The sequence below is a fragment of the Schistocerca nitens genome, chromosome 2 (genome assembly GCF_023898315.1).
Source record: "Schistocerca nitens isolate TAMUIC-IGC-003100 chromosome 2, iqSchNite1.1, whole genome shotgun sequence".
In the NCBI taxonomy this organism is placed as follows: Eukaryota; Metazoa; Arthropoda; class Insecta; order Orthoptera; family Acrididae; genus Schistocerca; species Schistocerca nitens.
In genome coordinates, this window is record NC_064615.1 from 56,496 (window position 1) to 192,850 (window position 136,355).

The following is a 136,355-nucleotide window of genomic DNA, read 5'->3' on the forward strand; positions in this document are numbered from 1 at the left end:
ATTGGTTGGTTGATATGGGGAGAGGACCAAACCGTGAGGTCTTCGGCCCCATCGGATTGGCGAGAGACGGGGGAGGGGGTCGGCCGTGCCCTTCAAAGAGGCCGTCCCGGCATTTTACTGAAACGATTTAGGGAAATTATAGAAGGCCTACATCAGGATGGCTGCTCGCGAGTTTGGACCGTCGTCCTCTCGAATCCGAGTCCAGTGCGCCACCTGGGTTATGAAGCTACCAGTCGTTCTCTTGTTCACAACTGATTGTCAAAGAAGTTCTACTGACTGCTGCTGAAAATTCCATTGCGAGAAATTCTGTAATATCAAATTGAATATTTAACATTATTTATTCACGCAAATAAAAAGGGACGTATGTACAGGTATGCGACTGTATCTCTAATGTAGTTATACACATGAAGATCAAAGATACATTAACTTCTTAGAGTCTATTACTATTCTCTTATTACAGCAGTATGTTAGACATGTCTAAATAAAGATCTATGGGATCTACTTCTGATAGTCCATCTTCTCCTTGTGTTTTTAGCTGCTATTAGGAAGAATTCGTCGAATTTAGTGACCAGTGATTTGAATCTAGCGCCATGATATGTGCAGCTATTATCATCAAGGAGATGAACAATATTTGCTCTGTCACGTTTATTAGATTCATGCCTAATGATTGTCCAAACGGTCTCTGCTTTCTTAGCGAAATTCTTTTAGTTTCAGCCTCGGATCACACAAATGATGTGATAACCGATTTCGACTTCCTAATGAATGATCATCAGATACCGTTTGTGTGACCTGAAGTTGGAAAACAGAATTAAATAAATTTGGTTACAAGGCGGTCACTGTGTTCCCATAAGGTAGTATGCCTTGTCTGTGTAAGTATGCTTTGTTCTTGGAATTTTCATTTTTTTTTGCGCTGTGCATTGTTCTTGATTGTGTAATGACATGAGGAAGAACTTTGTGGCACTGTTTGTAGTGCACCCACAAGTCTTGATTACAGCTAGTCCTCTACATTAATTAAAGCTCTCTCTTGTTGCAGGTAGAAGGTACATCGAAGAGAGATGTTAACAATCTTTTCTATAGGCATGCATTACAGTTGCCACGGATCTGTTGTAAAGAAAACCGATGTTTACAGTGTTGAAAGAATATTTTAAGGGAAATGCTGAATTTCTCATCTCTCTCTTAGTAAACCTATTCCCACTGATTAGTGTGACTGAGTCTGCGTGTATAATTATATGAAACTATATTTTCATCTTCTTAGATAAACCTAGCCCAGTCGTGATTTGTTGTTGGGGTCTGAGTACCACTTCAGGGTCTCACAATTAATTCTTGAAAGCTTGGGTTAAAAAGCAGTTACATAGTTCAGTGATGAAACTCCTGCCAGCGCTGTAAGACAGATAAAATTACAGAGCAAAATTTTAGAGTCCTTTGGGGTCAAAGACTGACTTCAGATCAAAATCCGCTTGTTTTCAATTGTATCTTAAGAAGTATCATTCGAGAATGGAGAAAATCGCTGAACAAAGAAGAAAACGCAATTCAGGTTCGGTTAGGACCCAAACTCAGTGGGCTCTATGTTGCCTGTCTGGCTTTTGCGGATGAGTTGGCTACTTTATCAATCAGGAAATAAATCATCTTAAAGGAAACACAGAGAGAGAAAAACTAGAAATGTGAGAAGGTGAATTACATGATGAACTCAGTGATGGGCCAAAATTGATGGTAACTGACTATGGGAAGGTTGGAAGAATACCTGGGACAAGCAGTCCAACAGAATGGGCTAAAACAAGAAGCGAGTAGTATCCGTTTCTGGAAATTTGATCGGGTGTATCAGCTGAATAAAAAAGTTTCTTACTGAAAGCACAAGTTTGTCGCTGGCATAAATCATTTTTGCAAGGCAGAGAACATGTTGATGATGAACTTCGCTCAGTGAAACCTTCATCTTCAAAAACCGACGAAATCGTCGGAGGTGTGCGTGCTCTCGTGAGATCAGGCCGACATTTAAGAATAAGGATGAGTGAGCTGATAAACACTTTCACTGCACTTCAAATTTTGACCCAAGATTTGCACATGCGAATGGTTAAACCAAAATGGTGCCAAGAAACCTCACAAATGAGTAGAAAGACAATGAAAGAAAGGTCTGCTTGATGTACGTGAGAGGATTGCCAATGACGACAAATGATTCAGTCGTGTAATTTTGGATTTTTTACTAGATCCAAAGACCAAGCACACAGAGACATCTTCTTGACCAAAAAGCTCGGATGAGCAAATTAGAGATCGAAACAATGCTGATTTACTGTTTCGGCAGCAGGTGTAACGCGCATAAAGAATTTGTTCCTCCAGGACAAACTGTCAACCAAGTGTTTTACAAAGATGCCCTTGAAAGGTGCATGAATCTAGTGAGGCTGGACATTGCAGACACGTGGATACTGTTTCAAGACAATCCCACATGCCACACAGCCACTTCCATCACGGAATATTTGACCACAAAAGGCATTTATGTTGATCCACAGACGCCCTGACCACCTGATCTGAGTCCCTGTGAGTTTTTTCTTTTCCTGAAAATGAAAAATGTCTTAAAAGGACGTCGTTCTGAGACTCCGAAGAACACTCAAAAAATGTGAGCGACATGTTAAAGGCTCTACCAGTTGATGCCTTTCAGCGCTGCTACCAAGACTAGGAACTACGACTCCGCCGGTACTACTTCGAAGGGGACAATATTGTTGTTTGAACAAAATAAAACAGTTGTTAAATAAAAGATCTGTCTCATTATTTTTCTCACACACCACCTACATTTATTCATTAGTTTTTGCTCGATCACCGCTAATTTTTCAAAATTTCTGTGGTTACTGTGTTGATGTTCACACAGCACGTGGCAACAGTCCATACAGACATTCCCACTTAATACCTCCCACGCTCGAATATGATTGTTGTCTTCTGTCCGAAGGCTGGTTTCATGGAGCTCTCCACACCACTCAATGCTGTGCAAGCCTCTTCATCTCTGAATAACTGCTGCAAGCCACATTCATTTGAACTTGCATACTGTTCTCGTCTCTTGGTCACCATCTATAATTTTTACTCCCTCCCCCCCCCCCCCCCCCAATACTAAATCGACGATTCCTTGAGGTCTTAGAATGTGTACTACCAACTTATCTCTTCTTTTAATCAAGCTATGCCACAAACCTCTTTCTGTTCAGTACCTCCTCATTAGGTCCTTTATGTGATCTACCCGCTTAATCTCCAACATTTCCCTGTAGTACCGCAATTCAAAAGCTTCTGTTCTCTTCTCATTTTCCAAGATTCATTTCTGTACAGGACACACACCAGAAAAATTCCTTCAGAACAGAATTCCGAAACCTTAAATTTATATTCACTGTCAACACAATTGTATTCTTCAGAAACGCTTTTCTTGCCGTCGCCAGTCTACATTAAATATCTTTACTTTGCCGGTCATAATAAATTATTTTACTGCCAAAATAGCAAAACTCATCTATTACATTACTATTAATCATTCCCTAACCTAATTCCCTCAGACTCGCCTACTTTCCTCTTGTTTTGCTTCCCACCTTTCAAGATACACTACGTGATCAAAAGTATCCGGTCACACCCAAAAACATACGTTTTTCAAATTAGGTGCATTTTGCTGCCACCTATTGCAACGTACTCCACATCAGTGACCTCAGTAGTCATTAGACATTATGAGAGAGCCGAATGGGGCGCTCCGCGGGTCTCCGGACTTTGACGCGGTCAGGTGATTGGGTGTCATTTGCGTCATACGTCTGTACGCGTGATTTCCTCACTCCTACACATCCCTAGGTGCACTGTTTCCGATGTGATAGTGAAGTGGAAACATTAAGGAACACGTACAGCACAAATGCATACAGGCCGACCTCGTCTATTTACTGACAGAGAGAGCCGACAGTTGAAGAGGGTCGTAATGTGTGATAGGCAGACATCTATCCAGACCATCACACAGAAATTCCAAACTGCATCAGAATCCATTGAAAGTACTATGACAGTTAAGCGGGAGGTGAGAAAACTTGGATTTCATGGTCGAGCGGCTGCTCGTAAGCCACATATCACGCTGGTAAATGCCAAACGACGCTTCGCTTGTTGTAAGGAGCGTAAACATTGGGCGTTTGAACAGTGGGAAAACGTTGTGTGAAGTGACTAATCACGGTACACAATGTGGCGATCCAATGGGAGGGTGTGGGTATGGCGAATGCCCGATGAACGTCATCTTCCAGCCTGTGTAGTGCCAGCAGTAAAATTCGGAGGCGGTGGTGTTATAGTGTGATCGTGTTTTTCATGGAGGGGGCTTGCACCCCTTGTTGTTTTGCGTGGCACTAACACAGTACAGGCCTACACTGTTGTCTTAAGCACCTTCTTACTTCCCACTGTTGAAAAGCATTTCGGGGATGTCGATTGCATGTTTCACCACGATCGAACACCTCTTCATAATGAACGGCCTGTGGAGGAGTGTCACACGACAGTAACATCCCTGTAATGGGCTGGCCTGCATAGAGTCCTGACCTGAATCCTACAGAACACCTCTGGGATATTTTGAAATTCGGACTTCGTGACAGGCCTCACTGACTGATATATACCTCTCCTCAGTGCAGCACTCCGTGAAGAATGGGCTGCCATTCCCCAAGAAACCTTCCAGCACCTGACTGAACGTATGTCTGCGAGAGTGGAAGCTGTCATCAAGGCTGTCGGTGGGCCAACACCATACTGAATTCCGGCATTACCGGTGGAGGGCACCACGAACTTGTACGTTATTTTCAGCTAGATGTCCGGATACTTTTGATCACATAGTGTAGTACTGTCTATTCTGTTCAAGTACACTTTCAGTTCCTTTGCTACTTATGATAGAATAACAGTTTCATTGGCAAACCTCAATATTTTGCTTATTCTACCCGAACTTTAATTCCTTTTCCAAATTTTTCTTTGGTTGTCTTTACTGCTTGCTCTATGTAAACATTGAATAACATTAGGAATGTCTACAATCCTGTCTCATTTCCTTCTCAACAGCTCTTTCATTTTCACGCCCCTCAAGTCTTATAACAGCCGTCTGGTTTCTGTAAAAGTTCTATAGACGACAACCTTTCGCTCCCTGTATTTTATCCCTGCTATCTTCAGAATTTCAAAGAGAATGTTCCAGTCAACATGGCCAAACCTTTCTGCAAGTCCACAAAAGCTACAAATGCAGGTTTGCCTTTCTTTAACCTGTCTTCTAACATAAGTCGTAGGATCAGTATTGTCTCACGTGGTCAACATTTCTCCAGAAAGGAAACCGAACTTCCACGAGGTCAACCTTGTAACGGAACATATTAAAGGATTTACTTTAATGAAGTATGCGATCCCTTCCAAATTCAACCAGTTTAACGAGTATTTATGATTATAGGAAAGTTATTGTGTATGTTAACAATGATTGCACAACATGTCTCCATAAACAGTCAACCCATTAAATTATACTGAATAACTGACCCACACAAAAGTTAATATCACTTGATCACTGATACAGCAAATGTCATCATGAAAAACACTAAGTTTATCTTAAATAATTAATATGAAGTACGAAAAATAGTGGCCAACTTAAGTATTTTGGATCTCCTTAAATAAAAATCACCCAGTGAAACCTATTTGTTCACTAGGAGCGTTTTCACTCAGTATTCACGTAATCAATCCTATTTTAGACGAAAACCAATGTAATTCTTAATAATTCATGTTACTTACTTATTTATGCAAATTAGAGAAGTCAGTTGACAAACTTCTAAAAAACGGCCTTTTTGTAACAAAGAATTATTCTGTCAAGTCAACAAATCTGTCTGTCATTTTAATAACATGTTAAATTATGTCACTCGATGCAAATTAATAACTTTTCTGCACAAATTATAACAACAGATGTACATGTGACTTATAAACTATATCTCTTTTTAGTAGTTCTTTGACAATGTTATAAATACAAGCAGCGAGAAGGGTCGAAAGAGCAGTCGGAGGCAGTAGGGCAGTCGGAATGTCACTTTGGTGAAGTGTGTTTCTGTGTTATTGTTTGGCAAAACAAGGCAAAGAACATGTAAAGGAAGTACTACTTTGTGTTGTGTTATGGTCTTTGGTGGACAGTGGAATTAATATGGCCACTAAAGTAATAAATATTTGATGTTTACATACGTGTTGGTTCGCTCGTTCTTTATCATCAAAAGCACATGAAAAACACGGGACCTCATGTTTTTTAACCCTAGACAACCAGATTTAGAGCCAGCATCAGCATCGAGACACAGCAGCGATCCAGCAAGCAGCAGCGATTACTACAATACAATACATTGTAATGGCGCCAACCTAACATCAAGTGCTAACAAGCTCCGTAAATTGGAGTGAAATAGTGCGTTTACAGCAATTAGCGATATCAACGACGACCAGGTGGACCATTACAAAAGTGGGTGCTCGTCCGGGATGTTTAAGTGCATCGATGATAGTAGTGCAGCGATAAATTTCGTAAGTGCTTAGCATTCCAAAAAAAAAAAAAAAGTTTATTTGTGCAGTGTGTCAACAGTGAAAATATGTCAAAAATAAATAAATAAATTGTGTTTGTGCGACTACGAAAAACTATCATCACACCGCTCGGAAGATTAACGTCTGGATTATGTCAATGGATTTCATCAGTCAAGACTTCAGCTTCAATAAAACCGAATATAAGTGAAGAAAGCCAACAAGAACACCGACCACGACATCATAGCATAGACATAAAGCAAGGTATTTTGTTGTTGTTGTCATTTAAAATAATTAATTGTTAACATGTCTCTACCTGAGAGGGGTGAGATCGTAGGAAATGTAAAAATTGAACCAGGGGATGGTGAACAATTAAACTTAACAGAGTGGCTAGCAGGGTTTGCAACTCAAATAAGCTCACAACTTAAACAATCAAGTGAAGAAAACACAGATAGACTGAATAAGTTAAGTTTGGATTTTAAACAATCAAGAGAAGAAAACACTGATAGACTGAATAAGTTAAGTTTGGATTTTAAACAATCAAGTGAAGAAAACACAGATAGACTGGATAAGCTAAGTTTGGAGTTTAAACAATCAAATGAACAAGTAAGTTTGAAACTTAAAGAAAACACAGACAGACTGGATAAGTTAAGTTTGGATTTTGATCTATTAAGTACTCATCTCAATGAGAAGTGTGAGGAATTTAAAACTACTCTCAGTAAGAACACTAGTGAACAGTTGATACACTTCAGAAAAGAATTTCAAGTTAAAGTTGAAAGATTAAATGAAAACATACAAGCGAACACAGACAGCATTGCTGTCATCTACAACAGAGTAGATACTGAAGCTAAAAGATTAGATCAGAGAATAGACAAAACATCAGAAAACCTTAGACAGGAATACAACCTGTACACCACTAATGTAGATACAAAAGTAGAAAATATACACACTAAATATACACAATTGGAGGACGCATTGATGTCCAAACAAACGATTTACAATCAAAATACAATGAATGGGCACATCCAAGTGAAATGCTTTCCTGGTGAAAATCTGCACCCTATTGACTTTATTCACCAATGTAAGGATATGTTTGTTGTAGGAATGTCTGATAACATAAAAATTAAGTTAGTAAAACGGTTTCTAGAAGGGGAGGCCCTATCCTGGGCAAATGAGAATAATGATTCTTGGAATACGTTTGAAGAGTTTGAAGCTAAATTTATTTGTAAATTTTGGTCACAGTCCATACAAGCCAGATTAAAGTCAGAATTTCTAAATGGACCAGTGTATAGAGGGAAAGTAGGGGGAATGCAAAAATTTTGCAGAGATCAATTGAAAAAACTTGCTCACTTGAATAACTCTTTTGATATTATGACACAAATTGATGTTTTAAAAAGAAGATTACCAGAGAGACTGCAGTGGGAATTGGTCCATGGACCAGACGATTCAATGGAAGAGTTCCTGAAATTTGTAGATAGATTAGATAGGGCCTTGGAGAGAGAAAATAACCAAAGTTTTGGCTCTGGCAACAACCAGTATGGGGGGTGGAACAGGAATGTAAATAGAGATTATTATTGGAGGAGAGACTTTGAAAATTCTGGAAATAATGCTCCAAATAGGGGAAATAGGAGATATGAAAATGATTTCAGAAACAATACGCAGGAGGGAGGATGGAGGAGAGATAACAGGAATGATAGAAATAGGTATTGGGGAAGAGAACAAGATAGAAGGGGGTTTGTTGAAACTAGTGAACAAAACGACAGCTACAAACGGACAGACCGAGGAAACCAGCCGGGAAACGGTGGACAGTCCCGCTAGATGTCCGTAGTTTTGGGGCTAGACAATATTATGACAGGACAACACATAACCGAAACTGGAAAAGGAGAGGATACAATGTAAAGAGTAATTACCATGAAAATACTGAAGTTGTTAGAATGAATAAATTAGAATTTAATAAAAGGTTTTGGGATACTATGAGTAAAAGTGATACAGTTAATAAAAACTGTGTTCAAGCACAGGTAGTTAGTGAAAGTGCAGAAGTTGAAGGTATTGCAGAGTTCCATAGTTGGGCTGAAAAAGATACTGGTGTTAATAACAAGTCAGACACACCACAAGTAGAATCTATTTTGGGGGGTTTATTTGATAAGAAGGGGGATGACGAAGTGTTTAATGGAGCCAAAGACTCAATTGCTGAGATTCAGATACATAGGGGGGAAACTGCAGATGGGGTTGTTGTTGAGGAGGAGGAAGAAGTAATAGAGGGACATTTAAATAATGATCCTAAATCAAGTGATGTTATTGATGAGAGTGTGGAGGAAGAAATAAAAGTATTTGTAGAATTGAAAAGTGATGTGGTAAAGGTAAGTGATGTGACAAACATGGGTAATAATGAGGTTAATTTAAGTGAAATGCAGACTAGGGAATGTGTATCTGAGGACAAGCTATTCCTATTGGGAACTATGAAACGCTAATCTATGAGAATAGTAATACTAATAATATTAAAGAAAATATAAACGGATGGAATGTAAATGTGTGTTTTCAAGAAAAAGGGGAAAAGTTTTTAGAAGTTTTGTGGAACAACTATGGAAACTGTATAAACAAAGATGCCTTTTGGAAAGAATTAGCAAAGGTAAGTGCAACCTTGTATCCTATATGGTGGATAAGGATCCGTAGTGGACTTTATAAAAAATGGGGTGAAAACAATAATTTGTTGAGTGGCAACACAGTGTTAAGAGGAACAAATAAAAACAAAGGTTTATATTTAAATGTCAATGCTTTGCAACCAGAGAGGGATGTGGCTAAATGTAGGAAAGAGACATTAGACTTAGGAACTAAAGAAATTGAAAATGATCTATTGTTTGAAAATACTGAAATAGACAAAGATGTTGAGCTAGGTTGTTCATTTGAAATAAAAGAAAGCCCACATCCTAATGTGTAAAAACTTATCTTTCCCAGATTAAGAAGGTTGTTTGGATTAAGAAACATCACTGAATTGAAACCATATAAACATGATTAAGCACATTTCCCTGTTTGAATACAATTACTTCCCCAGTTTCCATAAAGCATGTTATCAGCAAAGTTTTTACTGGGTGTGTCAAATAGCAACTACCACTCATGCTACAGATCCTGGAAAAGTTCCAGATCTCTGAGAGAATGTTTTTATATTTTTATTGTCACTATTGAATATTAAATTTTGAGACATCTTCTTTACTTGCAACGGGCAAGAAGGTGACAAACATTTATTACTTTCTTTTTGTATTGTTGAATATGGGACATACTTGCACCAAATATAAAAGACAATGTAAAAATTGTTGTGCAAGACCCATCATTTTGTTACTATTCTTTTCTTAGGCATAAGATTTGTGTACAATTTTCTACAGCCAATCAGATGTTTACCAAGTTTGATGTTTGTGTTATGTTGTGACCAAATTAAGCGTGCAATTTTGGTATTAATATGTTCTTGTATTATCTTGACTAATCTGTGACTCAATGAGAGCTGACTTTGAAATAATTTACATATATATTTTTTATATATCTTAAAATCGCATGTGATATATTTGTGTCTGTTTTTTGATCATTTTCCATGTGGCTCACTGGGAGCAAAGATTAACATTTTTTTTACTTTCATGTATTACTAAATATTTTTATTATGCTGTCATACTGATTGACATAACACAAAGTGCATTTGAAACAACACTACTAAAATATTTTCAGGAAAAAGTCATTTTGAAACGGTGTAACGGTTGTTGTATACATACACATTATGCATAGAAATTGACACATTTGTCCTAGTCGGCTAATATCATTAACATTCTGTAAATGATATTACCCGAGGGGGGTATTGTAACGGAACATATTAAAGGCTTTACTTTAATGAAGTATGCGATCCCTTCCAAATTCAACCAGTTTAACGAGTATTTATGATTATAGGAAAGTTATTGTGTATGTTAACAATGATTGCACAACATGTCTCCATAAACAGTCAACCCATTAAATTATACTGAATAACTGACCCACACAAAAGTTAATATCACTTGATCACTGATACAGCAAATGTCATCATGAAAAACACTAAGTTTATCTTAAATAATTAATATGAAGTACGAAAAATAGTGGCCAACTTAAGTATTTTGGATCTCCTTAAATAAAAATCACCCAGTGAAACCTATTTGTTCACTAGGAGCGTTTTCACTCAGTATTCACGTAATCAATCCTATTTTAGACGAAAACCAATGTAATTCTTAATAATTCATGTTACTTACTTATTTATGCAAATTAGAGAAGTCAGTTGACAAACTTCTAAAAAACGGCCTTTTTGTAACAAAGAATTATTCTGTCAAGTCAACAAATCTGTCTGTCATTTTAATAACATGTTAAATTATGTCACTCGATGCAAATTAATAACTTTTCTGCACAAATTATAACAACAGATGTACATGTGACTTATAAACTATATCTCTTTTTAGTAGTTCTTTGACAATGTTATAAATACAAGCAGCGAGAAGGGTCGAAAGAGCAGTCGGAGGCAGTAGGGCAGTCGGAATGTCACTTTGGTGAAATGTGTTTCTGTGTTATTGTTTGGCAAAACAAGGCAAAGAACATGTAAAGGAAGTACTACTTTGTGTTGTGTTATGGTCTTTGGTGGACAGTGGAATTAATATGGCCACTAAAGTAATAAATATTTGATGTTTACATACGTGTTGGTTTCGCTCGTTCTTTATCATCAAAAGCACATGAAAAACACGGGACCTCATGTTTTTTAACCCTAGACAACCAGATTTAGAGCCAGCATCAGCATCGAGACACAGCAGCGATCCAGCAAGCAGCAGCGATTACTACAATACAATACATTGTAATGGCGCCAACCTAACATCAAGTGCTAACAAGCTCCGTAAATTGGAGTGAAATAGTGCGTTTACAGCAATTAGCGATATCAACGACGACCAGGTGGACCATTACAACCTCCACCAGTTTTTCTATTCTTTTGTTAAGAGCTTCTGTCAGTATTTTGCAACCATGTATTATTGAATTGATAGTTCAGTAACATTCACACCTGTCAGCACTTGCATTTTTAGAATTGGAATTATTGCACTTTTCTTGAAAACGCGTAGAATATTATAAATCTCGGAGACTCTTTTACCGGTCACAACGTTCCTTAAATTTTTTGTAGCCGTTTCGGAATCAGGACTGATTTCTTTCCTGTTTACCATTCTTCTCATAATATTCGTAGTTGAACCACCGAATGGAAGCCGCAGTATGTTTAGATCACTCCGTTCAACTAAGACGGAGGACGAGTACAAAGTGCGATTTTCAATCTGCGGTCCCACAAAAAGTAAGTTAAGGAGAGTCAGGGAGAGTTTCAAACACGCAGACCTGGCTTCCGGCTCCTTGTATAGTTGATGCCCCACAACTTTTATCGAAAACCATGTTTTACCACCATCAAATGTTATGGTAGCCTTTATTACTCGTATTACTGTCAGGTAACTAATCATCAGATACAAGAATTTTTTTTTGTTAATTACAATAGCGACGTGGAACGTGATGTTCCGTACTAATCTACATAACGTTAAAAATACGAACAGAACTGCAATCGTAGCAGCCGACGACGCTACAACATGAATTTCGACAAATATCTACAAGTTGTGGGGCAATATATTGCATGGGGGCTTAATTAAAATAGAATGCAAATAATTTTAATTTTTGGTAGCTGTTTGTCCGATTACGAAGTCTCGTAAACGGTTGGCCCTGACTAGTATTATTACGCTATCTGGCTGCATAGAACAATAACAAAGAATGAAATGGAAATTTTCATTAACACAATTAATTAATTAAGTCCCCAGCAACTATAAAACCTACGAAACCAAAGCACAAGTGTAACTGTTCTGTGTGTGGAAGTATGACTCAACGTACGCATCTGGCACGGTTCTTCTTCAACAACACAAGAAATTTTAAATATCATTTATACTGAATTAATTAAAGAAAATAGAAATACCATAATTACTCAAGAAAACCAGAATTACACTCTAATACAAGAACACAAGCCAGATGCTTTGTTGACTGAACCTGTAATGACGCATTATTCAGGACATTGAAATAATGAGAAAGAAAAGAAAAGTAGTTTGTTACCTTAATTTATATTGATGAAAAGCACTCTAGACATTACAATCTCTCCACACCGACTCACTACTATCACATCTCAACAAGAACTTTTCAGTATCACATCTCAGCAAGCACTGCCTACTAGCTCATCTCAACAAACACTCCTCACTACGACATCTCAGCACTGACTACCACGAGTTCTCCCAAAGCACTGCCCACTACGAGTTCTCAATAATCACTGCCAGTGGAGGCGGCAGAACAATACTCTCTAGCGCGATCTCTGGCGCTGTGGCTCAGTGTAGCCACCTTTCATATGCCCTTCCTCCACGGCTAGAATTTGATGGTATTTTTGCCAGCATTGGTGGTGAAAATACCACCAAATTCGTCAAAAAAAATACAGACAAAAATAAAAGATAATATTAATGCGTAAATATCATATAACTAGATAAAATTTTGGCTTTGCACTGACCTTTCAATAACCTAATATATAAAATACAGTAAGCAATACAAATTCTTTCATACATGTGATTTTACATAACAGTTTACACAAGTATTATGTGGTTAAACAGTTCAATCAATAGCGTCAGCAATGACGAATATGTGCAGGTAAGAGTCTCATAACTTTTCACAAACAGTAATACACAAAAAATCAGTTTATACAAATATTCACATAAACGCTTTTGATTTAAAAAAAACAAGTAGTTGATAGTTCCAGCAGTAGCACCCAGTAATGGTCAACAGGTGCAAATACCAACAAGTAACATTTTTTCAGTAGAAACAGCCCATCAGTGGCACCCAGTAATGTTGAATAGGTGCATACACCAACAAGTAACACCATTTCAGTATAAGCAGTTCCGTTAGTGGCACCAGCAATGTTGAACAGGTGCAGACACCCACAAGTAACCCCATTTCAGTATAAGCAGTTCCATTAGTGGCACCAGCAATGTTGAACAGGTGCAGATATCAACAAGTAACACCATTTCAGTATAAGCAGTTCCATCAGTGGCACCAGAAATGTTGAACAGGTGCAGATATCAACAGGTGACATCTTTTCAGCAGAAGCAGTCCATCAGTGGCACCCAGCAATGTTGAGCAGGTGCAGACATCAACAAGTAACACCATTTCAGTAGAAGCAGTCCATCAGTGGCACCCAGCAATGTTGAACAGGTGCTGACCGCAGTCCATAATATTCACTTTCACTAATCACACTGTTCATCAGCAGAAATTAAACATGACTAAATGTCACACATCATGTTGAAAAGTGCAGCACCATCACTAATCAGACAGTTCAGGCATGAACAATAGTTTGAATACACATACAATGCTTTTACACTAAACATACAAATCATAACAAACACACAAATGATATCAGATAATTGTCCTATTAACTATTACAATACACAAATAACAGTAAACCTACAATATTTATGGGTGTCAGTGCAAGCCACAACAAACAAGTAAAATAATATTTAGGAGATAGGTTGGGTTCACTTCTCTGGGATTATAAAAGGAAAACACACAAAACACACTCACTCATCTTCCATCCACATTTAGTACTCCTGTGTAGTTGAATAGTGTTAACTGTGTAAATGTAATTCTGTCAAAATTTTATGTTCATCATGTGTATCAAGTAGTAGTGGCTGCAATGTATAACAGTCAATAATAGTTAGTCAGCGTCATAGTCATCATGTCAAGACCAATGTTTGCCAAGCCAGATCAAATTGTACGGTTGCTGAACAACTGTCTGTGAGCCAAGATATGTAATTACTTCCTCTCTCCAAAAAAAAAGTATATACTGCTTACTGATTTAACAAAGTGTGTGTGTAGACAATCTTTCTTCTACTTAAGTGTTTTAGTCTGCCATCTTCATCCTCCTTGTTCCATATAGACCAACAAAAAAAAAATGCTCCTCACTTACTTTACCTCTTATCCACCAAAACTCCAATAATCATCAGCATCAATACATCGATACATATAAACCTTTGTCCACGAAAACTCCAATAATCATCATCATTACTTTACCTCTTATCCACCAAAACTCCCATAATCATCAGCATCAATACATCGATACGTATAAACCTTTGTCCACGAAAACTCCAATAATCATCATCATTACTTTACCTCTTATCCACCAAAACTCCAATAATCATCAGCATCAATACATCGATACATATAAACCTTAGCACCAATATCATTTCACTTCCATAACAACTCTTTCCTCTAGTCAGTCTCCTCGAACAAGTACAGACAAAATCCTAGTGCAACTTCAATTCAGCATCCCATACAATCCGAAGACACAGTGTCCACACACACCTCTGTATAATCCATCTCACCCAAATCTTCTACTCATTATAAATTATAAGATACATTTTGGTTCCTTGTCCATCATTAAATAAAAGAAATGCATACATGACCTCTAACAGACTTAGTTCGAATAACTCTCAGTAATTAAGTACGATTACGAAGTGTTAATGATCATAATATTTCACAGTGTGTACACCACTTCAAGAATTATGGCAAACAGAAGCAAACATGTGGAGTATTTCTTGTGTCAAGTGTCACTTCCTATTTCAATTACTCACGAAAAATGCAGTGTAATAACTGTCAATGGTCTAACCTAGTGTTGGTATGTCATGTCGTTAGCTTCCTTCCTATTAGCATAAATTTATACAGCTTCCATAAAACCTCCATCTCATGTGACTTCTATGAAGTTTCTTGTACTAATGTCGTTCGTAGCATTATAGCAGTTCATTTTCTTATCTTAAAAATATCAGGCACTAAGCGTAAGCAAAACATGCAATAGCGAGTAAATATACCAGTAGAGAACAGAATGTCAACAAGTGGATGCAGCACAATCCCTACAACGAGGCTCTGCCAAGCGAACAATCTATAATTAATACCATAGTGTGACCTAAGCTCTATGTTTGTACACAGTATATCAGCATTTCTATATACCAACTTATAGTTATGACAACAAAACAGAAGTGTGTAAATATGCAATCCATACGCACAGCAGCAAACATATATCTTACGTAATAAACAAGTCATTAGCATCATTCAGCATAAGCAAATAAATGTTCATATGTAATCTTAATAAGTAAACATGAAGGCGCAAGCAGATAAATCACAAAGTGTAACCTACATACCTAACTACAGTCAGCACAATTAATCAGGTGACAATTATAATTTAAATAAATAAGCACAGCAGGCACATAATAGAAAAATATGACATCAGTGAAAAAGCAGAGCAGCCAAGCGATGCATAATATATACAAATAACAAGCCTGTTCATTAATCAATCATCGTCAAAATCAGTTAATGTGCGTAAGCACGTCGCTTCACAAGTAAATTCATAGAACATGAAATTTAGCACAAAGTATGAGTCACGTAATCGCAAGCAGCAAATTACGTCTAAAGTACGTACCTAAGTGGAAATATGTTACCTGAAAAATAAACTCAATTAATCGTTACCTTTTTTGTTTATTACTTTCTTCTTCGAAATGACATTCTTCCTGAAATTTTCTCAATAGCAAGTCGTCTTAACGTCGGACACGCACAGAATTTACCTGAAGTTCTTAATTATTTTATAGAACCATATCCTGAAAAATACTGAACGTTAATAACATAATTTATAACGTCACCATAGCTTCATACAGAATTTAGTCGGAGAAATTAGACTGTGTATTTGTTTACGGCTGTCAGTGCATTCACACTGAGCGCTCGATCAGCTGTTGGCGCGTGACGTAGGAAGTAATTGTTTGCGGTCAACGACTGCCTTGTGCGGCGCGCAGACTGACTGTTGCTTTGAGTATGTGCCGCCGCCGGAACACGGCGCGGTATCCTTGCATTCTCCGTGTGTTTACGTACAACTGTTGGTTTCTCAGAAGTATGTCATTCCACAAAAATTTTAACGTTAGATATGTGATGTATTCCCTTAGAGCGCCGAGATTTAAGAGTTTCTACTTCAATAGTGTTATCATGAATAATTTTGCGAACTCTATATGGACCGTTATAAAGCAGAAAAAAATTGCGACATAAGCCTTTTCCTTTGTGAGACAAACGATGAGACTTAATTAATACCTTCTGACCAACTGACAAAGTTTTTAAACGACCAGGACGCTTCGCTGATTTTTCTCTTCTAGCAGCCGCAGATGCAATATTTCGTAGAGCCAGGTTGACAACTTCAGAATGCCGCAGTTTCCGTGAAGGCGGAAAAGGAACAATTTCAGAAATGCGATTAGTCGGTGTTTTGTTTTTTAATATCAATAGAGGCGGTAAAGAAGTTGAGTCATTAGGAAGTTCATTCAGAATGTTTTGAAAAATATGAAGATACTGATCCCACGTTCTGTGATTCTGATGACAATAAAGACGGCACAATTTATTGATTTCCTTCATCCATCTTTCTGAAGCGTTAGATTGAGGGTGAAAAAGTGAAATAAAAATTGGTTTAATCTTACGACGCCGTAGAGTACGAAGCCAAATTTTAGAGCGAAACTGTGATCCATTATCTGATATAACCTTATCAACATGACCCACTTCTTTAAGAAAATATTTGATGAAAGCATTAGATACTGAACGAGCTGTTGCTTTGCGTAAAGGTGTAAAACACACATATTTTGATGTTAATTCCACTGCTACGAAAATGTACGCAAAACCATTAGTAGAACGAACCACTGGACCGAACAAATCGACTGCAGCCATGTCCTTTAATTTCGCTGGAATGATAGGAAACAACGGTGCTCTGTGAGAAACAGTTGGCGGCTTAGCCTGTTGACATAATTTGCATTTGGCAAGAACAGAACGAATACGTTTTTCCATATTATTGAAGTAGCAATTTTCCCGTAATTTATGAAAGCATTTTCTGGGACCAAAGTGTGCATAACTGAAATGCGTATACCAAATCAGCTTATTAACCCACTCATCAGGAATACAAACTAACCAAACACAGTTGTCGACCGATTTTCGTTTAAAAAGAATGTCGTTGCGAACTAAATAATGCTGTCTAATCGCTACGCTTTCCTTTCTCCTCCACTTCTCCTTAATGTCCTTCCAGATTGGATCCTTGTTTTGCTCCTTAGCGATGTCCTGGAGCGAAGACGAAATAAAATTCTCAAACGCAACACCTTGAATGTACATCAAACAATAATGGTTTTCTTTGCAGTCCTCTTCAGCACTTTGTTTCAAACCCATAGGTGCACGTGATAAAGCATCAGCAACAATATTTGAAGATCCCTGTATGTAAACAATACTAAAATCAAATTCCTGTAGGTACAACGCCCATCGTGACAATCTGCCATGAGTTAATTTTGTCGACATAATAAATTCCAAAGCTCGATGATCAGTGTAAACCTTAGTATGTCTACCGAACAAAAATGTGCGAAATTTTGTGAAAGCCCAAACAACAGCCAAAGCTTCAAGTTCCGTAATCGAATAATTCTTTTCGGATTTAGAGAGAACACGACTTCCAAATGCAATAGTCTTCTGTACTACAACGCCGTTTTCTTCTATCTCTTGAAATAAATGTGCACCTAGGCCTTTGTATGATGAGTCCGTCGCCAAACAAAAATCTTTAGATAAATCCGGATGTGAAAGAAGTGGAGCAGCAACTAAAGCGTCACGAAGTTGTTCAAATTCTGATTGAGCTTCCTCATCCCAACACCAATTAGAATTTTTTCCAGATAATTCACATAAACGAGGTGTGGCCAAATTGTCCAATCTAACAAAGCGTCTAAGAAAATTACTGACACCAAGGAAACTACGAACATCACGTTTTGTGGTAGGAACAGCATAATTACGAATAGCGTCTAGTTTCTCTGGATCAGGGAGGATACCTTCTGTAGAAATAAGGTGACCGAGAAATTTCACCTGAGAACGACCAAATTCAGATTTTTCCAAGGTCACAGTAATGCCAACTCTTGCAAAAATACTTAATAATGAATCCAAAATTTTGTTGTGCTCACTCCAAGAATGTTTAGCAATAAGAATATCATCAACATATGAAGTAATATTGTCACGAAGATAAACAGGTAAAATTTCATTTAAGCTACGAATGAATGCTGCAGAAGATACAGTGTCCAAACGGTAATTTCCGAAACTGGTAACAGTTACCAAAGGCTAAAAAGGCAGTGTATTTTCTACAATCAGGGTGGAGTTCTATTTGCCAAAAACTTGCGCGCATATCAATCGTGGATAAAACTTTAATTCCATGGAAATGTTGAAGAAGTTCTTCTAAATTTTGTGGGCGGTCAGTTTCAGGAATGATGATATTATTTATCTGTCTGGAATCCAGAACCAAACGAATTGACCCATCCTTTTTAAGAACAACGTGTAGTGGGCTGGTATAAGGACTGACAGCTGGCTCAATAATGCCCTGATCTAACATGTATTGAAGTTCATTCTTAACCTTGTCTCTGTAAGCCAAAGGAATAGCGTACGTTTTCCCGCGAAATGGTATGTGTTCTTTTACCTTAAATAAATATTGTAAGCCTTGTATAGTTCCTGTGTGATGACTAAACACTGTAGCATGTGAAGTCAAAATATGGTGCAGCTCTTCTCTTGCAACGTCATCTGGTACTTCAGCTTTCTTAACCTTTTCATTAATTAATTCTTCGCTACTAATTACATCCTCCATCGCGTCTCTGTATCTATTGTCATTGTCATGAATAAACACACTGTCGTCATAATGCTCAACGAAAACATCAGAAGTAAGAAACCTTAAACATTTTGTATCTGATTCAGATCTTGCTAAACACTCGAAAAATTTCAAACATTTCGGCATTCCGGCAACAGTCAAATTCACACTTCCTTCTTTAAAGTTCAAAATTGCCTTATGTGTGTTAAGAAACTCCATACCTAATATAATCTGTGTTGAGTAATGGAACAATAATAAAATTAGCAGGCAATTCGTATCCTTGACAAATGAAATTTAGGTTGGTCTGTTGTTTAACTTCCACACCTTTTCCAGAAATCGCTCCTCGAATTGTAGTTTTAGAAATAGGTAACACAGGACAGGCAATAGTTCTTTCACATATACGAAAAACTGATTCACTAATGACGTTCAATGGGCTCCCAGAATCTAAAACTACAGTGAACTTATTCTTAGCCACACATACTTCAATAACAGGATGTAAAAATGCGTCTACATTATTTTCCTTTTCGCCTAGCAAAATGTCTCTCATATCTTCCAGGCGTACGTAGTGTAAAGTTGTAGTGTCATTACTTTCTGGACCGTCTATATTGCTGCCAGAAGCCGAAGCTGCAAGTCATGGTCGATTGTTTGCGTCACGTCTTTGATTATTCCCGTCATTTCGCGGATCAATTTCTATTTCCACTTGTCTCTCTGAATTTCTGTCACGCGGAGGATGCCAATTAGGTCCTTCCTGTCTGTTAGATGCAAATTCTTGGTTGTGTCTGTTATTAAAATTTCTGTTTTCCTGTCTGTCTGCATAACTACTTCTTGTATAATTTCGACTGTCACTTCTGAAATTATTGCTAGACCTACTACCTTGGTTATTTCTGTAGTAAGAGTTGCTATTATTGTATGAATAATTTCTGTCTTGATGATACCGATTACTGTTTCCGTATGATTGATCATTCCGGTAAGAATTACCGTTATTATAATTGTCTGTGTAATTTCTGTTAGAACGTCTGTTATTGTCATAAGGCTGGTATCTATTGTCCTGTCTGTTACGTCTGTCATTCTCAAAATTACCCATATAACGCCCGTTCCGATCACTATCCCTTTTCTCTGAAAATCTATCGTAATTACTGTTACTGAAAAAGTTACAAGAAGTCCCGTCGTCGTTGTCATACTCAAGTTCTTGTAACAAAGTCTTAAAAGTCTCAATGTCGTCTTTACATCTTCCGACTAAAGCAATTTGTCTTATGGATTGTGGCAGCTTAGTTAAACAAATGCGAATTAATTCAGTCGGGCTATAAGGGTTGGAAAGGAACTGATTCTTTCGAATCATGTCTTCAAAATATTCCGCTGGCGTGCGGAACTCAGACTGTTTGAAATTACGCTGCATAATAAGACTGTGTTTGACTCTGTCTTGCGTGTTTTCGGACCAATATGCCGATAGAAATGCATGATAAAAATCATTCAGATTATTACAATCTCTAATGAGTGCGCGCATCCGCGTCGCCGGTTCATTTTCTAAATATCCACACATAAATTCCAGTTTGTGACTTAGTGGCCAATTTGGTGGGAGTGCATACATAAATTGATCTAACCATGCACATGGATGTATGTCATTCTTAGAATTTCGGAAGATCTTAAATTTCCGAACAGTCAAAAAGTGTTTGTAGTCAAAGTTTTCGCCTCGTGGCGACAAAGACCTACCGCGTCTGTCCCAGTTTGAATGTCGATTATTGTCAAGTTCGCGCGCCTGGCGCTCCCTTGTTGCATCCCGTAAATGAAACAAATTATTTTCTTCAAACCCCTCCGCTAACTGTGATTCCAAATTTCTTTTGCTGTCCTTTCCTACGATTTCGCCTTCAATTTGTTTGACTTGCTTTCGTAATGCCTCAACTTCCCTTTTAACGCGTTCATTAAATTTTCCCTGATTTTCAACATGCTTACTTATGTTCTGGTACTCTTCGGTTTCTGCAAATGGTAATGGAGCTGTATCATCTGAATCTCTATCCCCATTTAAACTAAGAGTTGTCAATTTATCTGAAATCTCCTCAACTCTTTCCGATAAGTCACCTATTTTTTCTTTCTGTTTACTTACGTCTTCCGTAAGTGTCGCGACTCGGGTTTCAGTATTGACACATTTGGTAGTTAACTGTTCATATTGTTGTGTTAGATTATTTATTCTGTCATTTGGTACGGATTCCTCGATTCTCTCAAATATTTCTTCCTTATCATGTGCCCGTTGTAAATTTAACTCTGAAAATTTTTGTACTATCACGCGATCTCTTTCCTCCTGTCTCTATCCTGTTCCCTTTGTCTGATTTCTGTTGAAATTAAACTATTATTGTGAGCATTCAAAATCGGTTGTACTTCTTCTCTGATTTCTTTCTTTAATTCATCTTTCATGTTTTTGAAACATGTCCCTATTCGTGAGTCTAACCGTGTTTCCATTGTTCCCATCTGTGTTTTTAATTCAGATCCAAACCGTGTTTCCATTGTTCCCATATCAGTTTTTAATTCAGATCGTAAAGTTCCCATCTCTGTTTTAATTGTTCCTATTTGTGATCCCAGTGATTCCATTGTTCCCCTCTGTGTTTTTAATTCAGATCCAAACCGTGTTTCCATCTTTAATATAGCACTCATCAACTGCTCCATAGTAACTGATTCGAAACTCCTTTCGCCCCTACCATTTCCCGCAAAACCAGTTTCCTTCGTCATAGCTGTAAAGCTATCTGTGTTCGATACTATTTCAGACTCTTCTATCGTTAATCTCGTATTCTGTGAATTTCCTGATTGAGAAAAATTTTGAAATGGTTCCGGACTATTTTCCCGACTTATTAAATTGTTTTACACTCCATTATTCATCATACTGTTGTCCTGTGTTGGCGAGTTCGCCATGTCAACAATTTCGTCATTCTCACTGTCCATCATTTTTGCCTTTTTCATCGACCGCGTAATCATTTACAAAACATACAAAACTCGTCACTATATGAAATTACACACAATGACGCTTTATCTCCAACAATACCATTCACACGAAATGTTTCCCTCAAACACGATTAATCGAACAATTGAAATAATTGCACTAAATCGTCAAACGCGTATACAAGACAACAAATCAAATTCAGAGAAAAAATACCATTATAAGAATGACAATTACCAAATCTACACATGCAAAATAGACTACAATTACTAAACTACAAATTACTACAACAATACTACTGTCTACTATTTTTACAATCAGAAGATTCCAAGGGACGATCCGAAGCAGCGGTCGCCACGTGCATGGGGGCTTAATTAAAATAGAATGCAAATAATTTTAATTTTTGGTAGCTGTTTGTCCGATTACGAAGTCTCGTAAACGGTTGGCCCTGACTAGTATTATTACGCTATCTGACTGCATAGAACAATAACAAAGAATGAAATGGAAATTTTCATTAACACAATTAATTAATTAAGTCCCCAGCAACTATAAAACCTACGAAACCAAAGCACAAGTGTAACTGTTCTGTGTGTGGAAGTATGACTCAACGTACGCATCTGGCACGGTTCTTCTTCAATAACACAAGAAATTTTAAATATCATTTATACTGAATTAATTAAAGAAAATAGAAATACCATAATTACTCAAGAAAACCAGAATTACACTCTAATACAAGAACACAAGCCAGATGCTTTGTTGACTGAACCTGTAATGACGCATTATTCAGGACATTGAAATAATGAGAAAGAAAAGAAAAGTAGTTTGTTACCTTAATTTATATTGATGAAAAGCACTCTAGACATTACAATCTCTCCACACCGACTCGCTACTATCACATCTCAACAAGAACTTTTCAGTATCACATCTCAGCAAGCACTGCCTACTAGCTCATCTCAACAAACACTCCTCACTACGACATCTCAGCACTGACTACCACGAGTTCTCCCAAAGCACTGCCCACTACGAGTTCTCAATAATCACTGCCAGTGGAGGCGGCGGAACAATACTCTCTAGCGCGATCTCTGGCGCTTTGGCTCAGTGTAGCCACCTTTCAATATATTGAAAATGTCTTTTCAGTTATTATGGGCACCATAAGATCTTGCTTAAACGGCGGAACAGCGGAAAACCGTGGGTTAATCTGTGGTTTTTATGGAGAATAGCATGAATGTTGTGGATTACATTGGCGTAATTTACGTCCAACTGCATCTCTTTATAACTGATGTCAGTCGTCTCATCAGTCCGTGCCAAAAACCAGAATAATGCTACAGGCTCGGAGAAGCATAATGCCAAATAGGGAATGACGGCTTGCCTCCCACATTGCTGCTTGTCAACCCATGTAAACATATCTGGGATGTAAGTTACTGCCGACTGTTTCATCACGAAACATATCACCGTAATAGGCAGAAACTGTGAGAAGTGTGTGCGTTAATGCCCGCCACTGTCCACTTCTCTCCATAACAAGTAACAAACCCAGTCCGCACTGTTAACGCGGGTGCTTAAACCAATATTCCCACTGGAAAGCACTACGCCGCGTTCACCGAACGAACTGAATAGATTTAGGGCGATTTCCTTTCCTATACCCGTACAAAAGAGCAAATCTACCGTCTCTAAAGACTACGCCGTCGACACGATGTGAAATTCTCTGTTTTGACCCTCTTACACTGCTTTAGCTGTACTACGTCTTGCAAAAACTCTGTTACCGGGAAAGTGTCATGAGTCATACCGCACGTGATTTTATCGAATGTCGTAACCTCTTTAGGTCATCAGCAACTGTGAGATCAAATGCGCTCGTCATGTTTACAAATGAGATGCTGATAGGCTTTTCTTCGTTGACAGCAGTTGTTTACAGCCTCCGGCTTTAGGCGTCAAGCTTACTGAATTTTCTGTCAACACCGTGTTGAGTAAATACATTTAAGTTTTACTGTAAACAGAAAACACCTTCTTCCAAGATCTTGAGATTTTCTGTATCAACATTTACTGCTCCAACGTCTGGGTTTTAGATTCAGTGATGTTGCTCATATCGCAGATATTAGCAGACGACTGTGATACTTCTATCAGATATTAAGAGTACTGAGAGGGGAGCCGCATGTGAATTGTGTTACAGTGGGTGGCTTCTCCTTTGTTATGAGACACTCATAGTAGATGTCGGCGCCCGTGTTTGAGCATTAAGGGACGGGCATGCTAGAAGGATTTGCAACTGATGTGAAACGTGTTAAGTTCCATTCTTTCTTTATCAAAACAACTGATTGCAGTAGTCACAGAAGCTATTCGTACAGTACGCGTTGTCGCATCGTCATGTTTAATGATGCCAGATTTACGTGGAGCCCTTTAGTAAATGTCAACGATACAACGAATTTGCAGTTATTATTGAGGAAAATAACGCTACGTAGAGGGCTGAAACTGAAACAGCAGAGAAAGTATTCGTGCAGGAACTTCCTTATAAAGTACAGCGGAATCAGGTACATACCGTTTCTGATGCCCAGAGATAACATTTTATATGCATCCTTTTCATGCCAATTATTGCTTTAAGATCTCTAACTGCTGACTGAGGAAATGTTTTGGTCTCATTTGACCTCACGTTTCTCGAGTCTATATAAAAATAATCGTGTGGAGTCCATTACTGTGAGAAGTTTTTGAGATTTGTATACAGTGCAAAAATATGAAAAATTATCTATGAAAAATGTAAGTGATTTGTTGCTCTCGTAAATATACTACATTGAAATAAGTTACAGCCGCCATAGGTGTAGCTGGGGCAACTTTGGGACATATAAATAAATACATTAAAATATTTACAATTATTAATATCGAACAGCATGATGATATGAGACGTAGGCGCCAAAATATTTATTGAATGAAACAAAATATCTAATATTTTGTATGGGTTCTACACACTTGTATCAAGAGAAAATCTGTTTAAGAGTTAAGAGTACAGACACTTCCATCTCACAGTACATTTAATCTATGTGAATAATCATCTTGAGGTTGAAGCTCTTCTGTTTGTATTTGTTTCCAAACAGATTTGCTTTTGTAGAGGGCCTACTTCAGCAAAACCCAATTTTTATCCTTATCTTTATTTCCCAGACATATTTCGCTGAAGTTTCAGTATCATCAGTGAGTTTTTTATTATCTTCGTCTAAAACAGGAAAAAATACTCTTTACTACTAGTACACATACAAATTTAAGAGAGTACTTACATATTTGAGGAACCGACAAAGTGTTGTATATGTACCTTGTTACCACAGGCTGCAGTTTTCCTGGATTTTTACGTTTTTTTTATTGCAGTTGCTTTGTTCAACAGTTTGGCATTTGCAGCCATATAACTTAATGTAGAATAGTTATTTACTTCGAAATTTTGCGACTGAGCATGTTATGGTTGTGTCTACCATTAACTAATTCTATTTTGAAGATTGTGAGTGTGTTTGTGTGTGTGTGTGTGTGTGTGTGTGTGTGTGTATGTGAATGTGTGTGTTTGCAATATGTTTCACTTACTTTTTCTGGTTTCTCCACTATCTTCAATGCGAAGGCCTGCACTAAAAAATTTTTGTTGTCACTGTTTACAAACTGCAGAAACAAGATGGCGGAAAGCTGAACAGTTGAATGTATTTTGGGTGGGAGTTTTGGATGTTTGTGAGCTGTATCTACCGTTTTGTGTGTGTATATATGTATGTAGATGAATGGGCGTGAGCTTCATTTACTTAATTACTCCTTTTTATTTTTATTTATTTTTAACTTTTTTATTTTTATTGTGTTGTGTGTGTGTGTATGTATGTGTGTGTGTGTGTGTGTGTGTGTGTGTGTGTGTATAGAGGGAGATTTGGGGTATATATGGGTTGGTGTTGTTTGATGGTTCTTTGAGTGCAAAGGACAGAGTTACATTGCACAGAACAGTATATTAATTTACTACTTTTTTCCCTTCAATTATGACTTTTGTGTTTGATAGTCTTCTCCAGTTATTACTTTTTGTGGGAGACTGTTGCTGCATTTGAGCATTTAGAAGTCATTGTTGATGTTTTTTGGGCTGTGTTTCATGTCCATAAGATGTAGAATGACAGATGTTATTTTTTAATGCTTTGCTGTGTTCTGTGTATCTGGTATTAAAGTTTCTGCATGTATATCGTATGTGATGTGATTTGCAATCCTGGCATGTGAACTGGTAAATACCAAATGTATTATGTTTGTCTGTGTTTGTAATGGTTGCTTTTAATTTTTTCTGTAGAGAGTTGTCTGTCGTGTGGGCTACTTTATGTCTTATTTTTTTTGGTATGTTTCCTATTCTATGGGCTGCTTTGTTGTTGTAAGCCACAGTGCGCTGTTTGCTTGTTGCTATGTGTGTTTCTTGTTCATGTGTGCCTGTGTGTATGTTCTGTGTGTTTATATTCTGTGCCTTTGTGATCTGTGTGTCTTGCGTTTGTAAGTTGACGACAGGTTTTTATTTTTGTGTGCTAGGTGTCCCCTTTATTTTCGTTTTATTTCGTGATTTAGTTTCTCTATAATGTTTATATCGTATCCATTCTCTATAACTATTTGTCTGATTGTCTGTAATAGGTTTTTGTATTTGTCATCACAGAGTGGAGTTTTGTTCAGACTGTGTAGCATACATTGGAAAATGGATAGTTCGTGCATAAAGAGAGATTGTGTATAGTCGGTGGCCTTCCTGAATGTGGAAAACTGGGTTTGCTTGTTTTGTCTGTTCTATGGCGAATTTTATTTTTGCGTGAACTGCGTTTATATCATTGTGGAGTTGTTGGATGCGACTGGGTATTTCATCTAGAACGCACATGATATCATCTACATAGCGATACCAATATACTATTCTTTCTGTTTGGGTCTTATTGTTGTCTCAAATATTTTGTTTTCAATGTGATTGAGAAATATGTTAGCTAGGAGTCCACTGACTGGTGACCACACGGGAAACCTGTCCTGTTGTGAGTAGAGCTGGCTGAGTAGAACAGGTTGTCAACGAAAAAGAAAAACTGTGTTTTGCTCAAAGGGGACGCTTTCCAAAACCAAATGAATCTATGTGAAATTAGTTCTTAACAATTCATGCAAAACTACTAGCAGGGAAATCTCTGTCTGTGACTTCGAAATGTGTGACATACATAGGTGAAACCCTTAGATGATCTACTAACAGAAATAAAATGCTTGAAAGACGGCAGTATTTACTTGGCAATACATTCTGTACAGAAGATGAATACTTGTATATAAACAAGTTGTCAGTTACCTCTAAACAAACTGCATGTTTATGTAAATAGCACAACTTCTGTCTTGAGGATTATGTACAAAAATGTGTAATTAGTACAACCACAAATCAATAAAAGTACCACAACGATAATTTAAAAACTATTTATTGAATGTGACAACAATAAAGTTGAGAGTTTACATTATCATTGTCCAGGTGTTTCACTGAGATACACTCTAGCTGCAGTTTCACAACACTATTTTTTATTTTGTTTTAGATACGAATATCATGAGACAAGACGAGAACAAATGATTCCTTATACACTATAACTGCATGACAACATAGTTTAAATGCTGACTGTAACACTCGAAAAGGTATAACTCAATTCATATATGATTGGTATCAGTTGATTGCGTCGTATCTCCTTCTCCAAAGTCTTTGCGAAGTATGGAACGAGTTCTGAGTCATCAAGTCATGTACTGGGAGTCATCTTAGTGTCTTAGTTTGAATAGCATCCAAAAACTTTGCGAAGTATGGAACGAGTTCTGAGTCATCAAGTCATGTACTGGGAGTCATCTTAGTGTCTTAGTTTGAATAGCATCCAAAAACTATCGTTATGACAAAGTCCATTATTTGTTTTCAAAACTGTTCCACTTTACCCTTTTTGCATCCGAACCATAAAGTTTCCTATACTCAAGTCAATAACTGGACGTACAATAGCGATTATCGCTTTTTTCCATGTGAACAGGGACGATGTCGGTGTGGAGACATCTCTTGGTGCTCTGAATTACCAGTTGAACAATACTGTGAGAACTCCTTCGCTCTGCTGAAAGTGATGTACGTGTTAGGATCTCTGTCGAATGCCAAGCCACGCACCACCCTTTATAGAGAGCGACACACTATTGCCTGGATCGAGTTTTAACGGAATTAGTGTCTTGGAAACAACTTCTATATTAAACTGGGACATGAGGTACAGCAGCAAAGTCTTTGCCTCCATGATAGCGAATCTCTGGGCTGCAACAAGGAAACATTAACAACGTTATTCTCACATCACATACAATGAGAGCAATATGATGGTAAATTTGTTCATACACCATAGATTTATGGTCTGTGGATTTCTTGCATTTTGAGCTGCTACCGGTGAGAAACTACAATTTTTGTCGGTGTGAAGTTGAAGTATTTGTAAACATGAGTCACAAGAAAAAGCATAGGACTAGCCACTTTACGCTGATCAGGACTCAATGTAAAGTGGCTAGTCCTATCCTGTTTGTTGTGACTTATGTTTACAACACAGTTTAACTTCACACCTACAAAGATCCATGCTGAAGCGAGTCTGAAACATTGGAACATAAATAAATCAGTACATGAAGCACGAATGATGACCAGAAATACACAAAACAGGAAAATAGGTTTTGTTTGTGTATAACATTTTACGATACAGACTCAAATTTTCTCTGAATCTAATTACTCTTTTTTAGAAAAAGATAAGTAAATTTACTTTTGCGGCTACACCAGCGTCAGTCCTTGGGGGGTGAAGTGCACGTTTAGTCGTTCAGAAAGCTAAATGTATTTACGTTGCATTTTTTTACCAACAGTTCAAAAACAGCCATGCATCAAATAAGATTGGCGGTGGCGTAACATTTCTGGTGTACAAAAGGTCATAATCAACTTTTTCCAGGAATAACAGCAAACAAACGTATCACCTTACGTACTCAAAGTAGGTACAATACAGAGTGGAGTAGTTGCGAATTAACGCGGCGCACAAGTGTGTTACAGGACGGATTTGAACTTCACTGATAAAGCTTAAGAAGTAGTTTGGAGCTGTTTTGCGACGTAGAACCGTAACACTTTACTTAATGAATTATTTCTTCTTACTGATCTGAATCTGGCCAACTCTGGGCCATGTAAAACAATATTTATAGTTCAAATTGCTCTGAGCACTATGGGACTCAACTTCGGAGGTCATCAGTCCCCTAGAACTTAGAACTACTTAAACCTAATTAACCTAAGGACATCACACACATCCATGCCCGAGGTAGGATTCGAACCTGCGACCGTAGTGGTCTCGCGGTTCCAGACTGTAGCGCCTAGAACCACACGGCCACTCTGGCCGGCAATATTTATGATTTAATCTTTCGGTTGCTATTTATTTTCCTTTTTTCCAGTTTTTTTCATTCTTTCGCTGTCATGGCTGATTATTTGCATTTTTTCCTTCCTATTCTTTAAAATCCTGACTGTTTTTCATTATGCTCTTAATATTTCTCTGTTTTGAAACTCTTAACCCGGTAGAGACATTTCTTCTAACTTTGGTCTTTTGACGGTTATTGACCCACATTTTTTTTCTTTTTGTTACTGAAATAATTGTTTGCTTAATCAATGTTATTCCGTTCCTTTTACGTAGACGAATACGCGGAGAACTGTTTACTCTCCAACAAGATCGGCGGTGGTGGCTACTTTACTACAATGTAATGCAATGCAATGTGAATGCCTCTATTTGAAATGTATTGTAGAATGTTTTCGCGTGACGAGACGTGACGCCCAATGAGAATAGACATCAACATCCTCTCTGATAATGAGTATAGTCTCCTCGGCCTTTACATAACGCATCTACAGTGATCTCTATACCACCTGAACGTTGAACTTCCGCTGTCTGATCGTGCCAGCCATAGATGATTATATTTCGTTTCTTGCCGAACTACAACATGGCTGCTAGGAAATGTCACTAGAGCACGAAAAGGAAATACTTTCAGATTCCGCTCTCATATCAACCTGTTATATCACAAATTGACATAAAGTTCAAAACAAGAAATCGGTCTGCAATTCTTTGTCACGCACAGGCCGATCGATATTTCTTGCCAAACTGCAACATGGCGGACGATGCAAAGCACATCAATTTGCATACTCGCTACAGTTCTGTACTCAGAGACCAGACTTCTACATCCAGGTTGTATAGAGATCCCTGTATTCGACCCATAGAATAGAAATATCTCTTGAGTGAGCATTCAGATGCTCAGAATTGATTTTCTGTTATCAACATACTTTGCCACCATTGTCACGGGACGACGTAGATTTGTACGTAATGTATCCTATAAATTTCGAATAGCATCATATCACTCGTATCGTTAGTACAAACAGATTAACTTCGTAGGTGCCATGGACTTGGTATAGGCGATTTGCAGCCACCATAGCAATATAAATTTGATGCCTGGAATAAGCTGTGCTCGTAGTTTTGAAGAGCAAAATGAACGGGAATCACGTCACGGTATCGTCACATTAGTTCGCTTAGCCCAGTACCGATAGACGTAAATATATTTATGAGCCAACATCTGTGATACAAAAAGTCAAAGGAATTGAGGAACTAACAACTTCAAAGGTTATTAATGGCCTAAACAAAATTCATAACGTATGTTCTTGACAAGTTTTGTTCGGTAATGTGCTGAAAAGTGAAACAACATTTAAAAAGATCGACATTTAATTGATAGAGGAAATATACACATAAAAACACGTCAAGCAATAGCTATAAACGAAGAAATGGAGCCTGTTTACCTCATCCGTTATGTTTTTTTCTTACGTAACTAATAACATCATGAACAACTACGTTTTCTCCTTCATTAGAGTTGACCTTTTCATTTAACATGTTAGGTAGTGGAAATTGCTTCGTTAACTTATGTTCTTATTTACATGCATGTCAGCTCTGTTCTGTTATTGTAAAAACTGAATAAATTTTCGCTTTGAGATATCTGACATCGCTGGTGTAAGAACACTCAATATAAAAATATCCAAGTCGTCACGGAACATTTGCAACTTTCCACGAATGCAGAACAATAACAAAATAAATATTACGATATTACGACGACACAAAAACACAGCAGCGAAAATAGGTTAACTTACGATGTTAGCAGACGACGACACCGTCAAAACTTTCTTCGCGAGAAACTTTGTGCCGTGATGTAACGGTCCGTTGACGAGCAATGTGAATGCCTCTATTTGAAATGCATTGTTGAATGTTTTCGCGTGACGAGACGTGACGCCCAATGAGAAATGGCCTTAAGAAAACAGCGTCGTCCCGAGAGATCACGTGACACTTCCAGCTTAATACTGACAAGATACTCTGAACGCAATGCTCATTCCAGAGATATTTCTACTCAACGATTCGACCGACCTTTACATACACAACGCTCCTGCAGCACGAATTACGACAGTCATTTTTCCTTCGATGTCGAAGGAGGAAATCACGTAAAACTTGAGTTCTCATTTGAACTTGACACGACACAAAAACCGAGGGAATTTCATGAATGATATTGCAATACTCGCTTGCAAAATCTCTGTAGTGTCTCCTCATACTTTTTGTTTTCCGTCGTGTGTTTAACGTGTCTTTAATGTAGTGATGCTGATCCTGCTTTTCTTTAAGAACTGACATAATTCAAAATAAAAAAATAAAGTACAGCTTACCTATACAAACACGAGGTCCTGACCCGAATGGAGAGTATGTGAACGGTACGATGAGCTGCTTGTTCTCCGGAGTGAAGCGCTCAGGTCTGAAGCAATCAGGCTCTGCGAAGTATTTGGGATCGTTGTGGATTCCGTGAACGGGCACCCAGATCCCGTCTCCAGGTCGCAGTTCGACGCTCGGGCACGAATCCGTGGCTGGTAGGCGGTACGTGCGGACGCATTCTCGGTCCAAGAAAGGCGCAGGAGGGTACATGCGCAGAGTTTCTGGAATGTTCATTAAGAAAACCATTGGATATTGCAGCTGTACCACAAGCAGGACTTTGCATTAATGTGAAGCAACGGTCCCACAGGATTTACACATAGTAAGTAATAATATACTAACAATCAGATCAGTTTGTAATTCGTTGTGTTTTCGCTGTGTTGTATTTGACTTTACAAGTGTGCAGTGAAGTTACAGTGTCTTGCTGCCGTTTATATTTTATTTCTTGGAAACTGCATAATCTACGTACTGTATAACCCGTTGCAGCAGTGGATCGTAACATTCTATAAAGTTGGTAAGGCTCTTGTTTTCCAAATACATCATTTTGTTACGAAAAATATTGTTTGACAGATATCCGAGAAGTGTTTAGAAAGACAAAGAGAAGCAGTACCACGTAGGGCTAAAAAGATGTAGAGACCGTCCACTACGTCAGCCATACCAAAATAAAACAAAAAACGCAACAAAACATCATGTGACATTCCGGTGACGGATTACACTGCAATCATCATATGGCACGCGAAATATCATCTGATTACGAACATGACGTACGTCGCCGAGAAAGTGAGCCTACAAGAGACTATCGCCCGTTGCACACCGAGGAATGGTTCAAATGGCTCTGAGCACTATGGGACTTAACATCTGAGGTCATCAGTCCCCTAGAACTTAGAACTACTTAAACCTAACTAACCTAAGGACATCACACACATCCATGCCCGAGGCAGGATTCGAACCTGCGACCGTAGCGGTCGCGCGTTTTCAGACTGAAGCACCTAGAACCGCTCGGCCACATCGGCCAGTTACCGAGGAATCATTTGAACAAGTTCCTGATGTTACTTGATCGTTGCTAGGAGTAATTCTTGTTCTAGGATCTCGAACAATCGAATTTTGTAACAGTGTCACTCGGGCCAACACAGATCCACTTGACGTTTCGCATCAGGAATTAAGAAGTCAGAGTTCTTCACATTTAAGCGGCCTTGACTAGAAATACGTGTCGTTTAGCCAGATTCCTTCTTTTCACTCGGCAACGAACCAAATGTCAAACTTCACGAATTATCTTCTCTGATATACTTTGTGTTCTGTGATTGTAACTGGTTTAGATGTTGCTTTGCTACACTGAGGTGGCAAAGGTCATGCAATATCTCGTAAAATCGTGTCGGAGCTCCTTCTGCGCGGCGTTGTGCTGCAGCTCGACGTGGTACGGACAAGTCGTTGGAAGTCCCTGCCGAAATATTGAGCCATGCTGCCTCTATAGCCGTCCATAATTGCGGAAGTATTGCCGGTGCAGGATTTTGTCCGAGAACTGACCTCCTTATTATGTTCCATATATGTTCGATGTGGTTCATGTCGGGGTCTGGGTAGCCAGACCATTCGCTCGAATCGTCCAGAATGTTCCTCAAACCAACCGCCAACAATTGTGGAACGATGACATGGCGCATTGTCATCCATAAAAATTCCATTGTTGTCTAGGAACATGACGTCCATGGATGGCTGCAAATGGTCTCAACCGAACATCCAGAGGACCCAGTCGATTCCATGTAAACACAGCTCACATCGTAATGCGTCTAGGTCCAACTACCATTCGTCGTTCAAAGTCTATTAATTCCCATCACGCGCCCTTAATCACGTCGGAAACCTTTTCACACGAATCACCAGAGCACAAATGACAACTCCGCCAGTGCACTGCCCTTTTTAATATTGTGCACGCGATACGACCGCCATCTGTATATGTGCATACCGCTATCACACGACTTTTGTCACTTCAATGTATAGCAGACGTTGAATTTATAAACTTGTTATTGACCTATTGCTGAGGGAAACTATTATAAAGATATTTACGAGGTTCCTGAAGTCACTCATACTGCGGATGCTGAACAGTTCTTTGAGACAATGTACGTCAACGCTGAGAAATCTTGTTAGTTTGGATTGGCTTTAGTTGATAGTAGCTGATACTGTCATAGTTTTGTGTAGACCATCAAAAAAAGTCATGTTTCTTGGTTTATCAAGTGTCGCAAGGGCTATGTTTATAACAGAAGCCTTACTGCAGAGCGCACAGATAGTCTTTGACCCTTCTACACTGCTTAGAATTATTGCTAAGGATCAGAGATATTGTTGGGCAGGAATAAACACAGGCAGTGAAAGACAGTACATTCGTAGTAAAGATGGGGTGGTAGGCTATATTTACAACGAAAAAGGCACAAATGTCATGCCACGGGAAAACAGGGTAACAGACATAAATATCGTTCATGTCTGACACAGACTCCCGACATAGAGGTATAAATCGGACTCTCAGAAAGAAACAAGCCCTCCTCGGGCACTAAAGAACATTAGGCACCTGTTGCTTCCAAACTGTTGAGGGCTTTCTGGAGGATACGGCCGCACACACCTCTCAAGGCGGCTATCAGTCCTTGCACGGTTCGGGCAGGGGGTGTTAATCGGTATCTTCACATTCCAATGTGTCGGACACCTCAGCGGTCCTGTATGGGTGGATATTGTGGGCCATAAACACAAGAGTTGGGACCTACAGCAGCTCGAAGGAAACGGACGTGATCCAGAATAATCTCCCAGTAATACCGCTGTGGTGTAACGGCACCTCACGCAAAGATATGCAACGGTGTCCGCCCATCGTGCATAAAGCCTGGCCACACCATAACGCCTAAACTTCACACATCAAAAAACGTTTTGCATCACGTCTGTTCCCAGACTACCGGAAACTGTACAGAAAATTGGAATAGTGATCAACATAAACATCATTTCTGCCCATTTTGATTGCTCATGAAAACCGCACATTGCGTGTTGTACTACCGTACAGCGAGACCTTCAGAGGTGGTGGTCCAGATTGCTGTACACAACTACCTTAAATATCCAGTAGCACGTCCTCTTGTATTGATGTATGCTTGTATTCGTCGTGGCATACTATCCACAAGTTCATCAAGGCACTGTTGGTCCATATTGTCGCACTCGTCAGCGGTGATGCGGCGTAGATCCCTCAGAGCGGTTGGTGTGTCGCGTCGTCCATATTAAAGCCCTTTTCAATTTATCCCAGGCATTCTCGATAGGGTTCGTGTCTGGAGACATTCTCGCAACATTAGTCGAGCGATATCGTTATCCTGAATTAAGTCATTCACAATATGTGCACCATGAGGGCGTGAGTTGTCTTCCATAAAGACGAATGCCCCGCCAATATGCTGCCGATATGGTTGCACTATCGGTCGGATGATGGCATTCATGTATCGTACAGCCGTTACGGCGCCTTCCATGACCACCAGCGGCGTACGCCGGCCCCACATAATGCCACCCCAAAACAGCAGGGAACCTCCACCTTGCTGCACTCGCTGGACAGGGTGTCTACGGCGTTAAGCCTGACCGGGTTGCCTCCAAACACGTCTCCGATCATTGTCTGTTTGAAGGCACATGCGACACTCATCGGTGAAGAGAACGTGATGCCAATCCTGAGCGGTTCATTCGGCATGTTGTTGGGCCCATCTGAACCGCGCTGCATGGTGTTGTGGTTGCAAAGATGGACGTCGCCATGGACGCTGGGACTGAAGTTGCGCATCATGCAGCCTATTGCACACAGTTCGAGTAGTAACACTAGTCCTGTGGCTGCACGAAAAGCATTATTCAACATGGCGGCGTTGCTGTCAGGGTTCCTCCGGGCTATAATCCGTAGGTAGCGGTCATCCACTGCAGTAGTAGCGCTTGGCCGGCCTGAGCGAGGTATGTCATTTACAGTTCCTGTCTTTCTGTATCTTCTCCATATCCGAACAACATCGCTTTAGTTCACTCCGAGACGCCTGGACACTTCTCTTGTTGAGAGCCCTTCCTAGCACAAAGTAACAATACGGACGGGATCGAACCGCGGTATTGACCTCTAGCAATGACGACGCGAGCCGTGTCCCTCCTTCCTGGTGGGATCACTGGAACTGATCGGCTGTCGGACCCCCTCCGTCAAACAGGCGCTGCTCATGCATGGTTGTTTACATCTTTGGGCAGATGCAGTGACATCTCTGAACAGTCAAAGGGACCGTGTCTGTGATACAATATCCACAGCCAACGTCTATCTTCAGGAGTTCTGGGAACCGGAGTGATGCAAAACTTTTTTTGATGCGTATATATCAGTGACGCCGATGAATATTCTGTGTTGTGTAAAGTGATTTTCCCTCTCTCTACACTGCCTGGTGGCCAGAATCACTTGCCACAGGTGAGGCGAGATTCGTCGGAGAACATCACTCTGGACCACTGTTGCTGTGTGTAAGCAATATGCTTCCTAAACCATCGAACTTTTTGCGACGATTGCACTGATGAAGTGGGGCTCTTTTTACAGGCTTCCGAGCATGCAAACCAGTCTGATTTAATCGCCGTGAAATGGTTTTGGCAGAGATTCTTGCTCCCATTGAGCTCGTAAGGTATGCAGTGATATTCCTAGGAGTGTAGTGTCTATTCCTTTCCGCCACTAGAGCTACGTATCAATCCGCTTTTGATGTGGTGGTTCGTCTACGACCGCCGACATGCTTTCGCATAGCATTTCCACTTTCAGCGGCCTTTTTTATTGGCGACATGACACTTTTGGACACACCCATTACTGAGGCCACGGCAGTGACACATTCACCAACTTCGAGCCGTCCAACTCCTCGTCCACGACCGTAAGCACTCAAATTATGTCTTGCTGTATCATTAATCGGTTCCACAATGATCTTCGTCAAACACGGTACTGCATGAATTGTCGAATGCATACAGAGTGTTCGTACATAGGCGTCGTTGCAGTTAACACGTCCCGCCCACTGCATTTCCTTTTACTATGGTTGGTCAGGTGTTCCGTACTAATTGTTGGTTGTTCCATAGCAATAAACAGTTGTTCCTTAGTAAGTGTCATCGTTCTTTACCAATTGTCAAGGATGCATATGCTGAATCTGTACTTCTGACAAACATTGCTTTTTGATTTCTTCACTTTTTCTTTTAATCATTTCGGTTTAGATGCCACCCACTTCCTATTAATTTCATTCCTAAGAGACTTATTCTGCTGTATTCCTTTCTTTTGATGAACATTTTTGTGCATCCTTCTTTCGTCGATCAATTACCCTGCTTGTGCCTCAATTGTTTCTCCGACTTACGTGTTGATTCTTTTTAGGAATATCCATTCCTCATCAGCTGAATTGCCTAGTGAGGTTTCACTGTCGCAGCATCGGATCAGGGAGAACTTCAGTCGCACATCATCGTTCCCCAGTATTCAGGTGTACTGCTTCTTTCGAATAGATTCTTCTTAACGACAGTTTTAAACTTTCGCATACTCTTTGTCATTACTAAATTGTCGTCTGAGGTCGTCGCCGAAAACCGGACCCAGAATTTTCCCGTTAGCAGCCAGCGGTGCTGTCTACTGTAACACGCTGTCTACTGTAACACGGAGGCCGTGGTATACGGCCAATAAAGTAACAACCTGAAATAAGGATTTCGATACGTGTGGTGTCTACAATCTGTATTCTGGACGTCCCATACAGCCAGTAATTCCTCGTTTCTCTCACACTACGACCATTTACTGAGCGTTGAATAAAAGTCTTTCACTTGGTCAAAAACCCGTACCGTAATTAGGGATGTGCCCTGTCTGCCAAAAAGGATTTTATTTGCTCTCCGATAGGGCACTACGTATGACTCAGCAACTTGCTCAGATGTTTAAGGGCTGTGAATAGCACAGCGAAGTGGAAACAGTTACTTAGTTTACTGTAAATGCGGCATTGGCCTTATCGATCATGAGCCTGCTCACTGAGCCTATTTCTATTCCCTTCTGTCGAGTGCGTTGGTTGTCCATTCTGAACTGACGTTCATCGTTGCTGTGCCATCTCGAATACTGTTTCGCCATCTAAGACTGGGTCTTCGTGATTCTCCCGTTTATCTATTCACTCAAAAAAAGTTTTACATCACCACAGTTCCCAGAACTCCTAAAGATAGACTTTGACTGTGGATACTGTATCACAGATACAGTCCCGTTGACTGTTCAGAGGTGTCACTAAATCCGCTCAAAGGTGAAACAACCACGCATGAGCAGCGCGAGGTCATCTTTGCAACTACGACACCACGCAGCGTGGTACAGATGGGCCCAACAACATGCCGAATGCACCGCTCAGGATTGGCATCACGTTCTCTTCGCCGATGAGTATCGTATATGCCTTTAACCAGACAATCGTCGGAGACGTGTCTGGAGGCAACCTGGTCAGGGTTAACGCCTTAGACACACTGTCCAGCGAGTGCAGCAAGGTGGAGGTTACCTGCTGTTTTGGGGTGGCATCATGTGGGGCCGACGTACGCCGCTGGTGGTCATGAAAGGCGCTGTAACGGCTGTACGATACGTGAATGCTATCCTATGGCCGATAGTGCAACCATATCGGCAGCATATTGGCGAGGCATTCGTCTTTATGGACGACAATTTTCGCCCCCTTCGTGCGCATTTTTTGAATGACTTACTCGAGGATAACGACATCGCTCGACTAGAATGGCCAGCATGTTCTCCAGACATGAACCCTCACAAACATGCCTGGGATAGTTTGAAAAGGGCTGTTTATGGACAGCGAGACCCATCAACCACTCTGAAGTATTTACGCCGAATCGCTGTTGAGGAGTGGGACAATCTGGATCAACAGTGCCTTGATGAACTTGTGGATAGTATGCCACGACGAATACAGGAATGCATCAATGCAAGAGGACGTGCTACTGGGTATTAGAGGTATCAGTGTGTACAGCAGTCTGGACGACCACCTCTGAAGGTCTCGCTGTATGGTGGTACAGCGTGCAATGTGTGGTTTTCATGAGCAATAAAAGTGGAGGAAATGATGTTTATGTTGATGTCTATTCCAATTTTCTGTACAGTTTCCGGAAATCTCGGAACCGAGGTGATGCAAAACTTTTTTTGATGTTTGCATTTACCTAGAGAATGCTGCTGCTGACGGTCTGTTCTCTGACATTGCTGCTGTGTGATCAAACTAGGTCAACCTTCGCTTCTTTAGCACTTCTACGATATTAAGGTGCTTGTTCAACTACCGCAGTTGTTCTTTCTATCTTATTCTCCGTCCCATGTTATTTTCGTCGAATACAAGCTGATTTTTTAAAAATGTTTTCGTTTTGGATATTAATAGTTTTTGTTCATCTCAGTTTCATTTTCTTCTTGTCTCAGTTTACAAGACGGGGCCTGTAGGAGTTTTTTAAATATTTTTTTGTCTGACGTCAATTGTGATCAGTAGCCTCATAATTTCTCATGTTGCCTGGGGTAGCATCTTGCATGAAATGGGAATATGGCGACTTAGATACGAGTCAGAAGCAGTTCCTTACTTTTTTTCTTGAAACCTAGGGAATGTTCACCGGCTGCTTTTAAACCTAGCCGGTGGGTACGAATTTCAACTGCAGAGGTGTAACTTCGCGCTTACTTAAAAATCAATCAAGCAATCAAAATTAGAGATGGGGGATCCGCTCCTGAACTGTTTCATAGAGTTGAATCTTTCAAAGGAGTGAACAATCAGTGATTCAGAAAAAAAGAACAGTAGCTTCAAACGTTTCCCACAGCAGAGAGAGAGAGAGAGAGAGAGAGAGAGAGAGAGAGAGACGGAGCATATCAACGGGGCCTCTGCTGGTCAGAGCACACTGCAGTGCCCCATTGGATTTTGTGTTTCACATATCCTGTGCCGTCTCTGTGCTTCCTCTGCCGCGTGCAGTGTCTGGCGCACCTTAGCATCACACTCCGTCGGCGATCGTTTCAGTCGCATGTCCTGCCCTCTGGACAGTTGATGCGAGCAACAGGACAGAGAGCCTCCTAGCGGAGAACATAAGAACTCCTTGCAACAACCTGCTCGCAAGAGAGCGGACGATTTGTCTCGGAGCGGGTGACTGGTGGCCGCTCACCGCTCCCCCCACCCTCTGAACTCGCCCGCTCAACGCTCACCCCACCGTTCTCGACTCTAGCCAGAGCGTTGAGCAAAGCAACTCAGGTGTCACTCTGGTCTCTGCGGTCTCAGCTCACGCAGCAATACAGCTCGCGGCTCGAGCAGCTTGACTCAGCGCCTCTGCATCGGAGTTCGTCTATACTGGATGTTGTTCTTCGTACTAATACCGATGTGTATATTACATAATTATGTTATGTATATATCATTTGTTTTTATTTTATTTTTATTTGTTTAAACTGATCAGATGAGGTTCCTGACGACTCCTCTTACTATAGGATTTTTTATTATGGACACTCGAATTTACACTTTAATTACGAGCGAACCAATAAACGTATCGCAAAATGTGATACACCAATATTTTCCTTGTTTTATTCTGCATAAGGCTATATGCAGCACTTTGGTCTTACAGTCAAATTTATATTTTTTTTCTAATTGTAGTACGGATTTTGCGATTTTGGGCGTCTTAGGAAGGAAATGTTCACTTTAAAAATATATGGCTTGTGATGTATTTGTACGAGGTTAATGAAATTTTAATACATTATAGCCAAATACATTGTTAATGTAGATCTCAAGTTACAAAATTTTCCGATCACCCAAAAAACCACGATAGTGCAAAATAAATCGATAATCAAAAACTTTGTCATATCATGGAAATTTCAATCAACAATACAAAATTCTTACTCATTATCTGTGTTACTTCAAAATAGGATCAAATAAGATCAAAATACAGGTATAGTACTGGAATAAACCAAGTTTAAAGGGCAATATGCCTTCCATTTATTTTCTATTGTGAATGAGTGGTGAGTCATGAAAAAGACCTAGTTCATTTCAGGCAGTGAACAGTTCGGATCCGATCTCTGAAAAGAACAGTTTTGCCCATCTCTAATCAAAATCAAGCCTTCGAGAAAATTCTGTAAGCTTTTCTGTTAAGAAAGGACTTTAGTACAGTTTCTGGCGTGCTCTTCCTGAACCCTGACTGGGCGAGCAACTGACGCTGTTGTGTGTTGGCCTCTAGCCCCCCCCCCATCCCGCCCCCCTCCATAACATGTACAAGCAGAACGTCGCGTCAGGGAAGAAACGAACAAGAGATTCTGTGGTCACTCTTCTCAGAGTATCTGGAGAGTACGGACATTATGTTGTAGGGAGGAGACGTAACTTTGAGTCAGCTCTCAGTAAACCCTGTTGGTGTCAGCACCTTTAGCAATAGGTTGTGAATGACGATCGTTAATTTATATTTTGCCGTGTAAAATTTGCTTTCTCTTGTGAAACTTGGTACCATGTACTCAACATGATGTCGAGACTTGCACCCACTCATTTGGACGCCCCTACCGTCTCTGGTAGTCAATCTTGTAATTAGTTAGCAGCTACTATTACTAGTGAGATTATACAACCTCCACCTGTTTATCAATTTTAACGTCCGTATTCTACAAATCCTTGTAGAAACCGACGTGTCCGCCAGTCACAATTTTCTCTTATTATCTTTCACTGTGCAACTAGGCCTTCATAACGGGTGCGTGAGTTGTAATCCACCCGTACGTACATCTTGATCCCACATAGCGAAGGAGGCTCCTTGCTGCTGATCGTCACCCAAATTGTCATTATCCTCTCACCACATGTGAAACCTCGCCACCTAGTCACCTACGTTTGGTGATAAGATTGCTGATTATAACTACGAAGGCTTCCGCGGCCAATGTTATAATGATTAAGATTCTTCTGGGTGTTGTACCGCTTCGTCGAATAAAATACTTTAATTACAAACTTAAAACCGATGTTTCGACTGCATTACAACGCCCTTCATCAGGGCAAGACTGGTTTTTCTGGTGGAAAGGTGGCTCTGTTTATTGCAGGCGGTCGGTGTCAGTATGACTTGTATTTGAAACTTTAATGGGTCGAGTGTATAATAGGCTAGTCATGACGGAAGGGGAGCGTAGGAAAGAAGCTATTGATTGGCTAGCCTGCTTGTCAGTGATTGGCGACAGTCTGCAAATCAGTGCCTGGCTTCTGGCGAGCACGTTTTCTTCATAGTGTGCGCGTAAATGCCCTGACAGTTCCCCTGTAGCTGTTTGTGTAGGCTGTCCCGATGCATGACTTCAGATTTTTCTATTTGCATCCCGATATTCTGTCTTCTCTTCATTAAAACGTAGTATAGTTTTTTCAGCCATTTTTTATTCTTTTGATTAATTATGTTTTGGAACTACTTATTAATGCTATAACATCTACATTGGCAAGTGTAATAATGCTTACATCCCGCAGTTGGATCCATTAGGGTCACTTTCAGTAGATTATCCATCGATCTTCTGTAAGACGAGGTTAATACAAGTGAAATGGCGATCCCTTGTCTCAGCCCAGTGTAGACTTTGAAGAGCCTCAATAAATCTGAAGAAGGGCATGATTCCAACAAGCCTTATTTAAATTACTGTATTTGCACTACTAGTTTCAGACACTTTTCGTTTTCAAATGCATCTACATGTGCAGATATGGTCACATCGTTATCAGTTCGTCAAAAACTCGCGCGTCATGCAGATCTGTGCTCAGCACGGTCGTCAACGATCATCTTATCAAATCACACTATATGCACTTGTGTGATTTGTAGTAAAAATTACAAGAAGATGACCGTTGACGACCGTGCCGTGCTGTGCACAGATATGCATGGTATGAGGTTTTGTTTAACGAACTGATAACGATGTGTCCATGTCTGTTACTGTAGATGCACCTGAAAATGGGACAGTGTCGAAAACTAGCAGTTAAAGTAATTTAAAACACAGTCTGAAAGAATCATGCAGTTTTTCATCATCATCATCGTCATCGCCGCCGTAGTCGTCGTCATCATCTTCTTCGTCTTATACTGCTTCTTACTCGTCTTCCTCCTAAAGCCTATTTCCTTCACTACTCCAGAGTCTACCCGACCAGTTGTCGATCCATCTTTTCCTTGGACGTCTAGTATTTCCTTTACCTATTAGTGATTTATTTCTTACGATTTTCACAATCTTCCGTTCATCCATGGCATCTGTTCGTTCCATTCATGATTTCTGTTATGTACCCACTCATTAAAGGAGCCCAATCTACGTTCTTTTCTAATGCTTTCTCTTCTCTCTCTGTTTCTCAGAGCCTTCCCTGTGATCCTTCGAAGAATGTTCATTTCTGTAGTTTCCAAAAGCCTTTGTTGATGAGTCAGGTCTTGTCTCAGCTGTGTATGTCATAACTGTCTCACTATTGTTTTATTTATTCCTGCCTTTACATCTTTCCATATATGCTTACCTTTCTAATTTATATATTTAAGAGCCGGCCGAGCGGTTCTAGGCGCTTCAGTCCGGGACCGCACTGCTGCTACGGTCGCAGATTCGAATCCTGTCTCGGGCATGGTTTTGTGTGATGTCTTTAGTTTAGATAGGTTTAAGTAGTTCTAAGTTTAGGGGACTAATGACCTCAGATGTTAAGTCCCCTAGTGCTTAGAGACATTTGAACCATTTTTATATATTTAAGCACTCTGACACTATTTTTGCTTTTGTTACTTGTTCTGTAACGTCCTTCACGACATTTCCACAGTCGCTGGACAGTCTTTTTCTTCCAGTAGCCTATTGTACCAGGCGGCAGCTTTGAAGGTCTGAGCTGACGAAAGAAAAAGAAAGACTCCCTTGAGCCCCGAAACCTAATGCCGTTGTGGTCGAGAACATAAGAACTGACCAAGAGAGTCCGGCAGGAGAGGCGACGGGAGGGGCTTGACGCCAGTAATTTCAAGTACCGTCGTCAAACTCAGCTCACGGACCTACGGTCGCTGACGAGTGTATTCCCGTAGTTGTTTTTCACATTTTTTTGAAATTTTCAGTTTCCCCTACTGGTGTCTGTATATGACATAAAGTTTTCTCTCTACCAATTTCAACGAATCTGGTTAATTCTGAGGATATTTGAAATTTAGAAATCGTGCTTAGACGTGTCTGACGGTGTATGCTATCACAGGCCTTTTGAAATCTGGAAACATAGGAACATCTGCATTGTAACTTTTCCCCCCGTGAATAAATGATCCAGTGTGAATTTTTTTCTCCGGAAAACGTACTGTTAGTCATCAATTGGTTATTCATTTAAGTGGAATAGTCTGTTTAACATACAAATAAAAGATCTAAAGGTATCAGGAAACTAAAATAAGAAATAACGTTCAGAAACGACCGGCTGCAATTACACGGCTTCGGTGTCATCCCGACTCACCGGAGATGACCATGTCGAGGTACTGGCAGCCCGTGACCTGCTCGTAGCTGGGCTGTCCCCCGCTCTTCTGCATCAGCTCGTCCACCTCCTGCTGCAGCCGCCTCTGGACGTCCTGGTGTGTGGCCAGCAGGTAGCTGCAGAAGGTCAGTGCAGTGGACACCGTGTCGAAGCCGGCGAAGAAGAATATCATCGCCTGGGCCGCTATGTCCTCGTCCGTGAGATCTGCCGCAATGAGAGGAACACTGTGGGCCAAGTAAGGAAAAAAATGCTCTAATAAAGATTCCGTTCTTTATTTATAGCTCTCTCTGGTAACCACATTGCAGAAATAATGAAAGTGAGGTCCCCTCTTATCGTAGAATGCCATTCTTTTTTCCATCTATACGTGTTTCGGGACTTATGGGACAAAAATGATTCTTTATTTAAGTTTAAAAGAATAAAAGTAAATTAGAAAAACAGAAGTTACGTCTTCGCGTTTGCTATTGTCGTCTTCTTATTCCGAGAAGATATTTTGTGTTGTTCAAGCCCTGTTCAAGTTTACTCGGGCCTCAGAAAGTCTTTTGTTTATAATGGTGTTTTCGATTTAGTTAAACTGGTCTTTGCATGGTAAATAAGTTCATAAAAGTACTGAGCCCCACGTCTGTACAACAGCCAGTCCCAACTCTAATCCACGTCAATCCGACACTAAATCTTTTAAGATTCTATGGAAAGACCACATCACTACAAAAGACTGTCTCGTTTTAAATTTTTGTGATGTGGACCCCCAGGCCGCAACCTAGAAAGCTGTGCATAAATTCGGCCCTGCAGTCTAGAACTATACTGTGCAAACCAATGTGACGTGCACGACAGAGGGCACGTCTCGTCGTATACGGCTAATCAGTGTAAACTCGCAGAAAGTTTTACCTGACCAGTGCTGTTCTTAACATAACGCTTCCTCCTGCCGGCTACTTACACCTGCGTTTGCCCTCGGCGGTGCCGTTCTTCTGGCCGTCCTCAGGTGCCAACTCGCCACGGCGCGCCTGCATGAGCAGGTGGATCATGTCGTGGCGGATGATTCCCTGCTTCTCTCGAGTCTGAATTGTCTCTACCACCAAAGACTTGAAGAAACTCACCGCCTTCTGGCTGAAGAAGGGAATACCCAGCATCTGAAGTTCATAAAGTAAATGAAATCATTCTTTTGTTACACTGTAACTAAAGTGCCTCTACATGCCTGCGTAGTTTACAAACGGTGCATATTACGAACCTCCATCATCCTTGCAGATATAAAATAGCCGAAACTGACGAATGGGTTGATATTGGACAGATCTCGGCCCGTGGTGAAGAACTCGTTGTTAGGTTCGGACAGTGAGTCCACTTTGACACCAAACGCTGTAGTCGCAATCACGTCGTTAGTGACGCGTCTGAAGAAGTCCCTCAGCTCTAGTGTTAGGACCTTCTCCTTCTGGGAACAAACTGCACCAGAAAGAGTAATGATTACATAGAAATAATTCTTACCAGTTGAAATCATAAAAATTCTTGTCAGTATTAATAAAGAAACAAAAATAAAAAAAAAATCCAATCGCGAATGAATAATGCGTAAGTAGGCTGTTTAGGTTTCTATGTTGGTAACGCCATGTAGCGCTCTGTATGAAAATCACTGGCTGTGCTGTATGAAGGCTGTGGCTGGTTGGCATTGTTGGAATGTTCGCCATTGTAGTGTTGGGCAATTGGATGTTAACAGTGCGTAGCGTTGCGCAGTTGGAGGTGAGCCGCCAGCAGTGGTGGATGTGGGGAGAGAAATGGCGGAATTATGAGAGCGGATGATCTGGACGTGTGTCCATCAGAGACAGTAAATTTATAAGACTGGACGTCATGAACTGCTTTTGAACACTATTAAGGTAAACACATTGTTTGTTCTCTATCAAAATCTTTCATTTGCTAACTATGCCTATCAGTAGTTAGTGCCTTCAGTAGTTTGAATCTTTTATTTAGCTGGCAGTAGTGGCGCTCGCTGTATTGCAGTAGTACGAGTAACGAGGATTTTTGTGAGGTAAGTGATTTGTGAAACGTATAGGTTAATGTTAGTCAGGGCCATTCTTTTGTAGAGATTATTGAAAGTCAGATTGCGTTTTGCTAAAAATATTGTGTGTCAGTTTAGTGTTGATCAGAATAGGTAAAGAGTGAAATGTCTGAGTATGCTCAGTTCTGCTCAGCTGTTTGAAAATCAAATAATGTAAGAGGTTTATCAGCACAGTACTTCACTAATTTTTCTAAGGGTATGTTTCACATGGCGACCTTACCAGGATACCTCACTGGAATCTTCTGATTTTTTCTTGTACTTTCTGTAATTAGTGTAGCTATTGTTTATTGCTAGCACATAATTATAGAAAGAATTTCCTTTCTAGTTGTAGTTTTTAATTGTTGTACAGTAAAGCAGTTGTGGCATGCATGTACATTTGCACCAAGTATTTCGCAGCTGCGCTTGCAGTTAATGAGATATTATTTTCAATGCTATGTTAATGTGTTTTCTTATTTTGCTCTTCAAATTGTGCTGTTCTGTGTTATCATGTGAAATATTGTGACAAAAATGGCGTGTGAAAAACGTAATACTAGGCTCCAAAGTAAACTGAGAAATGACAGTGAAGACGAAAGCAGTGTGTTAGCGCCACACTAATGTTCAAAGTAGTAATTTGGTAATTGTGCATAGGGAAATGGAGCGGGCTGCAAATAATGGTGTAGACAGTGATACAATTAGTGAACAGAGAAGCATTATCGATCGATCGGTCGGCAGCAGCTCGCCTCAGGAATCCGAAATGACAGGACACAATCTCGCAAATACTGTAGATTCAGGTTTGGGGTCCTCACCGTTTTCTCAAATAAGTCAAGACACATTTTCTGCTTGTCCAAATGTGAATGTTGCTGGTGCAAATTCACTGCCGAAAACACTGAGGAACATGTCTCATACACCAGTGCATTGTTATTATAATTAATACAACAAATGGGACAAAAGCTTCAAAAGTTAGACACAATGGAACAAAATCTTCGAAAGTTAGACACAATGGAACAAAATCTTCAAACGTTAGACACAATGGAACAAAATCTTCAAAAGTTAGACACCACGCTTGAACAAACACGTGAAGTTTTAACTACTGAGTTACATAACATCGAATCGAAATGTCAAAAAGTCTGTAATGACGTAAAAACACAAATTTGTGAGCATTTTCAACCTATTTTCTCGCGGCATGAAAATGCATTACAGAATCACGAAGCAGCCATAAAAGAACTGCTAACTATTATTCATGAAAATCATGAGGTTAAGCTACTTGCAAAAACTCAGGAAAACTTAAAGGACACAGTAGATACTCTGAAAATTGGTTCAGAAAGACACATGGAGGAAATTGGTTCATTATCAGAGAAAGTAGTCGAACTTTCGGATCAGCTAAATAGTTTATCTACGAAGGTAGATGATAATCTGAACGACACAAGACCGGTAGTCTTTGATGATACAGAAGAGTACTAACAAATTAGGAAATTCAAACAAAATCAGAATCAAATTAATACGCAACACCAAAGAGAAATCCGGGAAGTAAAAGATCAGTTGACGCAGGTAATACAAGAATTACATATTTCAGAGGACACTCGCGATCCAATACGGGAAGAGGGGCATAGAAATACGGAACAGCCACAAAATAATAACACAGGGCACTTCGGAAATTATGAAAGAAATTGGTAAGGTACACCGAATTTTGAGATGGAACCGCCGAAACGACGCAACAATGACCGACATGCGACTCGCCGACATGATTTTAACTATAAGCTGTTTATTACTACACGTAAATTCGAAACATTTAAGAATTCCGGCAACGACATTCGTCCACAAGCGTGGCTTCATTAATTCTCTCATTGTTTTCCTCCCAACTGGTCATTAGAGCACAGATTAGAATTGATATGTGGCTATTTAGAGACTGAACCAGCTGTAAGAATGCGATCGGTCATTCATGATTGTCACAGTGAAGGAGAATTTTATCATGCCTTCCTCTCAGCATATTGGTCTCAAGCTACACAAGACCGAGTAATACATAGCATCATAATGATGAAACATTTCGAACAATCTGAATTTTCCAGTCTTGTGAAATATTTTGAAGACATGTTGCACAAGAGTCAGTACCTGTCAAACCCATACAGCCCCTCAGAATTCATCCGCATTTGCTTAATCAATTTGCCTGAACATTTACGACATATTATTTTGGCAGGACGTTGCAAAGACGACATTGAAGTTTTTCAGGGACTGTTACAAGAACTGGAAATTGACACTGACAATCGCTGGACGCGAAAACAGGAACACAACAATTACAGGTCACATCCGTCACAATTCCGCGATGAAAGAAATAATAACTGGACACGACAAGGCTATTCTTACAACGTAAATTGTGACCAAAACAGACACAACCCGTATGACAACTGTTGGCAGAGTAGTAATAATTACAGGGAAAGATCACCTCTCTGCGGTAATGACTATCACAGAGACAATCAGAGAAACAGACAATATGGGAACCAAAATAATTATTATCAAGAGAGACAGAGTAACGTCAGACGCAACGGTTACGGTTACGATTCCGGGAGAAATTCTCCACCACATGACTGACAAAAAAAAAACTATGTAAACTACCGACAAAACGACAGCCCTGAATTTCATCAGAACTGGCGGGATTCAAACAGGGCAGGGCCCTCTTGAAAAGGTGAATTTGTAGAAATTAGATCTCCAAATCCCAATAACGACGTGCGCCAACAAAGAGATAATAGGCAATGCCTCACACCGCTGGCAGCCACAAAACGTACTTATGAAGCTGACGACGTAGCTGCCGTGGCTAGTAATTACATATAAATGGAAGACATTAAGGACATCTTACACCAGAAACATTACGTAAAACATAACAACATTGCATATCCTGTGATTCACATTACAGTAAATGACGTAAAATTTATGGCAGTACTTGACTCTGTCAGTCCCATTTCAGTAATTAGTGAAACAGCCTTTAGCAAATGCAACAAATCGAACGATTGCCCCACACTTCCGTTACGTAAGATTAAATTACAAGGTGCAATCGTTGGAAAAAGTGTAGATGTACGCCAACAAACCAACTTGAATTCTTTTGTCAAAGCCATAGCTTCTCTATGAACTTTCTTATTGTTTCATTATTGTCGACGAAAATTATATTGGGAGTAGACTTTTTGAATGAATACAGAGCAATCTTAAACTTTCACGATGCTGAAATAAGTTTAGAGAAAGAAGGTAAGTCAATAGCTTTGAAATTTGAAGATTGTCTCTCAAACCATGACGAGGAAATTAATCTGCTTTACCTTCTGTTAGACAACACTTCGGAATTTTCGACGGAACTAGACACTAACAATCACTGCAAGTACTGACAGGTATGATATCGACGGTATATTTGATACTAATGAGTTAATTCAGAATAAAATTCAAACAATTGAGAACTGTAATGACACTCATAGGCAGGACCTTTTTGAGATTTTACAAGCACATTCAACAGCTTTTTCTCACAAAACCGGAACAATCAAGGGATTTCAATACCAATTTAGTGTTCGTGAGCATACTAAATTTTGTGTTAGACCATACGTAATTCCAGCACATTATGGGGACCGTGTTAGAACAGAAATACAATCTATGCTTGAGGAGGGCATTATTGAGCCTGCAGTAAGCCCATACAACAATCCATTACATGTTGTTGAGAAGAAAAATGGATCGATCAGGCTTGTCTTAGAATCGAGACAAATCAATACTATCATCATTCATGAAACAGACAGCCCGCAAACGATGGAAGAACTTCTTCAAAATTTTTATGGGGTAAAAGTGTTGTCTTCTATTGATCTCAGTTCCAGCTTTTATCAGATCTAACTTCATCCAGAATGTAGAAAATACACAGCTTTTCTTTGTTTCGGCGTTTGTTATCAATTTCGGAAACTTCCTTTTGGTTTGAACATTTCTTCGGCAGCGTTCATTCGCGGGCTAAATTCCATATTACCTGATTTCTTAAAACGTCACATCACCTTATATGTGGATGATATTCTAATAGCAGAAGCCTCATGGGAACAACATAATCGCATCCTCAACAGTTTGTTACGTATTTTTGCAGAATCTGGAATTACAGTTAACTTGGAAAAGTCTGAATTCAGTAGGTCAAAGGTGAGGTTTTTGGGACATATTATTTCTTCTGAAGGCATTCAGCCGGAGCCTGAAAAGTTAGAAGCAATCAGAGCCATTCCAGTTCCATCCACAAAAAAACAAGTCCGCAGTTTTATAGGTCTCGTAAATTTTTACCGTCGTTTTCTGTATATGCAAATTCTAGTTACACCAAAACTTTGTTCTCTCACTGGAAAAAATACTATTTGGAACTGGAACGAACAAGCACAGTTGGAATTCAATTCTTTGAAAGAATCGCTACTTAACGTGTCAATACTAGCTCATCCTGATCTGTTACAAGATTTCTGCCTTAGCAAGGATTCTTCTAAAGTCGGTCATGGTGTCCATTTATTTCAAGAAGCCATATAAAATGACACTACTGTTCAGAAAACCATTGCTTTTGCTAACCGAGTGTTAACAAAATCTGAAAAAAATTGTTCCGTTACTGAACTAGAAGCTTTAGCTATCGTTTGGGCATTTAACAAATTCCGTTTCTTTCTTTCTGGTAAGCACGTAAAATTATATAGTGATCATCGTGTATTACAATTTCTTATGTCTTCAAAATTAAATTATGACAGATTAAAACGTTGGGTATTGTTTATGCAAGAATTCCACTTCACAATAGTCTATATTCCCAGCAAGGAGAACATTGTTGCGGACGCACTGTCACGCGCACCGGCTGGGCTTGAGAAAAGTAACACAGAAGGCAACCTAGAGAAAAATTTCAGTATTCTTTTCATTCAGAAAGTCGCCTTTGAAAACTTCATCACCACACCTTTAAAGGACATTGCCCATTAACAAGATAAAGATCCGATTTGGAGAGACATCAAAAGTAAATGGCATGAAAAGACACACACTCAGATTCGGCATTATTATCTGGTTAGAAACAACATATTCTTCAAACGCTGCACTGTTGAGGACAAGCTATGGGTACTTTGCGTCCAGACGATTTTGTTAATAAGCTTATTTGGTACATTCATTTCAGCTGCGCACATTTTGGTCCACGAAAATGTCATATTCTTCGAACGACTTGTTATTTTAACAATATGGAAAAGAGAATTCGAAGAGTCTTGTCTATTTGTAAACTTTGTCAAAAGGCGAAACCATCTACTATCTCACATCGTGCTCCGTTGTTTCCTATCATTCCATCTAAATTAAAAGAATTTGCTGCTGTTGATCTTTTGGGACCCCTTGTCAGAACATCGAAATGGATTTTCGTACGTTCTAGTCGCTGTTGAACTTACTTCAAAATTTGTTTCTTTCACTCCGTTACGTAAAGCCACTGGACGGTCTGTATCCAATGCCTTTGTTAAAAATTTCTTATGTGAAGTTTGACACGTTAGTAAAGTCATTTCAGATAACGGACCACAATTCAAATCTGCTGTTTGGTACCGCATGCTTTGGAACCATAAAATCAAACCTGTTTCTATTTCATTGTACTCACCACATTGTAACTCGTCTGAACGGATTATGAAAGAAATCAATAAGCTTTGCAGACTTGTCACAGAAAGCAACTGCATTGGGACAGATATTTACACTTTTTTCAAAACGTGCTGAATGAAATGCCTCATGACTCCACTGTTTTACCACCTACTCTTGCACTGAAGAATGAAGAACCACCGAACAGATTCAGAGAGCTTGTACCTTTCCCGAATACACGTAAACTTCGACACAAAAACATAATTGATTTGGCTATTAAAAATATAAAATCTGCAGCAGACAAAAGGAGAAAACTACACGGTAAAGCAAATGCAAATAAATTATATGTTGGTCAGAAAGTTCTCATTAAAGCTCATTCATTGTCATATAAGACGAAACACTTGAGTCACAAATTCTTTCTGATTTACAATGGACCTTACAGAATCCGATTTATACCACATGATAATTGCGTCGAAGTTGAAACTCTGCGTACTAGGAAGAGTAAAGGATTGCACCACATTTCACATGTAAAACCGTTTATTGAAAGATAATCTGCTTTTTAACTTAGTCTTTGCCATAAAATTTTTCACTTCACGCTACTAGTACGCTTTGTCACACTTAGAAACTGTTATCATGCAACAATGTTTTGAAGTTAACTATCCAGTTTAGAACATAGGGAACATATTTAGACAGTTATTACCATTTCATTGTGATAGTGAACAGAGGACACAGTGTTAATGTGTATGTGTACATTCTTGCTTGTTAGTTGCACTATTACGTAACGAATATAAGGCTTACATACTTAGAACATATACTGCTAATGAGATTTTAATGCAACATTTTGGTCTACTTGAAAAGACATTCTTTATTTGAAGTACTTTCTGTGAGATTAAAGATGACTTAGTATTTGGTTTCTTTGACAGCTACATGATTACATCACGACAATACTAATGTGTGACACAATTTACATTGTTGCTTTTGTGCTGTATCTGCTTTATATCTGCACAGTTTTTCTGAATTCTTCTGGAAGGTAAAACATGTTTTAGTAGTAACTTTTGTGGTATAGCTACAATGAGACAGCCTTTTTTGTAGCACAACAATACGTTACAGTGTAGTACTTTCTTGATCACGGTACTGTACGTAATAACTACGAAATCTATACGCATAGCATTTCGCTTTTGTTTATTACGAGGTAAGTACATTGACTTCCACAGAACTTTGCTTACGGACGACGATAATTACGACACTTGGCACATTTTTTACCCTTAAGTAATGACAGAGATTATGTTACAACAAGACGCACAATTTAGCGCGGCAGTACATATATTTGAGTGATTAATTTTGTACTAAAAACATTTATTTTTACAGATTTTTGAATTACAAAGAAAGTTTTTGGTGATACATTTCATTCCATTGCTGTAATCTGTAACACCTGAGGGTATAATTACATTAATTCTCAGGGGGTACACGCTTACTTTGTGTACCATGTGTGTAGCAAGCACAAGGAGCCCTAGCTAATATGGTATTTGCTTATACAACTTTACACATCGCTACCATATTTCTCTAACACATAAATTACACAGCTATCTGATCATTTAACTGAGAGAGACAAACATTTTCTTTACTACATCATTGACAGATGTTTACGTAATTACACAGTTGGATAACTTCAGACTTATGAAATTGTATATAGTCTGTACTGTGTGAACTGTTCATATTTTTTCGGAACCATTGTGATACTATGAGAGCTTTGAATGATGTGTTTGGTATGGGATCATGATTTCAAAGTATGATTGAGGAAGGTGACACTATTGAAATGAGCAGAGAATTTTTTTAGATTTTGGAATTATTGCAGAAAGCTACGACGTTTTTGAGTTTGGCTGAGTTTTTATGATGTTATTATTACAATGACAATGTATATTATGCTGTTGAGGTATGTTTATGATCAATAAGCTGATGCTATATGAGGAATTTGATTATGCTATGTATTTATTATGATGAAATATTGAAGTGTACTAATATGTATATGTGTAATAAAGTAAGGAATAATGAGTAGTGGTTAGGGACACTGGTTTGTGAAAAAGGATGTTGGAAACCAAGAATCGTACGTTAAGAGTTATGAAATGTGTGTATATGCGTGAATGTATCAGAATGCTAGCGAAAATTTTTTGGACACTGTTAAATTTACAGGATTTTGTTTCTACACATTTGTAACGCAAATTCTCGACCTGTGAAATTTTTATATGAGGCTGTCACTGTAGCGGAAACTGCTGTCGTAAATATTTCGGTAAGAAAGGTAAGTGACCTTGACGTAATGCGTTTTGTGCGCCCTGCTGAGAGATAGTCGCCTGAAAAAAGAAAGCCATTAGGTGGAGAAAAAAAGAGGCCATTATCCTCGCTATTGACATTCCTTTGTAGAAAACATCGCAAATACGACACGCTCAAACTTGAAAACATATGATTACACTGTGGAGCTCTTAATTTATGATATTTACTAAAATGCCTAATGAAATGATGAGAAACATATTACATCTATTGTCTTTCTAGTTGAGAGATTTTTTTTTTGCCTTTGGAGACGTCATTTGCCTAGTGAAGACGTTTCGTATGTTGCTTTATATATATATTTGCTCATTTCGTTTAATATCTAGTTTCTAGCTGCACTGCAGCACTGGTTAAAATAAAATTCAATAGATGTACTAATATAGATATTTTATACCTACAGATCCAGTAAATAATAATTTTATGATCTACTTCCAAAAAAAAAAAAAAAAACGAGGGAGCACAAAAAGACACTTCCCTTCATAGGAATTGCATACATAATTTTTGTCAATGACTGGGTAACTTGTTTTGTAGAGTAACTTATCGTGATGCATCAGCCTAGTGTTAAGATGTGACATAGGTATTAGACATGGCCATATTTACTGTAATATTTTCTCTGCTTGAGCTTTGTCATGATTAGATATAAGTTATTGCATTTTCTGCTGCTGTTTGCCAGGCATAGTGCTACTGAATTTCACTTTGTATTACTCTGTTAAGCCAGTTTCACTACTGATTTATTTATCTTGTTTGCTGCAGATTGCCTTATATTAGTTGTAATATTGCATTTGCTTTGCTAATTTAGATTTACCGCTGCTAGCTTTGCCAATTTGCATTTTTTTCATTGCTGTTTGTATAATTGTTTTGTGCTGCTGCATTGCCTCGTCCCTTAGTTTATGCATCTGAGCTCAGTAGATTTAAGTTAGCTTAAAGGGGGTAGACTATATAAGAGAATGAGTTGCGATGAATTGGAAGAAATGCGTTGAGAAGTTATACGAAAAAAGTACAGTAGGCAGGTATAGATAGGATTTTTTGGAAATAATGAAGAACAAAGGGAGATCTCCAAGAAGTAAAGAAAGTTTTGTTTGCAAAATACTGCAGTAAAACAAACCCTGTCCTTTCCTTTTATGTTATTCCGCTATGTGTTTGTGTACCCTTGTGGATTTGTGTTCTTCCTGTCTTTATGTGTTTATCTGATGAGAGTTATGTTGTAGAATTTTTCCAATAATATGTCATTTTCTTTGTAAAAATGTTTCACGTTATTAATTCTGTTCTGTTTCAATTCTTATGTGTGAAATTAATGTTTCAAACACTATTCTCATTATTTTATTTATTTACTTATGTGATAATTCCTGTAACACTGATGTATATGTCTATTTCTATTCTTTTGTAAAGCCTGTATCAGTACAAATGTTATCTGTGTTGTTATGTTCTTTAATGATGTATATTTTACCTTTGTAATTATATTCTTATGTTGTATATTTATAATTATATAGACACCAGTTCTTCAAATTAAGTTTCCTTTCACTGTACACATTTCACATGTCATAGTATATGAACAATATGTGAAAAGAAAGAGGACTGTTAGTGTTTGGACGTGTGTTAATAATTCAGCAAGGGACTGATTAACAGCAATGCTGGTTCTAAGGACAATTCCAAAAACTTTGTGAGAGCGCAAGTGGTGGTTTATGGACTTGCTATATTCTCCGCAAGACTCTTTGATGGTGATTGTGCACCTGCACAGTCGCAACAGATGGCTGCTGGCCGTCTCTACAAGGACTACAGTGGGTCTGCACCTTTGATGACCCACCAATACCATTATTTCTACAAGGACTGCAGTGGGTCTACACCTCTGGTGGCCCACCAGTACCGTAATCTCTAACAGGACTACAGTGGTCTGCTCTGTGATGACCTACCTACCAATATTCTTCAACTCTGACTGACTCTGCTGTGGATTTGCTCTGTTGTGGCCCATTACCTGTCTGCATGTCAAGAGTCAGCACTGTCTTTCTGTTGGAAGGACTACACTACTTCTTCAAGACTGCATGGAAACCCACTACTTCTGTGTGCATTTTCTTTTACTACTCAGACTTTGAGAAAAACACTGCAATTTTACTGTGATGAATGATCAGGACCGTCTTTCGGGACTGTGACAAAATTTTAGCTCTTGACCAACATTGTATCAATAAGTGTGTGCATTTGATTTCTTTGTTATTGTAATTATGAAAAATTTTTTCAAATTTGTATTGGCCACTGCCCAAAACAATTTGTAAAATTTTTTGTGGGGAGCATGGGGGCTATGTAAGCAGGCTGTTTAGGTTTTTATGTTGGTAACGCCATGTATCGCTCTGTATGAAAATCACTGGGTGTGCTGTGTGCAGTCTGTGGCTGGTTGGTATTGTAGTGTTGGGCAGTTGGATGTTAACAGCACGTAGCGTTGCGCAGTTGGAGGTGAGCCGCCAGCAGTGGTGGATGTGGGGAGAGAAATGGCGGAGTTTTGAGAGCAGATGATCTGGACGTGTGTCCATCAGAGACAGTAAATTTAGAAGACTGGGTGTCATGAACTGCTATACAGGGTGTTACAAAAAGGTACGGCCAAACTTTCAGGAAACATTCCTCACACACAAAGAAAGAAAGTATGTTATGTGGACATCTGTCCGGAAACGCTTACTTTCCATGTTAGAGCTCATTTTATTACTTCTCTTCAAATCACATTAATCATGGAATGGAAACACACAGGAACAGAACGTGCCAGCGTGACTTCAAACACTTTGTTACAGGAAATGTTCAAAATGTCCCCCGTTAGTGAGGATACATGCATCCACCCTCCGTCGCATGGAATCCCTGATGCGCTGATGCAGCCCTGGAGAATGGCGTGTTGTATCACAGCCGTCCACAATACGAGCACGAAGAGTCTCTACATTTGGTACGGGGGTTGCGTAGACAAGAGCTTTCAAATGCCCCCATAAATGAAAGTCAAGAGGGTTGAGGTCAGGAGAGCGTGGATGCCATGGAATTGGTCCGCCTCTACCAATCCATTGGTCACCGAATCTGTTGTTGAGAAGCGTACGAACACTTCGACTGAAATGTGCAGGAGCTCCATCGTGCATGAACCACATGTTGCGTCGTACTTGTAAAGGCACATGTTCTAGCAGCACAGGTAGAGTATCCCGTATGAAATCATGATAACGTGCTCCATTGAGCGTAGGTGGAAGAACATGGGGCCCAATCAAGACATCACCAACAATGCCTGCCCAAACGTTCACAGAAAATCTGTGTTGATGACGTGGTTGCACAATTGCGTGCGGATTCTCGTCAGCGCACACATGTTGATTGTGAAAATTTACAATTTGATCAAGTTGGAAAGAAGCCTCATCTGTAAAGAGAACATTTGCACTGAAATGAGGATTGACACATTGTTGGATGAACCATTCGCAGAAGTGTACCCATGGAGGCCAATCAGCTGCTGATAGTGCCTGCATACGCTGTACATGGTACAGAAACAACTGGTTCTCCCGTAGCACTCTCCATACAGTGACGCGGTCAACGTTACCTTGTACAGCAGCAACTTCTCTGGCGCTGACATTAGGGTTAATGTCAACTGCACGAAGAATTGCCTCGTCCATTGCAGGTGTCCTCGTCGTTCTAGGTCTTCCCCAGTCACGAGTCATAGGCTGGAATGTTCCGTGCTCCCTAAGATGCCGATCAATTGCTTCGAACGTCTTCCTGTCGGGACACCTTCGTTCTGGAAATCTGTCTCGGTACAAAAGTACCGGGCCACGGCTATTGCCCCGTGCTAATCCATACATCAAATGGGCATCTGCCAACTCCGCATTTGTAAACATTGCACTGACTGCAAAACCACGTTCGTGATGAACACTAACCTGTTGATGCTACGTACTGATGTGCTTGATGCTAGTACTGTAGAGCAATGAGTCGCATGTCAACACAAGCACCGAAGTCAACATTACCTTCCTTCAATTGGGCCAACTGGCGGTGAATCGAGGAAGTACAGTACATAATGACGAAACTAAAATGAGCTCTAGCATGGAAATTAAGCGTTTCTGGACACAAGTCCACATAACATATTTTCTTTATTTGTGTGTGAGGAATGTTTCCTGGAAGTTTGGCCGTACCTTTTTGTAACACCCTGTATATATTATGACTTTTGAACACTATTAAGGTAAATACACTCCTGGAAATTGAAATAAGAACACCGTGAATTCATTGTCCCAGGAAGGGGAAACTTTATTGACACATTCCTGGGGTCAGATACATCACATGATCACACTGACAGAACCACAGGCACATAGACACAGGCAACAGAGCATGCACAATGTCGGCACTAGTACAGTGTATATCCACCTTTCGCAGCAATGCAGGCTGCTATTCTCCCATGGAGACGATCGTAGAGATGCTGGATGTAGTCCTGTGGAACGGCTTGCCATGCCATTTCCACCTGGCGCCTCAGTTGGACCAGCGTTCGTGCTGGACGTGCAGACCGCGTGAGACGACGCTTCATCCAGTCCAAAACATGCTCAATGGGGGACAGATCCGGAGATCTTGCTGGCCAGGGTAGTTGACTTACACCTTCTAGAGCACGTTGGGTTTCACGGGATACATGCGGACGTGCATTGTCCTGTTGGAACAGCAAGTTCCCTTGCCGGTCTAGGAATGGTAGAACGATGGGTTCGATGACGGTTTGGATGTACCGTGCACTATTCAGTGTCCCCTCGACGATCACCAGTGGTGTACGGCCAGTGTAGGACATCGCTCCCCACACCATGATGCCGGGTGTTGGCCCTGTGTGCCTCGGTCGTATGCAGTCCTGATTGTGGCGCTCACCTGCACGGCGCCAAACACGCATACGACCATCATTGGCACCAAGGCAGAAGCGACTCTCATCGCTGAAGACGACACGTCTCCATTCGTCCATCCATTCACGCCTGTCGCGACACCACTGGAGGCGGGCTGCACGATGTTGGGGCGTGAGCGGAAGACGGCCTAACGGTGTGCGGGACCGTAGCCCAGCTTCATGGAGACGGTTGCGAATGGTCCTCGCCGATACCCCAGGAGCAACAGTGTCCCTAATTTGCTGGGAAGTGGCGGTGCGGTCCCCTACGGCACTGCGTAGGATCCTACGGTCTTGGCGTGCATCCGTGCGTCGCTGCGGTCCGGTCCCAGGTCGACGGGCACGTGCACCTTCCGCCGACCACTGGCGACAACATCGATATACTGTGGAGACCTCACGCCCCACGTGTTGAGCAATTCGGCGGTACGTCCACCCGGCCTCCCGCATGCCCACTATATGCCCTCGCTCAAAGTCCGTCAACTGCACATACGGTTCACGTCCATGCTGTCGCGGCATGCTACCAGTGTTAAAGACTGCGATGGAGCTCCGTATGCCACGGCAAACTGGCTGACACTGACGGCGGCGGTGCACAAATGCTGCGCAGCTAGCGCCATTCGACGGACGGCCAACACCGCGGTTCCTGGTGTGTCCGCTGTGCCGTGCGTGTGATCATTGCTTGTACAGCCCTCTCGCAGTGTCCGGAGCAAGTATGGTGGGTCTGACACACCGGTGTAAATGTGTTCTTTTTTCCATTTCCAGGAGTGTACATTGTTTGTTCTCTATGAAAATCTTTCATTTGCTAACTATGCCTATCAGTAGTTAGTGCCTTCAGTAGTTTGAATCTTCTATCTAGCTGGCAGTAGTGGCACTCGCTGTATTGCAATAGTACGAGTAACGAAGATTTTTGTGAGGTAAGTGATTTGTGAAAGGTATAGGTTAATGTTAGTCAGGGCCATTCTTTTGTAGAGATTATTGAAAGTCTGATTGCGTTGCGCTAAAAATGTTGTGTGTCAGTTTAACGTCAGAACAGGCAAAGAGTGAAATGTCTGAGTACGTTCAGTTCTGCTCAGCTGTTTGAAAATCAAATAATGTAAGAGGTTTATCAGCACAGTAATTCATTAATTTTTCTAAGGAGATGTTTCAAATGGCACAATTTCAGAATCACCAATTTCAATACTTCAATGCCAGAGTTTGCTAGCTGTGACAGTATTGACATGAAAGCCTCAACGTTTCACTTCAGGCTCTGGAGAGTGCACCAAACAAGGTAGTTAAGACAATGTACTCGTATTTTAGAGGAGGGAAGACCAAATAGGAGTCTGATAATCATGAGCAAGATTTCTGGCGGTTCCCGCAGATCGTTTGAGGGGACTGCTGGGATGCTTCATTCATCGAGGTTATGGCAGACTTCGTTCCCACTTACTGGGCAAGGTAGCGCGTGGTTAGGAAACTGGTCTCGCATTCGGGAGAAGTGGGGTTCAAATACCTGTGTTGGCAATTCAGATTTAGCGTTTCCGTGCTTTCCCTAAATCGATGAAGACGGAAACCAGTTTTTTTTTTTTTTTTTTTTTTTTTTTTTAAAGCCGATGCCAATTTCTTCATCCAACCTTGTCCTACCAGAACAAGTGCTCCGTCTGTAATGACCTCATCGTTTACTTGACGTAAAGCTACGAGCTTCCTGAATTTTAAAATTTTCTCTGCGAAGGAAGCGTTCGGAGAAATTTCTGGCTTCCAGGCGGTCATCGTCACCTACACTCCACGATATTTGAACTTGGCACCAGATAGTAATCCACGCGTGAACCATCGAAGACTGACGAAAACGTCTCCTTCATTCCGCAATATATGACAGACTGTGAGTATTCCGCGCATGCGTCTGAATCACGTTGACAGACGGACCGCAGAGCCCGGCGGCAGTGCCCTCGCTCGTGGAGCCGCAGAACTCACAGTCGGCTGTCCTTGGGTCGCCGCTCGCCGCGTGCGTCGGCGTGCTCTGTCGTCTTCAGTTTGAGCAAATTGTGGAGAGGAGGGGATTCCACGCATTAGCCAGCTGGTAGCCGCTGCCGCCGTTCATCAGATTTTCCACTATGCGTATTTTCAGTAATGGGATCCCAAACAGACGTTGCCGTGGCCAAAAATTATTTTTTTATCATACTCCATCGAATCTATGTTGAATACAACATTCTTCCACAGTGCGTGCGGTCTGACCTCTATAACCCGTACCACACTGGCAACGTATTTTGTAAAGTCCAGTCTTCCACAATAACAAATGTCCTTGCTGAGGACACTGGTGGGTAAATGCTTACATTTTACACGAAACTCGGCCTGTTTTGCCAACACAATGCGGATCATCTGTCTAAATAGTTCGCACCGTTTAATTAACTTTGGTATTATATCACTTTTTAGAAAGATCCCTCTCGCAAATTCTTTCTACTAATTGGTAATAAGTTTCAGGAGAACGTCCAGGCTTTGTTCTTGTATGATTTTCCTCGCTTTTGTTTTGTTTCCCTCAACTTTTGCTGTACGTTCAACCATGAATATTTTGATCAGACTGACGGCGACGCCATGGGTGGCCCTGTGTCTTCCCTGGCGTCCAACATTTGTGTGGAGATCATTGAGGAGAGAGAGCTTGAATCCGCAGATCTCAAACCAACTTTATTTTGTAGGTATACTACGTGATCAAAAGTATCCGGACACCCACAAAAACAAACGTTTCTCATATTAGGTGCATTGTACTGCCACTTACTCCCAGGTACTCCATATCAGCAACCAAAGTAGTCATTAGACATCGCGAGAGAGCAGAATGGGGCGCTCCGCGAAACTCACGGACTTAAATCGTGGTCTGGCGATTGGGTGTCATTTGCGTCATACGTCTGTACGCGTGATTTCCTCACTCCTACACATCCCTAGGTCCACTGTTTCCGATATCATAGTGAAGTGGAAACGTGAAGGGACACGTGCATCACAAAACCGTATAGGCCTGTCTCGTCTCTTGACTGACAGACACCACCGACATTTGAAGGGGATCGTAATGTGTAATAGGCAGACATCTATCCAGACCATCACACAGGAATTACAAATTGCACCAGGATCAACTGCAAGTACTATGACAGTTAGCCGGGAGATGAGAAAACTTGGATTTCATGGTCGAGCGGCTGCTAGTAAGCCACATATCACGCCGGTAAATGCCAAACGACGCCTCGCTTGGTGTAAGGAGCGTAAACGTTGGACGATTGAACGATTCACGGCACACAATTTGGTGATCAGATGGCAGGGTGTGGGTATGGCGAATGCCCAGTGAACGTCATCTGCCAGCGTGTGTAGTGCCAATAGTAAAATTCGGAGGCGTTGGTGTTATGGTGTAGCCGTGTTTTTCATGGAGGGGTCTTGTACCTCTTGTTGTTTTGCGCGCCCGCCACTATCACAGCACAGGCCTACATTGATGCCTTAAGCACCTTCTTCCTTCCCACTATTGAAGAGCAGTTCGGGGATGGCGATTGCATCTTTCAACACGATCGAGCACCTCTTCATAATGCACGGCCTGTGGCGTGGTGGTTACACGACAATAACATTCGTGTAATGGACTGACCTGCACAGAGTCCTGACCTGAATCCTGTAGAACACCTTTGGGATGTTTTGGAACGCCGACTTCGTGCCAGGCCTCACCGAGCGACAGCGATACCTCTCCTCAGGGCAGCACTCCGTGAAATTTGGGCTGTGATTCCCCAAGAAAACTTCCAGCACCTGATTGAACGTATGCCTGCGTGAGTGGAAGCTGTCATCAAGGCTAAGAGTGGGCCAACACCATACTGAACTCCAGCCTTACTGATGGAGAGCGCCACGAACTTCTTTTCAGCCAGGTGTCCGGATACGTTTGATCACATAGTGTATGTAGAAGACACTTTCATAGCGTGGCCTCATGGAGACCATATATTAATGGAGTTCTAACATCACCTCCTTTCATAAGAACATCTGGTTCGCTATGGCATTAGAGAAAGGTGGTTGTTTACCTTTCCTGGACTTTTTCGTTAAATAGAAGAATGATAGCTCTCTGTGGCATTCAGTTTATCATCGAGTTGTCATCATCCATCGCAAACTATGAGCGTTCTTAAAACATTGTACACAGAGCTCAAGCAGTCTCAAATGCACATAGTTTATTGAAAGTGCTCGCCCACCTAAAGACTGTTCAGGGGAGTTGGATATTCTACCCGGCAGATTAACAGGGCACTATCAATTAAAGCCAAGAACCAGGAAGTGGATAAAGAGGAGAGCGCACCTGAAAAATCTGAAATATTCTTCCCTTTGTTGGCAATATTTCGTGTAAAATAGCAAGAATCCTCCGTAATTTTTAGGGTAAATAGGTTTTCCTCCCACCATTTAAGGTTGTCTCCCTGTTGCTACGAGGATAATTTGTCGTTGTGGAAAGTTAGAATTTACAAAATACGTTGCCAGTGTCATATGGCGTGTGGAGGTCAGACCGTATGCACGGTGAAGGAAAGTTGCATCAACGTTGCACTCGCCTGTTGCAACCGAGGACTCTGCTGTTGCTGAACATTGCATCTCCATCGGAAATTCAATGGCGTATGATAAAACACTAATTCTGGACACAACAACATATTTTAGTGACCCATTATTGGAAAATCTGATAAACCATGACAGCAGCTAATAGCTGGATAATGCGTGGAGTCCTGTAATCTCCTCGTTTTTCTCACAGGGGGAGGCCACAACGTTGTCATTAAGGATTTACTTCAAACTTCGCAGACCTTTTGTAATCCGACTCCGAGGAAATCGCAAGAAAAGTTTTTAGCCTCTATTATGTAACTGATATATCTATGTGAAAGAGCCGAACGTAGGAAGACAGTGTAGTCAAGCGGTTAGCGTTCGCGCTTTGCGAGATGGTCGTGGGCGGGGCGACGATTTGAATCCCACTAACACTTATATCTTATGATAATGATTTAATCTGAAGAAATGTATTAAAATTTATGCTACGGCCAGGGCTTGAAACAAGGTTTCTTTGCTTTTTAGATAGGAATGCTAAGGATTCCACCAGCGCACAACAATAGGTAGCATTGTTGCACCGACTACCCGAGTCCCTGTCCCTCCTTAACACAAACTTCATACGTTTAGCTTATCTTCCCCTTGATCGTCACTATCACCGAGGCCCTCTCGGATTGGAATAGCAGTTCACCGTTGGATGTAATGGGGAAATCCTGTAACACAAATGTAGGCGATCTCTAGTTCTTACGATTAGATTTGAGTCTCATCTTTATCGATGATAATGATGGAAACTGAAGATATGCATTACAATTTTTGCCACAGCGGAGACTTGAACCCTAGTCTCATAAACATACTAGGCAGGAACGCTAACCACTACACCACCACAGCACTGTGCCGCGCGTTGTTGCACGCACTACCCATTAGACTTAGGTACCACGTGCATTTTCATGAAGTAGTGAATTTAGTATGTTATCAGGCTATTTACTATTCGTAATTAAATTTTCAAGGACGCGGTACAGGATTGGAAAGCCCAAGTCAAACCTCGATAAATGATGATACGAATGACGTCATTAAAATCAGTAATATAGTAAGTCACAATGTGCCAGACCACAAGAGCAACGTACAATTACTCGTGAGATGTGCTCTCGACATGACACGATGTTGGATGGTATTTGACATACAGACATGGGAAACATAAATTGAAAGTTGATGCAAATACTGCATGCAAATACACGTGATTTTTTGCGTTAAATTACTTCTCGAATGTCATAAAACTTAAACAATATGACCAGTGATTAAAAAAATTGATTAGTAATTACTTTTGAGCGGGAGTCGAACCGTGGCGTCGTATTCATTCATCTTACGAAGCTCGAACACTAATTACTTGACCAACAGGAACTCTAACGTCCGGCTTCTACACACAGAGAAATAAGCACGAAATAGACGCGTGAAACTTCTCTTGAGATTTTCTCGAAATTGTCGGAGTAGAGCACCTTACTAATTGCACATTACTTTGTTGTAATGGCCTCCTAAAGGTGTACAAAGTTTGAAGTGAATCCCAACGTGGTGGCCTGCCTCTGTCAGATCGAAGACGACGGTGCGGCAACTCTGACAGCCGAGTTCCGCCGCTGAACGAGGCAGCGCGCTGCCACCGGGCAGTGGGGGTGAGACCTGTCTGCATGCGCCTAGTACTACGCAACACGGGGTGAGTCACTGACTGTTGCCACCAAGAATAACTCCGAAAGTATGATAGGAGCTGTAAAGCTTGTGGGACGAAAGTTGCATGGGTCAACGGGGGCCAGAATACGATGTTGGTGTTTTGTTGCTAGGTGGGGTCGCTTCAGGGATATGAAGGTCAACTTTGCTTTTTTAAATGGGATGCTACAGTTTGGTACTTATTTTCTGATAGTGACTATCGAGACGACTCCAATGATGTGTAACAGTAAGGTCTTTGAACGTCAACGAAGGTCACAAAGGTGGCATGAACGTCCATTTACAGAAGGTGTTCGAAGTGCTGACCATTGATATCACTTCTTATCACGGATTGAGTGGTATTCCTTATCACATCGGCACTTATCGAAGCACATGCTCTGACAATTTTCTCTCGCATATCTTCTACACCTACATCTACATTTATATTCCGCAAGCCACCCAAGCGTGTGGGCGGAGGGCACTTTACGTGCCATTGTCATTACCTCCCTTTCATGTTCCAGTCGCGTATTGTTCGCGGGAAGATCGACTGCCGCAAAGCCTCCGTGCGCGCTCGAATCTCTCTAATTTTACATTTGTGATCTCCTCGGGAGGTATAAGTAGGGGGAAGCAATATATTCAATACCTCATCCAGAAACGCACCCTCTCGAAACCTGGACAGCAAGGTACACCGCGATGCAGAGCGCCTCTCTTGCAGAGTCTGCCACTTGAGTTTGCTAAACATCTCCGTAACACTATCACGCTTACCAAATAACCCTGTGACGAAACGCGCCGCTCTTCTTTGGATCTTCTCTATCTCCTCTGTTAACCCGACCTGGTATGGATCTCACACTGATGAGCAATACTCATGTATAGGTCGAACGAGTGTTTTATAAGCCACCTCCTTTGTTGGTGGACTACATTTTCTAAGGACTCTCCCAATGAATCTCAACCTGGTACCCCCATTACCAACAATTAATTTTATATGACCATTCCACTTCAAATCGTTCCGTATGCATACTCCCAGATATTTTACAGAAGTAACTGCTACCAGTGTTTGTTCCGCTATCATATAATCATACAATAAAGGATCTTTCTTTCTATGTATTCGCAACACATTACATTTGTCTATATTAAGCGTCAGTTGCCACTCCCTGCACCAAGTGCCTATCCGCTGCAGATCTTCCTGCATTTCTCTGCAATTTTCTAATGCTGCAACTTCTCTGTATACTACAGCATCATCCGTGAAAAGCCGCATGGAACTTCCGACACTATCTACTAGGTCATTTATATATATTGTGAAAAGCAATGGTCCCATAACACTCCCCTGTGGCACGCCAGAGGTTACTTTAACGTCTGTAGACGTCTCTCCATTGTGAACAACATGCTGTTTTCTGTGAATTTTAAAATTTTCCCGGCGAATTGACTGTTCAAACAAATTTCGGGCTTGCAGCCGGTTGTCGTTCAATACTTCGCACGATATTTCAACTGGGCACCCGCCAGTCATCTTCAGGTGAGCCATCGCAGACTGGCGAAAACGTCCTCCGGTCCGCAATATATAGCGTACTGTAACTATTCTGCGCATGCGTCGAAAACTTGATAGTTGAACCATACTGCCCGCCGGCAGCGCCCTCGCTGGTGGAATAGCGGAACTCAGTCGCCCTCTGCGTTGCTGTTTGCCACGGCCGTCGACGCTCTCTGTCGTCTTCGATTTGAGCAAATCGTGGAGATGATGGGATTCCATGCACTGTCCAGCTGGTAGCCGCTGTCACGGTTTAACAGATTTTCCGCCAGTCGTATTTCTACGGATTCTTTAATAATGGAGTCCCAGAAAGACGTTGCTGTGGACAAAATAATTGTTTTTTCGTACTCCATTGAATGTCCAGTAGAATTACAATGTTCAGCAATAGCGGACTTGCTTGGATGCAAAAGGCGGGTGTAACGTTGATGTTCAGTGCAGCGTTCTGTTAAACCGTGACAGCGGCTACCAGCTGGACAGTGCATGGAATCCCATCATCTCCACGATTTGCTCAAATCGAAGACGACAGAGTGCGTCGACGGCCGTGGCAAACAGCAACGCAGAGGGCGACTGAGTTCCGCTGTTCCACCAAAGACGGCGCTGCCGGCGGGCAGTGTGGTTCAACTATCAAGTTTTCGACGCATGCGCAGAATAGTTACAGTACGCTATATATTGCGGAGCGGAGGACGTTTTCGCATCTAGAGGGTTGGATCCCCTCCTTCGAAAGCGTCAGATTGCAAAGCCTGGGCTACTCTCAGGGTGGAATCTCCGTCTTCGAAGATTGTGTGTGTTTGTCTGTGTGCCCGCCGCTTGTTGCTGTCGCTGTTCGTTCGTTCGTTCGTCCGTCCGTCCGCCTGCCTGCCTGCCTGCCTGCCTGCTCGCTGTCCATCGCCGTCGTCGTAACCGCTGCCGCCGCCGCCGCCGCCGCCGCCGCCACCGCCGCCTGCTGTTCGCCGCCGACCATCGCCGACGCCGACGCTGACGCTGACGCCGCCGCTGCCTGCTGCACGTCCGTCTGTCCGTCGCCGTTCGTCTGCAATGAGTACTCCCACCTCCACCGTCATCTACACCTCCCCCTCCCCTTCTCCCACAGTCACTTCCTGGAGTGCCGCCCCTGGCCTCCCTCCTTCCGCCTCCCCTTCCCTTCCCCCGCTCACACATCCCCCTATATCCTCCCCTGCTGTATACCCACACCTCTACACCCTTCCTCCAGCTTCCACGCCCTCAACAGCTCCCACTCCTACCCCCGCCCTCACGTACGCCTCTGTTGCCGCCTCTGCTGCCGCCCCTCAGGTCGTTGGCTTCCCCTCTCTCACCGACCCCGTCGCTTCGTCTTCTGCATCTCCCGCACGCATCACGTCGCGCCGAGCCACCATCGCCACCACTGAACCAGCTGCTTCTCCCGGTGCCTCCGCTACGCCACAGGGATCTGCCACCCGCCACCTCCCTCTCCTCCCCGTCCCTCTCCCCTCCTCCCAGCCTCCAGTCTCCAAAAAACCCCAAAAGCGCGTCCTTACCGACTCTGCTCCCGAGACTTCCCACAAAAAATCAACACCACCTCCCCCTCCCCCTCCCCCTGCCGTCACCATGGACACCACCCCTCCTCCTGCCACCCATACCTTGGCCCCCACCCTCCACACCTTCGTCCTGTCAACTCCCGATCCTAAGTTCCTCGACGCTCGTACCCTCACCAAGGAAATACGAAAGTACTTACCTGGTGCTCCCATTTCCCAACTCATTCCCCGCAGGGACTCAGTCCTTATCAAGTCCCCGTCCCCATCCTTTCACACAGACCTCCTGCGAAAACTCCCACGAGTTATGTTTGGCCCCACGCCTCTCTGACACCCTTCCTTTCCGCTTCCACTCCTCGTCAGCCCCAGCCTCCCCGTCGCCCCCCCACCTACACCGCTGTGATCACCAAGCTCAGCCCGGTGATCACAGAGGATGAAGTGTTGGTAGAACTGAACTCCCACCCGGACTTGGAAATCCGCTCTGCCCGCCGTATCCACAATGCCTCTGGTCCCACCTACCTCATGCGGGTATTCTCTGAATCCGCCCCATCCATAGACCATCTCCTCACCCAGGGTGCCCTGATATACCACCGTCGCCACCCTGTTGAATCCTCCAAATCCCCTCCCCAATCCTACCGTTGCCAGCGGTGCCTGATGTACAATGACCACCTGACTCCCAACTGCAAAAACCCCCCCACCTGTCCCCATTGCAAGGCCTCCCACTTTCTTAAAAACTGCCCCAACCTCGCTGCTCCTCCTTCCTGTAATACCTGCAATGGCCCCCATCCCACATACTCCCACAAATGTAAAGCTAAACCCCCTCCAGCCACCCCTGAACTTACGGTCCCAGTTCGTCCCGTCGATCCCCCTGTCCATCCCAACAATTCCATCCGTCCACCCCCCACGGCCGAGGACATCATCCGGTTCATTACCGTTGTCCTCCAAAACATTCACCCTTTTCAGCGCCCCCACACCTTCCAACAAATATCCCTTGCTGCTCGCTCTGTTTTCCACCTGAACGCCTTCGCCACTTACTCCCACAACCAAGCCCACTTCACCTTCACCCGCCTCGACACCCTAGTTTAAGTCTCTTCCCTTCCCTCTCTTCCCCCCTCCTTCCCGTCATGGCGCGGCACGAGTCTCGCATCCTCTTCCAGAACATTCGCTCCTTCCGCTCCAACAAATACCTCCTCATGCACACCCTCTCCCACCACCAGGTCGACACCTTCCTCTTGAACGAAACCTTTCTCCAGCCCCACCATTCTATCCGCACCTCCCCCTATATCCTCCACCGCACTGACGCTCCTGGTCCTCGTGCGCAGGGTGGAGTCGCGATTGGCCACCTTAAGCATATCCCTGTCTGGCCACAACCTCTCCTCAATGACCCCACTGAACACCTTATCCTTAGCGTCTTCTTCCCCTCCCTCACCATTACCTGTGCCACCATCTATGTCCGCCCCACTGCTCCTCTTCCTTATGACTTCATCTCACACATTGACCACACCTTCTCCACCTATGTGATTGCCGCCGACCTCAACATCCATAGCCGCACTCCTGCTGCCCTTCGGCGGTGGCATCAGTTCCTCTCCACACTTCAAGGTGACCTTGTTCCTCTTCCCCAGCACACCCGACCTGAAAGTAACACCACCCCCGATGTTGTCATTGCCTCCGCCAACCTCCTTGAGCGTATCACTGTCGCCGTCCTTGACCCCACAGGTAGCAATCACCTCCCTGTCCTCCTCACCATCACATCTGCAAACCGCCCCCCTCCGGCTCCGCACCCTGCACCCCCTCCCAAGGTCGTCCATGACTATCGCCGTGCCAACTGGGATGCCTACCGGGACTCCATCTCCGCCCAGGTCGAAAGCCACCCTCTTACCTATCACCATCCTGACGACATCAACCACGCCTCGTCCTTCCTTCAGCAGGTAATTACTGACGCCGTGGAGGCCCATGTTCCTACTAAAACCATCCACCCACACCGTCCCACTCTCCCTCCGCGGGCTGTCCTCCTCCTCCGTGAATCCCGCCGCCTCTATCGCTCCTTCCTGCGCACTCGTGACAGGGATACACTCCAACGCCACCAGCAAATACAGCGACACGTACGGAACCTTATTACAGCAACGAAACGCCGAGACTGGCGCCAGACCTGCACACGACTCAACGCCACCCTCCCTATCAACTCCTCCAAGTACTGGTCCGCCTTCCATCGTCTTACTGGTTCCCTTTCCGCTCCCCACTACCCCCTTCTCCATAACGATCGCCCACTTCCTGACAACCTCAGTAAGGCCAACCACTTCGCTTCCCACCTTTCCGAGGTCTTCTCCATCCCCGATGATCCCCACTTTGATTATTCTCTTTTCCCCACGGTCATGGAACGTGCCGATACCTCGGTCGCTCCTCTTGCTCCTAGTCTCCAGTACTTGGGGCAGTTGCCCCCCTCCGACATAAACACTCCCATCACAGCACAAGACATTAAACTTATCCTCCGGTCCAAACGCAACACGGCCCCTGGTCACGACTGTGTCACGTACCGTCACCGCGAAAGCCCCTATTCCTTCCTGACTGTCCTCGCCCATCTCTATAATGTCGTCCTCTCTACTGGCTTCTACCCTGACCTGTGGAAGACCTCTCGTGTCCTCTTATTCCTCAAACCCAACAAACCCCCTTCTGCCGCCTCTTCCTATCGTCCCATCTGCCTCACCTCCGTCTTCAGTAAGGTCTTTGAATCCATCCTCTCCCGCCGTCTCCATCAGCACCTTGCTCAACACCACCTCCTCCCCCTTACCCAGTGTGGCTTCCGACCCTCCTTCTCTGCTGACGACCAACTCCTCAACCTTGTTCACCTTCTGTCCCTCCAGCTCAACTCCCGTCGCTCCGCCATTTTTGTTTCCCTTGACCTCCAAAATGCCTATGACGGTGTATGGCATCCCGGTCTCCTCTTTAAACTCCAAACCTACGCCCTGCCTATCAATTTTGTCCGTCTGATCGCTTCCTTCCTCTCGCACCGTCCTTCCTATGTCACCCTCCACAACACCAACTCCCGTATCTTTTATCCCACGGCTGGCGTCCCCCAGGGTTCTGTCCTCTCCCCTCTCCTCTATCTTTTGTATACAGCTGATATGCCCAAGCCACCCCCACCAGTCCACCTTCTCCAGTATGCTGATGACACCGCCTTCCTGGCTCTCTATCCTACCCTTCAACGGTCTCAACGTACCCTCCAAACCCACCTTAACCAGTTCACCACTTGGTGTAACCAGTGGTTCCTCCGTCTCAACCCCTCCAAAACCCAGGCAATCATCATAGGCCGCACCACTCGCTCCTTCCGCCTCCATGATTTCTACCTCACCCTTTATGGTCGTCCTATCCAACTCACCCCCACCCTGAAATACCTTGGCCTCACCCTTGACCGCCACCTCACCTGGACCCCTCATCTCCTGACCATCCAGCAGAAAGCCCATTCCCGCCTCCGCCTTCTGAAACTCCTGTCTGGCCGGACATGGGGCTTGCATCCTTCTACCATCCTCCACACCTACAAATCCCTCATCCGTCCTATCCTCTGTTATGCCAGCGTTGCCTGGATCTCCGCCCCCACCCGCTTTTACAAGGCCCTCCAAATCCTTGAACGCCATGCGCTCCGCCTTGCCTTCCGTATCCGCCTTCCTTCCCCCACACGGCTCCTGTATGAACTGATCCCCTTCCCCCACCTCCTCCTGTTCCTCCAACATCTCCGCATCCTTTACATTGTTCGCAGGCTTGATCCCCCCCACCCTCTGGTTTCCTCCTTCCACTCCACCACCCGCCCGTTGCCGCGCCTCTATCGCTGTATCCCTCCCTCTCTCCACCTCCACACCCTCCATCTCCTTCGTCAGGGCAATTTCCAACGCCTCCCCCTCCCGGATGACGAACTTCGCCGTGACATCTACCCTTCCTTCCAACTATAACCTGTCCTTGTTCCCCCCCCCCACTCCCCAGGGCCCCTTTCCCTCTTTCCTCCTTCTCCCAGAGCGGATTTTCCTCAGTCCCCCCCTCCCCTGAGACCCTGCACCCCATACTTGCCTCTCTCCTTCCCACATCCCTCCCTCCCTGGCCCTCCTCCACGCGCCCCCCGGTCACCTCCCCCATCTCTTCCCCTCCCTCCCTTCTTCAGGTCTCCCTCATCTCCTAGCGCCTGGCAGATCCTCTGTGTTGCTCTTCATCAGTGTGCCACATCAGTGTTGTTTAGTGCTGTTTCTCGTGTGCGTCAAGAGGTGTGATTTTAATTGTGTCCTGCCTTGAGGTTCGCCGTCAGTGTTACATTATGTGCTATGCCATACGTCGCTACCTTTATGCTCCAGTCATACTGTGCCTCGTGTTCTTTTAACCGTCGCAGTGTGTGGCTTTTTGTGTGTGCTACTTTTAAACAGTTTTTTATCTCCATTTTACAGTCACCCCGTTTTTTGTCTATTGCCTTCCATGATGTTCCCCTTTTTTATATCTATGTTCACCTTATTCTCTCCTTTGCTGTTTTTAAATGTCTTCTATTGTTTTGTTCTATGTCTTTCGGCTGAAGAGCAGCGCCTATGCTGCTGCCAGCCTGCCCCGATGGGGAATTGAAATACAATAAAGGAAAAAAAAAAAAATCGTTTTCGCCAGTCTGCGACGGCTCACCTGAAGATGACTGGCAGGTGCCCAGTTGAAATATCGTGCGAAGTATTGAACGACGACCGGCTGCAACCCCGAAATTTGTTTGAACATGCTGTTTTCTGTTTGCTAAAAACTCTTCAATCCAGCCACACAGCTGGTCTGACATTCCGTAGGCTTTTACTCTGTTTATCTGGCGACAGTGCGCAACTGTATCGGACGTCTTCCGAAGTCAAGGAAAATAGCATCTACCTGGGAGCCTGTATCTAATATTTTCTGGGTCTCATGAACAAATAAAGCGAGTTGGGTCTCACACGATCACTGTTTCCGGAATCCATGTTGATTCCTACAGAGTAGATTCTGGGTTTCCAGAAACAACATGATACGTGAGCAAAAAAACATGTTCTAAAATTCTACAACAGATCGATGTCAGTGATATAGGCCTATAGTTTTGGGCATCTGCTCGACGACCCTTCTTGAAAACTGGAACTACATGCGCTCTTTTCGAATCATTTGGAACCTTCCGTTCCTCTAAGAGACTTGCGGCATATGGCTGTTACAAGGGGGGCAAGTTCTTTCGCGTACTCTGTGTATAATCCCGTCAGGTCCAGTGGACTTTCCTCTGTTGAGTGATTTCAGTTGCTTTTCTATTCCTTGGACACTTATTTCGATGTCAGCCATTTTTTCGTTCGTGCGAGGATTTAGAGAAGGAACTGCAGTGCTGTCTTCCTCTGTGAAATAGCTTTGGAAAAAGGTGTTTAGTGTTTCAGCTTTAAGCGTGTCATCCTCTGTTTCAATGTCATTATCATCCCAGAGTGTCTGGATATGCTGTTTCGATCCATTTACTGATTTAACGTAAGACCAGAACTTCCTAGGATTTTCTGTCAAGTCGGTAAATAGAATTTTACTTTCGAATTCACCGAACGCTTCACGCATAGCCCTCCTTACGTTAACTTTGACATCGTTTGGATTTTGTTTGTCTTAGAGGTTTTGGCTGCGTTTAAATTTGCAGTGAAGCTCTCTTTGCTTTCGCAGTAGTCTCCTAACTTTGTTGTTGAACCACGGTGGGTTTTTCCCGTTCCTCACAGTTTTACGAGGCACGTACCTGTCTAAAACCCATTTTACGATTGCCTTGAACTTTTTCCATAAACACTCAACATTGTCAGTGTCGGAACAGAAATTTTCGTTTTGATCTGTTAGGTAGTCTGAAATCTGCCTCCTATTACTCTTGCTAAACAGATAAACCTTCGTCCCTTTCTTTAAAATTTCTATTTATTTCCATATTCAGGGATGCTGCAACGGCCTTATGATCACTGATTCTCTGTTCTGCGCTTACAGAGTCGAAAAGTTCGGGTCTGTTTGTTATCAGTAGGTCCAAGATGTTATCTCCACGAGTCAGTTCTCTGTTTAATTGCTCGAGGTAATTTTTGGATAGTGCATTCAGTATAATGTCACTCGATGCTCTGTCCCTACCACCCGTCCTAAACATCTGAGTGTCCCAGTCTATATCTGGTAAACTGAGATCTCTACCTAAGACTATAACATGCTGAGGAAATTTATGTGAAATGTATTCCAGATTTTCTCTCAGTTGTTCTGCCACTAATGCTGCTGAGTCGGGAGGTCGGTAAAAGGAGCCAATTTTTAATCTAGCTCGGTTGTTGAGTATAACCTCCACCCATAATAATTCACAGGAACTATCCACTTCTACTTCACTACAGGATAAACTACTACTAACAGCGACAAACACGCCACCACCGGTTGCATGCAATCTATCATTTCTAAACACCGTCTGTGCCTTTGTAAAAATTTCGGCAGAATTTATCTCTGCTTTCAGCCAGCTTTCCGTACCTATAACGATTTCAGCTTCGGTGCTTTCTATCAGCGCTTGAAGTTCCGGTACTTTACCAACGCAGCTTCGATAGTTTACAATTACAATATCGATTGCTGCTTGGTCCCCGCATGTCCTGACTTTGCCCCGCACCATTTGAGGCTGTTGCCCGAGGCCATCTAACCTAAAAAACCGCCCAGTCCACTCCACACAACCGCTGCTACCCGTGTAGTGGACTCCTGACCTATACAGCGGAACTCGAAACCCCACCATCTTCAGATGTAGTTGGAACGTCTGCATAAAAAAATGTCTTTTACGAATATCCATAAGAAAAAAATCCAGAGGCGTCAAGTCTGGTGAACGAGCTGGCCACGACACATCTCATCCGAGTCCACTCCAACGATTTGGGAATTGTCTCTGCATCTCATTTTTAGCTATCAGCGAAAAATGTGCCGCACACCCATCGTGTTGATACCACATTCTGTCCCTTGTTCCTAAAGATATTTCTTCCAATAACAGACCTAATGTTTCTTGCAAGAATGTGGTGTACTTCCTACCATTAAGATTTCCTTCGATGAAATAGGGGCCTATAATTCCATCCGCCAGAATCTCACATCATACATTCACTGACCACGGTTTTTGGAGTGCAACTTGCCGGAGCCAACATGGATTTTCAGTTGCCCAATAACATAACATTTTCATGGTTCGTGAATGTAGCTTCGTCAGTAACTAAAATCAAATTAATCTGAACTTGAGCCCATCGGCAGAATTCAATGCGACGCATACAGTCCGTACCAATTAATTCTTGGTGGAGACGATACGGTAAGGATGATATTTTTGGCGATGCAGAACGCTAACAACACTACTCTGGCTCATGCCAGATTCCCTTGCAATCTCATTCGAACTAACACAAGGATCTCGAACACAGTGGGAAGAGTACCAATTTCCGTTTCCTCTAGTAACTTTCCTTCGCCGGATATGTTTCCGATGCGTTAAAGATCCAGTTGTTCTCAATTTATCATACACATATTTAAATGTACGACGTTCATGATGAATACGTTGAGGATATCTTTCAGTGCACAAGTCTCTAGCTCTCACTGAATTTATTTGGCATTCTCTGTAAATGAGAAACATACAGATTTGTTCTTCGATGGAATATGTCATTCACATTCGCTTGATTCGACGATACTAGTCTAGTGTTGTATTGCGAAACTGTCGAATGGTGTTTACATGTCAATGGCACGTTAGATGGATACGCCGTATTCGACGAATATTTACTATTTGCACTATATACGAGAGAGCATTGTCAGAGCATGTGCTTCGATAAGTGCCCAAGTGATGAGGAATACCATGCAATCCATGATGATTGCAGCACTGCATTGATACCAATGGTCATCACTTCGAAGACCTTCTGTAAATGGACGTTCATGACAACATTTTGACCTTTGTTGACCTTCGAAGACCTTACTGTTACACATCATTGAGTATGTCTCAATAACCGCTATCAGAAAATAAGTACCAAACTATAGCATCCCTTAAAAAAACAACAAAGATTACCTTCATATCTATGACGCGACCCCATCTAGCAACAAAAACCCGGCGTCATATTATGACACCCCGTTGTCCCATGTAACATTTGTCCCACAAACGTTTCAGCTACTATCATACTTCCGGAGTTATTCTAGGTGGCAATAGTTAGTGGCTGTCCCTGTACATTGCGGAACGGAGGACGTCTTAGATGGCTCGCTTGACGGTGATTGGCAGGTGACCAGTTGAAATATTATGGAGTTTAGTTCACTACGACCGGCTGGAAATGTGAAATTTCTTCGGAAATGATCTTCCTTCCGTCCTTTAACCCATGTGTAACTCATTTAGCACTCTCTAATCACACTGGCACCCATGGCAAACTTATTGTCTTCAATAGGAGTGCGATCAGCGATATCAGTTTCATAAAGTGGAATTTTTAATCCCGCTACATGAAAATTGACTCTCGTTTTATGCCACATACGGTCTTCGTTCATGGAAACATCACCAGGTCATTAGCTAAACGGCTAATTTTTTAACTCTTGGAGTGATAACGCAAATGAATGCAATTCTGCGCTCCACAGGTACAGCAAGAAAGAAGGGATTTTTAGGGTCCAGAGGGGGGGTGGTAGAGGTCAAGAAATGAACCACACAGGCACCTTCATGTTCGAGGAGTGTTCCTCAAAATCCTTACACGATGTGGGATCGTTGGTGTGGTGCAGTGGCTTGTTGAAGGTGAATGTCACCTGCAGAACTTTGTAAGCGAATAAACATATGTACATGATCGGGGCGGAGGTTCCTGCATCGTTCTCCTGCGAATATAGCAGAGGATTAGGGGCCCTCATACATTGCCATGTCAAACCCCACACAGAAAAATATATCCACCGCCCGCCTGAACAATGAGCTGTTGGAATTAATTCCTTCTGTAATTTCTGAGATTCCGTATCCTGCAATGGATGTGGAGTAACTTGCACATCAACTTATTTGTCCGGACAAACTCGTCCAGTGGCAGTGTTTTCCTGCACTCCTGTTAATCGCTGTGCTCTGTGACAGAGATAAAGGTGCAGAATGGTGGTGGCGTCGGTATCCAGTAACGGGTATGTTTCTGGATGATGCGGCAGCCTTTCAGTTGTTGATGCTCAGGTGCTCAAATGACCCGTGGCTAAAACGATGATAGACAGGCATACGTGTCTTCCTGTCGTCGTAGCGTAGCACAGCGAGAAGGGACGGGGCTTTTGGCTGCGTAAAACCGTTTCAGACCATTTGGGGAGTGTTGAGCCTCATAAACTGTGGAAAGAGCGGAAGGCATATTTCCATTTATTGAAATAATTATAGAAAAATTATACAGCATATACTGAATATGTTATATTCGAGACTCTTATGCGTTATTTCTTTGAACAATTTTCAGGATGAAATTGGTGTAGAAACTGAGCTACATTCTTCTGTTAGTGAAATGTTGTTCTTTGTATTCTGAGAATCAGTATTTGATATGGATCGTAAAATGTTGCAGCGGCTTTCATCGTATTCGCATAAATTCTGTAAGGACCTAATGAGGAATATATTCTTATGTTCACACCTCCACATGTACGTGGAACCGAAAGGCTGGGGATTAACAGTGGTGTAAATTACCCTCCTCCAAGTGTTGCACTCAGTGCAGTTACTTCCCGAGCGCATATCTTGTTTTAGATGTTGGAAGTGATAAACGATTAGTAAGTGAGGTAAATCTGATTTATGTGTGCGATCAAAAATATAGTGGCAAGTCTTTTCGAAAGCTGACAGTTGGATCAAAGCAATGTGGTCTCTTAAATCCAATGCAGAACGATGTCTTCGTCAACGATCCTATCTTCATTTGTTCAAAGTAAGCTTTAATTTTTTTTTACGTTGAGAAAACAAATGTAGAACAATAAAGTGACGACAATAACATAAACACTGCACATTATTGCAACAGGATAACAGTCTTGTTTTGCTACTAAGGACAGTGTTGCTGTCTGACTTAGTCAGCGACACTGCACTAGTAACAGAAGAGTCAACAGTTTGTTATGACACATGCAATTACACTACATACAACGTGTAAACACTCACTTCTCAACTCTGCCATTTCTTTCGTTAGGTGCCGGACCATCTGCTGCCCAATCTCTGATATAAGTACGAACATGTTTTTCATCTTCATAGAGGTGAAGGCTGGGCTCAGAGTAGTCCTCATGTCGTGCCACTCCTTCCCTGCAGAAACGTGTTGTACATAGAACTTCCATTAAAAAAATTGTTTACTTTAACATTGGTCGGAAGAACAGCTCAACATCGATTAAAAATAACGTATTTGATGACAGATTGAATGTACAGAGGGCTCCCTACTTCATACTGAAGTACTTACCGGCTTGAATCATATTCAGAAAAGATTTAGCATAACGTTGCAATAAATTTAGCTGCACAGTTACAATGTCAATAAGGGACGCTAATGCTTTTATTTATTAAATGCTGTGCAAGATTTACTTAAAACCGAAGAGGGGGGGTGGGGATGGAGTGGGTAGTTTGTTAGAGCGAGTTCAAGCATCCCGCTGGAAAAATCTTTTAGAAACGAACGAACTACAGATTGTGCAGTCATCACAGATCCGTTCTACTCTTCACAAACACCTCCCCATATTTCCGTATCGTAAGTGCTTTTCATTATTGAGTACTACCTAGGTGACCAGATAGGCGATAGTTTGGCATTTGAGCTACTAATGATAAAATTTTGAGCAAAAATTTTTAAGGAGTGGAGACATAGTCGTTTGGGCGTTATTTTTGTTGATCAACGCGATTTTTGGACCACACAGGCAAATCCAAGAGTGATTTTATGGACTGATTTTAATTTAATGTTATTTTCAATGATGTTTACCGCTCCGCAACCTGCTGAAATACTGAAATACGACAAACCCAAAGTTCTACTAGTCTCCAAATTACGATTCCAGCTGTTATAGGTAGGTAATTAGGCTATTACATTAGTGCATACATATTTTTAACTTACCGTCAAAATCGGTTTTCCTCTTCTTCCTTGTTACAAACTTATCTATAATTAGACAGTATCACAAAGGCAGACAGCACAGAAACGACGGCACTTAACTTGAACTCAATTGCAAATAAGAATTGAACTGATTATCAAACCAACGGCTGAGCTCAAATAAACCCAAAAATGTACAATAGTTGGTCATGGCTAAATTAGGAATGGGTGGCAGTTGGTAGTGCTATCGATAGCTTAAACCTACTGATGGCCGGCCTGTTGACTGTCGCCAGTTGTATGACCGAAAATCAAAACATCTTTCAATTGCAGAGCACGGCAACAGCAGTACACCAGTAGAGAAAACAGCTGAAACAACGCAAAAGAACTTCTCTTTTTGAGAAACTTAATTTAGCACTCTCACATAACTACTCCTCTCTCAACAACAAAATTTACAAGCATGGCCGCGCGATGTAGCCGCGCGGTCTGGGGCGCCTTGTCACGGTTCGCGGTGCTCCCCCCTTCGGAGGTTAGAGTCGTCCCTCGGGCATGGCTGTGTGTGTGTGCTGTCCTTAGCGTGAGTTAGTTCAAGTTAGATTAAGCAGTGCGTAAGCTTAGGGACCGATGACCTCAGCGGTTTGGTCCCATAAGACCTTACCACAACTTTCCAGTTTTACAGGCATGACCTAGGGCTAGCAATGCGACGCGTTCTTAGTGACCTGATAGCAGAAATATTATCAACCATATAGTGAATAAAATATTGAGACTGAAACGTAGCATCACAAGTTAAGTTAAATCCCATAATAGGTACGTGGATGACACCCTCATTCTATTTGATAGTACAGATGATGACGTAACAATCCTAGTTAATAAGTTCAATAGCGTGCTTAAAAATATATAGTTTATCCTTGAGCATGAAAAAAACATCATAGCTTTTCTTGATATGAAAATATCAAAAAAGAACTAAAAGTTGCCTTCCAGTATTTACAGAAAGCCTATTGGTATAGAAAACACTATACCAAACTCCTCTACACGCCCCACCTCTCATAAAAGAACTGCATGTAGGTCAATGCTATACGGAGCCCAGAAATTTCCTGTTCAACACACAGAACACCACCAAGACATAGAAACCACAAAATGTACTGAAATATGCATTAGATATGCTCCTACACCTATTAATAGGACGTCACAAGAGATAAAAAATTAATTGAACGAACAACATAACGTACACTCAAAAGCGACAGCACCCCAGCACTTAAATATGTAAAAACGCCTTATCTTGGTATAATGGCTGACAAATTAGCTAGGCTGCTCAAGTACACAGATGTAAAAAATTAGCTCAAGCACCAATAACCACCTAAGTGTGAAGCTTACTCACAACATAAAACCGCCAGATACAGATCTTGATTCAATTGGCATCTACAAAATTACCTGCAGCCAACGCAACAAATATTATACAGAGCAAACACGCAGAAATTGCAGAACTCTATTTAAAGAACATATAGACTGATACAGTCTAGGTAATTGTAATAAATCGGAAGTAGCAATACACATTAAGGACACAGGCCACCCTTTAAAAATTGAATTAGTCTCGAAATTTTGCACAAAATGAAAGTTTACGCTATTAATACAAAACACGGAGGTAGTATTCTTAATGAGTTAAGCGAATTCAAAAACTCGAAATTCTTCAGCAGTCTTAAGCCAGTTTCAGTGCAATAGATTTAAGATGTGTAAATGTGAAACAAGTCATTACCAGCATCGTGAATATCGCTGAAAAATACGATAATCGATAGGCCTACTCATTCACACGCTGCACGACCGCCATATTGTATTAAGCGTACTGTGTTTAAATGGATGTAGAAAATTTTGTGCACTGAATTATGTCAAAAAACGGCGACGAAATAAATAGTACAATATCGTAATGTTACAAACAACTCCGCCAGTGTACTAAGGATGCAGAACAAAGCTCTAATACCCCAAAAATCATAAGTGAAGAACTGTCAGGTAAAAAAGTGTATCATACGATTTTCGCAACGTAATAACTGATGCAAGATTCTTTGCATCAAATACCGGCTGTGGTGTAGACAGCTCTATACCAGCATAAAACATCACTGGACACCAGTTTCTCGCCAACCATTGCCCCCTCTCCCTCCAGTTACCCCAACAGCCACTCCAGCAGCGACCAGTAAACAACGTGTGCTATGTTAATTAAATTTAAGACAATTTGTTTTCAAGTAACAATTTTCTGTATACTTACAAGCCTGGAGATGGGCAGAACGTGCTCGAAATGTATTACAATTTGTTAAATTAAACATAAAACAAATTAAAATAACTTGTAGCAGAAAATACCAATAAATAATAACGAGGTAGTGTGTAATTTCATTAAGGCGCAGGGGTGGGGGGGGGGGGGGAGGGTCCGGACCCCTTTGACCCCTCCTCCCGCTTTGACTACGACGCTACGTCCTTGTACTGCCGCCCACGTCCTAGCTGGCAACATCACATTTCTTCGCAATATTCCGGATCTTCAGCCCACATTACAACATGAGAAACTAAATGCTGTAAGTAACGGGTATAAACCACCACAAGCGGACTTTCAGATTATTTTGTGGAAAGCATGGAATTTGTTCATGCCCCTTTCAACAATACGAGTACGGCTCGTGGCGCAGTATGATAATTTGGAGCATTGGCTGAAATACGACTGTGGAGTTGTGAACCGAAAATGTTGCGAGTTTAAACTGCGAGTTACTTCTGCGTTATTGTTGATCGGTTTTTATTAAGGCGAAATAACGACACTGAGCAACTAGGAGCAGTGATTTCCGAAATACGTCCGTCACTACACTACCTTGTCAATTTTTTAGACTAGTAGCTATGATCCAGAGTAGAAGTAGGTGTGACACCGCCATGTGGAGTATCTCCACAAATATACGATTACCTCGAAAACTATTTACTAACAGAACCCAGAACATTATAATCTTGATCATCTTGTGCTACACAGATGATTCACTTTAATATTAAAAGAGAACCACAAAACTTGTGGTAACTCTACGACGCTGTGACGGGACATCCTCCTCTAGCATTACTCTTCCGCAATAGTAGTTGTCGGTACTAGTATTGTTTTCAAACTTTGCAGAGCTCAGTATTATCTCAGTTGCTTTTCTGAAAACTTTCATACAATTTTATACGCAGTATGTTATATTTCAAGCTAAGATTTATGAAAAGGAATTACTTTATAAAATATTTTAGTTTCGCTTTTATAATCGATAAGTACTAGTTCTGAATGTACAGTTAATTTTTTTTGGAAACATTTGAAGTTAAGAACTATTTGCACGCTTAAAATTTCTGTTATTAATTACACAATCCTGTACTGTTCAAATGGCTCTGAGCACTACAGGACTCAACTTCTGAGGTCATTAGTCCCCTAGAACTTAGAACTAGTTAAACCTAACTAACCTAAGGACACCACATATATCCATGCCCGAGGCAGGATTCGAACCTGCGACCGTAGCGGTCTCGCGGTTCCAGACTGCAGCGCCTAGAACCGTACGGCCACTTCGGCCGGCTCCTGTACTGTTGACTATGTTTATTTCTGGATTTATTTATGAAATAATAATCGAAATTAATAATGTAACGAAAACTAGTAGGAATTCATTCGTTAAGAAAAATTGTAAACCCTTTGAAATATTGTTATTTCCGCAGGGTATGATCGGACGTATTTTTGTATAATAGGCGGGAACAATGAAATTTCGGCTTTTCAATGTGAAAAATCAAAGTACTGTATGATATACCAAAATGTGAGAAAATTGTTTAATGCGTACAAGAGATGGAAGAAGGGGGGAGGGAGGAGATTACAACGCCCAGGCTTTTTTGCGTCTGTAACGGATGCCGAAGGGGGCGCGGGGTGTCGGTGAACCCTCTGGCATTAAAATAATCTACTGATAAAAAATTATAACTTTCAAGAGGTTTATGTATTATAACTAAGGCAGTAACTTATGAATATTGTTAATAGCTGTAAATGCTAGGCGAGTCAATAAAAATTGGCAAGTTACAATAGAAAATACAATGACTGTGCTGATATACACTCCTGGAAATTGAAATAAGAACACCGTGAATTCATTGTCCCGGGAAGGGGAAACTTTATTGACACATTCCTGGGGTCAGATACATCACATGATCACACTGACAGAACCACAGGCACATAGACACAGGCAACAGAGCATGCACAATGTCGGCACTAGTACAGTGTATATCCACCTTTCGCAGCAATGCAGGCTGCTATTCTCCCATGGAGACGATCGTAGAGATGCTGGATGTAGTCCTGTGGAACGGCTTGCCGTGCCATTTCCACCTGGCGCCTCAGTTGGACAAGCGTTCGTGCTGGACGTGCAGACCGCGTGAGACGACGCTTCATCCAGTCCCAAACATGCTCGATGGGGGACAGATCCGGAGATCTTGCTGGCCAGGGTAGTTGACTTACACCTTCTAGAGCACGTTGGGTGGCACGGGATACATGCGGACGTGCACTGTCCTGTTGGAACAGCAAGTTCCCTTGCCGGTCTAGGAATGGTAGAACGATGGGTTCGATGACGGTTTGGATGTACCGTGCACTATTCAGTGTCCCCTCGACGATCACCAGTGGTGTACGGCCAGTGTAGGAGATCGCTCCCCACACCATGATGCCGGGTGTTGGCCCTGTGTGCCTCGGTCGTATGCAGTCCTGATTGTGGCGCTCACCTGCACGGCGCCAAACACGCATACGACCATCATTGGCACCAAGGCAGAAGCGACTCTCATCGCTGAAGACGACACGTCTCCATTCGTCCCTCCATTCACGCCTGTCGCGACACCACTGGAGGCGGGCTGCACGATGTTGGGGCGTGAGCGGAAGACGGCCTAACGGTGTGCGGGACCGTAGCCCAGCTTCATGGAGACGGTTGCGAATGGTCCTCGCCGATACCCCAGGAGCAACAGTGTCCCTAATTTGCTGGGAAGTGGCGGTGCGGTCCCCTACGGCACTGCGTAGGATCCTACGGTCTTGGCGTGCATCCGTGCGTCGCTGCGGTCCGGTCCCAGGTCGACGGGCACGTGCACCTTCCGCCGACCACTGGCGACAACATCGATGTACTGTGGAGACCTCACGCCCCACGTGTTGAGCAATTCGGCGGTACGTCCACCCGGCCTCCCGCATGCCCACTATACGCCCTCGCTCAAAGTCCATCAACTGCACATACGGTTCACGTCCACGCTGTCGCGGCATGCTACCAGTGTTAAAGACTGCGATGGAGCTCCGTATGCCACGGCAAACTGGCTGACACTGACGGCGGCGGTGCACAAATGCTGCGCAGCTAGCGCCATTCGACGGCCAACACCGCGGTTCCTGGTGTGTCCGCTGTGCCGTGCGTGTGATCATTGCTTGTACAGCCCTCTCGCAGTGTCCGGAGCAAGTATGGTGGGTCTGACACACCGGTGTCAATGTGTTCTTTTTTCCATTTCCAGGAGTGTATTACACAAACTACTCCTCAGCTTCGTGACAGGAGACACACTTCACAATTCTTTCTGAATGTGTGTTACATACGTGATTATGACTCGGTCCACAATACTGTTTTTGTTTTCTTAGTTGTTGTATGTCTTCTTGTTTGTTTTAGCTTGTTACGCACAAAAAGGGTTAAGGCCTTTCCCTACAGGAGGCTGATCTCCAGGTGTTGTCGTTTCTTCGATTTTATTTTGTGGAATACTTTCCACTGACTGGACGATTTGTTTAAAAACCTGCTTACATTGTCAAAATGAAACAATGGAAACCCCAGATTGGAACATGAACACTATATGGAAAAGACATTTGCTGTTTACCATAAAGGTGACAGGACGAGTCGCAGACAGGCACAACGAAAAGACACTACATTAGCTTTCTGCCGAAGCCTTCTGAAGAAAAGGAAACGCACACGCACACACAACGTATTCATTCATAGAGGTAAACACATCTCACGCTCACATGACCGCCACCTCTGGCAGCTCCGACCGGAATACTTGTTCCTGCTACCTGTCGATACATTGGTTCCAACCTAGCACGTTGAAGGAAAAGTTTCTGATTGCTATGAGTCTTCACGTTCCATCTTGGATATTGCTGGGTGACATTTGTGGTTTGCACTGATAGCAAAGATATCGATGAGAGAGTAAAACATTGATAGAGGCCATATCTTTGTTCTCCTCTCGCAGGCGTACACAAGAGCCATTTCATCAATGGTATCAGTTCCACCTTTCGTGCAATTGTAATATGTATTTACGTGGGTTTTGTACCTCTTTCCTCCTTCAGTGCTTTAATCTTGGCGCATTGTTGATAATATCAGCAATTTTTAACTAGGTTTTGTTTTTATTCTGTAGGATACCAAAATAACTGGTGGACTACCAGTTGTTAGGTCTTGAACAACAACATTGATGAATATTGATCTCGATTTGATGCGTTCTTCATGATACCTGGAATATGCTTCCTGTCTGAGTGCAGAGTTCCTGCTGTAGTAAATTTATATAGCCTTGGTGTAGCTCTTCTGTCAAATCCACCGATGTGTAGTATCGATCTGTGGTAATATTTCGACCAGTATTTTTCACAGACACTGCCAGACGTTTAACGACAGCTGCTGAAAATCATTCTTGCTTGGACAAACTTTGTACTTTAACTGCATAGCGTTCCATATTAGTGACGTGTCTGTCTATTGCGTCTGACATCACGCGTACAGTCATGCCATACTTGCCCGGTTTCTCCTCGTTCTCTGAGGGATTAACGTCCTGTAAACAAGCCGAGCATCTCATCAATGCTGAGGTGCACTCCTGGTTTATACAGTAGTGGAAACCTATCGTTCACTTCGTTGGAAATGGTTTACTATGAACTTGTCGCTTGCTTGCTTTGCTGGTGGGTAGTTTTGTCATGAAACCTAACGATTCTAATAAGTTTCTTGAAACGTTATCTTGGCATAATATCCTTGTAAACAGGCCGACACATTGGGTTTGATCGGAGATAGTGTAAAGTGACTGAATTGTCCTTATTTGCACCCTTTGTATCAGTATTTCTATAAACAAGTACAATGGTTTCTCATTAGTAGAAGTGACATTCAACCTAACTATCTCTTCATTTGAATGTTTTAGTATAACGTTCAGCATGATACGTGTAAACGCCAAGGCGTCTCCAAGAGAATGCCAAACAGCTACTCCAAACTCCTCCCTTGCCACATACATCAAAAATAGTTTTGCATAACCCCGATTCCCAGAACTCCTAAAGATAGACGTTGACTGTGGATATTGTATCACACAGTCCCTTTGACTGTTCAGAGATGTCATTAAACCTGCCCAAAGATATAAACAACCATGCATGAGCAGCGCCTGTTAGACGGAAGGGATTCGACAGACGATCAGTTCCAGTCATTCCACCAGAAAGGAGGTACCACGTCTCGTGTTGTCTGTAGTTCAATTACGCCTAAACGCTCAATACCGCGGTTAGATCGCGTCCGTATTGTTACTTTATGCCAGGAAGGGGTCTCAACAATGGAAGTGTCCGGGCGTCTCGGAGTGAACCAAAGCGATGTTGTTCGGACGTGGAGGAGATGCAAACAGACAGGAACTGTCGATGACATGTCTCGCTCAGGCCGCCCAAGGGTTACTACTGCAGTAGATGACCGCTACCTACGGATTATGGCTCGAAGGAACCCTGAAAGCAACGCCACCATAATGAATAATGCTTTTCGTGCAGTCACAGGACGTCGAGTTAACGACTCAAACTGTCCGCAATACGCTGCATGATGCACAACTTCACTCTCGACGCCCCTGGCGTGGTCCATCTTTGCAACCATGACACCATGTAGCGCGGTACAGATGGGCCCAACAACAAGCCGAATGGACCGCTCGGGACTGGCATCATGTTCTCTTTACCGATGAGTATCGCATATGCCTTCAACCAGACAATCGTCGGAGACGTGTCTGGAAGCAACCCGGTCAGGTTGAACGCCTTAGACACACTGTCCAGCGAGTGCAGCAAGGTGGAGGTTCCCTGCTGTTTCGGAATGGCATTATGTGGGGCCGACGTACGCCTCTGGTGATCATGGAAGACGCCGTAACGGCTGTATGATACATGAATGCCATCCTCCGACCGATAGTGCAACCACATCGGCAGCATATTGGCGGGGCATTCGTCTTCGTGGACGACAATTCGCGCCCCCAACGTGCACATCTTGAGAATGACTTCCTTCAGGATAATGACATCGTTCGACTAATGTAGCGAGCATGTTCTCCAGACATGAGCCCTATCGAACAAGCCTTGGATAGATTGAAAAGGGCTGTTTATGGACGATGTGACCCACCAACCAATCTGAGGGATCTACGCCGAATCGCCTTTGAGGAGTGGGACAATCTGGCCCAACAGTGCCTTGATGAACTTGTGGGTAGTATGCTACGACGAATACAGGCATGCATCAATGCAAGAGGACGCGCTACTGGGTATTAGAGGTAGCGGTGTGTACAGAAATCTGGAACACCACCTCTGAAGGTCTCGTTGTATGGTGGTACAACAGGCAATGTGCGGTTTTCATGAGCAATAAAAAGGGCGGAAATGATGTTTATGTTGATCTCTATTCCAATTTTCTGTACAGTTTCCGGAACTCTCGGAACCGAGGTGATGCAAAACCTTCTTTTTATTTGTGTATATTAGCAAGAGACTTCCTAGGTATTCTGGACTGTGTAATTATACACTTTATTCTGGGCTGTGTGATTACATACCTTCTTTCAAACTTGGTCACAGTTACATGCCGATGGTCGCTACTTTACGCTGCATTACCTTCATCGTCTTCATCATCTCTAATGTCCACATTACTTTCCCGATCTGAATCATACTCCGTAACACCATCTTTCTCTTTCATTTCCTGAGTTAGAATTTTCATCTAAAATATCATTCAAAAATCTTTCCAAAGATGGTTCACGTATTCTTTTAAACATTTCTGAGTCTCGATGTGAACAGTAGTGAATTGAAGCAACTTACTGGAAATATACAAGATAAATACAGCCGAATGCCATCAACAGTCACTTCCTCTGAAAATAAACTGATTGGGGAAATTATGAAGAATTCGAGCCAACAAGAACATAGACTTGCATTGTTCCAGACATTGGAAACAAAAAATCTTACACAGAAAATTTTTCTGTGTCTTGGAAACCTAATTAGTGGGGCAGAGTGCGGGTTGTTGAACGCATATTAAAAGTTTCATTTTTCTTGTTTCAAAGGACGAGATTGCTGCAAAATTGGCCGGCCGGAGTGGCCATGCGGTTCTAGGCGCTACAGTCTGGAGCCGAGCGACCACTACGGTCGCAGGTTCGAATCCTGCCTCGAGCATGGATGTGTGTGATGTCCTTAGGTTAGTTAGGTTTAATCAGTTCTAAGTTCTAGGCGACTGATGACTTCAGAAGTTAAGCCGCATAGTGCTCAGAGCCATTTGAACCATTTTTGAACCTGCAGAATTGATGGCCAATTAACTTTTCGTACAATATTCAATAAACAATAACTCAAAGAGAAAACTTTCTATGAGTAACCCGGGCAACATAAGCAGTAAGGAATATTCCCCCACCAGCGTCCTAGGGTAAGGTATGTTTATGGTCAACACAAGTTTCATTCAGTGAACATCAGGTGACACTGCCATCAGTGAGAATCTGTTATGAAGGCTGTTGGTAGTATCATACCATGATGTTCACTTAGCAGTGTATCCTCTCCTAGCGACGTGATCGTGGTCTGTCGAGAGTGTGGTTTATCATTCAGAGATATTGATGCTCTCGTTGATCGGGACCTCACCACTGTCATGTGAGCAGGGAATCGATGGGTTCAGGAGGATCGTATCAACCCCATGCTGGTTCTCGAAAGCTCCACACGTCCAGTGCTTGGGTTGACAGATATATTGATCGCTTGAACATGCAGTATCGCACAGCCACGTCACGTTTGCTAGGTCAGGAAATGGGCTTGGCTGTAGCTAGTCAAGTATGCACACTGACAGTCCGACCTAGTCTGGAGCACGATGGAGTATCAGCGTGGCGATCGCTGTTGAGAGGAGAGAGGGGAGCGTCTACAGTGGTGCGACCAGCAACAACTCTGGACACCAAAGTGGCCCTGCGTCATCTTTAGAAAAGTCCCAGTTCTGCGTGCAGCGTCACGACCGTCATGTCTGTGTGTGTATGCTCCCAAGAAATCGAACACTGTCATATTTCTGTCGACATCGTCACTTCGGCTCAATACGTTGGCATGATGACACAGTATACAATGTGGTCACCTCTGGTTCATGCAAACAGTAATTTGGAGAGCATGTGATACATTTTCGACTTTTAGAGGCCGGTGACATGAGTCCTACTATTGAGATCTCCGTGACATTGCCTTGCAATAAGATATTGTTGTTCTGACCTACATTGCTACAGAGGGTTTTCGGCTGTTGCCCTGGGCACAGCTTTCTCTAGATCTTTCAGCCACTAGCCGAGAGACTGGCATGTCGCCATTCACCAGCCTCTACAACTGATGGACTCTGGCATCGAGATGCAGCAGCATGGAATCTATTATCTGAACAGTCCGGCTCGAAGCTAGCTGGGTTTGAGCCCTTTTTTGCTGCCGGAGGTTGCTCTGTGATATTTTGCTTCCTATGTTCTTTCAGATCACCTACAAATTTAGTCATAACATACACCAGACAGGGAGGCCCTTCAAAGTTAGATATGAAAAGGACCTGCTAAGTAACGGTGGGGCAAATGTGCACAGTCACACCTGTGCTGAACCCATCCGCTTCTTTTCCAATGCACATCAAGGTGACTAGAAGACTTAGAACTTTTGTATAAAAGAAAGTACAGGTCACGGGCTTGACCTGTTAGAAGAACGGGGAATTATTAAATATTTTGCTCACAAAGACGGGTCAGTTTCAAATGAATAGGTGTAATTGAACGACAGGAATTTTGTGGATAGTTTCAGAGTCCTAATCTCATTAACATACCAGAGAGATTGCTCGATATTCCGGATGACTATGTATATGTAATTTTCCTCGTCTTTTAATGCTGGTGTTCTGCTTATTCTTTGTTACGCTGTTAATGTATTCCTTGAAGTTTTGATGTTCAGATATGTATATTTTTTAATTATATACTGTTTTATCATCTTCGTTCCCCCTCCCCACTCTTTGCAGCCTCCTTTTTCTCCCACTGGTTTTTGCTGCCTATCCCTTTGATTTGTTCCCCTCCACCCCTTTTTCCCCTTCCTCCTTTTCTCCCTTCCCCTTCATCTTCTTATTGTATTGTTTATTATTGATGATATCTTACAGTTTATATGCTTAGATTTTACCACAATAACTTTCCTTGATGGTAACTTATTAATTATTTGTCATGTTGTAAATTTTACGTAAGTACGTAGCCAAACATGATATGGTCTCAAATGCCATAGTTTTAATTTTTAATGTTTTAAACTAGTTTAGTGTAATAAAGGTCATCCACTACTGCAAACTCTCCTCGCCTGTAATGTCAGAGTGCCGTTTCTAGCCAGAAGCTTTCCTTAGCCCAAGAGTTACGTAAATGAGACTAGTGCATTAGCTGTACGTTGTTGAAGTACTATTCAATGACGAGCACCATGTTGCGCAAGTTTATAATATTGTGGAGTTGAATTTTATATTTTACTGAGACCGTTCAGTTATACAACATACCTCCTCTACAACATCCAACACATTAAGGCTGAATAACATTTGTATTCGCAACGAGTCATTAGTGTAGTATGTATAACTTAACATGTATTCAGTGTTAACCGGTTTAGTCACTCTTTTTCTCCTGAAGAAGATATTTTCATAAACTTTGAAACCATAGTGAAGGGATTTAAATAAAACTTTTCACCTGACAGGCTGTTTATTATTTCTTCACGAATATTTTATCCTATGGTTGCTGCATCAACCATGTGCAAAATTTTAAAATTTAATCATCTATTGTTCCTACTATATGGTAAACATACAACAAGGAAAGTTTTCTTATTATCTATTTGGTATTGCTGTTTTAATGCTTAATAGGGTATGTGAGCGTATTACCTTTCAAAGCGAAAAGCATTCTCGTTAGCAGGGGATTGGCCTTGTCAGTCGTAAAGAAGTCCATATGGTCGGTGAAGTGGTCGAAATCCTTGACGGTGACAGATCGGATCAGTTCGGGGTCTCTGACCATGACTGCCGGGATCGTGAAGGAGAAGATGCCACCGTACGGAAACGGGTCGAGCTTCTGGTACAGGTCTTGGACGATCTCGGTGAAGGACTTCCTGTAGAGCACCACGTCCAGCATGTTGCCCACGAGGGGCAGCGGCGGCACGGAGGGCACCCCGAGTCGGACGAAGTGCTGGCTGTAGCGGCGCCACCAGAGGAAGAGCACCAGCGCACCACCGACGGCCAGGGACGCACATAGCGTGAGCCAGTCGGCCGTCATGTCCTGCAGGGATCACCAGCAGTTAATCGTTTAGGCAAAAATTAAAATGCACTTTCATTATAAATCAAATGATGATTTTAAAAGGATGTATTTCCGTCAATACTTAATATAAAAACACGACACTACCGCTGTTACAAAGAGGGAAGTTTGTCCCGATGCTGCCTTTCGACTGTGTACGTGGTGTTCTCATCAACTCACTTTCTATAATCGAATATCAGCAGCAAGAACGCAGTCTTCAGGGTTAAAACACGCTCTGATCAGCCAAAACACTGGGACCACAAACTTAATACGCTGTATGCCCACCTTTGGCACGGATAACAGCGGCGACACATCGTGGCCTGGAAACAATGTGGCCTCGGTAGGTCGCCGCACACACAAGTAACCTAACGACGATCAGCTGTCACACCACGTTAAATCGCATCCCGGATGTGTTCAGTCGGGTTCTGATCTGGCGAGTTGGGGGTGCAGTACATCAGTGGGAACTCGCCACTGAGCCGCCAGCTTGTCTCCGTCTCGTAGTACAGGTGTCAAGGAGCCGCTGTCCTGGAAGAAGACAGATTCGCGCCCTTCCACGGCAAGATGAAGAAGGTGTCGGAAGTCATCAGACTATGCAACGCTCTACCACTGCGCCAGCATCCATGGAGGATGGTGACGTGTGCATTTCACCAGTAGCTGCCGATGTCGTGGTGTTAACACTGGCACATGCATGGGTTGTCTGCTGCAGAGTCCCAAAGTTAGGAGTGTTCGGTGCACTATGTGTTTAAACACACTTGTATTATTCGCTAATGAAATTCGTTATAAATAATCCATCTCAATTCGCGAAGAACAGTGATGCTCATACGTAAAACACTGGAGGAAAAAATGACCTTTCCTATCCGTTATTGAAGCTGTCAGTTTGTAACGCCGGAAATGCATATCCTCCTATTTCCATCTATTGTACCATAATTTTTTCCTAATTTGTTACCTGAAGATATAACATTTCTGTGTCTTTATATATTGTAATTGTTTTAATATATATATATATATATATATATATATATATATATATATATATGCATTTATGTCGATGTATAATTGGTTTGTTTTGTAAATATTATTTGTATTTTTCGCTGGGTCTTGCCTAGGGAAAACTATGCTATCGAACGAATACATCGATAGGTCGTGTGGAGAACGAAAGTGTTTAGGATCTTTGGTATAGTGTTAATTCTGCCGCGTGGAGCGCGGGCAGCGAGAGGGAGTCTGGTTGGAGTAGTGCGATTGAGCAGGTGTGTTGTGTGACGCTCCCGCAAGTTGCCGGGCTTTCGGGGTTTGGCAGCATGTAATTGCGATCGACTGGCTATGGTAGTTTCTAGCACGGTGTCGCGGACGGGAAGCATTAGCTGGCACACATCAAGAGCCCGTTTCGCCTGGTGACCGTGTCGAGAAGAAGGCGCGCCAGCATCCAGCTTCTGCAACAGCGACGGCCGACAATGGGTGACTGTCGCCACCTCCTCGATCGGCGACTTCAAACCTTCAATCAACCAACAAGGAAGACTAAAAGCACATAAAGTTTCAGAACTGTATGGCAGACCTCAGCTTTTCAAACTCTTCAAATCACAAAATTACAGCAACGTAGCATGGACCTTTGTTGCTCATTGTCCCAATTGCATTGCCAAGCAGGGTCCCTTCCTTTTCCGAAATGAACCCGAGTGTCGTTGAAATTCAAACGCCAGCATTAAAATAATATAATTCAATTTCACTGCTTTAATTTCAAAGTTCAGTTAAAGTATTTATAGCTGGCTACAATATTTAGATTACACGAGCACAAATTAAAAGTGCGAGTTTTGTTAGCATATTTTAGCTTACCTGTGACTGCAGCTCAGCTTGGTACGTACAAAATTTTACTATTGTTAATTGTTCAGAATCATTTAATTCAAGTTCAAAGTTAAATCTCTTATTTCTAAATTGCGTAGAGTCAAGTTGCTTTTGAAATGATTGTTGAGGTAGTCCAAGACTAACCGTATTTTACTGAATTTCGATGTGCTTCAGAAAGAAAGCTCACTATTAACTTCAGTCACTAAATTAACTTTCGATTTTCCGGTTTTATTAATTCCTTTGCTAAATTAAGTCAGAGTGTAGTGAAATTTATTACTTCTGACAAACTTTCAGTTTTCACACTACACGTGTCAACCTTCAGTTGCCACGCTTCTAGTGCTAATTATATGTGTAATAACCTTTCTTTTTCAGTTACTATAGTAATTGTCCTTATGACTGGCGACCGCAATTTCCCCCAAATCTCAAATATCTAATTACCGCTAGTTAATTGTTAACGTAACGGCCGCACATTTACTTTCTTTATTAACTTTACCCCTTTTCAAAATTAATTTCCACCAATTTTATTTGCATTTTTCCTTTCATTTAGATGTAACCCTTTCCTCCCTCTTTACCGACAGATTAACTTCGGTGACGATTGCTTTCCCAAATTTCCATTAGGTACACGCGGTTTAATTTTTCACTGTCATGAAGGTCGATAAGCGAGGGGAAGGTTACAAGTTGCTCAAAAAGGAGTACATTATTCAGCAACATAAATCTTTGATCATTTGCCCAACAACATAAAGTGTCTGGCAGGTAGCAGATCAAGTTTTAAATCTAGCTTAAAATCATTTCTTTTGGACAACTACTTCTATTCCATGGACGATTTTCTGTTTCAGAACTGGTTAAAAAAAAAAATTGTACCTCTAAATGTAGTTGCATGTGTAGAAGTAAAACTTTCAGTAACATTATTAGCACTATTCATGTGTGTATATATGTATCTTCTAATCTGACTTGTTCCCCAGTCTGCCCAGCCTACGTCGTCCGACGTCTTTAATGAGCGGTGGTCGCCCAGCCTCACGTCATCTGGATGTGTTTCCACCCCGGTTTCCCCAGGTGCTGAGGACACTCACCACAGCACTCCTCGAACACCCGACCAGTCGTTCAGCTTCCAAAATGCTCGTGCTAAGCCCACGGGCTATCACGGTCTGTTCTCGGTCAAACTCAGATAGATCGCACGTCTTACCCGTTCTACAAGCGGACAGCACGCTTATGTTATACTAAATGCAATGTATTTGTGTCTGACTGGCAGTCATTCCTCGCCAGATGCTGCTGCTATCGCCTGGACAGGTTTATATCGATAGCAGGTCGTTGGTCATAATGTTCTGGCTGATCAGTCTATGATAATACGTAGAAACAAGTTGTTCCAGTAAATATGGGCCCGCAAACGAGCTCTATGCTAGATAATTATGAATATTAGCGCTTTAGTGAGTTAGGTGACTAAGGACAGTGTACTGAACATTATTTAATTTACTAGCACACTGATAATTGTAGCTATTAAGAGTAATATGTTTTCAGATTAATTAGTATCTCCAAGTACTTGTGGCAAAAATAAAACATAGTTGCTTATCTTCCCATAGGCAGCAGGTGGGGTGTTGAAGTGTGCAGGTATGGACGCAAAATGGTTAGTCTATACTGACAGGCGTAGTCCAATTACAAGGGACACCCTTGACCTCGAACGCTCGAGGCCGTACGAAACCATACCTAGAAAAAAACTCGATCATGAAAAAACAGTGGTATGTGTCATTTCCAAGCAAAAGATTGCGTTCCGCCACAAGTGCCATTTTAATACAGAGAAAAAAAGGAAAAAGATATTAATACCATGGGAGGGAAACTATACGTAATTCAATGACGTCAGTACATCATTACATTTTCATTCAACAGTGCCAAAAACCCCCTGCTTAAAATAATTTTAATAACGGAAAACACACATATCCTACGCAACTGTCAGTGCTTATACTAATCCTCATAGCGCAGTTTCGTGTTTCCGATTAAGTGGTTAAAATAAAGTGGAAGAGAACACAGTGCACCTCTCGTTAAAGCCACTGTTTTACATTCAAAATCACTTTCGCATCAAGCAGTCCAATATCAAAAGCCACACTAATTACATTTTCAAATGATGCATGGGTATGTAAATGTCATAACCTGTCTTTCACCAAGTAGGATTCGTTATCAGTAGGAAGGTTTTAGAGAGCGTTACTGTGAACAGTTTAGTGATAGGGTTGTTCTCATCAGAAGCGACAGCAACCTAACACAACATAGACGTATACTTCGGTCCACAAAATTGTTTGTAAATCACAGAGTGAAGTCTGATGATGAAATAACAATCACGTATCTTCACTTGCGGTGTGGCACATTGTAGCCTTACAGAATTAGCAGTCCTGATACAGAGCTTATATTACCGGAAGAAGTAAACATCAAGAAGTAGGCAATATTTTGTTGTTTTCGGTGGCAATGTCTTCGGCATAACATCTTTATTTGCAAAACTTGCGTTTAGAAGGGTATCATCGAGAAGGGTACGACCTGTGTGACCTGACCAGGAATCACACAGCAAGAGTCTCTTTTCCACTTGTTCTCCAAGGACTGAAGTTGGAAAACGTTTCATGCGTTCTTTAATCATTTTTCCATTTTTGCTTGCCTCCACGTGAACGTTCCGTGGGCAGATTGTTTCAAGTTTGTTTAAAATATTTGGGCGGAAAGTGTCTTGTGCCTGTTGAAAACAGATGTACAACCTGTTTGCTAGTCGATCTGTCATTGATGAAGCCGCATCAGTTGTGTAGCTGTGGACAGAACTATGTACAGACTTCAGCACACTAGCTGTAGTTTTCTCTCTTCTGTGAGGCAGTGTTGGTGATGAAGACATTGAATTAACTCTGGTCGCTGTTACACACATTCTTTATCGCCACACCCAGCTTTATCAAAACCAGTTCACTTTCTGCACAAACCGTTGTGCGTGCTGACATATACTAGTCTCGTCTTCTACGTCCTTATGAGTGACAAATGTATTAATATGTCTGTACGAAATGCCATATTCAGCCTTAAAACTGTCGATAAAAGAAACTGAAGCTTTGAAATTGCCTACGTCAACCATTTTAGACGCTTCTAGTATTCGTATTTGCAGATACCAATAGTGAATTGTAGATCTGTACGACCTTGCACAACCGAACTGCGATAATCGAATTAAGAAAAGTGTACAACTGAGACGGAACAATAAATGAGAATTATCTAAAATGCATACTCCTATGCAGCTACTAAATTCACTCGAGACGATTATATCGGCTGTAGTGAAGACACATTCGTAACGTAGCTATATCATTCACGCATCTCGAGCATTTGTTAGTGCAGCTACGACATACGCTGTGATGGTGCTAGCAGGTAAGTGCGAAGTTTTGTATGGAAATCACACAGCCCACTGTAGTTTTTATGATCGAGTTTTAGTCTAAGCATGGTTTCGTGCGGTTCCGAACTATCGAGCTCCAGCGTGTCCCTTGTTAGTGGTGCTGTTACGATGGTGCAGAAAACACCAAGTAATAAATTATTATCGTGATATCACCATCAACGGAGAGTGGTATAACGAGAGTAGGATTCGTTATCAGTAGGAAGGTTTTAGAGAGCGTTACTGTGAACAGTTCAGTGATAGGGTTGTTCTCATCGGAAGCGACAGCAACCTAACACCGACAACAATAGTGCAGGTACACTTGCCGACGTCGCAAGCAGAAGGTGGAAGAGATAGAGAAAATATATGAGGATATTGATCGGGTAATTCAGAACGTAAAGGGAGACAAAAATCTAATAGTCATGGAGGATGAGAATGCGGCTATACGGGAAGGGGTAGAACAAAGGGTTGCGGGAAAATATGGGCCTGGGACAAGGAATGAGGGAGGGGTTGTTGTTCCCTGTGGAGCGGTGTGGCGGTGCGTGGCGTGTCGGACACGCAGCTGGACGGGTGAGCCTGACTACTTGGCGTTCAGCAAGTTAACACCGTTCACCGCTGGGCTGTGGGGACCCGAGTTTTCCTGCAGCGTTGACGGTTGCTACCGGCGACTTCGCGACCGGCTTGTGACGTGCACCAGTCCACTGTGGTGTGCTAACTACGCCGAGATGTGCTGAACAACCTGTTAGCAGCCACGAGCAGCAGGGCAGTATTATCCAGGGCCTCCCTACCTGCAGTTCTGAAGCTATTGGCCTCCTTGATATTTGTTTGAAATTATCTATGAGACTGTTTAGTAAGTAATGTACTTAAAGATAGTTAATTCTGCCCCTTGTGAGGTGGCCAGGAATCCAGTTTCTTATGCCTTTCGCTGACCCCTTTGGCACTGTGTGTCTCAATCTGGAGGTCTATGTATGTGCCAAACTAGTATTTTGTAATGTTACCTTGTATTTGAAATCATGGTTTGTTATTATTGAGTATTTAATAATACTGATTGTAATTTCTGTCTGTTGTAGACCTCATAGCCCTTCCTGGGGCGAGTTATAGGATTTGGCCTGTAGCTGAAGTTGTGTGTGCTCAGCGTAAAGGTACGTATTTGTGGGTCATGTGCATGTGCATGCTTGTATTTGCACACTCTCTTGCTCCGTGTTGTGAATCCCTTCGGGTTATAGGTGTAACCGGCCGTCTGCCATTTGGTGCGTATACCAATTAAAGCGTCTGTTAGCCCCTGAGAGGCCCTAGTAAAGGTATACCCTGATTTTTTAAATCTTGTTTGAGTTATTATGTAATTATTCTTTTAAATAACCTCGTGCATTGCTTCTTGTTATGGCTGCCGAGGTAAACTTGCAATGTAATGAGCGAGCCCCTCTGTACTGAAGTTCTAATAGTTTAACTATCGATTGCCCGTTTCAGTATTACTGTGCACGTTAATTTTCATCAGACTTGTTTTGCTGTTTATTGTTGTTCGGTATATGTCGGCAGCAGTTGACGCGTTTCTGCCTCGCTGTTCCGGGGCAGGGACGCATTTTCCTCCTGCTTCGGCGGTTTCCCCGTCGTCGCAAGAGGTCTGAGTACTGGAAGGTCACACTCGATTCTGCGGTTCTCCAGTTCCAGCCCCAAGTTGAGTGGTTTGTTGTTATTCTTTTGGTATCGTGCCACGGCGGGGGTATCACCGGATATGCAGGTAATTGACTCAGTAATTCTGTTATTGTAAGGCCCTTGTGAGAGTCTGTGAAAGTCTTTGTGCAAACTGAACACTGAGTTTCTTGATTTCTTAAAAAAAAAAACCTGGGGGTTTAATGTTAATTGTCATTTTAGGCAGGGGACCAGTAGTTTAATTAAGTACTTAACGTGATTTATGTGGAACAGGCTTGTGCCCAACCAGTGAAGCACTACTGTTGCTTCGGTTTTACATAAGGGTAGCCCTTGAGCAGCTTGGCTGTATCTTGTCCATATGAGAGCAGAATAACCAGTGGACATGTGTGCATCTTAATGGTTTTTATGTTCATGGTATTGTGCCACAGCTGTGATCTAGTTGCGGGGACAGAGTGCCGCCGCACGTCTGTTTATTTAACTGTTTGTTGTTTGGCCGCCATTGTGTTGGACAGTTGACATTTTTTGAGTGCTATTTGTAATGTTATGCATAATGTAAAGGGACTTATACATTGTGAATTTAATTTAAGAATCGTAAGTATTTGTATGTATCTCCCAAGAATCTTGGTAACCGTCAGTTGACTCATGATTGAATTGTTATTAAATAAAAATATTTGTTTGGGAATGACATTATGACGCATCGAGTTGGGCCACCCTTCCACGTGTTTTCATTAAATTAATCCCTGACCTTGTTCAGGATATCAGGATCGGTTAAAAAAGTTTATTGAAGACCTCTATGAGGAGGAGGAATTCTGATTACGTGCAAGAAGAAGAAAGGGGAGAGACAGGGGACCCAGTACCAGAATTAGATTTTAAAAGACTTTTGGAAGACTTAAGATCAAATAACGCGGAACCGAAAGATCACATTCCATTGGAATTTCTAAAACCATTTAAGAACTGACAACAAAACGATTACACACGATGGTGTATAGAATGTATCAGACTTTCGATGGATCATCAGACATTCGGAAGAACATGATTAACACAATACGAAAGTAATTTTTTCTGTTTTCCGTCTTTCCCTTAGTTGCTTTAAATTCTTCTCTCTCCCTCTCCCCCCCCCCTCTCTCCACCCCCTCCGCCCCACACACACACACATGAACACATATTTATATATATTACTACAAAAATAAATAAATAAAATAAAATAAAAATCATTTATACACAGCAAAATACACATACACACACACACACACACACACACACACACACACACACACACACATACACACGCACACACAACAAATGGAAAAAATAATCAAACCACAACACAAACAAAAGTAAGAAAAACACACAACAACAGTTGGCAACACTACACTCCGAAAACACATATATCTTGATCATAAAATGGAAAGTGCAAGTGATATATGCGGTGTGACAAATGTCTGTGAAAGGACACTAGAAATCGGCCATCTGGAGTATGGAAACTAACGAATATATCTCCAGGACCACACACATGAGTTAACTGCGCTGGAAATCGTAACACACCTCAGCAGAAAGCGCTGTCGCCGCTCGCACATAGACACGACGTTTGGGATGGGCAGTGGAGGTTGCTATTGGACAGGTGAAAAAGAGAGCCCGTAATCTGTCAAAAAATGTGGGACGTCGCTGAATGCGCAGGACCTACACAAAACATCGGTTTAAGGACATAAGAACGATGGACGTTGTATATGAAACTTTCCTCAGAGTGACTGAGAGCACGGCAGTCATGAAATGAAGCACCCTTATTGGCTGAGGGAAGACTGTTAGGAAGAATTTCACTGGTTAACCAAATTAAACATTGTCCACGAATGGAGACTTGCCTGTTAGAGACCCCATTTTAGTGGTCGGAGATCGCAAGAAATAGAATCCAGCCAATCTGGGCTAGCTCGTAACGAAAAATGCGGTAAAGCGAGGAATTATTGACGGAGTCCGTCGTACGGTACACACGGCTCTCATCTGACTCTTCTGTCCGCCTGGTCGCCCCTTATGACGCCAACTTCGAAGGTGAGGTTGCAGCATTTCTGCCACCAACAGAAACGATATGGTGAGGCCGAGCCACTGAAGCGTGGCAGTAACGAAAGTCAAACAGTTACATCTTAGAGTTTGCTTCCAAATTCCACAACGAGTGAGAGGCACTTTCTTCCATGATGCTGCGTGTTACCTTCAGCAGTTCTGTCCTTTAGCAGCTCATTACATGACGACCACTCAGTACTTATGTATTTTATTTTCAGTTTCCTCCCCGACCGCCACGTCGGATTAACAGATTTGCGTTCACACAGGTTGCCTTATCGAGATGTTACCATAGGATGCCTTTATGAAATATTATTGAGAAATAAACTTTTTGTCACAGTTGTGAATAAATAATAATTATTAATACAATGCCATTCATTTTCAAACGACCTACAAAAAACGGAACAGAAGGGAACTGAAGCATCAGAGATGTGGTGCTACAGGAGAATGTTGAAAATTGGGTGGGCTGATGTGGTACGGAATGAGGTGGTTCTTGGTGCAAACGACGAGGAAAGTAATGTGTGGAAAACACTGATAAGAAGGGACATCTGTTAAGAATTCCATGGAGCTAGAGGGAGCTGTAGAGGGTAAAAATTGTAGAGGAAGACAGAGACTGGAATACATCCAGCAGATAGTTGACTAAGAACGTAGGTTGCAACTGCTACTATGAGATGAAAAGGTCGGCACAGGACAGGAATTTGTGCGTGCCGCATCAGACCAATCACAAGACTGATGACTTGGAAAATAAAGTAAATTATGTGACGTGTTTTCGGGAAGACTGACAGAGGGCAGAGAAAGAACAACTTCAATGAAGCAGGTATGTATCAAGGTACCAATGATGACAATATCTGCATTTATACTCCTCACATCCTGTGCTCTTACGAACCACCATTGGCTTCAGTATAAAATGTTGCTTCAGTCAGTATTTTAAATGTAAACTTTCTGATGAAGTCCCCATCTAAGCGGGCTCAAATTCCACTCATGCTGTATCTTAACAAGGAATACAGTACTGCTTCAGTGCGTCACATGTCACAGTTTACTGTACACCCGTAGCTGACGGAGGAGGAGTTCTACATGTCGTCCTCACATTTGTGTGCGATGCTGCTCTTGTCTCTCCACTGAGTGCCTCAGGATCATCTCGTGAATCTTGGCTAGACTGTACAGCTCGCTGCCTCCAGTTCTGCAATTATATCAACAGGAATGTTAGAACAGCAGCGAAATGTGCGGTGCGCCACCGTGCATGTATCACATTCCCCAAAGATGGGTTAGTAGTGAAATTTGATTCTGATCAGGTGGGGATGAAATCGAAAAATTTTCGTTTATGATACATTTACGCTATCTTGGACAATTACTTCCATGAATAAAGAAATGTCACTGTATATGAGGACTACTCTTTTGTACTATTAATCACTAAATTACATAGCAAATTAGCCTTAGCATAAGATAATGATGTAGTAAGTATTAGCTGACGGATTTCTCATGTTGTCGTTGTTATGTACAGCCTCTATAAAGCACGAACTGTGACGTGATGAGCCACAGCTGCAAAATAACCTGCCTCAGCCAGAGTCAATATGCGTATATTGAAACACGATGTGTGCGGTGTATGTAACTAGAATAGTTGCGTAAGACAACTCTTAAACTGATAACACTTGTTTCAGCCTTGCTTATACAGACTGGCGCAGAGAAAGTGGATAATTTTAAATAATTAGCAAACAAGAACGATACTTACAAAACTGTATTTGATGCTGAAATGTATTTTGCACAAGAGTGGAAATTTTATTATGTAACACGTTTCAAAATTACGTCATTAAGTGCTGCTCATTTCACCATAAACATTCAGAAGTCGGTTCTGGAGATTTCAAACAATGCGACGCAATGGATTCTCTGCGATGTTGGCGATGTTTTCCTCAATGTGAGTGTTGAGCGGAGTAAGGTTTTTTTCCCCATAGAAAGCTATCACACACAGAGAGGTCTGGAAATCATGGTGGCCAACCGATGTTAGCATTTCCTGAAATTATGCGATACCCAAACAAAGTTTCACTGTGTACGTGAGCAGTCTGCCATTGTGTGATGTGGCTCTATCCAGTTCAGATCATGTGTGCTGAATATCAATATCTGGGAGAGAATGGAGCCTTGGGCCAACAATTTCTCTCTGATATTCAGATAACATGGAGACGTTACACTGACAGTGGGACCTTCTTCACCGTCAATGAAGTCAAGAAGCATCACCCCACGACACGACACTGCACAGCGTACAGTAAGTTTAGCACCGCTTAACCGAAGCTTGTGAAGCGCAGCTTTGTGTCCAGTAACGCATGTTCTTTTTTTTTTCGCTGATGTAGTTAGGTGAAAACGGCTTCATTTGACATCCAAATCTTTCGATAAAGTTAGCATCCTCAATTATTTTAACCAAGAGAATTCCACAAAATTATACGTGCAACAAATGCTCATTAGGATGAATCTGAAGATTGTGGAGTATACTTTGCACTCTCCGGCGTCAGAACCCCGATGACGAGGCAATTTTCACACCGAAAGACGACTCCTTACCATTGCATCCTGCGCAGCATCAATGAGTTCTGAGCTACTAACGGAAAATAAGAATCTTCTAGGCTTTATTTTTCAGTGCCGATCCATTCTTTTCAAAGAGGGATGTCAAATTAAACATCTTTCAGTCGTCTAGTTTCCAAACTTATTTTATTTGGCTACTATTTTCACCGATTTACTACGCCATCTTCAGGCCCGTGACCGTCGTGTAGGAAGATTCCACCTCGATTCTGATCAAAACAGGGACCAGCAGTCCCGCTATTAGCAGATGTCTGCTTGCTATAGCGATACCTGCAACCATCATCTGCCGGCCGCCTGAACAGCCGCTGTAGCGAGCAGAAATCTAGAAACACCTGTATTGGTGGCCCCCTGTTTTGATCACAACCGAGGTGGAATCTTCTTACGTTAGTCAGGGGCCTGAAGATGGCGTAGTAAATCGCTGAAACTGGTAGCCAAATAAAATAGGTTTGGAAACTAGACGGCTGGAAGGTTTTATTTGACATCCTGTATCGAAAAGACGAGTCCCGCAACCATCTCTGAAACGATGGATACACAGAGATTCTCTGCCAAGTTACGAACCCGCGTTTTGATCGTGTGTGCAGAAGGAACTTGACCACAGGCCGAGATCTTATAGTGGCGACGAAACACGCTTCTTGCGGCTGTCACACTGTCACTCAAGACAATTGCACGGTCCACGCCGCTCCAGTACTCGACTGCAACTAAATATCCATTATTATTCGGCAGTTTGGCATTTTCACCCCATTTATTGAAATCTACGCTGCCGCCAGCATCGGCTTCAAATATTCCCATTTCTCTGCGCCATCCAATATTTGATGCAGTGTCAGTGGTAATGTCTGGTGTTGGTTCAAAGTGATGACAAAACTGGTATATATAAACTGAACCAAGTATTTAATTTACTCGTTAACTGTAAAAGGAAAGATATCTCAGACATGAACAGGACCCGAGGACCTGCAGCCGTAGACATTTTTTTCGTTCCCTTGTTATCATACCATTGCCTCATCCCAGAAGGGCAAGTGTGAGCTGCCTGTGGAAAAATACTCCACTCTTCAGCCAAAGAAGTTTAAGAGACACAATAACGGAAAAAAATTTTCAAAATGGTGATGTGGTTCAAATGGCTCTGAGCACTATGGGACTTAACTTCTGAGTTCATCAATCCCCTAGAGCTTAGAACTAATTAAACCTAACTAACCTAAGGACATCACACACATCCATGCCCGAGGCAGGATTCGAACATGCGACCGTAGCGGTCGCGCGGTTCCAGACTCTAGCGCCTGGAACCGCTCGGCCACTATGGCCGGCTATGATTAGATTAGATTAGATTAGATTAATACTAGTTCCATGGATCATGAATACGATATTTCGTAATGATGTGGAACGAGTCAAATTTTCCAATACATGACATAATTAAGTTAATTTAACAACATACTTAAGTTAATATAACAACTTTTTTATTTTTTGTGTTTTTTATTTTTTTATTTTTTATTTTTAATTTACTTTTTTAAATATTTTTTTGTTTTTTTTCTTTTTTTCTTAATTTATATCTAAAAATTCCTCTATGGAGTAGAAGGAGTTGTCATTCAGAAATTCTTTTAATTTCTTCTTAAATACTTGTTGGTTATCTGTCAGACTTTTGATACTATTTGGTAAGTGACCAAAGACTTTAGCGCCAGTATAATTCACCCCTTTCTGTGCCAAAGTTAGATTTAATCTTGAATAGTGAAGATCATCCTTTCTCCCAGTATTGTAGTTATGCACACTGCTATTACTTTTGAATTGGGTTTGGTTGTTAATAACAAATTTCATAAGAGAGTATATATACTGAGAAGCTACTGTGAATATCCCTAGATCCTTAAATAAATGTCTGCAGGATGATCTTGGGTGCACTCCAGCTATTATTCTGATTACACGCTTTTGTGCAATAAATACTTTATTCCTCAGTGATGAATTACCCCAAAATATGATGCCATATGAAAGCAATGAGTGAAAATAGGCGTAGTAAGCTAATTTACTAAGATGTTTATCACCAAAATTTGCAATGACCCTTATTGCATAAGTAGCTGAACTGAAACGTTTCAGCAGATCATCAATGTGTTTCTTCCAATTTAATCTCTCATCAATGGACACACCTAAAAATTTGGAATATTCTACCTTAGCTATATGCTTCTGATTAAGGTCTATATTTATTAATGGCGTCATACCATTCACTGTACGGAACTGTATGTACTGTGTCTTATCAAAATTCAGTGAGAGTCCGTTTACAAGGAACCACTTAGTAATATTCTGAAAGACAGTATTGACAATTTCATCAGTTAATTCTTGTTTGTCAGGTGTGATTACTATACTTGTATCATCAGCAAAGAGAACTAACTTTGCCTCTTCATGAATATAGAATGGCAAGTCATTAATATATATTAAGAACAACAAAGGACCCAAGACTGACCCTTGTGGAACCCCATTCTTGATAGTTCCCCAGTTTGAGGAATGTGCTGATCTTTGCATATTATGAGAACTGCTTATTTCAACTTTCTGCACTCTTCCAGTTAGGTACGAATTAAACCATTTGTGCACTGTCCCACTCATGCCACAATACTTGAACTTGTCTAGCAGAATTTCATGATTTACACAATCAAAAGCCTTTGAGAGATCACAAAAAATCCCAATGGGTGGTGTTCGGTTATTCAGATCATTCAAAATTTGATTGGTGAAAGCATATATGGCATTTTCTGTTGAAAAACCTTTCTGGAAACCAAACTGACATTTTGTTAGCACTTCATTTTTACAGATATGTGAAGCTACTCTTGAATACATTACTTTCTCAAAAATTTTGTATAAATCTGTTATAAGGGAGATTGGACAGTAATTGTTGACATCAGATCTATCCCCCTTTTCATGCGAAGGTATAACAATAGCATATTTCAGTCTATCAGGGAAAATGCCCTGTTCCATAGAGCTATAACACAGGTGGCTGAGAATCTTACTTATCTGTTGAGAACAAGCTTTTAGTATTTTGCTGGAAATGCCATCAATTCCATGTGAGTTTTTGCTTTTAAGCAAGTTTATTATTTTCCTAATTTCAGAGGGAGAAGTGGGTGAGATTTCAATTGTATCAAATTTCATTGGTATGGCCTCTTCCATTAACAGCCTAGCATCTTCTAATGAACACCTGGATCCTACTATATCCACTACATTTAGAAAATGATTATTAAAAATATTTTCAACTTCTGACTTTTTGTTCGTAAAGTTTTCATTCAATTTGATGGTAATACTGTCTTCCTGTGCTCTTGGTTGACCTGTTTCTCTTTTAATAATATTCCAATATGTTTTAATTTTATTATCAGAGTTGCCGATTTCAGACATGATACACATACTTCTGGATTTTTTAATAACTTTTCTTAATATAACACAGTAGTTTTTATAATGTTTGATAGTTTCTAGGTCACTACTCTTTCTTGCTGTCAGATACATTTCCCTTTTCTGGTTACAAGATATTTTTATACCCTTAGTAAGCCATGGTTTGTTACAAGGTTTCTTACGAGTATATTTAACTATTTCCTTGGGGAAGCAGTTTTCAAATGCATTTACAAAAATGTCATGAAATAAATTATATTTTAAATTGGCATCAGGTTCACGGTACACCTCATCCCAGTCTAACTGCTGTAGGCTTTCCCTGAAATTAGCAATTGTTAAATTGTTGACTGAACGTACTACTTTGGAGGACTGTTTAGTATTGCTGAATGGAGCTATGTCATAAATTGTAACTAGCTGTGCACCATGATCAGAAAGACCATTCTCAACAGGCTGAGCATTTATCTGGTTACACTTATCTTGGTCTATAAAGAAGTTTTTTATCAGTGAGCTGCTATCCTTTACCACCCGAGTTGGAAAATCAATAACGGGTGTCAAATTGAAAGAACCGAGTAATACTTCAAGGTCATTTTTCCTATTACCCTCTTTCAGAGAATCTATATTGAAGTTCTCACAAATAATAATTTGCTTCCCCTTGTCTGACAGATAGCACAACAAGGAGTCCAAATTTTTCAGAAATAGATGAAAATTTTCTGATGGGGACCTATATACAGTTACAATTATAAATGTGCCTTTATTTAATTTAAGCTCGCAGGCTTCTATATGTTTCTCTACACAAAACCTTTTTGTTTCTATACTTTTTGCACAATGATAACTTTTGACATATATGGCAACTCCTCCTTTCTCCATATTTTCTCTCATTACATGTGCAGAGAGCTTATATCCACTTACATTTACCTTATCCATATCAGTAACAATGTGATGCTCAGACAGGCATAGTATATCTATTTCATCCTCAGCTTCTAAATCTTCTAAACAAACCAGAAGCTCATCTATTTTATTCTTTAAACTCCCAATATTTTGATGAAATATACTTACATTATTTTTAATTATACTTTTATGAGACCTTTCCTTATTCTAACATTTGCAGTACTCTCCTGTCTGAGTTTCTCATTGTGCTTAGGCCTAGTTCCTATACCAGTGGTCACATGGTGTTCAGGGAGGCAGATTATGTCAACTGGGTTGGGTGACTTTAATTCATCAATGCAATTACCTAGGACTGAAATATAACTTGGTGGAGATAAAATTTCTGGTGATTGGTGATAATTTATAATTGACAGCTGTGACTGGTGATCCAATGTGCTAGAATTGTGCTGTTTAATTTCTTTCCTAAACTGTAGATTTGTTTCAATCCTAACCTCTCGTAGAACTTGACATCTTTCAGTCTTACCTATCCTAAAAAAGGTGCTGCTCCAACACCTCTAACCACTGGTATTTTACCATTCATGGCAGTGCCTCCCCCCTTAAATTTCCTGATATTACCCCAGCCAGTTTCCCCTTCCCTTTCCTGTTGAGATGTAGGCCATGCCTGGTATAGTCCCACCTACTGAGAGAATCAACAGGAACCACACCAATATGAGCCCCCGCACCCGACCCAAGCAGCCGTTCCAACTCCAAATTAACTCTCCCAACAGAAGAGTTCAAATGAGGCCGGTCATGGCGTCTCAGGACAGATACAAATTCAACATTGGTGTGTCTCGATGCCGACGCAATCTTTACCAGGTCACACTCTATACTGTACCCAGGATCTCTGTCGATGCTGTTCCCTGGTCCTCCCACAATAACCACGGTGTCTTCCCTGGTAAATCCTTTACAGAGTGAACATAAATCCTCTGTCACCTGATCCAGACTAGCACTTGGTTTGAAAAAATTTGTGACCTGGTATTGTGGTCCTAATTCCTCCTGCGGAAGTTGGCCTACACCTCTGGCATGTAACTGCCGAACAACAAAACTTTCTTCCTTTTCGATGACTTTCTTACATTCTTTTTCAATTTCCTATTGAAAGTTTGTTGTGTCCTGTCTACACCTACCTCTGCTTGAGGCTCATCAGTTTCTAACTGAAGCAACAGGTCAAACTTATTTTTGACATTCACCACAAAACTGTCAGACTTAGTTCTAGGCCTGTTCCTTCTGCTGCCTGTTGCCACTTCCCACCTCTCTTTGCCCTTCTCCCTCCTTAACCTGTCCAGATCTTCCCTAGCCTGGTCTAGCTCAGCCTGAAGGGCAGCAATTCTCCCCTCCTGTTCCACTATCTTCCTATCTCTGCTGCAAATCCTACATGACCACTGATGAGCCTGATCCACTTTCCCGACACCCACGCCACTGCAGTCCCCCCAGTGAAAAAAACTACTGCATCCATCACACCAAACCCCAGAACTAACAATTCTACGGCAAGTCAGGCACTTCTCACTCATGGAAAAAATAATACTTTAGCTAGAATAAATCAATTAAATTACCGAAAATCAAAAAAGACGGTACAAGAATTAAGCCTATTCACAAATGTATATAAGCAAGTTTCTGATTTAAAATTCCGCTGTTTTTCTGAGATCTGTATTAAAACAATGAAGGTATACGCTATTTATTATATATTTCACTCGATGGAATGAAAAAAGACAATTAAACGAGATACTTTAAGATTGATTCTCCAAAAACGTTACGAGAATTAGGCCTATAAACAATGTATATAAACAAGTTTCTGATATAAAGTTACGCTGTTTTTCTGAAATATGTATTAAAACAATGAAGTTATACGCTATTCACGGTAGTTTACTTATTTGTTACCGAGAAACTAGTTAAATTACCGTGAAACAAGAAACAAACACGTTTACAAAATTTAAGCCTAAGCGCGACTTCGCGAAGTTAGGATCTTTTCGTGTTTTCTGAAAAAATACGCAAAGAAAAGTTAAACCTTTAACGGCAAGACTAAGCGATACACTAATGCACGTATTTAATTTGTTGTCGGCGTTAAACTAAATTATATTCCTGTCTAAATCACTTAACTTTCTTGTGTCACTTACTCGGCGGCCATCTTGGAACTCCTGTGGTGAGTTGTATACAGATCTTTAAAGTCAGTACCACCATTAGACTGTTGTTTATTTACAGTGTTACATTTACACTTGCACAATCATAATTTCGGCTTCAATGTGCCATTATCAAGTGTTTTAAGAATTATAAATTGCCTAAGATGGCATACTGTCGTATTAAAATACTGTCGTTATAAATGGCCTAAGATGGCATACTGTCGTATTAAAATACGGTAGTATGCACTCTTAGGCAATTTATAACACTTAAAACACTTGATAATGTCACATTGAAGCCGAAATCATGATTGTGTGAATGTAACACTGTAAATAAACAACAGTGTAATGGCGGTACTGACTCTAAAGAAAAATATTATGACTGTGGCCCCGCATTATGAAAAAAATTATTAAGTGTATACAGCTGTTTTAAAACTATATTAAAAGACGCTTATCACTGATTATACTTAAAACAACTCACGGGAAAACGTCGTGTGATACTCAGAAACGGTAATACCGCAATGAGTTTCGAGTACTGCAGCTTACTCCACTACCACCGAATTGGAAGTACCAGAATTTGGTAGCAATAATGAGGGGAGGGAAAGTGGATTGGTCCTTTGGGGATTATAACTATTTTGGAGGTTTGGTGTAATGTGGGAGGAAGATAACTACAAAAGCTCAGGATTCGGGTGCATGTAGCTAAGATGGGGGGCATGCCAATCTCAAGAGGAGGAAAGAAATGGGAGGGATAGATGAAGGGCAGGGGAAAGGAGAGGGCTCCTCTGAGATCGGGAAGGGATAGAAAAGACATGGTTAAATCCGATAGGAGGGACGGATGCCAGGACCAGGGAAGGGTTGATATAGACGATGCAGAACAGCAGGACTGGTAATGATTGAGGGAAGCTGCTGTAGACGAGACATTGACGCTGAATATCTCTCCACGAGAGTTATGGATCTAAGTTTCTCCTGTTTCCGTATACTGGCGCTCGCAAAACTTGTTAAAGAACTTACGTAAACCGCAGTCATAGAGCGCTGATTGCAGCTAGCGTGTTTCTGGATATGCACGCAGAGGCATTGTTAAGTGCTGTTCTTAGGGAATCTGCACGGTGTATATTAAGAAATTTACGGAAGACGAATAGAAATGCGAAAGGAAATAGAAACCATTGCTAAAGTACTAAGATGAAGTACAAGGGCCGTCTTTTTTTTTCAACCTCCGATCAGTCGGGAAACGGAAACCATAGTGAAAAATCAAAAATGTTTTATTTTCAATATTTAGCAACACTTCCAGCTATCTCTAAGTAGTCGCCTCTCCGACTTACACACCTGTCGTAGAGTGGTACCAGCTTTCCTATACCCTCTTTATAGAAAGCAGCCGCCTGTGATTTGCACCAGTTCTCTGTGTTGAACTGCAGCTCCTCGGTCGTGTCAAAATGTTTTTCTCATAGGCAGCGGTTCATGTGAGTGAGGAGATGAAGAACAGAGGGAATCAACTCCTGGCTGTTGGTGGATGATCAGCACATCCCTTCAAAAAACGTTGCAGGAGCATCTCCATTGAGCCTGCAGTATGTGACCGAGAAATGTGAAGAAGAAAACCCGTGACAGTTACGTTATGTGGGCTGCTTGGAATCAGGCGAAAGCCCTTAGCAGCACTTCACACTTGGCAGGGGACACTGTTTTCTACGCATCTTTATGTGCTCACTGTGCGCTCAGAACTGAAAAGTGTGATGTGATGCAATACGTGGGCATACAAGAGACTCTTCACGACACATATGCACAAAGCTTCACCGGATTTTGCCCTCGTAGTAGCTGTGACCGAACGTGAGGAAGATTTTGAGTTGTTAACTGGAATGGACAATTTATGTAACATAGTCTACCACTCCAACTGTTGTTATTAATAGTTAAAATAAAAATATTAGTTACGGTGACAAATGTATTGCGGAATATAAAGCTATCTTCAACCCAGGCAATACAAGATGTTTATGAAGGAAATGACGAAGCCTTCGCAGCTGCTATTTTTTGGAAATGCTGGCCAGACACGGAAATGAAATGAATGAATCAACCCATGGGTCGATTAAAACACTATAGTGCTTTAATATGAACGGTGCTGTTGGAGATGGTATGGACTTGCCGCTTTCCTGCGACCCTTCAGCTGCCAGCTGGTGGAGGAACATACAGTTTAATTTGAATGAGTCTCCTCTTCTCTCAATGTTACATCAATTTGGGTTGGGAATTGGAGAAAATGTTCTTCCAACAGCCTCATTCAGCAGAGTTTTGACTTCAATGGAAAAAAGACTCATGACTTTGACTCATTTGCTAATTTCACCTAAGACTTGAACATCTCTAGCTTTTTCCGTGAGATTAGTAGAATTTCACTGTGTAACTCGTTAAAACATTTCTTATTGTTCTCTTTGGTTTATGTTGTTAACATGGCGTTTGAATCCGAGACAATTTCTCTTGCCTTTCGTAGCCGTCTATCAATAAGTTTTTGGACCAAGAGTATTTCCCCACTTCACAAGTTTGTTAGGCATACACTGATCAACCAGGTCATCATGACCACAGACCTACTATCGATATAAACCCGTCCACGCGATAGCAGCATCACCTGGCGAGGAATGACTGCTAGCCAGACACACGCAACGTGCATACACTATCAATGAGCGTGCTTTCCGTGTGCAAAATCGGAGAGGTGCACGATCTGTCTGACTTTGACCTAGGGCAGATAGTGATGGCCCAGAGGTTCCTGCACGAGAATTTCGGAAACTGAGCGGCTTGTCGGGCGTTAGAGGAGTGCTTTGGTGAGTGTCTTCAACAGACTGGAGATTAGATTAGACTAGATTAGATTAGTACTTGTTCCATAGATCATGAATACGACACTTCGTGATCATGTGGAACGTGTCAGGTTAATAAAAGGGGTCTATACAAGATATTACATTACACAAAATATTACATGACACTTAATATTTTTTGGGGTGGGGAAATTACCCAGTTACTATACCCAAAAATTCATCTAATGAGTAGAAGGAGTTGCCATTCAGAAATTCTTTTAATTTCCTTTTAAATGCTATATGGCTATCTGTCAGACTTTAGATGCTATTAGGTAGGTGACCAAAGGCTTTTGCGGCAGCATAATTTACCCCCTTCTGAGCCAAAGTTAGATTTAACCTTGAGTAGTGAAAAATCATCCTTTCTCCTAGTGTTGTAGCCATATACACTGCTATTATTTTTGAATTCATTCGGATTGTTAATAACAAATTTCATAAGTGAATATATGTATTGGGAGACTACAGTGAAGATCCATAGCTCTTTAAATGTCTGCAGGATGATCTTGGATGAGCTCTAGCAATTATTCTGATCACACGCTTTTGTGCAATGAACACTCTTTTACTCAATGATAAGTTACCCCAGAATATTATGCCATACGAAAGCAGAGAATGAAAATAGGCGTGGTAAGCTAATTTCGTGAAACTGTATATACTGTGTTTCGTCAAAGTTTAATGAGAGCCTATTCGCAGAGAACCATTTAATGATTTTCTGAAAAACATCGTTTACAATTTCATCAGTTAATTCTTGCCTGTTGGGTGTGATAACTATACTTGTAGCATCGGCAAAAAGTACCAGCTTTGTATCTTCGTGAATATAGAATGGCAAGTCATTAATATACGTATATTAAGAACAGCAGAGGACCCAAGACCGAACCTTGCGGCAACCCATTCTTCATTGTTCCCCAGTTTGAGAAATCACGTTTTTTGCATATTATGTGAACTGTTTATTTCAACTTTCTGCACTCTTCCAGTTAGGTATGATTTAAACCATTTGAGCACTGTCCCATTCATACCACAGTACTTGAGCTTATCTAGAAGTATTCCATGATTTACAAAATCAAAAGCCTTTGAGAGATCACAAAAAATCCCAATGGGTGCCTTCCGGTTACTCAGAGCATTTAATATTTCATTAGTGAAAGTGTATATAGCACTTTCCGTTGAAAAACCTTTCTGGAAAGCAAACTGACATTTTGTTAAAACTTTATTTTTACAAAGATGTGAAGCTACTGTACAATACACTACTTTTTCCAGAATTTTGGATAAGGCAGTCAGAAGAGAGATTGGGAGGTAGTTGTTGACATCAGACGTATCCCCTTTTTTATGCGGTGATATACTTCAGTCTGTCTGGGAAAATACCCTGCTTCAGAGACCTGTTACATATGTGGCTAAGAATCCCACTTATCTCTTGGGAACAAGCTTTTATTATCCTGCTGGAAATGCCATCAATTCCGTGTGAGCTTTCATTCTTGAGAGAGTTTATTATCTTCCTAATTTCAGAAGTTGAGGTGGGTGGAATTTCAATTGTATCAAATGGTGTGGGTAAGGCCTCTTCCATTAACTGCCTTGCTTCTTCTAATGAACATTTAGATGCTATTTTCTCTACAACATTTAAAAAATGATTATTCAAAATGTTTTCGACTTCCGGCTTGTTGTTTGTCAAGTTTCCATTCGCTTTGATGGTAATGCCGTCATCCTGTACTCTTGGTTGTCCTGTCTCCCTTGTAATAATATTCAAAATTGTTTTGATTTAGTTATCAGAGGTTTTAATCTCACACATGATGCACATGCTTCTGGACTTTTTAATAACCTTTCATAATGTAGCACAGTAGTTTCTATAATATTTGGCTGCTTCTGGGTCATTACTCTTTTTTGTTGTTAGATACAGTTCCCTTTTATGGTTACAAGATATTTTTATTCCTTTAGTAATTTACGGAAATTGGGTGATTTGTGTGTGCAGATGTGATGCCAACTCCCTCCAGCGAACTACCAAGGCTTCGTTGCTTCCAAGCCACTACGCGTCGCCGCAGTTATCCGTGCCAAAGGTGGAAAAAACGGCTATTACGTAGGCAGTCACAATGGTCTGCCTGGTCAGTGTACCTGCTACGATGCGTCAGTGTAATTGCCTCTGCAACAATGAGACACGCTGTTGACGTAATTTGTCTAGAAGAAAAAGGCAGGAAGTATCAAATGAAGTCTTATAAGACCATGCATCACTAATTTCAATTAGTTATCGGTTGAGATTAAAGTAGCGCTCTCAAATCTTTTCACGTTTTTTCACACTGCATCATTCCCATTACGAGAGAGAAGTGATGTGGCGGTGATAAATGTAAAACATTGTTGATGTTTATTTTTTACCATACTCGTGTGTGACCTACAGGCAGTGCGATTTTTTTTAAGCGACTGGTGTCGTGAAAAGGCAATTTGTAGTTTACATCAGGAAATTCGCTTTAAGAAGCGTTATAAACGACTATTACTAAAGACAGTACTTAATAAGAACAGTGAAAAGGGTGCATAACAGAAATCGAATTTTCTCTGAAATGCCCTTTTTTTAATGGACTGCAAAGTTAGTGTCAATATTACACATGTACGAGGGCTATTCCGAAAGTAAGGTCCGATCGGTCACGAAATGGAAACGACTATGAAAATCCGATAAAGCTTTGCACAGATGTGTTGGGTAGTGTCTCTAGTATAACCCCAGTTAGCATCACGTCGCTCTTCTCATTTCTGAGCTCGCAGTGAGTGCGTAAAGATGTCTAGAAAATAGTGTCTGCCGCCAAGTACGGGGGCCTGGTGAGAAATTTCCCCTGAAGCTATGCAGCTAACATTACATAACTGTCGTGCTGTTTCGTCTTCAAGACAATTCTCAGCCGCATTCTGCAGGGGCAATGAAGATGCTCCTGCATCGTTTTCAAATGGAAATGTGAGATTACCCACAATACAGCCCGTAATTGTCTCCCTCTGGGTTTCAGCTCAGGTCACATGAACCGCTGGTTATGAAGACAACATTTCGGCACAAGACAACGAGCCGTAGGCCAGCGTAGAGAATTGGCGGAGAGCACTGGCGGCTGCCTTCTATAGCGAGGGTATGGGAAAGTTGGTACAACGCTACGATACACGTCTAAGTCGGGTCGGCGACTATGGAGATAAGTAGCTGCAAGGTGTATCTAACTGTTGCAAATGAAACATTTTTGATTTTTACCGTGGTTTCCATCTCGCGACCTATCGGACCTTACTTTTGGAATAGCCCTCGTAGTACAGTTGACTAACTTGAATGCTTTAGACAGGGACTACTGGTTGGAAACGAGTATTTTTTTTTTAAACAAGTAACTTACACTTTGTAATAGGTAGTTTAGCTCACAGCAAATGATAAAGGTAACGGTTGCCAGTCTCGAAGAACCCATTAGTATATAATATGTTTACAGAACTGAGTTATTGGTTCCAAATAATCTGGCCCAACCACGCGTTGTTTGTGATATGGGCGTATAGATGCTCCACAAGTACTCTACATACTGTTTTCGTCGAAGAGTACACTTCACGGGAAAGCTGATGGATACTGTTTAATCTTTTTGTTTACTTTTCGCTGCTTATTCATCCGGATTTCCAGAAAATGCATGCAGTCGCATCGTACAATAAATGAATGTAAGCAAATTCGAGTAACGAGTAATATATCATCTTCAACAATCAGTCAGGACCAGTAAATAGTGATAAATTCCATTATGGGCGTGTTACAGACGATTGTGGATTGTTTTTCAAGTCAGCGCCATTAACGTTAATGAGGGAGACAGCTGTTTATTGTCAAAAGTGTCTGGAAAGACGCGCTTCGCATGCATCACTTATTCAGGATCTCGTTCGGCCTGAAATTCATGCAGGGGTTGGACAAATATGTGGAAACACAAAAAACACATCGCGTTGCCATACCTAATACAGCGGAGAAAACCTGTTTGCTTTCGAAACAGCTTCCAGTCGTCTAGGACTGGGTAAACGTAAGTCTGCTATGATTTTGAAGAGGACCGTGCGCCTGCCGTTCTCCCTACAAAATGGTCGCAGGTTCAGGTCACGACGGTGGAGGTGGACGGCGAACGCGCACCCGCCTCTCTACAGCAGACCTCGGGGGCTCAGCGATGTTGAGGTCTGGTGACAGCGGTGGCCAGGGGGACGCGCCAGTTCGTCCTCGTGCCCGCGAAAGGCAGGCAGGTTTTGTGGCTTCGCCACAACGTTTTCCTGTTACGGTCATTTCGATAACTGAAGTGTGGGTTTGGAATTGCAGCCCGCCCTGCACTTCCGAGCTTACGGAGCTCCCTTAGTGTTGTTTTACTCAGGGGATGCGAGAGTGAGACATTCCGTTCTGCAGAGACTTTTGCAATTCTCTTCACAGACCGTCTTTTACGAGCACTCAGCAAACACCTTCTTCCATGTTGTTACTTAGGGGATGACGTTTTTACACTTTCCCAGCATGCGGTATAAATGTTCCATACTGAGCCTCTTGTATAACTAAACACCTTCGGCTCCCTGGTAACGGAAGTGACCACCAAACGAGCACCAGTAATTTGCCCGTGTTTGAGTTCACTCAGCTGCGACATGGTGCGCTCACAGCTACACAGAAGACGGCTGGCACGTGAAACACACTGAGGAAACTGCACAGCCGCCGCTCGTGCTCCAGTAAAACAGCGCAACCTGTGGGCTCGGCTAGCATCTGCATTTATGTTCAAGCATGCATTTCTCGAGGTGTTCCCATATTTTTGTTCAAATCCTGTAATGTAACCATTGGATCCTTACCTCAAAACTTTTAGTTTACAATCTGTCTTCTGCATAATTTACACACTATAAAGATTTACAACCCTATGTAACGTAAATTTATGCTTCTGCGGTTCTGCCTTTCGCTAGTGTTATGGTGAAACTTGGCTTAAAAACCAGTGGCAACATAAAGCTTTACTGCAACAAATGAATGACAATGGCCTGGGATGACAGTTTATCTGCATTACCGTTGACTGAAAAAAAAAAACCTCATCGATGTTATTGGAAATCCCCTTTCGATCATCAACTTTTGGATGTTGCAGCTTTTGTTACTTTTACGGTTTGCAAATGGAAATAGGAGAATTTCTATCCAGTTTTCCTATGGTTAACTATGATACAAAGCATTGATATAGCAGTACTGCCTTAAAATTCATGCTATTAGGGCTTGGGCTGTGATTGAGTCTGCCTCATTTTGTAATTTTCTTACTCGCTCGGGTTTCTGTGATTTCTAACTCTCTCCGTTTATTTCTTATTTTTACCATGTGATAAAAGTACACGTCGCGTGCCGGGTAAACAGGCGTGTAACTTGGTAGTGTAGCTTAGACGGAACAAATTGATTGTGTTCGTCGATAAAAGCTGTATCATAGAACCTGATGTCTACCTGGCCTCTCTGTAAATCCTCTACCACCAGGAAAGTGCTATCGTAGATCGAAGGGTACAGAAAACGGCACAAATATATACGGTAAGAGCCAAGAACACCGGCTCAGCTCGCAATATTACAATTTTTGTGTCAATCATTTTCGCTACTCCAAACATAACTTCAGATCAGAATTCATGCCACTTGGGAACAAGCATATAATTCACAGCTTCAGCTCACCGCACTGTCGACAGGTGAATTAAGTACTAATTGACTTAAAAACTATAAACTGACTTGTCCCATGCCATTATGATATATCGCACGGGTTAATTAGCTTATCACTTTTGCGAAGACAGACGTATAAAAATCGTTGACGATTGTTCATTTGCATAACGTTTTTGTTAGAACTGTGTGCATTTAGTCATTTATGAAACGCTTTTTTCTTGTACAATATGTTCGAGATGGAAGGATTTTCAGTGTTGTATCAAGCTCGAAGACAATACCAGGTTACGCATCCTGTGCGAAATATGGGCTGCCCCTGAGCAGCTACCAAGGGCAAGAATTATTCAGCGTTGGAATTACTTCACGGAGCGATCAGATATATGCCTAGCTGTTGGTGGAGATTATGTGAAATAGTGAAAAAGCTAATCGTTATGGAATAATAATTTTCTGCTGCCTTTTTCTCAATGGTTACTGAACGTGTCTTGTAGCATAACCGTACACTTACAATACAGTTTTGCGAATCTTGGTACTACAGGTGTTGGAATATGGCCACTTAATACGACACTCATTGCTGACTCAGCCGGCATAAAGCATATTGCCATATCTCAAAGGTTCTGCTTTAACAAGTTCATCGTTGTATTAAAAGTACGAATAACGTGTTGTTACGGACTTTCAGATCCGGTATTGTCAAGGATTTAGATGTTTAACGGTTCATTGTACAACTGTACTTTACTACACCGACGATCAAGAAATGGTTCGTTGCGAACAGTAACGGTGATGGCAGAAGCTTACGAGGTTAGCACTCACCAGCGTAGGTGTAGCAACAGCAGAGGGCTGCCAGCGCTTTCCTGAGAGGCAGTTCTGTCAACAGTGTGGGACGAGGCTGGCTGTTCACGCGAAGCGATGCTCTGGGGTGGCGGGAAGGGGGGAGGGAAGGGGAGTAATGGCCTGAGGAAAGTCCGTGGAAGGGGGGGGGGGGAGGGGGAGGGGCGGCCACCAGTGCAGTAAACGGTGTTCAGGGTCGACCTCATACGCTCCCATAAAAAGCGACGCACTATCTCCTCTGATAAGCGGCGTAGCCTACAAAAACAACTTGTTCGAATGAAATGAGACAGCAGTAAACTGTAGTCCTTGTGTTTGCAAAGAGCAGGATTTGGACCCTCGTCATGTGATCTAACATCTACCTTACATGTTTTCGGAAATTCGTGTTTGGAGAACGCTTATCAGTCCAGTGACAGGGCAGTCCTTATCGCAACGTTCCAGCGAGTTTCCTGATCGTTATCTTATCAAAAAATCTTTTGGTTTCATGCGACAGTGCAATGATTTTTCTTAAACGAATACATTTTCTGAGAAACGGCCATCACAGCAAGATTTGTGCGCTTAAAACACAGCGTACGTTCATGTTCCACCTGGAAGAACCCCATTTTGAAATGATACCTCGATAATGTCACTGCGACACGGCTATTCATATTACTTCGTTCGTTAGACCGAGGGGGGTGCTACAACAACAGTTTCCTAAACTGCTGAACAAAATTGAATCCTGGTGGTTTTGGGGGCTGCTGAAAAATCGAAGTGTATACAGTGTCGAAGGAAGCATGAACATCGGGGAGGGAGTCGCGTGGAGCGTGGCAGGAGGGCAAGAGGTGCGTGTATCTACCACTCCCCCCCCCCCCCCCCCGTCAACCTCTGAATTGCGGATTACAGAGATATTGTTCATTACAGAATTCTCAAACACTTCAACTGTCTGGGACGAAATAAGCTTTTTTGTGTTACCTATGAAATTTAGTTCTTGTGGGATGACACATCTCGTAGCTGAGCAACTTATATGCAGGATGTCCTAGGAGGAATGGGCAGTATTCAGAGCTATGACAGGAACTATCATTCGAGGCAAAAATATGTAGTAAACATGAGCTCTAAAGTGCGTACCTTGAGAGATATCAGCACTTCCTCATCTTTGAAGTTGTGAAACAAATGTCTTCTGCTGCAAGTTCTTTGCATTCCATATTTTGAAAAGGCGTAGTTTGAACTAAAAGAAAAGGTCCAGTAAACATGGACTCTAAGATGCATATCTTAAGGGGTATGGGTGCTTGGCACTTGTTCACCTTCGCCACTGTGAAACACATCTCTCCTACCGAACTAGTGCTCATAGTTCTTAAGGAATGCATTTTAGAGCCTATGTGCGCTAGACAGTTTTTCTTGTTTTCGTTCATACTCCCTCCTCCCAAAATATGGAAAGCAAAGATTTGCAGTAGAAGACTTTTGTTTCATAGTGTCGAAGGTGAAGAAGAGCTCACGGCTCTTAAGGTGTTGATTTTAGAGGCCATGTGTGCCGGCCTTCTTGCTTCGATTAATCGTTCCTGTGATATCCCCTAATATTTACCATTCTTTCTTTCACACATGTATTTAAAAACGGCAGCTTCTGCATCTACATCTACACCTACATGGATACTTTGAAAATCATATTTAAGTGCCTGGCAGAGGGTTCATAGAACCACCTTCACAATTCTCTACTAATGGCTCTGAGCACTATGGGACTCAACTGCTGAGGTCATTAGTCCCCTAGAACTTAGAACTAGTTAAACCTAACTAACCTAAGGACATCACAAACATCCATGCCCGAGGCAGGATTCGAACCTGCGACCGTAGCGGTCTTGCGGTTCCAGACTGCAGCGCCTTTAACCGCACGGCCACTTCGGCCGGCCTCACAATTCTCTACTATTCCAAACTGGTACAGCGCGCGGAAAGAACACCTATATCTTTCCGTAGGAGCTCTGATTTCCCTTACTTTATCATGATTATCGTTGTAATCGTCTCCTGTCTCCTGTCCCTCTTCATCTTTTGGATCAGTCTTTATGGATGCCCATGAAACAAAGCATAAGAATATCAGATGCACTTAACCTCCGAAGCGATCGTGACATCAGATATGACTTTTGCTCTCCTCTGCCTGCAGAAGATCTACTACCCTCGATTCCTGATGTATAAAATAAGCTACACTAGTGGCAATTAAAATTGCTACACCAAGAAGAAATGCAGATGATAAACGGGTATTCATTGGACAAATATATTATACTAGAACTGACATGTGATTACATTTTCACGCAATTTGGGTGCATAGATCCTGAGAAATTAGTATCCAGAACAACCACCTCACGCCGTAATAACGGCCTTGATACGCCTGGGCATTGAGTCAAACAGAGCTTGGATGGCGTGTACAGGTACAGCTGCCCATGCAGCTTCAACCACGGTTCATCAAGAATAGTGACTGGCGTATTGTGACGAGCCAGTTGCTCGGCCACCATTGACCAGACGTTTTCAATTGGTGAGAGATCTGGAGAATGTGCTAGCCAGGGCAGCAGTCGAACATTTTCTGGATCCAGAAAGGCCCGTAGAGAACCTGCAACATGCGGTCGTGCATTATCCTGCTGAAATGTATGGTTTTGCAGGGATCGAATGAAGGGTAGAGCCACGGGTCGTAACACATCTGAAATGTAACGTCCACTGTTCAAAGTGCTGTCAATGCGAACAAGAGGTGACCGAGACGTGTAACCAATGGCACCCCATACCATCACGCCTGGTGATGCGCCAGTATGGCGACCACGAATACAATGTGCGTTCACCGCGATGTCGCCGAACCCGGATGCGACCATCATGATACTGTAAACAGAACCTGGACTCATCCGAAAAAATGACGTTTTTCCATTCGTGCACCCACGTTCGTCATTGAGTACACCATCGTAGGCGCTCCTGTCTGTGATGCAGCGTCAAGGGCAACCGCAGCCACGGTCTCCGAGCTGATAGTCCATGCTGCTGCAAACGTCGTCGAACTGTTCGTGCAGATGGTTGATGTCTTGCAAACGTCCCCATCTGTTGACTCAGGGATCGAGATGTGGCTGCACGATCCGTTACAGCCATGCGGATAAGATGCCTGTCATCTCGACTGCTAGTGATACGAGGCCGTTGGGATCCAGAACGGCGTTCCGTATTACCCTCCTGAACCCACCGATTCCATATTCTGCTAACAGTCATTGGATCTCGACCAACGCGATACGATAAACCGCAATCACGATAGGCTACAATCCGACCTTTATCGAAGTCGGAAACGTGGTGGTACGCATTTCTCCTCCTTACACGAGGCATAACAACAACGTTTCACCAGGCAACGCCGGTAAACTGCCGTTTGTGTATGAGAAATCGGTTGGAAACTTTCCTCATGTCAGCACGTTGTAGGTGTCGCCACCGGCGCCAACCTTGTGTGAATGCTCTGAAAAGCTGATCATTTGCATATCACAGCATATTGTTCCTGTCGGATAAATTTCGCGTCTGTAGCACGTCATCTTTTTGGTGTATCAATTTTAATGGCCAGTAGTGTACACACTGAATAGCTGTTACTAGCTTTATTGTAATGTGTGTCCTAAACACGTTGACTCGCATCACTTCAGTTGCGCTACTGATCGTCTGGGACTCATGGGGGGTAACATATCCCTCAAATCTCCCAATAGACTCATTAGTGAGGTCGCCGTGTTGAGAACACACGTGAGAGACGGGTGACGGAAAGGCAGTAGACAACATCAGCAACTGAGGGCGCATGTTCAGTGGAAATACTTTTCTCTGTCTACTACTTGACGGGGCTGTAGCGCTCCCGTAGCTGCACAACGTATTGCTGTCCCTATCTCTGTTGTCCACAGTTCGTTCTTTCCTTCGTTGACGAGAACAATGGCACAACATAATAACGATGTCTATGACAACTTGACATTAGCGAAATACGCGTTCTAAATATTTCCTTAATCGAATATTGTCGTTTCTCTCATCATTTCTATAGGAAATATCGCAGTGTGGTGAGTATCAATGAAGTAAGTGCTCAAACAAGCTTATTGCGGTGTTTGAAATTTATGAAGGCAACAGAAAGTTCTTGCCGGATCGAAATTCCAACCCAGATCTCCTACATATGGCGACCAGTCGCGCTAACCGATCAAATCGGCGGCACTCGTTGGGCTTGTCGCCTGTTGTCGTGCTGCTGACGCGGCTTGTGCAGCCGGAAGTTGTTGTACCGTCGCCGACAAGGCACCAGTTGTTTGAAATTTTTCTTTTTAAAATTCTGTCTTGATCGCACCACGTATGCTACAAGAACATAGGTGACCGGTTTCGGTCATATCACATGACCATCATCAGACCCACGGCATGCTTCGAAGATGGTAGCTGGAGCACTCTTCTCAGCTGACGTCACAGCAGCTAAGAAGAGTGCTCCACCTACCATCTTCGAAGCATGCCGTGGGTCTGATGATGGTCATGTGATATGACCGAAAACGGTCACCTATGTTCTTGTAGCATACGTGGTGCGATCAAGACTGAATTTTAAGAATATAAATTTTAAAAAATTTTTTGATCACTGTTCCAAAAATGTTTATTAAAATTGTACCAGTTGTTTGGTTCTGAAACCGAAAAACTTGTGTTAGAGCCATCATATTGACCGTCTACGTCTGAGACACCGGAGCAGGCGGTGGAGGTAAAGGGGTAGCCATTGTTTACACTAGTACGTTACAGCAAAAAGCAAGCAAAGACTCTGAAAAGAGAAATTTGATTAGTTCTGCGGCTCCTCTCCTGGAATAAATGCAAGAACACAACAAGAAATTAACACAAAACAAGCAAGCAAAATCTGCACTGAATTATACTCATCACCAGTTTTTGTGTCGTCTGGTTACCACTGAAGGCTTGTAACATGGGAAACAAGGAGAGCGTGTTGTTTGATGGCTGGTATCCACTTCTATAACACAAACTGCACGCATGTATTGACAGGATGCGTTACTGATAAGAACAAGAAGTTATTTAACTTAAGATAGTCCAGGTGTTGCGGTACGAGCTCTCCGTAATAGCCCACACGAGCCTCACTGTTGGTGTACCACAAGCCCTGCTGTGTACTCTACTCAGACTCCCACTCGGCTGCGACTGAAGACTGCACTCGTTGACTCACGCGATTACTGACTGACTGCGTCCTCCGGTTCGCTGCGGCGATCTAAATACTGTCGGTTGAGAGGGCGTTGGCGGCACGCTGCTTGCGAGTTTGGCCTCTCTCCTGATCGACTCGCTTGCTCCGGCGTCTATTATCGATCTTCTCGCAATCTCTTTGCCGCCTGGAGTGCTGGCGCCAGCTTACGCCACCACAACATCTTTTCAAGTTGATCGTCGATTCCTTAGTTTTTTTTTTTTTTTTTGTTTTTTTTTTTTTTTTTTTTTTTTTTTTTTTTTTTTTACAGAGGGCACCAGACCTCTGACCAAACATGCTGAACTACCGTACTGTCACGGCTCCACTTGACCACAACGTACTCTAACGTTAGGCACCTGTGCACAGATGCATCAGGTACATAATAGAGGCGTTAAACTTCTCTTGCGATTTTCTTGGTACTGCGAGAGTAGTACACCTTACTACTTGGTCATTATGTTGTTTTAATGTCATACTAAAGGTGTGCAAAGTTTGAAGTAAATCTGTGATCCCAATTTCATGTCCTCCCCTTGATAGCTGGAACTGGGTGTGGTGGAAATGGTAAGGCTAGTCAGATTTTCTACTTCTTCCACTGTAGTGTTAATGCCTAGCTCTCGAGAAATCATTTAATCTTCTTTTTTTATCCTGAGAAACTTGACTTCACAAGACTGGTTCTGGCACCGATGGGCGTCAGCCATACAAGATTACAAATTTATATTGATTCTCAAGTTGCATGGTCTTCTAGTCACTGCAGTCGTCAGCTACTTAAAGGAAAGAAATCCTGTGTGACATTTTTATAGATCGTTTCGTCAAACTTGGTAGCAAAACACAAAATTTTACGTCGTTACCTTGTATTACACGAAGCATTATTTTATTACTGTGAAGCTATGAAACTTCTGAAATAGATAGGAAAAAGTGATAACCATGTGTTTCATATTGACGCAGTTAAAGGATAATTTATGAGGGATCGAGTTTTTGATGCCAGTATTTATGTTTAGATCATCATATATGTCGTGAACTGCACAGGGTTTAGGAGAGGATGAGGCCCCAGAGTCATAGTCCAAAACTGTCCCCTAACTTGTTTTATAATTTGATATGTAGATCCGAATAGTCAGCAAAGTCAGATTATTAATGCTGCATGGCAACTGCATACAGTATTAACTGCTGACAATGACTGCATTGCAGATTATTCCTTTTTCTCCTTTGCTCATGATATGGTAAGGCGGTCTTGGTATTTCGGCAGCCTTACGTGCTTTTAGTTAGCTCGTGAAAGGGAAGTTGACCTAGGTGTACAGAAGAGTTGTAAAGTTGACGTTCAAATCCGTCCTCCACACAGGAAAAGAGCAGGGGAAGACAGCTAGCATGTCCGCCCTGCAGGGGCTTCGAGGAGACCGAGCAGCGTGCAATAAAAACTGCACTGTGCGAGAAGCAAAAAGGAATCCTTTTTAACTAAGATAAGAATCTGAAGGACAGGTCAAAACAAAAGCCTTAATTGCATGGGAACATACGTGAAGTCCTTGCGCGGTCTGCTGGAATGTTTGTTCCAATTCTTATAAGAGGTTATCTGATTGGCTCATAGTAATTATTTCGGCAGAAGAGGCAAGTTCATGGGCATGCTGCGATAGTACCTAACGGTTGCTGCTGCTGAGTGTAGTTTCGATTCAAAAACAGCAGTCCATATGAGCAAACTAGTTGCGTCTTTACCTTTAGGTATGGGCTATGCTCTGTTTGACAAGAATAGCTCGATGTAGTCGTAGGGTCGAGTCACGCACGGCTGCTTTCACGCCCCGCAGCTAATTCGCTGCAGATAATTACCTGTAACTGTGTTCCTTCAATCAAATAGTCTATGCATTGGTTAGAATTGTGAGTTGATAAAATACACAGAGATATAAAATAAAAGTTAAATGAATAATTAATAAGAAACGTTCTATTCTAACGTCTGCAATAGATGTAGACCACACGCAATTATACTGAATAATGTTTATTCAAGAATGGACCTGTAAAATAAACGGGAAGTGGTCCTACCACAGGCAGTCAAAATACAGGCATAAAATATCCTTATGAACTGCAGTAAAGTTGCGTTGAGAGCGTTACAAGAATGATAGCAAAATTCCCAAACTAAACAGTCATCAAAAATACGTGAAAACTATGTACATTTTGTGTTCACAATACAGGAAATATTGACCAACTCAAAACAGTTCAGAGTTCAACATGAGGATTCACAAATGAACACATACTCTGTCTATTCTCAGTACCGTAAATCAAGCATCAAAGGTTTAGTCTTAGTCTGGCACATTCAGACTCTCGAAATATAAAGTCCCTCAGGAGCTAAAGTATGGTAGCGGCCGTTCACCACCCAGAATAGATCACCTCTACCACTGAACCACGCGCTTTACCATAGACAGGTCTGCGCTTCATCTGGTTTGGCGGCAATCCATGGCGGAGACGCAGTTTGAGTGTCACACCGGCAGCCGCATTTTGCAGGCGGCAGACCACGTGAAAGTGACACAGCTCCATGCCAGACCGTTAACTTGGGAAGTTTCCGAAAACCATTGAGCAAATAGGTGACTTGTTCCAGCTCTGGCGCTGCTCTCTGTGAGAGAGAGAGTCTGTACCTGTGATCTAATGAGTTTAGTTACTGCTCCAAAAGGCAGGTAGATATGGTTTGTACGATAGTCGAGCATTTTATGATTGAGCTCCAGTAAACCAACTCCAATAGACACGCGCAGTTAACGTCCATTCTATTTGTGCTGAGTTGTATTTGTATTTGTTAATGATGACTGTGTAAAAATATATGTTATCGTTAAAGATGCCTATGGCCTAGGGGTAGCGTCTTTGATTACTAATCAATTGCCCTCAGTCCCAGGTCCTCATTCTGCCAACTACTTTGTCAAAGAGGACAGTGGAGCGCCCAGGGGTTGCCATTGGGGTGGGAAACTGCCTTTAAAGGCAGAAGAAACAGAAATGATCAACGGCATGTGGACACAGAGGGTACTGGAAAACACTGAATTAAAGGCATATACTGTATATCCACAGGACATGTGGCCTGTAATGAAAAAGTGTCGTGATGAACTCTCCTTGGCAAAAGATGCCGGAACAGTCTCTGAGAGGGGATTGCCAAGAGGGAGTTAACCATGAGAGAAAAAGACTGAATATCTAAAGAAAGGATAACGTTTTACGAGTCGGGGCGTGGAATGTCAGAAGTTTGAACGTGAACGGAAAACTAGAAAATCTGAAAGGAAATGCTAAGGCTCAGTCTAGATATAGTGTGGGTCACCGAAATGGAAAGAAGATAAGGATTTCTGGTCAGAACAGAGTAGGGTATTACCAACAGCAGCAGAAAATGGTATAACGGGAGTAGGATCCATTATGAATAGGAACGTAAGACAGAAAATGAGTTACTGTGTACAGTACAGTGATGGGGTCGTTCTCAACAGAATCGGCAAGAAACCATCACCGACAACAGTAGTCCACGCATATGTGCCGACGTCCCAAGCCGAAGATGAAGAGATAGAGAAAGTATATGAGAATATTGGACAGGTAATTCGATACGTAAAGGGAGATGAAAATCTCATAGCCAAGGGGGGCTGGAATGCGGTTGTAGGGGAAGGAGCAGAAGTAAGGGTCACGGGAGAATATGGGATTGGTATTTAGAGTGAAAGAGGAAAAAGACTGACTGAGTTCTGCACTAAATTTCAGCAAGTAGTAGCCAATACTCTATTCAAGAATCAGAAGAGGAGGCGGTATACTTGGAAAAGGCAGGGAGATATAAGAAGATTTAAATTAGATCACATTATGCTTAGGCAGTGATTTCGAATTCAAATACTGGATTGTAAGCTGCACACAGAAGCATATGTAGATACAAATCACAATGTAGTAGGGATGAAGAGTACGATGATGTTTAAGAGATTAGTCAGGAAAAATCAGTGCACAAAGAAGTGGGATGTGGAAGTACCAAGGAAGCAGGAGATACGCTTGAATTTCTCTGAGGCTACAGAAACTGCGATAAGGAATACGAGTAGCTCGGTAGGCAGTTCAATTGAAGAGGAATAGATATCATTAAAAGGGAAATCATGGAAGTTGAACAGGAAAACCATTGTTAACACAAGAAATGCTTCAGTTGATCGATGAAAGAAGTAAGTACGAAAATGTTCAGGGAAATTCAGGAATACAGAAATACAAGTCACTTAGAAATGAAATAAATAGGAAGTGCACAGAAGCTGAGGCGAAATGACTACAGGAAAAATGTGAAGAAATCGAAAACAAATGATTGTGGAATGGACTGACTCAGCACACAGAAAAGTCAAAACAACTTTCATTGAAATTAAAAGCAAGGATGGTAACATTAAGAGTGGAATGGGAATTTCACTGCTAATTGCGGAGGAGAGAGAGAGAGAGAGAGAGAGAGAGAGAGAGAGAAAGAGCAGATAGGTGGAAGAGGTACACGGAAAACCTTTACGAAGGGCAGGCCTTGTCTGATGACATGGGAGGAGAAGGAACAGTAGTCCATACACAAGATGTAGAGGATCCAGTATTAGAGTTAGAATTTAAAGGAGCTTTGGAAGACTTACGGTCGAATAATGCAGAAGGATAGACAAGAGTCCAACAGAATTTCTAAAATCAGAGGGGGAAATTGCAACAAAACGACTGTTCACGTTGGTGTGGAAAATATATGAGTCTGGCGATATACCACATGAGTTTTGGAGAAAACATCATCCACACAATTTCGAAGACTGCAAGAGCCGACAAGTGTGAGAATTATCTTACAATCAGCTTAACAGCTCATACAGCCAAGTTGCTGACCATAATAATATGCGGAAGAATGGAAAAGAAAACTGAGGCTGTGTTAGATGACGATCAGTTCGGGCTCAGGAGAGATAAAGGCACCAGAGGGATAATTCTGACGTTGACGTTGAGAATGAAAGCAAGACTGAAGAAAAATCAAGACACGCTTGTATGATCTGTCGATCTGGAAAAAGCGTTGGACAATGTAAAATGATGAAAGATGTTCGAAATTCTGAGAAAAATGGGCGTAAGCTATAGGGGGAGACGGGTAATATACAATGTGTACAAGAGCCAAGAGGGAATAATAAGAGTAGACGACCAAAACGAAGTGCTCGGATTAAAAAGGCTGTTAAGACAGAGATGTAGTCTTTCACCACTAATGTTGAGTCTGTACATCAAAGAAACAGTGATGCATATAAAAGAAAGGTTTCGATGTGGAATTAAGATTCCTGGTGAAAGGATAATGATGATATTCACTGATAACATCGCTATCCTGAGCGAAAGTCAAGAAGAATTACATGATCTGCTGAATGGAATGAACAGTCTAATGAGTATAGAATATGGACTGAGAGTAAATCGAAGAAAGACGAAAATAATGAGAAGTAGCACAAATAAAAAGAGCGATGAACTTAAAGTCAGGATTGGTGATCACTATGTAGATGAAATTAAGGGATTCTGTTACCTAAGCAGGAGAGTAGCTTATGACGGTCGGAGCAAGGAGGATACCAAAAGCAGACTGGCACTGAAAAAAGGGCATTCCTGGCCAAGAGAAGTCCACTAGTATCAAACATAGATTTTCCTTTGAAGATGAAAATTCTGAGAATGTACGTGTGGAGCACGGCATTGTATGGTAATGAAACATGGACTGTGAGAAAACCAGAAAAGAAAATCGAAGCATGTGCTGTTACAGAAGAATGTTGAAAATTAGGTGGACTGTTAAGGTAACGAATGAGGAGGTTCTCCAGAGAATCGGCGAGGAGGGAGATATATGAAAGATACCGACAAGAAGCAAGGACAGGATCGTATGGTTAGTGGTCATAGCAGGAGACACATTAAATGTCATTTAGCGTCACCCATGACTTTCGCACACAGGATAAACCAGGGTTCATTTAATACTTAGAAGAAGAATTATTTTTGAGACATTATGCATATTTTTAACAACTTTGACCGTGTAAGGAGAGTAGACAGTTTACTTTTTTACCATTTATAGCTCATCTTGGTAGAAGAAGAAATAACTACTAGAGTACAAGTAACTGGCAAAGCAAGTGCTCATTAACATCGTCAATATCTTTATTTAACCGTGATTCTTGAAACTTAAATTCACATTTCTGTAGTAATCCATTAACCTCCACTGAAGTTATTTCCAACATTGCTCACACGCAATTTACGTCATCCAAGATTTATTGCAGGAAGTTGTATTAGACTCCGAGCCACGGAAACGTTCGAAGTTCGCCAAATGTCGGTAAGTTTCGTTACTGTCATTAGACGTTTGATTTTCTTTCTGTGTTAGTATTTTGTTATATTCTCATTTGTTGTTGATTAATACTGTCAATAATAGTAGTTACTTCCCTTGTAGAGCAAGTTTGTGATTATTGTAGTCAGTTTTTAACATCTTCTTATTGTAGTAGCGGAACTTAGATAAAGTTGTTTTCTTGTTTCAATAATTGTAAAATTTTACCATGAGTGAGAAGTGTGGGCTTTGCCGTAGGTTCGTGAGTAGTGGATTGCGGTGTGAGACTTGTTCGAAGTATTTTCACTGGGGGGAATGCAGTGGGGAAGCCAGTGGGCATTCTGGTGAGATCCTCTCCTGGAACTGCAGGTTATGTAGCAAGAGTAAGTTAATAGAGGAGCAGGAGCGTAAGATCTGTGCCCTTCAGGTACAGTTGAAAAACGCACAGGAGGAGCTAGATAGGATGAAGAGGGAGAAGGGGGTTGGGGAATGGGAGCTGGCTGTTGGCAAGAGATCTGCTAGGAGAAGGAGATTTTCAGATAGTTTTACTATTGGTGTTTGTAATAGATATGACCAACTGTCAGAATCTAGTGGAGAGGAATCTCTAGTAGCTGTAGATGTAGGAAGTATGCAGCAGACCTCAGCAGTTACGGTGGCTAGGACAGTTGCAAAGTCTAAGAGAAAGAAGAAGGTTCTGCTGTTAGGTAGTTCTCATGGTAGAGGTGTAGGCCAGCAGTTGCAGGAAGTTTTGGGGAGTGAGTACCAGGTCACCAGCATTGTGAAGCCTAATGCAGGATTGGCTCAGGTGACTTTTAACATAGGGGGGTTATATAGGGATTTTACTAAAGAGGATCAGGTAGTGATTGTGGGTGGGGCTGGTAATAGTATTGATAGGGATGGGGAGTATGACATAGATGGTGACCTGGAAAAGATAGCCACTCAGACTGGCAACACGAATGTGCATTTCGTGGAACTGTTTCAGCGTCACGATCGGCCTCATCTTAATACAGCCGTCAGGCGTAATAACATGAGACTTGGGGGTGCGCTGATGACAGAAGGCATGAGTCACATTTCAGTGGTGTCGGTGGAGTCTATCAGCAGGACGGGTTTCACTAGGCATGGCCTGCACCTCAACAGGTATGGGAAGGGGAGGTTGGCAAAACTTATAGGTGACAGCATAGGTGGGGGTGGTGGGATCACTCATGGGAAAATTCCGGTAGTTGTGGGTGTTAGAGCTGTACCTTTTTTAGATTGAAGTCAGCTGATAGGTATTCCCGCTTAAGGGAAGTCTCTCTAACAAAGAAACCACTTTCTACAAATCTTGGGTATCCGATTAATGAGGGAATTAGTATATTTCATCAAAATATACAAGGTATTAGAGATAAAGTTAGTGAACTGCTTATAGATGTTGACTCTGAAATTATTGGTATATCTGAACACTTCTTAAATAAGGAGATAATTCAGGATACAGGTTGGCTGGCAGCTTTTCTAGGAGCTCTTTGCGGTGTGGGGGAGTAGCCATGTATGTGAAAACGGCATCCCATTTGAGTCCATTGATGTTTCAAAGTACTGCACTGAAAAGGTGTTTGAATGTTGTGCAGGTGTGGTTAAATTTAGTGGAGCTAAACTTCTTACTGTTATTATTTATAGATTCCCAGACTCCGATTTCACAACATTTTTGCTAAAGCTAGAGGAGGTTCTTGGTTCACTTTATAGGAAATACAAAAAGTTAGTTATATGTTGTGATTTCAATATTAATTGTATAAGTGATTGTGCAAGGAAAAGGATGCTGGTAGACCTCCTTAATTCATATAATCTCATGCAAACCGTATTCTTTCCAACGAGAGTGCAAGGGAACAGTAGAACAACCATAGACAATATTTTTGTTCATTCGTCATTATTAGAAGGGCATTCTGTTGGCAAAAAGGTGAATGGCCTTTCAGATCATGATGCACAAATTTTAAGTCTAAAAGATTTTTGTGCTGCAACACATGTTAAATATACACTCTGGGAAATTGAAATAAGAACACCATGAATTCATTGTCCCAGGAAGGGGAAACTTTATTGACACATTCCTGGGGTCAGATACATCACATGATCACACTGACAGAACCACAGGCACATAGACACAGGTAACAGAGCATGCACAATGTCGGCACTAGTACAGTGTATATCCACCTTTCGCAGCAATGCAGGCTGCTATTCTCCCATGGAGACGATCGTAGAGATGCTGGATGTAGTCCTGTGGAACGGCTTGCCATGCCATTTCCACCTGGCGCCTCAGTTGGACCAGCGTTCGTGCCGGACGTGCAGACCGCGTGAGACGACGCTTCATCCAGTCCCAAACATGCTCAATGGGGGACAGATCCGGAGATCTTGCTGGCCAGGGTAGTTGACTTACACCTTCTAGAGCACGTTGGGTGGCACGGGATACATGCGGACGTGCATTGTCCTGTTGGAACAGCAAGTTCCATTGCCGGTCTAGGAATGGTAGAACGATGGGTTCGATGACGGTTTGGATGTACCGTGTACTATTCAGTGTCCCCTCGACGATCACCAGTGGTGTACGGCCAGTGTCGGAGATCGCTCCCCACACCATGATGCCGGGTGTTGGCCCTGTGTGCCTCGGTCGTATGCAGTCCTGATTGTGGTGCTCACCTCTACGGCGCCAAACACGCATACGACCATCATTGGCACCAAGGCAGAAGCGACTCTCATCGCTGAAGACGACACGTCTCCATTCGTCCCTCCATTCACGCCTTTCACGACACCACTGGAGGCGGGCTGCACGATGTTGGGGCGTGAGCGGAAGACGGCCTAACGGTGTGCGGGACCGTAGCCCAGCTTCATGGGGACGGTTGCGAATGGTCCTCGCCGATACCCCAGGAGCAACAGTGACCCTAATTTGCTGGGAAGTGGCGGTGCGGTCCCCTACGGCACTGCGTAGGATCCTACGGTCTTGGCGTGCATCCGTGCGTCGCTGCGGTCCGGTCCCAGGTCGACGGGCACGTGCACCTTCCGCCGACCACTGGCGACAACATCGATGTACTGTGGAGACCTCACGCCCCACTTGTTAAGCAATTCGGCGGTACGTCCACCCGGCCTCCCGCATGCCCACTATACGCCCTCGCTCAAAGTCCATCAACTGCACATACGGTTCACGTCCACGCTGTCGCGGCATGCTACCAGTGTTAAAGACTGCGATGGAGCTCCGTATGCCACGGCAAACTGGCTGACACTGGCGGCGGCGGTGCACAAATGCTGCGCAGCTAGCGCCATTTGACGGCCAACACCGTGGTTCCTGGTGTGTCCGCTGCGCCGTGCGTGTGATCATTGCTTGTACAGCCCTCTCGCAGTGTCCGGAGCAAGTATGGTGGTTCTGACACACCGGTGTCAATGTGTTCTTTTTTCCATTTCCAGGAGTGTAGTTACCAACTTTTTAGGAAAGCCGATCCAGTTGCTGTACAGACTTTTGTAAACCTTATCAAGGAACAAGAGTGGCAAGATGTTTATAGTGCTGATACAGTAGACGATAAATATAATGGTTTCCTCAAGACTTTTCTCGTGCTCTTTGAAAGTTGCTTTCCGTTACAACGTTCAAAACAGGGTACTAGCACAAACAGGCAGCCTGGGTGGCTGACTAAAGGGATAAGAATATCTTGTAGAACAAAGTGGCAATTATATCAAAACGTTAGAAACAGTCACAATCTAAATGCAGCAGCCCATTACAAACAGTATTGTAAGGTGCTTAAAAAAGTTATTAGGAAGGCAAAAAGCATGTGGTATGCAGATAGAATAGCTAAGTCTCAGGATAAAATTAAAACCATATGGTCAGTCGTAAAGGAAGTGGCTGGTCTGCAGAGACAGGTCGAGAATATAGAATCAGTGTGTAGTGGGGATGTCCGTGTTACTGATAAGTCGCATATATGTACAGTCCTTAATAATCACATTCTGAATATAGCAGGTGAACTAAATAGAAACCTAGTCCCAACAGGGAATCATATAGCGCTCTTAGAAAAAAGTGTTCCGAGACTGTTACCTGAAATGCTCCTCCATGATACTGACAAGAGGGAGATTGAGTTAATAATTAAATCACTAAAGACCAAGAACTCTCATGGATATGACGGGGTATCTAGCAGAATACTGATGTATTGTTCCACGTATGTTAGCTCAGTACTTAGCCATATCTGTAACTTTTCCTTTAGGAGTGGTCAGTTTCCTGACCGATTAAAGTACTCGGTAGTGAAGCCACTTTATAAAAAGGGAGACAGGGATAATGTTGACAATTATAGACCTATTTCTATGCCATCGGTGTTTGCTAAAGTTATCGAGAGGGTTGTATATACAAGGTTACTGCAGCATTTAAATTCACATAATTTGCTGTCAAATGTTCCGTTTGGTTTTAGAAATGGCTTAACAACTGAAAATGCTATAGTCTCTTTTCTCTGTGAGGTTTTGGACGGATTAAATAAAAGGTTGCGAACGTTAGGTGTTTTCTTTGATTTAACGAAAGCTTTTGACTGTGTTGACCACAAAATATTACTGCATAAGTTGGAACATTATGGAGTAAGGGGAGTAGCTTACAATTGGTTCGCCTCCTACTTTAAGAACAGAAAGCAGAAGGTAATCCTCCACAATATTGAGAGTGGTAATGATGTTCAGTCCCAATGGGGCACTGTTAAATGGGGCGTTCCCCAAGGGTCGGTGCTGGGGCCACTGCTGTTTCTTATTTATATAAATGATATGCCTTCTAGTATTACAGGTGATTCAAAAATATTTCTGTTTGCTGATGACACCTTGGTAGTGAAGGATCTTGTGTGTAATATTGAAACATTATCAAATAATGTAGTTCATGATATAAGTTCGTGGCTTGTGGAAAATAATTTGATACTAAATCACAGTAAGTTTTTACAGTTTCTAACTCACAATTCAATAAGAACTGACATTTTAATCAGACAGAATGGGCATGTTATAAGCGAGACAGAACAGTTCAAGTTCCTAGGCGTACGGATAGATAGTAAGCTGTTGTGGAAAGCCCATGTTCAGGATCTTGTTCAGAAACTAAATGCCGCTTTATTTACCATTAGAACAGTATCTGAAATAAGTGACATTTCAACACGAAAAGTAGTATACTTCGCATATTTTCATACGCTTATGTCATATGGTATTATTTTTTGGGGTAATTCTTCTGATTCAAAAAGGGTATTTTTGCCTCAAAAACGGGCTGTTCGAGCTATGTATGGTGTAAGTTCGAAAACCTCTTGTCGACCCCTATTCAATAGTCTGGGAATTTTGACATTGCCCTCACAGTATGTATTTTCTTTAATGTCGTTTGTTGTTAGGAATATTAGCTTATTCCCAAGAGTTAGCAGCTTTCACTCAGTTAATACTAGGCAGAAATCAAATCTGCATGTGGAATGCACTTCCTTGACTCTTGTGCAGAAAGGAGTGCAGTATTCTGCTGCATCCATTTTCAATAAGCTACCACAAGAACTCAAGAATCTTAGCAGTAGCCCAAACACTTTTAAGTCTAAACTGAAGAGTTTCCTCATGGCTCACTCCTTCTATTCTGTCGAGGAGCTCCTGGAAGAGCTAAAAAATTAAGCAAATTCCAGTGTTACATTCTTGATTTTCTTTATTTAAACTAACGACTTGTCGCCTGAATATGTTTCTTGTATTTCATTTTATCTGTTTCTACAATCATGTTATAGTTTCATGTATTGACTCGTTCCATGACCATGGAGACTTCTCCTAAATGTGGTCCCACGGAACAATAAATAAATAAATAAATAAAAAAGTTACAGAATGAAAATCCCAGTAAGACTGCAGCCCTGAAGAGCCATCCAGCCAATCCCAAGAAAAGCTGAAATTTTTGATGCAATCGGTAAATGAGGCCTAAACAATTCCTTTGAAACGAAATACAACTGTCAACGAGTGTAATTGATCTGAGGTTAGGTTTGGTGTTGAATTAATAAATCTGTTTCGATATGTGTAGACTTCCACTTACCTTTTATTTGATGACCAGTACTACGAGTAGACAGGTGGAGTTGTGGTGGGAAGCCCATTGTCATCTGTTATTGCCAATTTGCTTGTGGAAGGCTTCGAGGAATGTGCATCGCATTCATGTGTGCAGACGATACTTTTGTAGCTTGACCTCATGACAGTGAGAGACCTTTTAGACCACCTGAATTCGCTCCACCAGAATACAAGATGGCTGCCTTCCTTTCCTTGGCGTGTTGGTCAGAAGGAAGGTTGATGATACATTGGGACAT

General features: G+C 42.0%; 1 protein-coding gene across 1 annotated transcript; it reads right to left on the minus strand.

The window, feature by feature from the left end:
* Positions 1-27,524: 27,524 nt before the first annotated feature.
* On the minus strand, positions 27,525-118,777 carry LOC126235654 (cytochrome P450 9e2-like). The gene is made up of 8 exons (XM_049944369.1): positions 118,679-118,777; positions 91,198-91,585; positions 78,247-78,384; positions 45,455-45,663; positions 45,164-45,356; positions 44,215-44,436; positions 31,828-32,091; positions 27,525-28,389 (listed from the first exon to the last, which is right to left on the minus strand). The coding sequence occupies exons 2-8, from the start codon at positions 91,580-91,582 to the stop codon at positions 28,220-28,222; spliced, it is 1,581 nt and encodes a 526-aa protein (XP_049800326.1). The 5' UTR covers positions 91,583-91,585; positions 118,679-118,777; the 3' UTR covers positions 27,525-28,219.
* Between the last annotated feature and the right edge of the window lie 17,578 nt (positions 118,778-136,355).

Coding starts and splice junctions, on each gene's coding strand:
- LOC126235654 (XM_049944369.1), bottom strand. CDS start 91,582: ATGACGGCCGACTGGCTCACGCTATGTGCGTCCCTGGCCGTCGGTGGT. Junction 45,664..78,246: donor AGAAATGGCAGAGTTGAGAA/GTGAGTGTTTAC, acceptor TTTCTGGTGCAG/TTTGTTCCCAGAAGGAGAAG. Junction 28,390..31,827: donor AGGACCTCGTGTTTGTATAG/GTAAGCTGTACT, acceptor TCCTTGTTGCAG/CCCAGAGATTCGCTATCATG.